The following is a 143,042-nucleotide window of genomic DNA, read 5'->3' as shown; positions in this document are numbered from 1 at the left end:
GGGCAGGTGGAAGAGGGAAGAAAGAGAGGATTCACTGGGCCCAGGCTCCACACCACATTGTCATGGCCCTTAATTGCTCAGACACCCCACAGAGTGGAGCTCCAGCAATTTCTGAAGCACAGTGGTGAGGAAGACATGGTCTCCCAGGCACGTTCCATATCTACAGTCGGAAGACAGGTGTCCCCTGTGCACCGAGTGGGCCTGGGCTGTGTTGTGGAGAGGGGCTGCTGGATGGCCAGCAGGTGGTCTTCCTTCATGGTCAGGTTTTGGGGGAAGACAGCCAGCGTCTCATTGGAGGGTTCTGCCCAGAGGACTGCGAGCCACCCTAAAAAGCCACCCTAAATCTTAATCTCAAATAATTAACAAATAATAAAACACAAATACTCAGAAATATATTTACAAAAATGAAGCCCTTGATGAATCTAGTCCACATGGGTTCTTGAACTAGACAAGACAAAATGGCTCTGATGGTTTATTTAAGGGTACATCAAAGGCAGCATAAGGTTTCAAGGGCAGAGTCTTGCTTTGTGAAGTCTTGCAGTCAGCAGGTTGATTGACATCTCGGCAGGCCACACCCATCAGGTGCGAGGTGAGATCTTAGGCAGAGGGGGAGGGGGAAGTTCACCTGTATCAGGTGTTCAATCCATGTGGAGAGTGCCCCAGGGAGTTCCCAGTGCCAGCTTTATCCCCTCAGGAGGCTACTATGCACAACATAGTCCACACACAGCCCACAGACCGCTTATGATAGTTAGGACACAGGCTTTCCCTCCAACTTCATAGGGGCTCAAAACAGACCCCCGGCACCTTGACCTTGGGCTTCCAGCCTCCAGAACTGTGAGACAGGAGGTATCTCTTGATTTGGGTGCCCAGTCCCTGGTGCACTGTCAGGGTGCCCCAAGCTGACCCTCCATTGTCCTTACCTTGTGACCCCAGCGCCCCTGCCTGGTCATTGTGAAGGGTTGGACGGTGATTCCAATGGCTTTAAAAAAACACCAGCCCTGTGCCTTCCCATTGAAGGTCACTGTTGCATAGGAATTTGGCCAGCAAGTCAAGATCCATTTCCAATTTCCCAAAGGGTTAAAAAAAGAAAAAGAGGAAGAAAAAACCTCTCAACTTTGGCTAAAAATGGAAAGTTTCTTCTGTGGTGTACTCAGTCCTGTGCGTGGCTTCTGTGGGAATCACACCTTGCATGACACCATGGTGGGGGGAGGGGGGAGCAAAACATCTTCTGTTGGACATGAGAAGCAGCAGCATTTTTGACGCATGTGGATTTTGCAGTTAAATGGGGAGGGGAAGAAACCTGGTGTATGCAGGGAGTGTGAGAAGCAATTGTTTGAGCTGTGCTTTTCTTTATTAAATGTGTGGGGTTTTTTTATTTGTTGAATAATGACATTTTAGGCTACAGAATGCTCAATTTCTGTGATGCTAATTAAAACCAGCACATGTGAACCTAAGTGATTTGTCTAGACAAGAATGATGCAAGCTGTAATCTATTCCCTTTTTATGAACTAATCAGTTCTGTTCAGTTAATACTTCTTTGTATTTTGCTGAATTTAATAATACCTTTCATTAAGATTCAGTTCTGAACTCCACTGAAAATTTACATTTCATTATTGGCTGTGCACCCATCAGCACCAGCCTGTAGCTCATCCCCTCCTCCTTCCTCCTCCTCCTCCTCCTCATGCCAGCCCCTTGCCCCAGGAGAAGAACAATTGACACAAGGCTCATCCCATCCATCCGCTGCTCTCTCAATGACCTGGACCCTGGAAGGGGGAGGAGCGGAGTGGGGGTGCTGCTGGATGGAGAATGGAAGGATGTAAAACCGAATCAGTGAATCTTTTTCTTTTTCTTTTCTTTCTTTCTTACTTTCACCCCAGTGCTAAGCTTCCTTTTTCTTTTTAATGCCTCCATTTTTTTTTCAAGACTAAAATGGAACTAGTTACCCTTTTCTTTCTGACTACAAAATCTTATTGATTCATCAGGTTTGGTAGATGAGAGACCAAAGCTGCATGCAGAGGCAGAAGGGAGGAAGGAGAGCTGACCTCCTCGCTTGCATTTCCCCAGCTTCCTGGAAGCCACAACCCAGGGCTCCCTGGCTCCTGCACCTCCCTTCAGCTGTGACTCACCCTCTGGGAGGTGGGTGGGAGGGCTTCATGCTGGCAGGGTCACCACATGCCCTAGATGTGCAGAAAGATGTCAGAGACTTTGGGTGCTGCAGCTGGGCTAAAGAGTAGAGCCATTGTAGATTTGGTCTATGTGGCTAAGATGCCTTGTGAAGAAGCCTCCTTAGGGAAAGCCCCGATTTCCTCAAACCCATAGTATTTCTGAATATGCTCAATCTTTTTAAATTTTTAGCAGCAGGAAGAGTAGAAATGTACCTTTTTATAATTTAAATGACTTTGATTATCACTTCAGTGATTTTAGAAGCTCTATTTTCATTCAGTTTTTTAGCTATTTATCATCTCGACTTCTCATTAAAACATGACCTTTCTGGACTCCACAAGACAATACATTCAGTCATTCATTTCAGTTGCTTTGATATAGATTTTGATTACTAAAGCAATCCCTATAAGGACCTGTTTCAAATGCCTGCCACACCACGTCCCCTCCCTGTTTAATGAGCCCCTGTTCTACGCTGGATCCTGGGTCGTGTGTGAGAAATACAATATATAAGTGGCACTGTTCTCACCCACAAAGAGTATCCATCCTAATGGGCTTGGTAGTTACAGTAAAGTCTAGCTCAAGAAATGATTGTTAATTCTCAAATTCCTTCAAAGAGGGGGCTGGGGATGTGGCTCAAGCGGTAGCATGCTCGCCTGGCATGTGATAGACCCAACCTGATCTTTTATTAAAATTGGGAGCCATCTTGCCACAAAGCCATGAAAAGCTAATTTCGGCTTTACTATAAATTACTGCAAATTCTGAACCTGCTTGGAATGCCTGCCCGTGCCTTGAACTCACCCATGCCTGGCTCTCTGACCAGATAGCAGCCCTCTCTGAAACTTTAGTGACACCTCATAAATATTGGCCTTCCCTGGCCAGACAACGACCCTCTCTGAGGCTCTAATGGTCCTCATAAATTCTGATGTTGGGGCCAGCAAAAAAAAAAAAAAAAATGTAAACTACCATTAGTGTGATGCTTGTCAGAGTTCTGTTATCTGTAACCCCCCTTTTGTGTAACTTTCTGGGCTATAAAGCTGGGCTGTAGGAAAGGTGGGGTGCTGTTTTGTTCACGCCGTTTCGGGAGGGAAAGGCAGCCCGGCCGGTCGAAATAATAAGCTTGCTTTAATTTGATTTTAATTGGAGTCAGTGGTCTTTTCTTGCGTCCTGGTCTAACACATGCGTGCGGCCTGGGTTCGATCCTCAGCACCACATACAAACAAAGATGTTGTGTCCGCCGAAAACTAAAAAATTTAAAAAGATTTTTTAAAAATTCCTTCAAAGACACAAACTACTAAAACTCACTCAAGAAAAAGGGATGTTAGGAATAGCCCTCTATCTATTAAATAAGCTGGAAACCTTCATACAAAGAAAACTCCATGCTCAGATGGCTTCCCTGAGTATCCATCAAATGTTTTAAGAAATATTACAAATTCTACACAAACTCCTCCAGAAGGCAGAAGAGGAGAAAACACTCCCAGCTCAGTCCAGGAGGCAGCAGTTAGCACCCCGATACCAAAACCAGACAAAGACATGACAAGAAAACTACAGGCCAATATCTCCCATAGAGAGGTGCCCAAATCTAAACAAAATGTTACCACATCATCAAAACTCACTACTGTCATTTAGCCTGGTGGTCCTGACCTAGGACACATAGACATATGGAATAGAATTAAGAGTCCAGGAATAAACCCTCAGGTTTATGGGCAATTGATCTTCAAAGAAGTTCTCAAAATACTCAATGGAGAAAGAAAAACCTTTTTTTTTTTTTTTTAACAAATAATGCTGGGACACCATTCATGCAAAAGAATGAAGTTGGACCCCACCTCACAGCGTGTTCAGACGCTCCTGTTGGCAAGGGGGTTATGTCTTGATAAACCCATTGTAAATTAAAAACATTGTAAGTGGACAATGCTCTTAACACACTGATCTACTGCGCGGTCAGCTTAGCAGCCCAGCACATGGGACAGTCTGCAGTGTCCCTTCCTGATGGCATGGCCGACGGGGAACTGAGGCTGAGGCTGCTAGCAAGCGTCATGAGAAGATAACGTGCACATATCACTAGCCCAGGGAAAGACTGAGATTTAAAATCTGAAGTACAGTTTCTGCTGAATGTATATTGCTTTAGTATCATCTTAAAGTCAAAAAAATTAAAAGTGAAACTACTGTAAGTTGAGACTATACAAAACTGAACAAAATGGATCCAAGACTTAAAAAACAGAACTATAAAATCTGTATAAGGAAACATAGGTGAGACGTTAGTGACCTTCGATTAAGCAATGAGATGTTCCAGAGATGATATAAAAAGCACACACACAAAAAAGTAAAAATATAAAACTTTAAAACATGTATGTGTCAAAGGATACCACCAAGCTAGTGAAAAGAATCTATGGAAGGCAGAATACACTGGCGAATTATGTATCTAATAAAGGGCAAGTATTCAGAAATGAGAAAACCTCCTTGAACTCACCAATAAAAAGGTAAATAATCCATTTAAAAATTGGGCGGAGGATTTGAATAGAAATTTCCCCAAAGAGTAAGAATAGGAACGGCTAATTAGCACTTAAAGGGATGCTCAACATCATTAGCCCTCAGAGAAATGCAAATCAGAACCACAATGAGCCTGGATGGTTGCACTCTCCTGTAATCCTAGCAATTGGGAGGCTGAGGAAAGAGGATCACAAGTTCAAAGCCAGCCTCAGCAATTTAGCAAGACCCATTTCAAAACAAAAAATAAAAAGTACTGGGGAGGCAGCTCAGTGTTAGAGTGCCCAGGGCTCAATCCCTAGTACCCAAAATAATTGTGAATGAGATATCACTTCTCACTCACTAGAATGTCTGTAATCAAAAGCACCACCAACAAGAAGTGTTGGTGAGAATAGAAGGAGAAATTATATCTCTCATACAATGCTGGTGGGAAGTAAAATGGTGTAGCCGCTTTGGAAAACACTTCAGCATTTCTTTAAAAATGTATCTGCAGCTTTATCACATAACCCAGCAGTTCCACTCCTAGTATTCAGTAATTAAATAGGCATTTCTCCTAAAAAGACATACATATGGCCACCGGGTACATGAAAAAAAAAAATGCTCTCAGTGTCACCAATCATAAGGGAAGTGCAAATCAAAACCACAGAGAGAGATGGCCTCACACTTGTTAGAACGGCTGTGACTAATATTTTTAAAAGTTGTTCTTTGTTCTTGTTTTAGAAGGACAACAAGTGTTGAAGGATGTAGAGAACGTGGAACTCTTGCAAGCTGCTGATGGGAATGCAAAGGTCATTCTGCAATACCTGACGACCTGGGTGAACCTGGAGCACACGATACCAGGTGGAATAAGCCAGCCATGCACAGAGAAGCTGCTGGAGTCCACTTCCGTGAGATCTCTAAAACGGCCAGATGTGTAGAATCAAAGAGCCAAAAGGTAGTTGCCAGGGGCCTAGGGGAGGGGACGTGGGGAGGGAACATCTCAATGCAGCAGGATGAACGGACTCCAGGGACAGGCCGGCAGAGCGCACTGCGGTTCCCAGGACACACTGTGTACTTAGACCAGCTCAGCGGCAGACATCACACCCAGTGTTCTTCCCCCAATCCATCTTGAAATGAAAAATCAGACGAAGTGCTGACACATGCCACAACAGAGATAATCTTGAAAACACCCTACTATAGGAAAGACGTCGGCACAAAAGGCCACGTATTGTTGGATTCCACTGATACAAAATGCCCAAAGTTGGTAACGCAAAGAGACAGACATTAAGGTAGCCGTAGCCACAAGTTGATGGAAGAGAAAAGAAGAGTGATTGCTAACAATAGGAGGTTTCTAGGGTGAGGAAAATGTTCTGGAATTGGACAACGGTGCGGGTCAGCTATATGGAGCATACAGTAAAAGTCGCTGCGTTGCACACTTGAACTTGTGAATTTTAGGCATGTGAATTACACGTATCATTAAAAATTTAGCAACTCAAGCCCAATATTATAAAAAAGAGGAAAACATGTCACATTCAGGCACAGTTTATCCCAAGAATGCAAGTTGGGCTCAATACTTGAAAAGCCAATGTTACTGTGATAAAAAAGGGGAACTCACACATGATCATCTCAATATAGTAAGAGAAGGCATTAACAAAATCCAGCATTCATTCCTTATTTAAAAAAAAAGGGGGGGGGCGGGGGATGTGGCTCAAGCGGTAGCGCGCTCGCCTGGCATGCGTGCGGCCCGGGTTCGATCCTCAGCACCACATACAAAGATGTTGTGTCCACCGAGAACTAAAAAATAAAATTCTCTCTCTCTCTACCTCTCTCTTTAAAAAAAAAAAAAAAAAAAAAAAAAAAAACTCTCAGAAGTCAGGCCAGCTATTCAAGAGGCTGAGGCAGGAGGATGGCTTGAGCCCATGAATCCAAGACCAGCCTGGGCAACATAGTGAGACCCCACCTCAAGAAAACAAAGCAAAAAAAAAAAAAGCAAAAATCTCTCAGAAATCTAGGAGGAATGTCTTCAGTCTGACCTGGAACACTATAATAAATCCACAGTTATCATTATAGTTAAGTTTAAAAGACTGAGTACTTTATCCTTAAGATTAGGAATAAAGCAAGAGTGTCATCTCTTATCATTTCTATTTAACTATTTTTATATTGGATAGTTAAGCCAGTGCAATGAGGCAAGTTAAAGACCTTTGAAAATGAATGAAAAATAAAAGTCACTTTATTTGCAAATAATAAGACTATCTATAGAAAATCCAACCGAAAAACTGAAACTTACAAGTGTCTTCAAAAGTCTGTAAAGCTACAGGTTAAGCATTAAAAACAAAATTGCATTTCTCTTTACTAGTAACAAATATCAGAAATGGGAATATAAAAGGCAATGCCATTTACAATACCATCAAATATGAATTTCTTAATGATAAATTTGATAGAAGATCTATAGTTACTGAAAACTACAAAGCATTGCTGAGACAAATGAAAGAAGACTTAAATAAAGGGAGAGCTATGCCATGTTAATGGGTGAGAAAACTCAGTATGTTAATCTATACATTCATTGCAAGCCCAGTCAATATCCCAGAAGGTTTTTTTTTTAATGTAATAGAAATTGGCAAACTGATTCTAAAGTTCATATGGGAATTCAAAAGACCTAGTACAACGAAAACAACTTTGAAAAAGAAGAACAAGATTGGAAGATTAACACTGATTTCAAGACTTATTCCATAGTAATCAAGACAGTGTGGTACTTAGAGAAAGAAGACATAAAAATCAATGGAACAAAATAGTGAAATCAAAATAAACTCATGCTGATCATACAAATGATTTTATATGAAGATGCAAAAGCAATTAAAAGAAGAAAAATGACATTTTTAACAAAAGGTGCTGCAAAAATTTGAGTCTCCATATGCAGAAAAAGGCCAGGCTTATTGGCACACACCTGTAATCTCAGCAGCTCAGGAGGCTGAGGCAGGAGGATTGTGAGTTCAAAGCAAGGCTCAGCAGTTTAGAGAGGCCCTAAGCAACTCAGTGAGACCTTGTCTCAAAATAAAATACAAAACAGGGCTGGAGATATGGCTCGGTGGTTGAGCCCCCCTGGGTTTAATCCTCAGTACCAAAAAAAAAAAAAAAAGCAAAAAAGAATTTTGGTCCATACTCATACCATATACAAATATTAACTCAAAATAGGTTTTAGACCTTAGTGCAAAACATAAAACCATAAAATTTCTAGGAGAAAACTCTTGTGTAAGAGAAGAGTTGGGTTAAATGAACATTTCTTAGATATGACATCAAAAACATGATCCACAAAGAACTAATTGATAAATTAGGCTTCATCAAAATTAAAAACTTCTTCCTTTTTAAAAATACTGGTAAGAGAATGAAAATATGAGCCATCCAGGGGGAAAAAATGTTTGCAAATTATATATTTGATGAAGAACTTGTGTCCAGAATATATAAAGAGTACTTAAATCCAATAATAAGAAAACAATCCAGTTCCAAAAACTGGCAAAGGATTTAAGCAAACATAGCAATAAACCAAAGAAGATTTACAACTGGAAATAAGCACATGCAAAAATGCCAGACATTACTAGTCAGAAGAGAAAGCAAATCAAATTCACAATGAGATGACACTATACACCTATTCTCATGGCTAAAATAAAAATCACCATATGAAGAGTTAGCAAGGACGTGGTGTAACTGGAATACTCAGAGACATTACCTGTGGGCATATAAAATGGTACAACCACTTAGAAAGCAGGTAGTGTCTTTAAAATTAAACACACCACTATATGATCCAGCCATTGCTCTTCCAGTTATTTACCAAAATGAAACAAAAGCAGATATTTGCATGAAGACTTGCCCATAAATGTTTTTGGCAGTTTTATTTGTAATAGGCAAAAACTGGAACCAAATCACATGCCCAACAGGTGACTGAATTAAAACGTAATGGTATATCCATGCAAAAGAATATTACAATAGTATGGCAATTACAAATAAACTATCCATACATGGTACAATAATCAGACTGAGTGAAAGAAGGCAGAAAAATGTGACACTTTCATTTACATAAAATGCTGTGAAAAGCAAGCTGTAGTACAGTGACTGAAGGCAGAGGACATGCTTCACAAAAATTAACTCAAAGTGGATCACAGACGAAAGACAAAAGGAAAGAAATGTAGGTGACCTTGGGCATGGTGGTGACTTTTTAGATATGACACCGAAGTTTCCATCCATAAAAGAAAAACCTGATAAGTTGGTGTCCATTGAAATTTAAACTTCTGTTCTAGAAAAGACAATGCCGAGGGAATGAGAAGATAAGCCACAAACTATAAAGAATTTTGCAAAAGATACAACTGGCTGGGCGTGGTAGTGCATGCCTGTAATCCAAGCTGCTCAGGGGGCTGAGGCAGGAGGATTGTGAATTTAAAGTCAGCCTCGACAAAATCCAGGCTCTAAGCAACTCAGTGAGATCCTGTCTCTAAATAAAATACAAAATAGGGCTGGGGATGTGGTTCAGTGTTCGAGTTCAATTCCTTGTAGCACCCCCAAAAGAAGACATAACTGACTTTAGTCAAAACTTTACTGTCTTCAAAATATACAAAGAACTCTTAAATTTCAACAAAAGGAAAATAAACAGCCCAATTTAAAAATGATCAAAATACCTCAAGAAACATCTCACCAATGATAGCAAAGATGCTCAATATTGATAGATCAATTAAAGAACTGTAAATTAAAACAATAGTGAGATATTATTGTTTTAATTTGCAGTTAAATTAAAACAATAATATCTCATTATTGTTTTAATTTAACTGCAAATATCTCATTCTACCAAAATTTTTTTGGTAGAATGTTCTAAACTCCAAAACACCGACAGCATCAAGTGCTGGTGAGGAGGTGGAGCAACAGGAACTCCCGGGGAGTGCCAGATGGCACAGTGACTCTGGGAAATCATGGAGTAGTTTCTTACAAAAGTAAACACACTCTCACCATAGGATCCAGCAATCTCAGTCCTTGTAACTGAATCAAATGAACTGAAAACTCATGTCCACACAATAACCGATATTTATAGCAGTTTTACTACTTATCCTTGCTAAAACCTGGAAGCAACCAAGGTGTCCTTCAGTGGGTGAGGTTGAGCCACGGTGCATGTAGACAATGGAATCTTGGCTGGCTCTAAAAGATACGCACCACCAAGCCACGGGCGGGGGTGAGGGGTGAAGGGCCCTTCAATGCATCTACTAAATAAAAGAAGCCAATCTGAGAAACTGCATCTCATACGATTCCAAATGTAGGACATTCTGGAGACAGAACAGCAGAGAGTGTAGGAAGAGGCGTGCGTTGCCAGGGTTTAGGAGGAGGGGGGCTGTACAGGCGAAGCACAGAGGACTTTTAAGTCACTGAAACTATTGTGAAAGATGCCACCATAGTGGGCATGTGTCAGTAGACACTTGTGGAAGCCCGTGGCGCCTACAACGCCAAAGACCATCACATCAACCTCGGAGGTCGGTGGTGACAAGTCACTGTGGGTCTATGACTTATCCAGTGGGGATGTTGGTAGAGGGGAACTGGAAAGGGCACGTGGGGACTCTCTGCATGTTCTGTTCAATTTTACTGTGAACCCGAAACTGCTCCAAAAATAAAGTCGTCCTGGTTTTATTTTATTTTTAATTGACAAATGATTAGATGTATTTATGGCACATCAGATGATCATTTTGATATCTGTAACATTATGAAAGGATCAAATCAGATGAATTAACATATGAGACTAATTAACATCATCTCAAATACTTATTGCTCCATGCCGAGAACACCTCAACTTCACTCTTCCAGCCATTTTGCGAAACAGACTACATTATTAGTGACTCTGGTCACCCAGCACCAGAACCCACTGCTCCTGTGTAACTGAAACCCTGCCCTTGACCACCGCCCCGTTCCAACCACCGCCCACGCCACCTGCCCCTTCCTACTCCCTCCGACCCGTTGGTCTCTTCAGATCCCAATATGAGGGAGATGACGCGTGTTGTGGCTCTATACCTGACTTCTGTCACTCAGCCTGAAGTCCTCCAGGTTGATCTCTGTTGTCAGGATATACAGAAGTGTCACTTGGGGTGTATACTGTACATAGGCCACGTCATTTTTATCCATTTGCCTATTGATGAGCTATTAAGCTTTTTTACTGGTTTGTTTGTTTTTGTTTATTGGCAGGGCATGGGGTGAAACCCAGGGCCTCACCCACGCCAGGCAAGAATTCCACCACTGAACCACATCCCCAAATTGGCAATATTTTTTTTAATACAAAGTAAATAACAGATGATTTAAAAACATCTGGCTGTGTGTGTCCAAGTCCAGTTTTCCCTGACAGTTCTTGCCATGTGGGAAACCAGTCCCTAGCACAGCACAGGGACAGGGGACAACCAGCTCCTCTTTGTGCCCCACAGGATGGAAGGAAGGGCCTGGGAACAGCTACTAAGTGCTGGTCTCGGGTGCCCCCAGCTCCACATCTGCTTCACCAGGGAGTGGGGGCCGGGGACCTCCGGGTCATGGGGAAGAGGAAAGGATGGCGTGGGAAGCAGAAGGTGGTGTGGGCCGGAGAGGGACAGTGCGTGGGAGCAGGAGAGAAGGCTTGAAACATCTTACAGTGTTGGGAGGAAAATGTCACGTCAGGCAGGACTTGATAATTACTGTCATTTGTGGGGTGTTTCAGTATACGAGCACCAAATAATTATGATGCCACGGGCCTCGGAGCCTCCCTCCAAATCAGCACCCAGGCACCGGTGCGTCCTCAGCAGCCTGCTGGGCCTTAGTCACCGCACGGGCTGCACCACAGGCCCCCCCCCGGGGAGCAGAAGCCTCCTCCCCACGTGGTGGACAACCCAACAGGACTGCACGAGGCACAGGCGGGCCCTCGGAGAGGCCTGGTTTCCGAGGGTCTGGATGGTTCCAGTCACCCTTCCCTCCAAGCAGGCCCCTGGTCCCAGTGTGGATGCCTCCCGTGATGGCCAGGGAGCAGGAATGGTAAAGCACACGGACGCTTGGAGGAGGAGAGAAGCCCTTTTCTCCTTCCTGATGGTGAAGTGACCCAGCCCTGGCCCCAGGAGGCCACATCTGCGGAGGCAGGTGAGACGTCCCTCAGGACATTGCCCTTGGAGCCCCACCTCTGCCCTGTGGCGGCTCTGTGATTTGGACGAGCTGCTTGGCCTCCTCAGTTGACTCTTCTGCCATTAGAGAGAACACTCAGCAGCGCTCTGCAGGTGGCCACTTGGTGATCAAGAAAGCACAATCCGAACAAGGATGTGAACAATGATGCACCTGTTTTTCATCATTAGAATCAGAACTGTGGGCAGGCACGGTGGCACACCCCCGTAATCCCAGCTGTTAGGGAGGCTGAGTCAGAAGGGTCAGGAGTTCAAGGCCAGCCTCAACAATTTAGCAAGGAATGTGGCTCCGTGGCAGAGGAGCCCGAGGTTCGATCCCCAGTACTGCCCCAAATAAATGTTTTTCATGTTAGAATCAAAAAGGACCGAAGAAATCAGAAACGAATTTCTTTGCATTCCAGTGCCAATATATACGTGAGCTTTAATTTCCTGTCTGTAAAAACGTGCTGATGGTCAGATAGAAAGAACAGGAAGAGGCCAGGGTACTGGGGAGATTTAGGTCCACATTTCAACTTTGTATGCGAACTAGTCACGTCTACTCACAGCGGTGCCTCCCTGTCTCAAATTTGCTAGTGTGGCGTCTGCACAGGATCGTCCCCACCCCCACTTTAGAGGAGGCCAGACTGAGTCATTCACACCATCCCCTTATCATTATTGTTTTGCAGAAAGGAAAGTGACCCATCTCAAGCCACCCTGGGAACTTCCCTATCCCTGGTGATAAGGAGTGCACAGGACTCCAGTTGCTCTAACCACAAGCATAACAAAAGATTTCTGTTGAGGCAGGGGGAACTCCTGTCCTCCTGGGTATAGACAAGGACTTTCTCTGGGAGATGATGGTGTTCATCCTGCAACCACGAGAGTCAGGCTTCAAATGAAACCGACATGGCCAAAAGCAGAACAGAGACGCACACAGATGTTGTCTCTGTATCCCTGAAATACTAGATCAGGTGGATCCTGAAGGCTGAACCACACTTGGCCTTTCCAACCAGGAGAGCCACTGTGCCACATTATTGCATAAACCACTTTGGTCTGCCACACTCAGTATCCCCATTACCAAATTTTGTGCAAAGAAATATAATCATGGCAATAAAACTTAAAATCTGGCTGAATCGAAGCTGGCCAGTAAGCAGGATGCCAGGTGGATGTGCTGCATTCATATGTTTGAGGCCAAGCAGTGTTTAAGTCGTCTGCGGTGAAATCGCTTCACCATGGCTGTCAAATCAGGGAACAGAGAAAGGAAACGTCAGAATATCGAGGTGGGTTGGCTGCTTCCTGCAGGTTTCTGTGAGTTCCAGATGGGGAAGAGGCTGGGGCTCAAGGGAGCCCATCCCAAAATCAGAGAGAAGAATGTGTGACTTTGATAGAAGAGGTATAGAGTGTCCCTTCCCTCTGTCCACTTCAAGAGTTTCGCCAGCCCTCAGGATCTCAGTGGCCACAGGCTCCGAGCAAACCTGCATGGAAGGAGAAGGCACACCTGTCTGCACATTCCCCACCTGGTGCATCCACTCCGAGGTGCATGGCCTGTGTGCAGAGTGTCCAGGTGAACGCAGAGCTGCCCCAGGCTGCCCAAGGGCTGTCCTGCCTCAGGGAGCCTGGAGTGGGCAGGAAAGCGTGACTGGTCCAGGTCCCTGTGAGCTCCCCTGCTCTCCCTTCAACAAGGACAACTGAGCAGAGGTTCAGCCTGTCCGAGTGCACACCTGCCTGCTCAGCTGTTCCAAAAAGCCTGTGATCAACTTGGCACATTCAAAGTATTCACAAATAGAAGGCAGGGGGTGTCAGCAACCTGAATAAGGGCTTCCAAAATAGAGTCCGACATTTACAGACTGACTCAGTCCCTGTCTGCCCCTCCAGATTCGCCCAGCCTCTAGCTCTGGGCCATTTGTACAGCTGCATCCAGAATGCCCATCTCCTCCAGCCCCCGCCATGCCTCCCCGGTTAACAACCTGGCTGGGCACCTGGGGTGCTCGGCTGGTCCCCTGGGCAGCCTCAGACCATCCTGCTCAGACTCAGCCCGGGAGGCCTTCCTGAGCCCACCATAGGAGCTGCTTCTTGCTCTGCAGCAGGACATGACCTGGCTCTTTCTGCAGCTTCTGAGCTCAGGTGGACACAGCATGTGGTCTGGGCTTTCTGAGATCAGACAGGCTGCCCAGAAGGACCCTAATGACACAATCCAGCATCAAAGGAGTTAAAGACCATGAGGGTTAGCTTAAACCAGGGACAGGAGGCCAGGAGAGGCTGGCTAAATTTTGTACCCTGCCCCCAGCCCGGGGGCGGTGCACAGCTGCAAGACTTTGAGCTCACTGCTGTTTCCTTGGGTGGCCATGGCCTGCCTGGTGGAGCATGGCTTTGTATTTGCCTTCCCTCCGTCCCTCTCCCTTCACCCCTGCTGAGCTGGAATTGCAATACCCACTCCCACCCTTCCCCAGAACTCTCGCCCAGGCTGTTTTCTGAGAGCCTGAACAGGCCAGCATCCCAGCAGCAAGCACAGCCCAGCGGGGCACAGACTCCTGACTTCCTCTTCTGTCTTCAGGCTGTGTCCCAGGTGGTCACCACGCAGCTGTTGGGCTCTGCAGCTCCACAGGGCACAGGGCCATGGTGGCTTCGAAACCCTCATTATGCACAGTGTTGTGGGTTTCATCTGCACCCACCCCCACAAAATCAGGTTGAAGCCTCAGCCTCTGGACCTCTGTTTGGAGTAATCTCTGCAGGTGTAAACCAAATCAGGGTGAAAATTATGGGTTATGGTGGACCCCAATCCAAACAACCAGTGTCTTTTTTTTTTTTTAGAGAGAGATTTTTTTCAAATTTTTTATTTGTTCTTTTTAGTTGTACATGACAGTAGGATGTATTCTGACATATTGTGCATGCGTGGAGTACAACTTCCCCTTCTTTCAGTTGCACATGACGTGGAGTTACACTGTATTCCCATAAGGACGTAGGAACTAACGTCTGGTTCGTGGTACTCGCTTTCCTGTTGCCATTCCCTGTCCCTTCCCTTCATTCTCTTTTGTCTAATCCAATGAACTTCTGTTCCCCACCCCATGCCCTGCTTATTGTGAGTTAGCAACCCTATCAGAGAGAACGTTAGGCCTTTGGTTTTGGGGGATTGGCTTATTCACTTAGCATGACAGTCTCCAGTTCCAACCATTTATCTCCAAATACCATCCTTTCATTCTTCTTTATGGCTAAGTGACGTTCCCTTGTGTATATGTAGCACAATTTCTTTACACACTCATCTGTTGAAGGGCACCTAGGTTGGTTCTGTAGTCTAGCTATTGTGAATTGAACTGCTATAAACATGGATGTGGCTGTGTCACTTTAGTAGGCTGATTCTAAGTCCTTTGGATATAAACCGAGGAGTGGGAGAGCTGGGTCCAGTGGTGGTTCCATTCCAAGTTTCCTGAGGAATCTCCATGGTGCTTTCCAGAGTTGACCGGTGTCTTCATAAGGCTGTGTCACCCCATCTCTGAAGGCAGGAGAAGGGAGGATTCATCTCTAGGAAAATGTACGGCGTCTGAAGTCACATCCTCCCTTATTCTGCCAAGTTGTTCAACCCCTAAGTCTATGGGAATCTAAAAACTGATGCATCAGAATGAAACTCGTCATAAGGACGTTGCAAGACCCACAGGAGACAGTGATGTGATCCTCAAGTCCAGAGCACAGGGCGTGGAGCAGCCTCACTGATGTGGCCAGTCCCCTTACCTACAGATGTGCAACTTCAACACCCTTCAAACTTGAAAGAAAAAGCCCTGGGGACATTGCAACCATGTCCCACAAAACCACAGGTTCCTCAGCAATTCACTTGCGACAGGGCCTTTACCTGATGGCAGAGTTCCCTAAAATATGGCATCATAAACAGAACGTTGAACGTATCTTTCCTTGTTTTGCTTTAAGTGAAATAACTATGGAGATGGAGGCACCTGGTAACAAACAACCTCCTGCTACCCACAGGGAGTAAAGGAAAATGTCATCCCCGGATCTTTGGCATTAGCATGTGGGGCTACGGGTCCATTAGTGAACACAACGAGCCTCTGTCGCTCCTCGGGCATCGGTCGGTGTGCTGGTGGAACTGAACACGTAAACTCAGAAGCACTGGCCCAGACAAACACCACCTGCCTCTGCACCTTGCAATAATATCACTCTTCATCCCTCCAAGTCCTAGACACTGGACAGCCTTGCCAGGAAGATGGGACCCCCTCCAGGCCCAGCCCAGCGCAGTGGCAGGTGTTAATTACACCCTGATTAGAGAGAAACATCTGCACTCTTCGAGTGGGGGTGGCAATTTGCAGCTCAGTGGGCGGTGGATGGGAAGTTGCTGGGGAGCCTTTCTGGTGGTGCGTGGAGGGGCAGATGGGCTCTTTCCCTCAGAAGGGAACCCAGACCCTCCCTGTGGCTCCCTGCCTCAGCAACAGACTGGCCCGGAGACCCTGGGACTGGTCAGCTTCCTGCTCTCTCATTAAGTGACTGTTTTCTTCTCCACCACGAGTCCCCTCTGTTGAAATGTCGGCACACACAATGTCTTGTGGGCCACTCGGAACACAGGAGCTGTCTCCATAGGTCTGTGTTAGCAGTCCTAGACCTGACCTCTCCCCCCTGGGCTGCCTCTGCTTGGACTGCTCCACAGAGTTTATGTTTGGTTATGGGGGCCACCAGCCCTCTCAACCTGCTGGAGGTGTGTGATACATAACATATAGGCCGTATGACTTTCTTTTTAACGGGTGGGGGGTTGATTCCAAAATGCATCGGGCCTTGAGGAAATGTAGACTGTACTCAGGTGACTCTGGAGACCTCCATGACTCTCCTCCCACACTCAGATGACCACTACCAGGACACCAAGAGTGTGTCCTGGAGTTTTCCTGATGCCCCTCTGGTTAGTTGGGGTTCTCCAGAGAGACCCACAAGAGCGTATACAGCACAACTCCAGGAGGGGGTTAGACTGGCTGAGGAGAGCAGAGGCCCAGGAGCCTCTCGGTGGCTGGCTGCAGGCTGCAGAGCGGGGAACGAGCCCGAGAAGCTGAACTTCAGAACAAGAGGGACAGATGACGCAGCCCTAGTCCGAGGCCAAAGTCCTGGAAGGCCCTGGAGAGCCTCTAGCTCAAGTCCACGTTCAGGAGCTCAAGAACCCGGAATCCGATGGCCACAGCAACAGCAGCATAAACACGGACCCACTGAAGAGTCGGGCGTGTGCCTGCCTGAGCTCCCTCCTCTGCTTTGCTCCCTCCAGGCCCCAGGCCACTGGACCGTGCTGCCCAAGTTCAGGACAGTCCCTCCCCACTCCGTTAGCTGATCCACAGGCCAATCATCCTTGGAAACCTGCTCACAGACACACCCAGGAGCATGTTTGACCTAAGCCAGCTAAGTCCGTGGTCAAGAGGAGCCATCACATCCCAAGCTCTGCTCTGTGAGAGGGCTGAGTCCCACCTGAGGACGCCACTGTGACAACTCTCACGTTTGTATCACCCCCCCACCTGGGGCTCAGTTCCCTATCTACCTAACGAAGACCTCTATGCCTAACATCTAGTCCCTGGGTGCCTTGGGGTCTGTGAATTCCAGTGTTATGGATTAACTGTCTGGGTCTTCCCCAAATTCATGTTGAAACCCTACCCCCAGTGTGCTGCATTTGGCCTCCAAGGAAACAGTTAAAGGTAACCGAGGTCCTTCACGGGGGCCCTTCACCTGGTAGGACAGTGGTCCTTATAGGAGGACGAGACACCAGCATGAGCAAGCAGAGAAAGGACCGTGGGCGGCAGCGACTGCAAAGCCAGAAACAGAGGCTTCACGGCACCTCATCAGCCACACCGCTGACCTTGCACTTGAACTTCTGTGTCTTTCAGCAACCCCGTCTAGCAGGTTTTGTTATGGCAGCTCAAGCGGACTGATACACCCAATGTGCTTGCTTTTCTAAGGAAAGAAAACTACAAAACACTGGAAAGATTCTAGCAAAACACAACAAACAAAACCTAGGAACTCGCCTGTATTTCCTGGCTAAAGAAAAATGAAATTAAAAGTTAAGGGAGGTCTAAGAAGAGCCTAAACCCTGGCACTGAAGATGGCTGCACCCTCAGCACTGGCTGGGCCCAGCATCTCTCAGCAGTGCTTGGGAGGGCGGGCCGTGGCTGGAGGGGGACCTGCTAGGGAGAGAGACACATCACACTTCAGCTTGGGCCCTGGGATGGTCCCCGTGGATCTTCCTGAGATGCAGTGGATTTGTTGTTAGCACAGAAATGGTACCAAGAAGAAAAGGATTCCCACACTCGGTGCCGACTGGAAGAGATGGTGTAAACAGTAGGCACTGCTGCCTCTGTACTCCTTTCTCTCTGTGTGGTTCAGCCATCCACTGAGTTTCCTTGTTCCAAAGGCCTTGGAAGTTTCTGCCCTTGAATCAATACATGAAGGGACAGCTCTCCTCCAGGGCAGGTGGTGCCTCCATTCCCCAGGGCAGCCACCGCCAGAATCTGAAGTTTGGGGATTAGAAGAAAATGTCATCTGAGCTGATTCTCTAAAAGATTCATTCGCCCATTTCAAAACGCCCCTTACATGATCATTGCTGACTGCATCCTGTGGAAGACCACCCACCCCATTAGCCCCCCAAGCAGCGGGACTTGAAACTGTCTGCGGATTGCCTCCCTGGGGCTCACCCCTTAATTAATATCCCCTGCATTACTGCGCATGCGCGTGTGCACACCTACCCTAAACCCACCAGTACTTGTTGAACACTTGTGCAGGGATGAGGCCTTGGAGAGAACAGTCCTGATTCCTGCCCTCAAGCAGTGACAATTTGTTAGAGAATGTGTAAATAGTCTGTGCAAATATTAAAAAACAAAACAAAACAAACAAACAGAAAACACTTGGCAGGCAAGAGTTAAATATTAGCAGCAAGGGAAGAGTTTCTCCATTAGACAGAGGCAGCTAATCTGGGATGCTGCTGCCACCCCCCTATCCCCCCCAGGGGTCTCCCCCCAGCTCTGAGAAATGCCGAGGGTACAGGCCACAGACCCCTGAAGGGTTAAGTCACAGTGAGCAGAAAGATGGCCCCCCAAAGCCATCAGCAGGTATAAGGACAAACCAAGCAAGGGCTCATTCTTAGTCCTGGCAGCTCATCTGTACCAAATAAACAGCTCAACAAAGAGACCTTGATTTTGAGGGTTTTAAATGGGAGTGGTTTGATTTACCCAGTGGCAGACTTTTGCAAAAAGCCATTTGAGCTCTCAAGGGATGCGTTCCTCCAGCCCCGGGGGCAAATTGACTTTTAAATGAATGCAGCTACATCCCCAAATCTCAGTAACCAGGAGGAAGGCTAAAAAGTGCAGCTCCCTCCCACACAGGCCTCCCAGTTGGTTTGTGAAGATTTCTCTGTGATGCTCCTCAGTCCCTAGGGACCCTCCTACCCCAGCAAGCCCGAGAAAGCCCCTCTGCAGTCCAGCTGCGGTGCCAGAATCCTAACCACGGCCACCCAACCCGCTCTGGGCAGGGGGTGCATGTGGCTGAATGGAGTCTCACATAATGAAGAGACATAATTTGAGATCCCTCTCTGGAAAGTCCTGTGTAGAGCCGCCGTGAGCACAGTGACATTGAAGGAGGTGAGAGATGAAGCCCAGACCCAAGGGCTCAGAAGGTGAGGTGGGCTGACATCCCAGGTGGGAGCTGGGGTCCTGCAGGCACCAAGGGAAACCAGGAGGGTGTGAAGGGGCGAGGCTGCATCCTCCCGGCTGAGGCCATCTGGGCAGACAGAGACGCTGGACCCCCAGGGCCTGCGTCCTGAGGAGGCACCAGGACTCGTTGACAGGAACAGAGGAATAAGCAGGTACTTATTGTATGTGTAGTGAATGTAGGAACTGTGAGGTTCACCCTACATGCAAGCGACCTGCTGTAACTGAACAGAGACTGACAGGAGACTCCAGTCCCCGGGTCAGAGGCAGTGGACTTTGTGACTCGCGGCACACACAGAACTACTTCCCGAAACCAAACAAGAGACGTAACTACGGATTCCACGGACAGTAAAAGGATAATAAAGGAAAACTATGAATAATTCATGGCCATAAATTTGAAAATCTAGATGAAACGTGCCAATTATTTGGAAAACTCAATCTGCCAAAATAGACTCAAGAGGAACTAGACAATCAGAATGACTTACATGTATTAAACCGGTGAACCAGCAATTTATGGCCTTATGAAACAGAAAGGCTAGGCTCAGTTGGGTTCACTGGTAACTTTTACCCAACACGGAAGGAAGAAGTTGTGCCAATTCCCTACAGTCTGTTCTGGAGGGAGCAGCGGAGAGAATACCTCCTACCTCATTCTGTGAGGCCAGCATCACCCAATACTCAGGGGTATTAGACATTAGGAGAAAAGAATACCAAAGACCAACATCTCTCGTAAGCACAGATGAAAAAATCCACAACCAAGGGGGGTGTACTCCTGGTGTGCAAGGATAGCTCCACGTTTGAAAATTAGTGAATGTAATTCACTGCAACCTCACGCTAAGGAAAAGAATCACATGATCACACCAATAGATGCCTACAGGACAGGACGTTGCCTGCAGCATTCCCCTAGGACCCGGAACCAGACAAGGACAAGACAGCCCTTCTCCCCTCCTCATCAACATTTTACTAGACATGCTAGCTTCAGGACTGGACAAGGAAATGCTGCAGCCCTCCAGGCAGTAAGAGCGGATGGGTCAATAGGACAAAATTAAGATGGCGAAGCAAATTTTAGAAAGAGAGACAAAGTTGGAAGAATCACAAAATTAGATTTTAAAACTAATGTAAAGTACAATAGTCAAGACCGTGTGGTCTTGGCAAAAGAAAAGACAGAGACCATTGAACAGAATAGAGAGTAAAGAAGTAGAAGTGACCTCTGTGGCCCATTGACTGTAACTAAGGCAGGATGCTGATCCATGGAGAAGGCGAGTCTGGTCCACAGATGGTATGAGACCAGGATGTCGGCATGAGAAAGACCCTCGGCTGCAGACCCCCACCACAGACAGAAGTCAAGCTGCACAGAGGCCTAACGATAAGGACCCAGGCTACAAGGCTGAGACAAAAGCATACTGCAAAATCTTTCTGACCTAGGAGTCAGGCAAAGGTTTCTTAGCTAAGACATAAAAAAAAAAAAAAAAAAGCCAGAATCCAAAGAGAAACTGGACTTCATCAAATTAAAAACTGCTCTCTGAGGAGCACCTAAGAAAATGAAAACAAGCCACAGACTAGAAGAAAATATTTGCAAAACATGTATCTGGTAAAACAGCGTATACCAAATATTTTTTTTCAATCTCAAAACTCAAGAAAACAATTCAATTTTTAAATTGTGCAGAACATTTGAACAGATACTTCACCAAAGAAGAAATATGAATGGGAATTAAGTACATGAAAAGATGCTAAACATCATCAGGCGGTAGGAAAATACGGCTTAAAACCACATCAGACAGCACTGCATGCCCATAAGAACAGACAAACAGATACTGACAACGATAAGTGTTCTGAAAGATATGGAGCAACCAGGACTCACACACGGCGGTGGGCAGACTCCTTGGAAAATAATGTGGCAAGTTTGTTAAAAACTCAAACATACCTCTAAATTATGATCCAGCCACTTCACATGTCCATAGAAAGACTTGTCCGTGAATAGCCATAAAACCGAATTTACAATGGTCCCAAAGTGAAAACAACCAAATGCCCTTCAACAAGTGAATGAATAAAGGCACTGTGGCACATCCATACAGTGGAGTACCACTCAACAAGGAAAAGGGATGAACCACTGACATGCTCAACAACGCGGACGGGATGGATCCTGGAAACATGACATCAGCCATAAATGGCTACTGTGATCCCATTCATGTGCCATGGAGAAAGAGGCAACCATCAGGATCTGAAATCCAATCACTGGTTGCCAGGAACTGGATGTGGGAGGAGTGGTTGCCTTTAAAGGACTAAGAGGGTATTTGGGGGGACGGTGGAATATTCTGTGGCATCCTGGTGATGCTCGTACACTGTGTGGACGTGGCCAACCTCCCACAACTGCACACAGACCTTTCCCAGCAATAAATCCACTTTAATAAAAGGACGTTAAAACTTTTTAAGTACCATCCCAATATTCAAGGACTGTTTCCTCCTTTTTTAACAAAAGTCTATCGTTCACATGGGAGAAAGGGAACGTCATTTGTGCTGATCTCTTCTGATCAGGACGCGTCTGCATTCCATAGTTCTCAGAGCCATGAACACCCACTCTCACCACAGGCCCTTGGAACGCGACGCACATCGCAGCTGACAGGGACGTTCAGAGCCCTCTCTGTAGCAGTCCCTGGCCCAGCACAAAGGGAGGAAAGTGGCGGTTTGGTGATTCTTATTCTGCTTCCCACCTGTGACTCACTGCGCCCCGGCCACGGGAGGGAGGCACGGCAGACTGATGGTTGCTTCAGTTCGTTAAGGCAGAGAGGGGCTGAGGAGCTCATGCAGGACCCTCAGCAGGCGGGCAGCAAGCCCTGAACTCGAGTCCATGTCTTTGACCACAGAGGACCTTGAAGATTTTCCTTGATCTCTCCAAAAGCAACGGAGTGGGAGGCGGGAGGCGGGGGTTCGCTCCTCGCGGAACCCGGTTGAGGGGAAAATCCAGGAGCAGGAAGGACACGTGTGTACAGACCCGCGGTCTATTTGGGGCATTTTCCAGGAACCTGAAAAGGCCACCTTCACTGGGCCCAGGTGTGACTGGAACAGGAGCAGGCAGGGCCTCCGGGCTGGGCCAGGTGGGCCAAGCCCTGGGCAGGCAGACGCCCGGCCCAACCCGTGCCCGCCCCTCACCTGCTGCTGCCCCAGGGCTCAGGAGGCCCAGGAGCAGGAGCGGCCTCCTGGGCGGGTGGGAGGCCTCTCTGCAGAGGCCTCAGGAGGAGCCTGGGCCCTCCTCTGCCCAAGAGGCTCCTCTACAGCCCGTCTCACCCAGGGCTGGATCCGTTCATCCAGGTCCCAAAGGGAGCTGCTGTAACCACGAGGGCTGAGGGGCTGGGGCTGGGGCATCTTGGAGAGAGAGAATAACACCGTGGAAATGCTGGCTAAACAGAGTGTCCTGATGAGTTGTTCCCCCCAAAACGTGGTGGTGCCCCCAACTATGACCTTACTTGGAAACAGGAATTTTAAAGATAAAATCAAATTATGATGAAGTCCTTCAGCGGAGGGTGTGCCTTAATCTAGTGTGACCAGTGTCCTGCTAAGGGAGACACCGGGAGGACACCACGTGAACTCCAGGGAGAGACAGGTGCGGCCACAGGAGCCAAGGAACACCAGGGACGCACCCCCAGAGGCCGGGAGAGGCAGGAAGGACCCCCACACAGAGCCTGCGGAGGCCCCACCCAGGCTTGGGCCGCTTTGTCACCACAGCCCTAGGAAGTGCACTGGAAGCCCAAAGCCAGCCTCTACTCCTGAGACTGAAAGAATTCTCCCCCCCAAAAGAGGAAAAACCCCGTTTTCTCTGTTTTGCCACAGAACTGTTTTCCTCAAGCATTTCAGTGCTCCATGAAAGGTACTTTAGGAAATGAGCATGCCCCAGGGGGTGCATGGAATGGGGGGGGGTTCAGGAGGGTGCCCCTGCCCACAGAGACCTATGCCCCAGCTCAGTGAGTGACAAGCCACTGCCTGGCAGAGATGTGGTCCTATCGACGCACGTCTGTCCCTCTGCCTTCAGGACCAGCTCAGGGGCTCATTCCAAAGGGAGGCCCCAGAGACATCTGCTTGTCCCTCTGACCTAGTCTCCCATGCCTCTGCTACCCCGACCCACCCAGGGCTTTCTGAATACCCAACTCCCCACGCCACGCTCTCTCCCCTCTGGGCCTTGGCAACGCTGCTCCTGTCTGTCCAGAAACAGCCCCAAACCCACCCTTTGTCTCCTTGCTGGATTATCACTCCTTCTTCAAGGCCAAGTTCAGGGTCTCTGAACAGCCCTGGCAGACCTCACCACAGCCCCACCCTCATGTGGGAAGGGTCCACTGTAGTCCTCACCCTGAGTCTCCCGCCAGTGTCCCTGGCTGCCGTGGGCACAGTGAAGAGAAAATGGACTTTGGCGTCCCAAGACTAGGCTCAGCCTGGCCTCCTCCCTTTGGCCCTGGGCAACCTGCCTGCCCTCTTCAGTTGCTCTTTTCTCCTCCATAAACAATTCCTATTAGCAAGCTGTTTGCAAAAATAAAATAATGAAGGGGACCTTGGCTATCCCCCCTGTGCGATTCCCCAGGGCCGGCCAGCAGGGCGGCACACACTGCACACGCCCTCCTGAGCCACCCGCTGGCTCTTCACCACCACTGAGGCCTGCCAGCTGAGCCTCCCATTCTGAGTCACGGGGAAATTAGGTCTCCCCTGAGCACCTCTACAAAGACACACAGCAGAGCGGCTACCATTTCCTGCCTCAGAATGTCCTTGTCATTTGTTTAAGCAAGTTGGAAATTCCAGGACCAGATCCCACGAGGAAGAAGAAGTGGGCTGGGAGCTGCACTGAGCACGCTGCTGCTGTCGCCAGGAGGGGAGAGCCTTCCCGATCAGGTTGTGGCCTTCCCTCTTTCCAGGTTGATTTGAACTACAGTCCTAGGGTGTGACCACAGCCAAGCAGAGCTATGTGTTCCCCAGACAAAAGTCAAGTACCTCCCATTCATAAGCTCTTGGGAACTCAGGAAGAAGAAGGAAAGAATGGAGACCAGGTGTGTCAAGTAGATGGGATGGACGGCCGGTCCTCTGGGACCCGCTCACTGGAGGAGGTTCCTGGAGCAGCAGGTAGGCTGTCTTCTGCCATTTGTTGCACACTCCAGATCACACACATCTCTGCTAGGTCCAGGCTTTAGAATCTATGCTATTTATTGCTAACCCTACCCCTACTCATGTGATCAATGGCAGAATGTTGATGAGGCCACGTCAGGCTGGGTCCTCTCCCTGGGTGAGTTATGGCTTCTGGAAAGAAATTTTATCACAAATCTCTCATCTGTTCACTCCTGGAAAGCTGATCCTTGTGTGCCTGGCACGGGACAGCAGCCGACAGAAGTAAACAAACCCTGCTCCCCTGGAGAGAGGTAGTGAGCATCTGCATTCTAATGAAGGAGACAGCGTTCATCAAAGAATCCTTGAACATACCATTTCCTGTTCTGAGGGAAAAGGGTCCCCGTAGAGCAAGACCCAGGGTCCTGGGTAGACAGTGCCAGTCGGCCGCTCAGCAGAGAAGCAAACAGGCCAGCAACGCGGTGCTGGCCGTCGACCTCGCCTGCTGCGGTTCCTGCAGATGAGGGTCGCTGTCATCGTTGCCTTCTCCCTCCTCCCTGGCCACCCCCATTCCACCAGCCTGCAGCAGCGACGGGGGTGGAGGCCCCCATGGCACAGAGGTGCCATCCAAAGCCCGCAGTTCCAAGAAAGGTAGAGAGGCTACGGGATGCCTGCTCCTCTGACAGACGCTGCAAGCCAAGGGACAGCACCATTCCTAAGTCAAAGTCTGTGTGACCTGGTGAGGATGCCCCTCCTCCCCAAAGCCTCCAGCCTTTGACAAGAGGAAGGGATTGTCCGTGCTTGGGCCCCCGTGGGGGCACAGGGCACTTTCAGCCACTTTCTTAGTCTATTTATCCTTCTCCCCTCTGGTTAGGAGCACCCGTCTGGCTCAGAGAGGTAAGCTAAGCAGGTGTTGCCATTTTGCAGGTGAAGAATGTGAGGGTCAAAGAGATTCTGACCAGATTCATTATGAGATGGTCACCTCCGGGATCCACCAGATTTCATCACCTCCAACACTTGGTTTTAGCCAGGTGGTTTGTGTGAACCAAGCCAAGTGATGAAATGAAGTTTGTCTGATCCCAAAATTCAGGCCCTTGCTGTCGCACATGTCTTTAGATCAATAGAAAGTCTTAGTTGAAAGAATAATGATTTTTTAAAAAGTCATACAAGTCCAAACTCCTCATGCATTATGGAAATTTATGTGACATCTTTAGCTCTTTAAGCATCAAAAAGTTATTGAGAAAATACTTGCATATATATATACATGACTCATGCCCACATCTATATTGAGAATACTTAAGCCATTGGCTTCACAGTAATAGCTTCAAGTTCTGTAGAGAGAGATTCAGAAACAATTAAGCCCTTGATATGAAAATTGCTGGGAGAAGTTTCCATTTCCAGCAGGGCAGAGTGAGGAGCTTGTGAACTGTTGCCCGTGAAACTGGAGAAAATTATTTCTTAAAAAAACACCACTTAAATACTCAACAAGAGTCCTAAGGGCACAGAGCAAATAGGGAACAGACATTGGGGAAAATCTACAGGAACTTAGAGAAGTGACTGTCTGTGGCATTTGGGCCACGACAGACACCCTCCTGTCCCAGCTCAGGGTGGCAACTCTGCTGCACACAGGTGCAGCCCAGGTGCAGTGCTCTGGCTCCCCTCCCCCAGCCACAGCTTCCCCCTGGGAGAAGCAGGATGTGGGATGTCGGGGTTTCTCAAGTTGCCCTCAGCCCCTGTTCAGGGTGAATATAGTGGGGAGATAGGGGGGCCCTTTAAGACCCAGGGCACTCTCTCAACACAATGAGGCTAAGATGAACAATGGAGGCTACCATGAAGAGCCATTAGGAGACCATTCCATTCATTAGCGATGGAAGTAAACCGAAGGCTGCCTCCTGTACCAGAGGGGCCCCGGAAAGACAGCCCAGAAGACCCCTCCACAATCAGAACTAGCCTCAAAGCAAGACCTCAAAAGCCATCTCTCAAAGGTTCCAAGTTCATGGAATCAGCCAGTGGAGCACTTTATACCCAGGGACTGTTAAAAACAATAGAGAAACAGAAAATTGTGAGTTTAACACATGGGTGTGATCAGGGAAAGAGAGCAGAGCCCTGCCAAACCCACAGCTCCCCAAGGTGGCTGTGCATGTGCCCAGGGCCGAGCCCCTGCTGAGCAGCGTGACAGGTATACTCTATGTGGGCCGAGGAGTAGACTTCACTTAGACAGCACAGCCAGTCACCACACACACACCACCCAAGACCAATAACACGCCCCAGAGGAGAGGGGACCACACCCAGAGTTGCCACAGTATGTTTTCTAAAATGTCTGGTTTCCAACAAAAAAACTAAGTCATGGAAAGAAACAAGACAATCTGACCCATACATAAGGGGAGAAAGGAGGCAGGATATACTGAGAAAAGATTTAACAGATGAACTGCAAGGCATTGTAACAAATATGTCCCAAAAAGTTGGGGTTGGGGGTGCACGCCTGTAATCCCAGTGGCTCAGCCGGCTGAGGCAGGAGGATCATGCATTTAAAGCCAGCCTCAGCAAAACAGTGAGGCAGTGAGCAACTCGGTGAGACCCTGTTTCTAAATAAAGTATTTTAAAAAGGGCTGTGGGATGTGGCTCAGTGGTTTAGCACCCCTGGGATCAACACCCAGTACCAAAAAAAAAAAAAAAAATGTTCCAACAACTAAAGGAAGTTGTGATTACAGCAAAGCAAACCACGTCACTTTGTGAGGGCATCGTCTCATCAAATATGACCATCAATAAAGAGAGAAATTCTGAAAGAGCATTCCAAATGGAAATTCTGAGGTTGAAACACATGATTCATGGAAATAAAATCTTCACTGGGCTCAACAGGTTTCAACAGGCAAAAGAATCACCAGACGTAAGGTCGGGGTGTGGCAGAGTGGCTGCTCATCAGTGAGTCCCATCCCGAGCACGAAAGCACAAAACAAACCACAACAAAACAAACTTAAGTCGGAGCCGCAGAGACGGCCACTTGAAGAACAGAGAAACAGAAAATGGAGGAGGAAAGAGGACGAGAACTTCAGAAAAATGCTGGGTCCCACCAGCAGCCACCACCAGCCTATGTGCAGTGGGGTTACCAGAGGAAGAGGAGTGGGAACAATGACCAGAATCCCCAAGTTCATGGAACACCTCCATCGACACATCCAAGAAGCTCAGCAAACTCCACTGCAGGATGAACACAGAAACCCACAGACACTTCCTAGCACAAAGGAGCAAGAAATGAATCGTCACTCACAAGGGAACCATGACATGACCAATTGCGCCTTGTCATCCAAGCATCAGAGTGCAGGACACGGAGGACAACATTCAAAGCACACAAAACAGCACCGACAAAGACGCCAAATGACAAATGGAGAGAGAAAAACTATTTCTTGTTAGCAGACCTGCCTACACGCAATGCCAGTGTAAGTTCTTCAGACTGAAGCTACCCTGAGAAGGTCATTCAGAGCCACAGGAAAAACAAAGAACACAAGCATAGATAATTATGTCATTATAAATGACATTTTAAATGTACATTTCTTTTCCGTTCTTCCATTCACTGATTTTAAAAGCCAGGATGGAAGACCATATGTACTGACTTGTATTTTTGGCCTCTACCATATAGAAATGAACCGCATTCATCAATAGCAGCACAAACGTGGTGGGTGGGGACAAAGCTATATTGAGCTGAGCAAAAGACTCCATATGGCAACACAATCACCACGAACAAACCAAGAGAACCAGAAATAGGAACTCTGGGATCTAATATTCAAAAAGCTCTAAGCATATACTTGCCTTCCCCTCATCTTTCAACTGATTTCAAAGACATAAGATTACATAACATAAAACATAACAGTGTACCGTTGGGCGTGTGGCATGTGTAGCTGTAGTATGTTAAGCAATGATCCCACAGAAGGATGGGAAGTGGGAGACAACTGTACAGGAATAAGGTTCCTCAATCTCACTGGTGTGAAGTCAGCATCATTCTAAAGAGACTCTGATCAGGTCTCTATGGAGAAGCCTGGAGTAACCACTGAGAAGAAGCACTGGGTCATTCAGGTGCTACCTAGGAGAATGCTAACTGAATGTAAAAGGGGGACATCAGAGGGCAGGAGACAAAAGAGGCAGAGCACACCATTGTTTCATTCAACAACAGCCCACAGGGACAATAGGGGTCCCCTAGGTCACAGAGGAGCGGAGGAGTTCCTGGTGCCTGGTGACTCCACAGCCATTGAATCGCTGCAGCTCGGCTTATGCTAGTGTTTGCATAAAGATGCAGCTTGTGTGAATAAACTCGCTGCGCGGCTGATTTAATAAGAGTACAGTGCAAATAATTACGTCTAGTTCACAATATTTGAGGATAATAAAGGGCCACGTTCCTGCGGGCATTAGCGAGACCACTGATGTTCGAACGAGCTCCTGCCTGGGAAGAGAGTTGGCAGGGAAGCTGTGAGCCACACTAAGCCAGCCGCAGCCTCCGGCGTCTCGCTGTCCACCGTGTCTGTGGACGTCACCAAGAGTAATTGACCCACACCGTCATTCACTCTGTGATGTTCACACAACAGTGGAAGCCCCCAGGGACGCACGCTGGGAGCGTATCCTGTCATTAAGAGACATGTGACTGTCGGAAAAGGGCAGCGTCCACTGAGGACGAGTTGAGCAATCCAGGTGAGACCCAGGGAGGGCCAGTCCCCCACTGTGTCTGCTGCCTGGGGAGACACAGCTGAGATTCTCAGGCACAGGTTGGCTGGATGCAGGGAGGCCTGTGGCCCAGACAGCTCTACGCCGTTCCTCCCACGGTTCTCAACCACCCCTTACGCCTGCCACTCGGGTTCCAGGATCCAGATGCAAGGCCTCTGAGGTGTGATTCCTCAACCCCCAGGAAAGCAGTGTTAGCCACTGCCCACCTGTTACCCAGGCCCCAGAACAGGCCAGAGAGAGGAGGTGAGGCCAAGCCCTCTGGCTCTGGCCCTTTGGTCCCTCCTGGGGGCACAGAAGGAGCGGGCTTCCATCCTGCCCCCAACCCTGCCTCACTTAGGAGTCCCTGTGTATTCAGTGAGCGCCTCCCTGCAACTGCGCATTTCTTTTATAATTGGGCCATTAAACTGAGAAAGTCCTCTAATTTCAACTTGGGAAGGGAATCAGGAGAGCTTACTCGTTCCCGGAGCCCACCCCAACCCATCACCGCAAACTAGGTGGCTTACAACAGAAGTGTGTTCCCTCCAGTGCCGGGCTGCAAGTCCTTCATGAAGGTGTTAGCAGGCTGCACCCCTAGGAGACGGAACAGTGTCCTCCCTTGTCTCCTCCTGAGAGGTCCCTGGCTCAGCCACTTCACTCCACCCCTGCCTGTCCTCAATGCCCTTCTCCTGCGTCTCCCTATGGCTCAGGAGTCGGGGCTCAAAATCTGCATCCTTGTAAGGATGCCAATCAATAGATCCCCGGGATCCACTATGACCACCTCAACTTCATCACACCTGCCAAGATCCTATTTCCAGAGGTCACATTCACAGGTACTGGGGTCGGACTTCAACCTGTCCTGAGGGGACACGACACAGCCACTTCGGCAGGAGAGGGGACAGGTGCAGTGGTTCTCTGAGCACTCACTACAGCTCACACTGCCCCAGTGTGTTCTCAAGACAGCCTCCCAACCCAGTGCCCCAGGGAGTATCTCTTCAGTTAAAAGGTGAAGGAAACCAAGGTTCAAAGAGGGCAAGTGACAGTCTTGCCTGTGACACTCGTCAATCCGCCTTTCTTGCTTATTTGGGTTTAAACACAGTCTGCCTCCCATCCCATAACCCATACCATGCATTTTCTAGACTACAAACTCAACACCCCCAAGAGGAGCAGAGGCTTGCCCCGTCATCCAGCAAGTGGAGGGGGGGCAGCTCTCAGCGCCCCGTGCAGAGCACCCTCCGTCATGGTGCAGACCGTACGGCTCCAGGTGGCTCCTGAACTCTCGTGACGGGTTTCTTGTAAATGGAAGTCTCTTCCCCACTGAGAGTGGGACCAGGGTTAGGAAGCATCCCCGTGACTCATGGAGACCTGCTGCTAGCTGCCCAGCGGACACCAAAACAGGAGATGGTCTAACAGACGCATAGCTGCAAGCTGAGCTGGCACTTGACGGGGTGCCAGCGCCTGCAGCAGGAATGTCAGCACCCTCACCCAGGGCACCTCTCTCAAAGGGTTGGCTGGCAGGCCCTGAGGGGCCCCTCTAGGGGACACCTTCTGTCAGCAGTAGGAGATGCAGAGGTCCCAGGCAGGTGGCCAGAGACCCAAGACCATGGACTTGAGACCATAGGAAGAGCCCCGCTTCCTATGCCACACAGGCCCCAGAGGTCAGGGACCAGGTGAGGGCCTGGGGACCTGCATGCAGGTTGGGCCTTGGCTTAGACACCTGCCAGCTCACGCAGATGGACATCAAGTGTCCTTCACTGGGACAAATCAATGGGACCAAGCCCTGAAGCCCGGCCGGGCGCTGGGCAGAGCCATGGACAACAGCATCACTGCTCTCCTGGTTGGAAGCAGGAGTGAGAGAACCGGACCCAGCCTGCTCCCTTCAGAGCCTCCCGCAGCACCCTGGTCTCAAGACTTCCAGCCTCCAGGACTGTGGGAAGACACATTTCTGCTGTCTAAGCCACCCCCCTGTTACGGTGGCTGCGCTGACAGGCACAAGACTGTCACACACAGCACCCAGTGCTGCATGAACAGCTCTCAAACATCCTTTTCTCCACTGCTCAGTCTTTTGGAGGAAGAAAATAGCTTTAATATCTCCCAAGGGCATCGTAGAGTTTATAGAGGAGCTGGGAACTGGAGCCTATCGGTTTAACTTCCTGATAAAGAACTTATGGGCAGATCGTGGAGCCTAACCATGGACACGCACCTGAGGAACTACTGGCTTAAACATGGATGTGCGCCTGAGGAACTTCCAGATCCTAGAGTCTCAACATGGACGTGCACCAAAGGAACTTCCGGATCCTAGAGCCTAAACATGGATGCTGAGGAACTTCCGGACCCAGAGGCTTAAATATGGATGTGCACCTGAAGCACTTCCGGATCCTGGGGCTTAAACATGGGCATGCACCTGAGGAACTTCCGGATGCTGCCTGCCTAAACATGGATGCCTGAGGCACTTCTGGATCCGAGGGCCCAAAGGTGGACGTGCACCTGAGGAACTTCCGGATCTGGAGGCCTAAAAATGGACATGCACCTGAGGAACTTCCTGATCCGGGGCCCTAAACATGAACGCTTGAGGAACTTCCGGATCCTAGAGTCTCAACATGGACATGCAACTAAGGAACTTCTGGATCCGGGGCCTAAACATGGACGTGTCCCTGGAACTTCTGGGTCCTTGTGCCTATAAAGGGCAGGGCGTGACTCTCAGAAGGGACATGGCCCATGAAGGGGAACTGAGTATGGGGTCTGTTGGGGGGCAGACTAAGTTGTCGCACCCTGAACTTGAATGTGACCGTGGCCTCACTTCTCGGCCTTCCCCTGGGTGTCACTTCCTTCCCTTCCAGGCCGTGCCGAGGAGGAAGTGAGACCAGACACAGGGGCCAGGCCCTGAGGAGGGATACCGTCTTTCTCCTCACTTAGCCAGGCAGCTGGCCTGGCTGGGGACAGGGACGTCTTGTGACACTGGCTGCCTCCTGCATCACTGCCCCAAGACCTCAGGGACCACAAGCGGGGACAGTCATTGACATGATTCTCCCCTGGCCACTGACCCTCAACCCCGGGGTCTGCCCAGGGAGAGCGCTGTCTCCCAGAGGGTCAGGGGGCCCCTGTGACCTGCTGCTCCTTACCCACCGTCATCCTGGGCGAGCACAGGTCAGGACACCAGACACTACTGAGAGTGACATCTCCTGGATGGGCAGCTGGGGACTTTGCCTCTGTCCCCAGGCCTCAGACACCGGATGATCCTCCCAGAGACAGAAAATAACCCCACACTGCCCAAGACTTATTTTTAAGCTTTAGATTCTGAAATTTTCCTGCTGCCACCCTCTTTGTGAAGCCAGTTTTTCAACAGAGACAATATTCCAGGGGGAAAAACAACAACAACAACAACAACGTGGAGCCAATCAAACCAAGCTGACACATCTGGTCCTCCAAGAAAAATCTGGATTGGAGAGAGAACGGCCATTCTCAACTGGCGAAACAGTGAAGTTCCCTTGTCCTTATTTTGTGTAAGCAAAATAAATACTCTGATGTTTACTCATCAAATTATTTTTGATGAGTGCTTGGCTCATAGGAAAACTGATTCTGTTTTAGGGAATGAAGTGTTACCTGATTTTAGAATTAAAAATGAAGCCAATTTAAAAAAAAAGAACTTAAGGGGTGCAGATGCTCCACGGGGGCTTCAGAATCCCTTAAAGCCGATCCCTCTGGTCTGAAGACCCTGCCGTACCCTGCCATGAGATGCCCTGCCCTCATCACCCGCTCCCTGAGGGCAGCTGTCTTGTCCTCTCTGGATGCTCCTGGTCTGCAAAGAGCTCCTCATCTCTTGCACCATAACACTGAGCTTTGGGGGTCATGATAAGGACCTGGGAGTGCCTAATAGGAGTCCTTGAACCCCGTTCCTGGTTCCCACATCAATGCCACAGCCCCAAATTCCCATTTTGTTTAATGTAAGCCTGAACGTTAGAATAAATTTTGTTAAATAAGTGAATTCATTTATGGGCAAACAATTAAATGCAAAGTGACAACTAAATAATTAGAGCTATTTGAAGATCAGCCAGAGACAGAAAGAACACAAAAATAAGAAGCATGTTCTTCATCTCCCTGTTCATCTGAGGTTCCTAGTGACCATCATTCAGTTTCCTTCTACTCTTGGGCGTTTGCAAAGGGCCGTATGCCAGGCACTGGCTACTGCTGAGACTTGGAGATGAGTCAGTTGAAGTCCCCTTGGTCACAGCTCCATTACCTTGTGCTAACTAAACAAGCAGAACCTGAGGGTGGGCATCTTCTCTGGGGCTAAGCCCTGCCGGCTTTTCCACCACCAACATGCAACCTGATCCTGGTCCTCTGACATTCTCCTCACCCACTCCTTGGAACACACTAGGTTTGCTGGCACAGTCCAAGGTGGTGTATTTGTAGGATTCTTCATCACTTATAAAGTACATCTACATTCCATGTTTCATCTGTGCCTCTAAATGCCCTTGAGAGAAGGTATTAAAACCTACAGTGACTCTAGGTCTCATAGTGTAGATTAAATTGCCTGAGGCCATGTAACCAGACCAAGCTCAGGTCTGAACTCACACTTTCCTGGCTCCAAATATAGTGCTCTTTGCACCCTTCCAAGTTGCTTCTAGGTCCCCTGCCAGACACCTCATTTATACACAAATACATATGTCTAGCTTGGCACATAGTATCTGGACAAATTTGGAGCTGGACTCAACTCAAATTTGCCTTGACTCTGAGCAAGCAGTGTGTGCCCTTTGAAGGAAACTATTTGCACCTGTTTCTGAGGGTGATCTGAAACTCACGAAGTAATGCTTAAGATAAGCCCTGTAAATTGATAACCCATACAAATGTGGGTCAGTGTCAAGGTCAAAGTCTGATCATCAGCAGGAAATAGAATTAGGGGTAGGTACTCAGCTCCTGCTGCAAGGCCTCTGGGGCTCTCTCCAGACTCCATGAATCCCCACCCCAGTTCCTTCTACAGCCTCACCATATTCTAAAACAGCCCCTTCTCCCTCGACAAAAATGTAACTTAAACTGTGTTTGATCATTCTCAGCAACTAATAGAATGGCACCCCAGCCTCTTAGCAGATACCTGTTCTGCCAAAGCAGCCCCTCATGGCTTCCAGCAGTGCCATGCGCCACTTCAAAAGTGAAAAGTGATCTTCACCTTCTCAGCAGACGTGAAAGCAGAAATGGAGTTTCAGATCTATATTTTGAAGTGTTTCGCAAAGCGGTCCCCTGGAAATAGAACTGCTTTTGCTTTTTACCAACACGCATGAAGTGGCTCGCTTCTGAGCTCGGTGAGGGATCCTATTCTGCAGAGAGATGTGGTACCAGGGGACAACACTGAGATTTATATGGAGCTCTCTTACAAATGCTTTTTCCCCAATATCTAATTATCCCATTCAAACCCCAGTACATTGTCTTCTAAATTCCTAAGTGGTTTAATAATAGAATTGCTTCATTAACTCCGATACACACTTGGGAATCAGACAGAGAAATTAAACAACGGGCAGAAAAACAAGCCACTGCAGACCCGTGCGTTCCTGATTCCAAATGCTTATGAACTTGGCAGTGGAGACTGTTCTGTCGAAAACAATGGACTTAGCCTGTGCCCATGTGGTCACAGAAGATTGTCCTAACCTCTCTGTGTCCCCAAGCCAGCCCCTGCTTCCTCACAGAGATGGGGCCTCTCCCCATCCACCTCCCCATCTCACCCCACACATGCTCTGGGCCATCTTCCAGCCCTGAGTGGCCCAAGGTCCCTCCTGCTAATGCCCTGAGTGGCCTGAGGTCCCTCCTGCTGTTCCAAGCCCTTCCCAGGCACAGCGAGCAGGACAGTTGCTGCTCATTTCACAGAAGAGCTCCAGCCTTGCCTCATTCCGCCTTCCTCTGGATAAGGCTCAAGAGCCCAGTCCACCGGCTTGTAGAAAGCATCTAATCAGAGAAGGAAAACTGCACTTCTTTAAAGCTCACCCAGTGGCCTGACTCAAGACCCAGGGGACAGGCCCTTCCCAGCCCCCTGGCATAGCCCCTGTGGTGTGCAGTGAAGGGCTTGTTCAGGGGTGGAAGTGTGGCGAGGGGCTGACCAACAGGGTCCCTCTCTGAAGAGGTTCCATATCATACCCACTTTGTGGAAGTCACAGGGTTTTTTTTTTTCAATTTTATTTTTTTTTTCTGATTTGGTATATGTGACAACAAAATGCATTACAAATCACATTACATGTAGAGTGCACAATTTTTCATATCACACCATTCATGTCTTCATACCTGGACTTTGGATAATCCCGTCCATCACGTTCCACCATCATTTCTAACCCCATACCCCTCCCTTCCCTCCCACCCCTTTGCCCTATCTAGGGTTTATCTAATCCTCCCATGCTCCCCCTTCCTACCCCACTATGAAACAGCTTGATGCTGGTTGTTCTAATGAATCATAATAATAGCCATTATTTATCAGGTGGTTAGTATGTGTCCAATACTGTTAAAACACTTCATGAACTACATCTCTTTTTAAAGTCATGTTTGTTGAGATGTAATTTATATATGGTACAATTTACCCCATTTAGTTTTATAGTTATATGAATTTTGGTAACATAAATATAAAAAATGACATCATGTATATATGGATATATAGTACTACCGTCAAGATACAGAATATGTGAGCTTGTTCTTCTTTTTTTTAAACAAATAGAGAAATTAATTCTAATATATTTTCACTTAACCCACTGGATTACAAAATAATTTGCAAAGAAAATAATTGAAAGATATTTCATGTTCATTTTCTTTGTCCTTGTAATTTTTTGGAATCGAATGTCTATTTAACCCACAGCACACCTCAATTCAGACTAGACACGTTTCAAATACTCAGTGGCCTCATGTAACCAATGGCTGCCATATTAGCTCCCTTCTCCATCTTTCACCTCTTGGTGAGACATATGCTGTAGGCTGCATGATAAGTCCCCTTGTTATGTGGTGTCTTGTTGAGGTCCATCAGAGAGGGACAGCAAAGAGATGAACTTAGAATATACAAGAGTAGAGCAAAGTGTCTTATTCCTCCCTGTAACCCTCTATTAGACTGTGAGTTGGTTTCTACATGCTTTTGGTGGGAATGACTTGCAGTCAGGTCACCTTCTCCTACAACTTTTTCATAATGGCTCTCTTACTTCACTTCCTACTTCTCCAAGTTTATAGAAGGAAAGATGCTTCACAAAATTTGTTAGTTACCTTCAACCTTGCCCTTTAATTTTTACTCTGATTGATATTTTTCATCCTTGAATCTTGAATAATGAATTTTAAATTATAAGAGAGTAAAATATAATCTCATCTCATAACACAGGCAATGTATATACACAAACCAGATTAATTATATATTAAAATATAACATATAAAATGTTAAACTTTGAAATAATGTATTTATATAGCTTTGTAAAGAGAAATGGAAAACAAAAAAATATATGAGATAAAGAAAAACCTGAAAAACTAGATGATATTGTAGTTAAAATTTTTATGTGTAAAAAATTATCAAAAAGAGTTGAAAGGGACATAAATTGTATTACAGGTTATTTTTGTTTATTTTTTATATTTACCTTGACTTGGTTTCTCCTTTAGTTGGCTTTTCCTTTATTGTGGTTCTTCCCTTTGCAGATTTTCATTGTTGTTTTTTATTTCCTCCTTGTGGAATATTTTTCCAAGAATGTTCTGTAGTATAGGCTTTCTTTTAGCTTTTGTTTATCATGGAAGGTTTTTATTTCATCAAATTTGAAGCTTAGTTTTGCTGGATATAAGATTCCTGGTCGGCATCCATTATCTTTTAGGGCTTGGTATATGTGGTTCCAGGATCTCCTGGCTTTGAGAGTCTGGGTTGAAAAATCTGCTGAGATCTGAATTAGTCAGTCTCCCCTTATAGGTGATCTGATTTTTCTTTCTTGCGGCCGTTAAAATTCTCTCCTTATTCTGTAGGCTGGGCATTTTCATTATAATGTGTCTTGGTGTAGATCTGTTGTAGTTTTGTACATTTGGTGTCCTATAGGCCTCTCATATTTGATTTTTCCAGTTCATTCTTCATGCTTGGGAAATTTCCTGCTATTATTTCATTGAAGCGATTGTGCATTCCTTTGGTTTGAATCTTTGAACCTTTCCCAATTAATCCTAAATTTGGTCTTTTGGTGGTATCCCATAGTTCTTGGATATTCTGTTCATGGTTTCTCACTCTCTTTACTGTGAGGTCAACTTTATTTTCAAGATTGTATATTTAGTCTTCATTGTCTGGGGCCCTGACTTCCAAGGGGTGAGGCTATCTTTTGAGTTTTTTAACTGGCTTATTATTTCTTTCATCTCAAGGATTTCTTTTTTTCTTTTTTTCCCCCCAATGTCTCTCTTTCTTGAAGTAATCTCTTGCAACTTGTATTTGCTCTCTTATCTCTTTGTTGGAGTGATCAGTTTTTGCCTGTATCTGCTCCCATAGGTTGTTCTTTAATTCCCAAATCATTTTAGTTATGTATGTTCTGAACTCCTTCTCTGACATTTCACCTACTGCGCTCTCTATGGATCCTATTGTTGTACTGTCTTGGTTTGTTTGGGGCACTTTGCACCTTTGTTTTTTCATGATGTCTATGAGTCTTCCTCTCTTGCAGTGTAGATCCGAGGTATCACAGCTTCTGCCCTATTGTCTTACAGTGTCCCTATAGGTTACCAATACCTCACTTTTAAGGGGGAGATCAATATTACAGCACTCAGTGTACCCAACGTGCAGTCATATATCAGTTAGCTTCTATTTTTGCATTTACAGTTTTGTCACTATAATCAGAAATGATGATTTTAGTTATCTTCAACCTTCTAATCAACAGGTTTGCATAATGGTTTACAGTTTCTGATGGTGCCTGAGATGTTTATGAGGTAGGATGTGAGAATATGGAGTATTAGATGATATGACTAGTGAGAGGGTGATCACAAGAAGTTGTAGGAGGAATAAGAGAGAGGCCACCCCATACAAGACTCCCTGTGACTTCAGCAACAGGATAACTGTTAGCACCCCAGCAGAGATACCTTTGGTGCAGCCAGGCCACAAGGACCTTAATGATATTTACCAGGTCCTTATTGTTGTCCTTATTGTTGTCCCTTGATATAAACAGTGATATCCCAGTTTTGTGGTGGTGACAGCCCCAAGCCTATATGTCCCCTGATGTTGGCTGTGGAGCCATGTGAATAAGGAACCCCAGTGCTGGGTGGCTCACCGTGCATCTCTGGGCCCTGGACAGGCCTCTCCTCCAGATCTCCGCCACAGGGTTTCTCTATATTATTATTTAATGAACTGTTTTCACTGTGAAATTCCTTTCAAGATCATGACCACCTACATCGGCATCCCTTCTAAGTGCCTCCCTCCAGCTCCCTTGTGCTGGCCTGGACTGCTTCTCCCTCTGCTCTCTGCCTCTCTCCTCTGCTGTCCCCTGGTCCTGTTTCTCCCGTCTGCAGTCAGCTCTCTCTGCCTGTCAGCTGCCTGGGCTCTCTCACCCCCGCCCACCCTAACCTCTGCCCTCGCACCAAGAACTTCCAAACCACCTCTCCAGCCCTGACCTCTTCCAACAGCCTGCTGGACCTGGACCCTGCTCCCCTATCCTGCCAGCATCTCAGTCCCCTACCTGGAGCCAAGCCTGTCGCCTCCCCATCGTCCATCTCCCTGCTCTGGCCATGCCTTCAGGGATCAGGTCCCTCAGGGCCCCCCCAGCCCCCACCAGTCAGCCCCAGAGCCTGCGTGGATTCCTACAGGTGCCTTTCACAGGACAGGCGCAGGGAATGCTGAGACCCCATGATGAGGAGACCCCGGGGTCTTTCCTCTTGGTTGGCACTGAGAACACAAAGGCCAGAGAAGAATCATGCTGTGGCCAGGTCACCTCCCCCCAGAGGTCAACCCAGGACAAAACGACTTGATCAGCTCCTTTCTTCCCTAGGCGACCCCTCCACGCTGAGGGCCAGGCCCCAGCTGCCCCAGGTGCCTCCCGACTAGCTCCCTCCCACATCCTCCCTCTGCCACCTGCTTCCCCAGCAGCGCCCATCTGAATCCTTCAACCTCTTCCCCGTCACTGCAGGTCAAACAGGGACCCCAGTCTTCTAGAGATCGGCGGCCTTGGGAGTCGAAATCGCTCTGTCCTTTCTACAACTTGGGAAGCAAACGTCCCCAGGGGGTCCCCATGGGAGCACTCGGTGCTCCTGGAGCCCACCTGTCCTGCAATCTCACTTCCTTCCAACTCCGACCGCGGGGCAGCCACCAGCCCTCCACCCTCCCCTCCACCCTCCTCTCCCGTAGCAGCGCAGTACCACCGGGCAGCCCCTCTGCGCTGCGCCTCACTGTGCCGGCTGCAGCTCTGGAACAGGAACCACAGCAAACCATTTCCCTGTAACTTTTCTTTGGGCCCAGATCTTAGCAGGCCCTGACGTCCTACGAGGGGCCCTGGCTTGGGGCTGGGTGAGAGGTCAAGGGTCACTCCTCTGCGAGGACAGGAGCTCACTGCACAGAAACAAAACCTCCTCCGCCCAACACAGGATCCCGGGCGCACCTGAAGGGTTTTCAAGTGAAAGAATCCTCAAGGCAGGGAGGGGTGGCGGGGTGTAGTACTGTCACTGCCAGGTGGGAAACCAAGGCCTTCTAACGGGTCGTCAGGGTCCCTCACAGGAGGGTACAGAGACCTACAGAGAACCAGCCCTACTCTCATGCCTTCTCCACCTTGAGCCCTGACAGGAGAGTGGCCTGGGGAGGAGGGGAAGGGACAATGCCCAGCACCAGGAGCCCACACCCCACGGAGTGGAGCACATGGGTGGACAGGACTCTGCCACCTGGCAGGAGGCCACAGGTGCAGTGGAGGGGACCCAGCAAGGTGCCACCAGGGGAGAGGCCCAGCTCTGCCTTCCCTGCGTCCACTCCTGTGGCCACCACAGGGAAGAGGCCAGTAGGAGGGCCTTTCCTCCTGAGAGAAGCACCTTCCCCTGCAGTGGCCCCACCCCCATTGGCTGGGATTGGGTCACAGGTAAAGAACCACTAGCCACAGGAACAGGGTTATCATTACAGCGGATCGCCCTCCACCCCCCCGGCCCGGGGAAGCCCCCAGAGCTCATAGTCCCCAACACCCAAAGAGAACTGGGGTTCTGTTAGCCAGGAAGAGGGTGGGGGCTGGTGGAACCCCAGCCCAGCACAGGCAGACCACTGGGGCCTCCAGTGAGGGGAGGCAGGGGTAGGAAGGGTTCTGATCCAGGGCTTCAGACCCTGGGGCCTTGTCACTTCTGACACTTGCTAATCATCCAGGGCAAGTCACTTCTCACCCTCCCGGAGCCTGTTTTCTTCTTGTCTATAAAATAGAGGTTGTGACCCTTTGCCCTGCTATGGGAATAACTGGGGGAGGAAGCGTGCTGTGTGCTTTGTATAACCTTATTAGATAGGAAGAGGCCTCCTTTACTTTACTTCCCCTCAAACATGTAATAAATGACGGTGACATGGCATGCAGTTCACTGGCTGCACCAATGGAGGCTATTTTGGGAGGAGTGGTTACTAAGAGACAAGAGGCTCTGGTAACCTTGACAACCATAGGTAAGAAGGAATCATGGTGCATCCACTTTCTGTATTCCATCCTATTTGCCTCCCCACAAAGCTCGGTGTGTGCTGACTTATTTATCCTCTCCTGTGCCCTGCAGGGCCTGGCATCGACCTGGCTAAACTGCTCCTGGCCAAAAGGGTCCAGATGGGCTCTAGAAGGACACAGTCCACCCCTTGCTCCTGAGGTCAGCAAAGTGCAGAGCGGCTTCCCAGGGATCCTGCTTTCTGCCTGCCTACTTGGGGTGGGAGGGGGCTGAGGTGGTCATATAAACACCAAGTGCAGAAATCAGGACGCCACAGCAGACCGTGGCCAGCAGCCAGAAGCACAGCACAGTTACCAGGTGCAGCCAGGTCTACCCAAGGTGATGCTACAACAGTGGGCTCTTGCAAACTCAGTGTTTGAACCATCGTCTGAATCGAGTAGATATAAGATATTAGCAAATAGAAATAGGAGGATATTTAAAACCAGGGAATGGGGTATAAAAACTGCTAGTACTGCAAATACCACATACCCACAGCCTCGCTTAAGAACGGGAGGATGGCTGGGACCTCCACAGCCGGCTATGCCCTCTATCACACATCGCGTGCCGACATTCCCCAGTGCACTCCACAGTCTCACCACGTTTGTACCGTTGAAGACGTAGTTTTGCATAATTTTTGAATTTCACATAAATGAGATGACACAGACTCACTCTTATGCTTTTTTTTTCTCCATTGTGTGTTTGTTTTTTAATGGACACAAACCCTACACTTTTGTGGGGTACCTTGCAAACAACCGTGTCTTCTGAAACTCCTTCTTGAAGCACACAGTTGTGATGCATTTGTTCAGTCTGTTTCGTAGCATCCCGTTGTGTAAATATTCCCCAGCATCAGAAAAAGAAAAAGAAAAAGAAAAAACCCTGGGGAAGCGGAGCCAGGGAGAAACCTGTTGGTCTACGTTTCCATTCCTTTGACGGCCACCTGTCTGTTCCCTCGCCACTCTTGCTGTCATCTACCTGTCTTTGGTGTTCTGCGGTTTCAGCAGGGACGGATATGATCTCTCACTTACCTCTGCAACCATCCTGGGAGGCAGACAGGACAACTGTTACCGTAACTCTTGACAGACTCTAAGAAGCTAAGTCTCAGAGAGATTAAGACTTACAAACAAGTGGAGACGCGGGTGAGCTTTTTCTACTATGAAAATTGTTTCTAACAAAGATCCACTTAGAAGTGGCTTTGTTAGGTCAAGATCTACAAGAACTTATAGCAGAGAACTGAAATGAAGGTGTAGATATGAGAAATATCCCTTAGGGAGAGAGTGGGCTTGTGGGCTGTGCATTTGAGGGGCTGGGGGTCGAAATAAGAGAAGACTTTGGAAAATTAATTTGCGATTCAAGTTAGAAAGACCACAGGGATAAGACCCCTAGGGCAGTGCCCGCGTTGTCTTCAAGGGCAGCACATCAGGAGAACATGTAGAGAGCGCATCCTCAATCCAGGCACCGCGTGAGCAGTGAATGCGGTTCCACAACCACAATCTGCACAGTCTGTCACATAAGCCCAAACTAGAAGGTTAGCGCAAGATAAGAGACAGGTACCAACGGAAGTTTCATTTGTGGGCAATGAATCACGTTGAACGCACAAGTCCAAATCCAGGTCCTGTGAATCGTCTTGTCCTACAGGGAGCAGGACACCGAAAGCTAATGATGATGGTTGGCCGTGAGAGACAGACCCAGGGCTGAGAGGAGGCAGTGTGGGGTCAGCAGCTGGCCCAGCTACTACCATGGCCCAGGCCTGCTGGGGTGCAGAGAGGCCAGAGCCCCCTCCTTCAGACAAGGCCTCCCTCCTACCTGTGGACCTGAGCTTCGCCACGGGGCTCTGCCCTTGTTAACATTAAGTCCCAGGAGGCAGGGCCCTTCTCATCCGGCTAGTGGCACATTCTCTGTTTTTAGGGACATCTGCAGAAACTGAGCTCATCCATATTCGTCTTTCTCCATCATGGTAGATTTTTGTGAGCAAATGCCCCTCCTCCTATTTCAAATGATCTGCTCTGCTTTGTAGATGATGGGCTGAGCTGGGCGAGGAAAGACGTTCTGAGTCCACGGTGGTGCAGGTTTCATACACTCACTTGGAAAACCTAAAATGACATCCAGGTCAATCAAGCCAGCAATCCTCCCATAATCCCATGAGATAGGAATATTTCTATTTATATCTGAGGAGAGTAAAGGATCAGATATCACGAACCTCGATCAGGTCACACATGGTAAGGGACACAGCGGGGACTTGAACGCAGCCCTGCTGGGCTGCAGATCCCGAGCATGCTCTTCTCACCTGTTACCGTCTCACCCCCAGAGTCTGGCGGAAGACATTGCTAGCGCTACCACAGTCAAGAATTACAAACTGAAACAGGCCAGACTTCAAGACCATATTTAATCTTTGTAAAAACTTGGCTTTTTTATTGCATATGAATAAAAGTGCCCAACACACTAACCAGATACCTAGAATTAGAAAATGGGACATTTTTAAAGCTTTGCAACATCTACCCATATATAATTACTCACTGCCTACAGACTTCATATTTTTAAAAATAGTCACAAGGAGCAGGAATAATTAATCTGGCAATGATGACTCCATTATTAGATAACCATTGTGCTTTAGTGGTGGGCCACTAACAAATTCCCTTCCTGATTGAAACTGAAACGCTGATCAAGATTAGTTAAATTTCAGGGTCAATCACGAAAAGCAGAAAACGTTAAGTGGGGTTTTGATTAAACAAACTGAGAAATTGGCAGAGAACAGAAGCAGGAACTGGCATGGGGTCCCTGATGTCTACGAGGTAACAACTGAGTTTTGCTGAGGGCAAGTCGAGATGGAGACCATGGCAGCCTAATGCACACTCCCCAAAACCACCTGCAGAAGCTGCAGAGCCAGAGAAACGGCGGAAGGAAGAGGACAAGGGCCAGCCCTGGCTTCTGGGCACAACCTGCGGGAAAAGAGCTGAGGAGTGACGGCCCAGAGCTCGGCGGGGTCTAGAAGCCAGTTTCCGGAGAACTGGAAGTTCTTTCAAATGGGGATTCTGATAAGGATGGGGTAACTGCCATGATGCCCCGGTCGGGGATTGGGGACAGAGCAAGGTGGGGATTCTGAAGCTAAGAATTGGAATATTCTCTGTTGATGTTTTCCTTCAAGGAGTTCATGGATCTTTCTGGAAGTTCCTGTAAGAATTATCAAGCTGTTTGCTTCATGTTGGTGAACACAGAGGAAGAGCAGCAAGCCATGTCATCACCGTCTCTGCTCTATGTCCAGGCCCAGCATGGGGGCAGAGACTTCAGTTCTCGTGGGTCAGAGGGAGCTGGTGCCCAGGTGTGGCACAGGGGGCTGCAGCGTGGATGACAACTGGCGATAGAAGGCAGGCGGGTGAGAGGCCACTGTTCTGCGAGCCTTGGGTTCAGCCATGGCCTGGCCCTCTGGGACAGGCCACTGCTCCTAGCATCGGACATAGTGTCACAGAAGAGCAGGAACCCTGCTGGGGCAGGAACTTAACCAAAAGAGAGCACCCAGCCCCAGGCTTTCCCAAGAGCACCTGCACACAGGGACCTGGGGGAGGCATCTCCAAGACAGCCCTTTCCTGTGGGTGACAGGGAAACACTGACAGGAGCAGTTGCCAGACAGGGGGACCACACCGAGCAGAGGTCCTCCAGGCCCAGAGTCTCCGCCGGGGCCTACCCCCCCACACCCCTTCCAAGGACTCTGGGATTGACCCAGGCCCTGCCTTGACTCTTCCTGAGGCCTCAATTCCACGTGGGGTAACTGACATTCTCACAGGCCAAGGTCACCTGAGTGCTGAGAGGGACCCCACCGTGAAACCAGGAGAGCCAAATAAATACCACTACCCCCCAAAACAGAACGATCAGAAGAGGAGGACAAAATTTAAGAGCATAATAGCAAGTATATATATGAGATGATCAAGGAAGAATTGACGAGAATTCTTTGAAAGAACAAGACAACTTAAAGGGAGCGGGGGGCAAAGCATGTGAACAGACATCTCTCCAAAGAAGACAGACGAATAGCCAATGAGCACAGACAACGATGCTCCCGTCACTGGTCACTAGGGAAATGGAAATCAAAATGGCAATGAGATACCACCTCACCCCTTTAGGATGGTTATAAAAAAAAAAAGCCAAAATTGAAAATAAGTGTTGGTGAGGGCGTGGAGAACCCTTTGTGCATTGATGGTAGAAACTAAAACGGTGCAACCTCTATGGAGAGCAATTTGGCAGGTCCTCAAAAAAGCTAAACACGATTACCGTCGGTCCAGCAATTCCACCTATGGCCATACACCCAAAGAACCAAAAGGCAGGATTTGAACAGATATTTGTAAACCATGATCAAAACTTCATTATTCATAACAGCCAAGAGGTGGAAACAGATGAATGTGACCATCAACCGATGAATAGCTAAACAAAATGTGGTATGTACACGAACACTATTCAACCTTCTAGAAGAGTCTTTCTCTACTCCCAACACTTCTGACACCCAATTTGTGGATTTTTCCACATCGACAACCAGTTCTCCAACTCTTCAGACACAACCTGGACATGCAATTAATCAGTCCTGTTCTGACACAGCCTGGAGTTAGCACGGACCCGACAGGCCACAGACCCAGTCTCGGTGCAGACACCAGCCCCTGTGTCTGACCAAACACTTCTGACCCAGCAGCTACAAATTGGGAGTTTCCATAACCTTGTCCCCAGGTTCAATCTTTTGCTAGGAAGGCTCAGAGAACTCAGGAAGTTGCTTTACTTATTGTGGCTGGTTTCTTAAAATAAAGGATACAATTCAAGATCAGCCAAATGGCAGAGATGCGCCAGGCAGGGCCGGTGGAGGAGGGCCATTTCCATGCCCTCTCAGAACGCACTGTCCACCGTACATCAGCCTGCTCCCAAGAGAAGCCTCCCACTCATCCTTCAGGATTTTTATGGAGGCTCCACCACACAGACATGATGACTCAACCATTGGCCATTCCTTCCCGAGCCCCCAGTGGGGTGTGCATGTCCCCTGGCTGGGTCTTCCCAGTCCTGAGGCCACAGGGTTGACAGGGAAAGCCCATGAGGGACTTTGGGAAGTGACGGAACATACACACCTAACTGTGGCGGTGATTACCTGGGGCCGCCAGACGCCCTCCTGGACCCTGCTCCAGGCAACTCCTCCAGCCCTCTCGTGAAGTCTCCACCAGGGTCCCTTCCGGCTTCAGCCTGCCTGGCCTAGTCTTGGCAGGGGTCCTACTAAGGGTCACTTCATCAAGATTCCCCCACCCTCCCTCCTCTCCCCTTTGAGGACTTAGACCTTGACCTGTTTTCAGCAAGAATCCCCTGCTCTCAGTCCCATTCTGCTCATGACCCCTGTGGCTATAAATCCCACTTCAGCTGATCGTGTTAGAAGCTGAGCTCCATCTCTCTCCCCTGTCGTGACAGAGGGGACTTCTAGTACAGGAGTGGTGAATAAAGTCTTCCTTGCTGTTTTTGCAAGTGTCAGACTAATGTTTTCCTTAACACTGTCTAAATTCATCAAAAGTTATATTTAGATGCATTGCTTATGTATAAATTATACCTCTGTCAAGTTGATTTTAAAAGGGCGATAGATGAAACATAATTGACCAAATGTTAATTGTTGACATTGATGATGGGTGCGTGCAAGATCATGATCCAATTCTGTCTACTTTCCTCTGTATTTGAAAATCACCATCATACAAATTTTGAAAACAAAATCAGAATACCCCTCATCCAAATACCCTCATTCCATCCCCAGAAAGATTCCCCTATGGAACTGAAAAATAAGAGCAGGAATCCCTGGGCATTTACATACTGTTCACAAAATACAGTCGTGTGGGGCTTAGCCATGAAATGGATGCCTTTGGAGAGGGCGTTGATGTCTGGTTAAGTCCACTCACTAGACGTAGGTGGAAGAGCCTCCTCTCCATCCACTGCTCCTAGGCTGCAAACCCATGCAACATGTCACCGCGCTGAATACTGAAGGCAACTGCAGGTGCCCTGCCTCTAAACACATCTCCAGAGAGACAGAGAGAGAGCGCAGCAACTACCAGGAACAGGAGTTTCAGCTCCTGTCACATACTGGGTCACCGTTGACAAAAAATCATTGTGCAGTGCGTGACTGGATGACTCACAAGCTCTAACGCTTTGTCCGCACGTCAGAGTCCAGGCAGCCGTTAAAGTGGGAACTCGGCGGGTCCAGGAGGGACCCCTGGGCGGGCAGCTAGGCTGGGACCTGAGCCCAGGCTCTGACCGGAAGGAAGCAGGGCTTTCTCCCAGTGCTGCTATTGTGGTCCCAGGACCACAGGAACAGCCCCAGAGGACTTCTGCCTCCCACCACAGCCTGCGGGGCCACTCTTGAGGAAGCTCAGAAAGGGCTCCAGCAGGGCAGCTGAAACCAGCGACGGCAGTGGTGATTGGCATGGGTGCCTGTTAGTCACCATGGTTATGTCTAACTGGCCCCCTCTGAGCTGTTCACACATTGGCACAGCGGGAGGAGAGCCGCCCGGCCCATCAGCCTCGCGCCCTGGGCTCCATCTCAGAACCGGCCCATTATCTCTGCTTCCGAGGAACAGGAGATTGTGGAATAAGCACCAGTTTGCAAGAGGAGCGCCATTTCCATGCCCTGGCCACTAGCTGCGTGTCTGGAGGTGTCACCCTTTAAAGAAGAAGCCAGTGACAAGGGCCACCTCACCAGTTGCCACAAGAAAACTGTTGACACACCATCGGCTCTTGGTCGACGCCCCGCGTCAGCGTCTTCATAAACATCACTATCTGAAATGTCTTCACAGGACTTAAACAGTATTTAAAAATAGTTCTTGTTTAAAATAGACCTTATTGCAGATCTCTGTCTCTGCTGCTCCAGGATCTTATTCATCCACAGGACACAAGCCTCAGAGCATCCCCAGAGGCTGCCAGGAAGTCACCCTGAGGGGTCGTCTTTACAGCTCCCTCAGAACCAAAGACCTGTGTTCGCCTGACAGGGCAGCGACTGCTGGCTGTGGGACCTCGGTGCCTACCAGTGAGCCTCGCAAAACCCAGTGGGCACTCCTGGAGGGTGGCTGTGCGCAGGGTCAGCACTGAGTGCTTCCTGTGTGCTGTTGGGGGGAGGCCAGTGGGTGTCATCGCAGACCAGGGGATTCGGGCTCGCTCAGTTTAACATGCACACACCCACACACACACATGGACGAGCGTACACCCCCATGCACACCCCCGCGCATACTGTGTCCGCTCAAGGCCTGGTGGAGGTGCCTCCATGAACTACTGGATGGAGAAGGCCTCCGAGGCTCCTGGCCAGAAAGTGGCTCTTGTCCCAAGGCTGAAGACCCTCGGGCACCAACAGGAGGCTCCATGGAGCAGCCCTGGCACCGGCCCAGCCGGGGTGAGGCTCAGCAGGCTCCTATGCACTTGGACACAGCAAGGCCCTTGCAGGGGCCTCTCTGGCTCCACCCACCCATCCTTGGATGACTTCCTGGGACCAGCCCAGCTCCCGAGCCCCTCCCAGAGCCCCTGCTACCTCCTCCGGCTCCAGGCTTCTCTCAGCTGCTCTGTTCTCCCACCCCAGCCTACCCCTCCCCAAAGTGAACCTTGCTCTTTCACAGAGACCTCAGTGGCCTACTGGAGCCCGAGCAACAAACACAGGTTCCTCTTTCTTCCAAGACACAGAGAGCTAAAATTTCCTGTCTAGGTTATGAGGCAGGGGTTCTCATACTCCATCTTTCTAGCCCAGCAAAGACGATTTTAAAAGGGAGACTTTCATAGAAAACAGACCTAACATTCCTGGTCTACCATTATTTCAATTCATCATTTTTTTTCAAATGCCAACAGTATGCCAGTTCTGGACGCTCTCATCCTGTTCTACTGGATTAACTTTGAATTGAGGGAGGTGACCCTGGCAAAGCATTGAAGTTCCTTTGCCATCACAAGTGGTCCGTGCTGGTCATTCAACCTCTGTGTTGAGAAGAGCGCCCTCTGGTGGGTAACTAGTGAACAGCTAAGGTGGCTGCGAGCCAGCGGGCCCCCTGCCTGGACCAGGCCCAAACACGCAGCAGGACAGTCCTAAGGCGAGGATGTCGGGGCTGGGCAGAAACTGTACTAGACAAAAGAGGGATGTTCCATGAGCCAGCGGAGGAGAGGACATCAGGGTGGGCTGGAGCCAGCAGGTGCCTAGGTGGCTTTAGGGGAGCCCTTTGGGCTGGGCCGAGCAGCCTGGCTGGAGCAGGCCTGTCCCCTGAGCGAGATTCCCGACATGGGGGTGGAGGTGGGGTGTCAGCCAGCGCTGTCTAGCGGCTTCAAGTTCCAGCCTTGGTGTGGGAAATGAGCCAGACCCAGAAGGGCCTGAGCCTGCCTGGAAACAACTGGTCCAGCTAGGGACCCGTGGAATTGGACAGTGTCCATCGGCTGTATCAGGTGCCCTCTGTGAGGCACACAAGGGGCTGGAGTGCCCAAACAGGAAGAGGAAGAGGCTGAATTAGACCCCCTTCCAATTTTCTCTGCAGCAGCAAAATGAACTTGGCTTAAATCTGCCACCAAAGTTGGAGGAGGATCCCCAGAGGAAGGGAAAGGAACGCAGAGTCAGAGGTGAAGGGGTGCCACCAGAGCCCGGGCTCGTCTTCCCAGCTGGGGGCGCTCTCATCCTGCGCCCTCACTTAACTCTGAATTTAGGGAGGCGTCCCTGGCAAAGCATTGAAGTTCTATTAGCGTAATAAATGCCTGTCATCAACCACCTGGAAATGTGAGAGGAAAAGAGGGCAATTTTTGCTAATCTCCGCGCGAGGGATCGCTGGCAGACTCCCGCAGACATTCTAGAACACCGTGTTCCAGTATAATTTGGTCTCGCATCTAGAACACTTACCCTGTTGAGAACGCACTGCTGCTAGGAGACGACCAATGGGTGGATGCCCTGGCTTTCTATTATTGCTTCACAGAAGCCGAGACCATCTGAGCCTCCGGCTCTTTATTAGGACTGCAGGGACCTCCTATCGCATGGCCCTTGCGCCCCACGACACCTCCCTCCCGGCATTCCTTCTCTCCCTTCCCTGGGGCCTGCCCCTGAAAACAGCCCATCCTCTGAGCTCCCTCCACCGGGGCCAGGACTGGGGGAGGCCTGGCGGGGACCACAGCGAGAGGGCCTCACTCCCCGTGTGCAAGTGCAGGGTGGCACCTGGAGGAGGCCTGCTTGCCCCCCTGCCAGGGCCTGTGCCCCAGGGCTGTGCTGTGCCCCAGGACTCCCCTCTGCACTCTCCCGGCTTTGCAAGCAGGTTCCTCCAGCCCAGAGCTGCTCCCGCGCTTCACGTCCCCGCATCCAACTTCTGGATGTCGCTACCTGGTTCTCTCCAGCCCCTCAACCCGCCCACCTCTTATTCCATGCTCCTGAGCAACCCTCTTGGATTTCTCCAATTCATTGCCCCTTTGCCTCTATGACTGAGGTAGATGAGACCCTCGGCCCCTCTCTCCTGGGCTTCCCGGGAACACCCTTCCCTCTGCTGCCGCCAGTGAGATCGGCATCTTCCCACACAGCAAAGTGCCTTGCGAGGCACTCCCTCCACTTGGCCACACTGATCAACACCTCTGAACTCGAGATTCCCCTCCAAGGCGCTCCGCCTTGGCCGCGTTCCTGCACGTGAGGGCATGAATGGCAGCACTATTTCTAACACCAAGAAATTAGAAACAACCTCAGTGACCAACAGGAAAGACGTTGAATTCAACACAACTTCTTCGGTGGAACATGGAACATCTTACAGGCAATAAAAAGACAAAGGCAGCTCTAACACTAATATAGAATGACTTTGAGGCCTATCAATAAAAATCAAGGGACGGAACAGTGCACATCATGTGCTACAACTTGAGCTAAAAGCAGGGACATATATAATTGGAAATTTATATATACATATATGCTAATTATCTATATGCTCTGATGTTCAGACTATCTCTGGAATAAAACTCCAAATCTGGGGATCATGATGGCTTCTGAGAAGGGGGCCTTTGGGGCAGGGTAAGAAGGGAATCAGCTTGCCGCTGTCTGCTTCTTTGTACTGGGCAAATTCTTTATGTGAAGCATATTTTACCCTCCAAATAAAAACACACTGAACCCGTCCTGCTCACTGCACCAGCAGCCTCCCAAGGTGCAATCTGGTCATGTCACTCCCCCGCTGCCAGTCTCCAGGGGCTCTCTATGAGGTGTCCCAGGAGGGTCACAGTGTATGCTTCTAACAGAGCAATTAACATCTATGATTTTTTAGCACCTTTTCACCATTGAAAGTGTCCTGGTGAGGACAATAAATTATATCCCACTCTCAGTGATCCTAAAAATACAAGTCAGCCTCATCATGGACCACAGTTGTCTGCATCCTGCCTACCTCTGGCCTCAAAGGCCCCTGCCTGACCCTGTAAACTCTGGGAGCACTGCCCTCAGAGCTACCCTGCACACAACACTATTTTTGGTCCCAGGGCCTTTGCTCATGCTGTACCCTCAGCTCAGAATGTCTAGCATCCCTACCAAACTCCAGCTCAGGGCAGAGCCAGTCAGGCCTCTTTCAAGACCCAGCCATGACCACTGCACCCCACGCCTGCACAACTCTGAAACCCACGCACAGCCAGAGCTGCTGTGAACCTACAGCAGCAACACACAATGAGCCACTACGGACCTGTCTTCTCTCCAGAGTCTAAGGACCAGAACTATCCCTACTTAAAATGAAGGAAAACAGTAATGCATTAAATTCCAGCCAGCTCCAGAGTCAGGAACACTTGGCTCCGAATCCTGGGTCAGATTCTTAATAGCTGTGCAAACTTGAGCCAGTTCCTCAACACCTCTGAGCTTTTCTCAGCCTTTTTTTTTTTTTTTTTTTAGATCTAAGTGCTGCAATCAGTATTCTTGGCACAGGAATGTGTGCATACACATAGGCCCATTGGTTTCTTTTGCCTGGTATGTAGTAGTAACTGTCTTAACTGCTCAAGTTTCTCTATTTTTGCTCCCAGGTATCTCTGCCCTGACTTTGTAACTCAGTGGGCACAGGTGGCCCTCCTGCGGGTTCTCTTACTACTCTGCATCTTTCTTTGCCCTGGCTTTTCAATTGCCCATATTTCTTCTCTTTCTGCTTATTACATACCTCATGTGCATTTGGGGATGATACATAAGATACTTGCACACCCCAGGTGGTCCTTCAAGGGTGTTGACAGGGCAGACAGGGACCAAGAGATTTTCATGGGCAAACGAGCATCGAAGGCAAGCAGCCAGAAACTGCCGGAACCCAGTTGTCCGTAGTACTGCGGGGTGCTCATTTAACCTCCTGGAGCCCCGGTTTCCTCATCTGTAGACCAGAGACCACAGTGCCTTCTTCACCAAATAGCTCATGAAAGACCTCATACAGTACCCAGCACGTCGTAGGTGTCATGGATCTGGATAAACAGGATCCAGAGGGTTCCTAAAGTTTCCTAGAGAAATTCGTCCCCCATCCCGAGTGCCCAGTCACTGGGAGTACCCTCCCCAAAAGGTGCCTGCAACTCCCAGTCTTTCTCCATGGAGTTCTGACCACTCCAAGAAGGTCATGTTACTTCCTGCCAGGGCATGGGGACTCTGACCCAAGCTGGCACTCACTAGGATCCTGGACAAACAGTCTCTGCACCTGCCACACCCTTCCCTAGCCTGCTAGCAAGGAGCCAACGGGGGAGGTGTTCTGTGGAAGGGACACAGGTATGTCCCCAATTCACCCCCTTCAAAGCAGAAATCCTTCTACCTGAAGGAGAACCCAAACCAACGGAAAACAAGATTATACCCTCTTACAGGGGAGACCTACCCCCAGTCCTTCCATGCCCAGTGTGCCCAGAGCCCAGGCCCTCTCAGAGCTGAGATGGGCATTGTTCTAGCACTGGAGCTAAGGGGTCCAGCGCTCAGGCCAGTGTGTCCCCCGAGCCTAGGAGTACCAAAATCAGTGTCCCTGTTGCCAGGAGCCACAGGAGCAGCAGAGAGGCCATATCACCAAAGAAGCATAAAGTGAGGGCCACACTGAGTCCTCAGGAAGTCCACCTGTCCACAAGAGAGACAGCAGAATGCAATATGGACAGTCTTGGAGGCAGAGGGACACTACTTTTTAGTAGCGTGCCTTTAGGCACATTATTCAGCTTTGCTGTGCTTCTGCTTACCACCCATGCATTAAGGACAATAATAATCATGCGAATTAAGAAGGTAAATGACAAGGAGACACAGACTCTGTGATGAAATAGGATACGGTTTCATCCCTATCACAAAAATTTCAACGTTATTTTGTAAAGTCACAGAACCGTGAGCAAGACAGGGGAGGCTCAGCTCCGTCCTCTCACTCTAGCCTCTCACCTTTCTTGCTGCCACCTATGCCATTGTCAGTTTATTGTCTCTAGGCTCCAAATACACCCTTCTTGGCCCTGCTTTGGAATATTATGGCCGGACCCTGGGGAAACCGGTTCCCTTTGGCCAGCTGGTGCAATCCCAGAATGTGTCGATAGAGGGCGCTGGAGAGACACCACTGGGTCACCGCAGAGGGACGAGCTTCTTCAGTGATGACACGCAGTTCCTGCCCTGGCAGAGCTGCCCGCAGGGATGGTGACTCTCATTCAGCAAGGGACTTCTGCACCTGCAAACTGCATCAGCTCGGCCTGCTCTCCCTTTCTAGTGAGGTTTGGGGCTGCCCATGGCCGGGTCCAGCAGGTTTCCCGCCCCCTCCAGAGCAGGTTCCTTCTGCTCCAGCAGCAGCCACGCCCCCTCCCAGAGGTGGAGAGTGTTGAGGGTGGAAGCCCCCTCCACAGCCTCCCTTAATTCAGCCCTGCAGGGGCTCCTACCTCCTGTGCTGGTCACTCCCAGGCTCCAGAGCCCTCTTGTACCCTTCAGTCGCTCACCACCTGTGAGTGGCCTAGGACAGCCACAGCAAAAGTGCCAAAGCCACTTGTTCTCGCCCCGTTCTGGAGCCAGAAACCAAGGTGACCGCCCCCCAACAGAGTCCTGGGAGCTGGGCCACTGCAACCTCTTCCTCTCCTCACGTGGCAGCCTCCCTGATTCTCCTTCCTCTAAGGACACCAGTGATGGTAGATAAGGACCCACCCCCAATGACATGCCTTAGTTACACTTGCAAAGTCCCTATTTCTCTGTCACGGGTCCCAGGGGAAAGGACCCTAACATCTTTTCCAGGGACAGGTTCAACCTAGCACCACCTTTGGCTAGGTGACCATTCTTCATTACGTTTTTCCTGTTCAGGTGACTGGTACAGTCTGTCTCCTGACCAGCCCTAGTTGATTGGCCATCCTGATTCCAGCACTTGACTCCTCCCGGCTACACACCCCTGCGCCCTCACTGCCTCCAGCTCCTGCTTGAAACCCCCCAGAGACTTCCTGGCTCAGACCAGTCTACCCTCTGCCCGAGGCCTGCAGCCCCCACCTGTCTCACACTGACACCTCTCCTGGTTTCCTGGGCTCCAAGACCAACATCATTCTACCCCAGGACCTTTGCTGATGACACTCCCTCCATTCAGCCTGAACCCCCTGGGATGTTTGCAGGGACCTCCTCCTCCCTCTGACCAACCCCACCAGCTGAAGCCACCCCCATGCCATGTGGCTTTGTTTTATCATCTTTCCCACAAGCATCTGTACCTAGGATTGTTATGTTTGTTCTGTCTGTGAGCCATCCCCCCCCAATAAAATGTAATCCCCAGAGAAAAACAACCCCACCTTTGTTCTTCCCTAGTATCCCCAGCACCCAGAACAGTGCCTGACACATAGTAAATATTTGTTCCCTGTTGACACTTTAAACTTTATTATAATACAGGTGCAAAGAATACTGTCATATACCCAGTATTTTTTAAAAGTCAGATTTTGGAAATAAACAACCACCTGAAAGAAACCTTGTATCGTATGCTTTCTTCTTAAAATTCAGCACTTTTGTTCTCTCCCTTGGGTGTTCTGGAAAATACCTGTCAAGTCAGACTCAATGCTGCCTTAGACTACTTCCTGCTGACCCTCAAATGACCCTGTGTGATTTCTAGTGTGGACAAGGCCAGTCCTGGCACGGAGAGCCTCCACCCAGGCCTGTCCAGAAGCAGAGCCAGGAACCCAGACCTTCTCGCTGCAGGTCCTGGGTTCTGAGGAGCAGCGTGGCAGAGCGCAGAGGAGAGGGGCGGGGTCTGGGCTGGGGCTGCTGATAGGCACTGCCCCCCCCCAGGTGTTAAATCCTAACATCCAACGTGATGGTGTTAGGGGGTGACAAGGGAGGTGGGTTCTGAGGGTGGGACCCTCATGAGTGGGCTGAGGAGGGCACAGTGAAAAGATGGCCATCTTCAAACCAGGAGACAGATCCTCTCACATCCTGTCCGTACCTTGGTCCCAGCCTCCAGAACCATGAGAAATGAATTTCTGCTGTTTATAAACCTCTCTGCTGAGGGCCATTGCCAAGTAGGAATGACGCATCGAAATTTCCTTGCCAGCGTACCCCATGTTGTTTAGAGGAAGGACTCGTGGAAATGGACTTGCCTTGGACATTCGCTGTGACATTGCATGTATGTTTGAGAAAGGTGACCCTGCTCAAGGACCAGGGTGGATCCAGGTTTAGGGTGGATCCTGCAGGTTTTAGGAAGTATCCCGCTCCTTGGGTTTAGGGCGTTCCCGGTTTAAGACAATCTGGGTTTAGGGCAGTTCCAGGTTTAAGGTTATTGCTGCTGGGAGTAGGGCGTATCCTGCTGCCTGAGTTCCTGTTGAGTTCTCGTGGAATTCAGAAAGTATTTGGTATAAAAAGCCTGGTGGAGTACGTGAATTGCACGCGCCAGAACTTGGATTTCCCCAGAACGTGTTTGTAGAGGGCCGGTGTGAGTTCGGGAATAAAGAATTGCTGTTTGAATCTACAAAGCTGTGAGTGGCTCGTGATCTTGTGCCCAGCCAGACTGCGGCACCTCTCAGTCCACTGAACAGACTAAGATAGCTTTATTTCCCAATTTGTCACCTCCTGGGTCCTTGGGCCACATCCTTAGCCTTGGCTTGTCACAGGCTTCCTCCTGGGAAAGAGTCCATATTCTCCATCTGGCCTGGATAGGAGGTCTCCAGGATGGGGCCTCCTATCATCTGTAGCTTTCCAAGCTGAAATAAAATCACCACTAATTAATGAGCTGCTTCCCAATACCATGCAATGTGCTCATTAAGAAAACAATCACAATGGTATTCACATTTGGCTAAACCATTAGGAAATGTTCACACACATACCAAAAAAAACCACAACTCTACATGCTGAGAAAACTACTCAAAGCCTGCTTCCCTGCGCGCCACCCTGACAGAGCCTTCAGAGAGCTTGCGGTCTCCAGGGGAGCTTTCCCCGCCTGGAACCTCTGGGAACACAGACATAACTCAGGATTATGTCTGATGGCAGCAAATGGATCTCAAAGAGATTCCACTCCTGCCTTCTCCGTTTTTGGAAACCAAGAGAACATCATCAGAGTGGCAAGAAGAGGCCAGCCCTGAGCAGAAGAGCCCAGGGTGGGCCTGGGCACCCATTCCAGTGGGTTTTCAGGGTGTCCCCGCTTATAGGAGTACATGGATTAGAGGCACGGCACGTGAAGGCCCCCAGCTTGTAGCAGGCGAACTCCTGATACTATCACCCATTCGTCACCTAGGACTGCTGCAGGGGGATCCAGGACAGGACCGCTCCACTTCCCAAGACCAAGCAGAGCCCCATCACCACTCCTCATCGGCTGGCTCTGGCTCTGACTAGACTCGACGGTAACAGAGCAATCTGTGCTGTCCATAGGACGGACTGGACCTCCATAAATGTTTGTTGAATGAATGACTGAGAGAGTAGCACCTCCCACACCACCCTCTTAGCCATCACGCCACGGCCTGTCATGGTGAGAACTTCCTACGGGACTCGACATCAGACCCTGAGCCCCTCTAATTCCAAAGATGCATGCCAGTCCATCCAGTGGTTCCCCTGGAGGCCAGCCGGCACTGGGAAGGGAGGTCAGAGAGCACACCCCCAGGCCCTCTGGAGGAATCCCCACCGCGGCCTCGCCGACCACCAAAGCCAGCCTGTCCTTCTCCCCGGAGGCAGGTGACGCCCGGTCCTGACAGAAGCAGACCGAGGCTGCCCCTGAGACACGGCCCACCTCACACCTGAATTTGCTCAGCACCCTCTGGAACCCAGCTGAGGCTCAGACAGTGGCGCATCTCATCTTAAACGGTCCGTGGCACGGGTACGGACATCGCGGGGCTGAAGCACGGTGCACAGTCAGGACTTCTGGGTCTCTTGTTTGCGGTGCTCATGCTCAGACTGCCCCTCTGGGGTGGGGTGTGGTGTGGTGTCCTGGAGGGGCAGGGGCAGCTGGGACTCACAGGACCAGGCTCTCCAGGCTCCCATCCGGGGCCTCCGCCTGGTAACTGGGAGTCCTTGGGAAAGTTACATGATCCTTCTGTGCCTGGGCCTCGAAGCCTGGGAAACAAGGAATTAAAGGGACCTGTCTCAGAAGGCTGTTGGCTGCGTCTTCCTCCCCTCATTTCTGCTTCTGAATCCTTTTCTTCTTGAGTATTTTTTTAATCTTGTTATATTGAGTGCATCTTTGCAAACTGCCACAAATACTTTGGGGATCGAAGCAGCGTACAAACAAATGAGGCATTTTGTGCTCTCCTTCCCGGTCACCTCCTTGAATGTGAGAATGCCGGGCCTCCCTACTGGGCGGGGGACCCTAGAGGAGGGGGTTATGCCCACCCCAGGGGCCTGCCTAAGAACAGAGTTGAGGAACAGACACGAGTTCCTCAATCCAGCTGCCGTTAGAAGGCTCTCCTCCTTGCATCAAATCCAGGCAGACTTACTGAAGAGAGGTGGGATTTCCTTGTCGTCAGCAGGACTCATCAACTATTATTAATCCTTAGAAATGGGAAGTGAGAGGGATTTTACCATTCCCCTGTCCACCCATCACCCATCCTGGAAGAGTGGGACCCTGGGTCCTGTCTGCTGCACCAAGGACTTGTAGGCAAGATGCATGTCCTCCTCGTTGACAGGAGGTAAGCCATTTTTTAAAATCCTCATTGAACACACACAGGAATAAAAAGACACAGTATGAAGAAAAGCCCAAGTGGATTAGAGGTTGCTGGGCCTGGGGGGGATGGGCGGTGCGTTTCTTTATGTAGCGATGAAATGTTCTGGAATTAGTAGTGACAGTGTGCACACGTGTGATATACTAAAGACCACGGAATTGGACACTTTAAAGAAAGAATTTGGATTGGGGATGTAACTCAGGGGTAGAGAACTTGACCTTAGTTCCATCCCTAACATGGCCCCCCCCAAAAAAAAAGACTAAATTTAAGGCATATGAATTATCTCTCAATTAGGAAACAAAGAAAAGCCTAAAAGAAAGTGCATTTAAACCGTGGAGCCAGGCCCACCCGACACCAGGAGGCTGGAGCTGACCGGTGAGTGGGACGCTGGACTGGACGTGTCCTTGGGGACGGTGGCTTTGTGTAACAGGGCTACAGGGAGCCTGGCTACCGTTTGCTTCCTGCGAGGGACTCTCAGAGGAGGGTCCCCCCCACTCCACTGTGACAGAAGGAAGTTGACTTTAGAGACGGGGAGAGAGCCCTTGTTCGTGAGGCGTCACCCTGGAGGGAAGCCGAGACCCGCCCACAGGAAGGTGTCCTCTGGGGCTCTGGCTGAGTCCCTGGGACTCAGGGCTCCGCAGGAGAACTAGACGAGGACAGTGGGAAGCAAGGTTTCTTTTTCAGCTACTGTTGTCACTGTCCCTATCCTGTCACAGAGAAGTCAGCCAAAACGGGGAGGAGCCCGCCCCGGGCCAGCGATCACTTGCCTACGCAGCACCTGGGTTAATGACAGGAACACCTCAGTGGCACTTCACAAGCGTCACTGATCCCACAGCGGCCCTGTGAGCCACAGGGCTGAGGCCACTGTCCCCGGTTGACAGCTGAGGGAAGGCGAAACTGAACCCAGGTGGAGGCCCACGCCGATTTCCTCGTGGGTGTGAGGTGTCCGCACTTCTCCTACTAACACGTTTTCCTGGCGTCTCCCACCTGGCAATGTTGGTGTGCGTGCCTTCTGGAGCCGCCTGCCCGCTGCCCGCCCGCCACCTGCCGAGGCCTCCAGGCAAGCCCCAGCCTGGCCTGCAGCACCCCCTGCTGGACGTGGCAGGCCTTGCCCCCCGCAGGCTGAGGACGGGCCTCCAGAGAGGCCAGGAAGACCAACCTGGACAGGTCAGAGAATGGAACGGCACTCACTCCCTGCAGGGAAGGGTGGCCGGGAAGGCAGGCTCAGGACGTGGCCTGTGTCCCACCCTGCCCACCTCCGGCCCTGGGCCCTGTGGGAGTCGAACCTCTCTGCACAGCCAGCTCTACACCCCGCTCCTCCCAGAGGCTTGTGGGGCGAAGCTGTGAGAGCAAACGCCGAGTGGGCGCCGAGTGTCCGTGCTGTCCGGCCGCTGCCCCCTCCACACACCGTGCTACAACCACGTGCTACCAAATGAACCGCTTCCTAGTGTCCACGGGCCTGCCCCTGGCTTTGGTGTTCCTGAACAAAGAAGACGCCCCCCGGCCACAGGAGCTCCACCCTTCATCCCGTCAACAATGTCTGCTGCGCACCTCCTGGGTCGCCGTCAAGCCCTCGGAGCCCAGTGAGACCTGCCTTTTGGAGTCCCCGCCTGGAGAGGTGAAGGAGGGTGCCATAGGGTGGACACCTGTCCGAGCTCGTCCAGAGTGGTCTGGGCACAGAGGAGGACCCAGCCTCAGAGAGGGAGGGGAGCCTCTCAGAGGAGGAGGCGCAGGAATCTACAAGCTTCCAGAATGTTCCCTCCCCTCAGGGAGTATTTTTCTCTCCAGAGCACATGGCTGCGGGCAGCATCCATGGCTTGCCAAGTGGCGAGAGCTCGCCTTTGATCCTGCTTGAGATTTTCACCCTTTTAATCTCTGCTCAGAAGTGGAGCTTGAAAGGAGGCTGAGGAGCTGCCTCCCTTTGAAATTGTGCAGCTGCGGCTGCTGCCAAAGCAAAGATAAAAATTCACCGGGGACTTTTCTTCAGATCCTCATTGTGCTCTCCTATAAGCTGCTGGGATTCCGCGACACTGTTTAGAAAATTCCTAATGCCCCGTTTAAGTCTTCAGAAGTGTGTGGGGGTGGAGAGGGAGAGGACTGGCTGCAGAATTTGGTTCCCCTATCGTGTGTAAAAAGTGAGACGGAGAAGCACCCAAGTTGAGACGGGAGGCCCAGCTGACACCTGCCCCTTCTGTGGAGCTGGCATGCCCATGGGCTGGCTGGGTGGGTGCAACCTCAGCTGTCCCTGAGACCCAGCCAGGGCTCTGCATCTGACCCTTGTCCCAAGAGCAGGGGGGTGCTTGGGGGTGCTCTGCCCCCAGGGGCAGGAACTCCTGGCTTCTTTCTGTGCCCTAATATCACTGGGTGCTCCCTCCTTCATACCCACTCCCTGCCTCACTCCTTTTCCCCCCAAGAAAAGGGCTGGTGTTGTGGGAGCCTCCAGGGTTCTGGCTTCTGTGCAGCTGGGGCTCAGTGGGTGGAGGGAGTCCGGCCTTTCCTTTCCTATGTATTTGTTTCAGGGCCCGTCATTCTTTTAAGGAGCTGAGTGACTGCACAGGCTGAGTAGCCCTTAGAAATGAGCCACAAGAGGGCGCCGTTCATGTAAACTCCAGGGGGAACAGGGCCCTGGATTTGGGCAACACTGCAGCCTGGGCTGCCAGGGTCAAGGGGAAGGTTAAGCCCATGGGGAGCTAGTGGCTACAGAGTCAGTCACCTTAAAATCTAACACACTTGGCCTGCTACAGAGAACTCACCTGCATGCTCCAAGCATTGGGAGTGAAACTCACCCACGCTGCTGCCCTGGAAGGAGCCCTGGAAGGACAGGATTGGTGGAGGGAGCCATTCCTCGGGGCCTGCTGCAGAGTGGAGCTCCTTCCTCTCCCAAGGTCCTTCCCCAGGAGAGGCTCACAAAGCAAGCTGAGAAGGCCACCAGTGGCTGGGGACAGCAAGGCTGGACCTGGGTAGGAAGGGGGTCACCCCCAGCCAGATGCTCCTCTGAGAGGTTTGGGCGGCTTCCTGCCTAGAGGAGGCCTGGCCAGGCCCCATCTACCTTGTGAACATCCAGCTGGCAAGGTACCTGGGCAGGTGGACCCCAGGTGTGTCCAGGAGCAAAGCCATGCCCTCTCAGGGACTTTGGGTGCAGTAGCGGTGACCAGAGGCCCTGTAAGAGCAGCCTGGTCAGCTCTAACTTGAGGTTACCATCTGCAGGTTCACTTGAGCTGACTTCTTTCACAGAATTTATATATCTTTTACAAAATTGCCTTGCCTCCATGGGATGTATGGGTGTGAGGACTTGGTTTTTTAGAATGATTTCCAGCAAATCATCCAGAAAAATCAGTGGTCTCTTTGCAACGTGCTCCAGGACCTCCTGAAGTAGGTGGATCGCAGCTTTCCAGAAAGCGCACTTGGCGCCACCTGGTGGTACTTGTGATGGTGACTCCAGTGCCACAACCTCACCCGCCAGGGACCTTGACCCTTGGGCAGGAACAGCTGGGGTCCTGTAAATTTGCAAAGGCTCAAACATTCAGCCCAAACAAACAGAAAACCGATAAGCAGAGAGGTCTGTGACGTTTTCTTCATTTCTATTTTCCTGTTCACTTGAGCATTCATTCATTGCCCTGTGCGGTGATAGGTGGGGAACGGAGAGTGGACTGTCATGGTCATTGACTTCAATGCACACTGAGCACTGGAGTGGGCAGATAGACGAAGACTGGAATGGCCCAGGGAAGCCCCCTGGAAGGGGTGACATGGTGCGAGGGGGTCAGGGGAGCCGTACTGACAGGATGGAAACCATGCCATGTTCATGAGACTTCTGACCTTGTGTCCTGTCACCAGGTCACATGTTGTGTGAACTGCCACTGTGTGACTAGCACAACTAGATAAAATCATATCCTTTAGTTTAAAGCATTAGTTCTATTAAAAATAAGCATGTTAAATCTCTCACAGGGCTGAGGGCATGGCGCGGGGGTAGGATGCTTGCCCAGCATGCGCCAGGCCCTGGGCTTGATCCACAGCACTGCAACATAAAATAAAATTATAAAATACCTTGTAACCTTGCTTTGATACATGTTTGTTTTTCAGGATGGCAAAAAAACAAAATAAGGAAGAGCCAGGACCTCTCTCAATCTTCAGAGCCTCTGGGGAAGGAAGGAAGGGAGGGAAGGAAAGAGAAGAGGCTGTTGGCAGCACCCAGGTCAAGACGCTCAAACCTGGGCCAGGATCTGTGCACATGGAGAGGAGAAAATGCTACTACGCTTTCGAACTTGGCAGGATTTGGCGGTTTTACGAATGGATGATTTTATGTATAATCCCTCCTTTGCTTCCTGACCAGGGCAGATCTTGGCGAGGACAGGATCTTTTGTTTGGAGAACACAAAGTCAACATCCTTGGTTTTGTGGGTTTTGGCAAAGTGTCAAGCAACAGAGGCCTCGGGGATGTGAGGATGGGAGCTTGGAGAAGAGGGACAGCCCAGGGCCCCGCCAGGAAGGAGGGGGCACTGGCGCTGCACAGGAGCAAGTGGGGTCATTTTCCTCTGTGCACTTCAGGGATGGGGGATGAACACTTGGAGCAGCTGCCAGACTGCCCCAGAGAAGCCGCTCACTGCCCCACAGCAGGGGAGGAGGGTCCCGATTGTTCCAGACTTGCTTTCCTCCGACTTCTAAATTCTAGCCACACTAGTAAGTATGCAGTTGCCAAATTGTCTATTTTTTTTCCCCTTTGAGGTTATTGGAGACTTAAATAGGGGAGAAGAGCACGATCTAATTTAAACTTTATCAAGAATTGCTTGTATACAACCAGAGATAGGAAAAATTGTGCTGTGCTGTATATGAGTAATAAGAATTGTAATGCATTCCACTGTCATATATAAATTAAAAAATTAATTAAAAATATTTCATAATGTAGGAAAAAAATTTTAAAAAGAGTTGCTTGCTTGGTGAGACCCCCTCAGAAACCCAGCTAGAAATCGCGATGTTGGTGACAAGGCCTTGATGGTTCCACTGAAGGCAGCCTGAAGGTGCCACCCAGGGCTTGATCCCCTCTCCCTGTGACCTCCTCAGCTCTGCCCTTCTCAGCCTTGGGCTCAGGTCAGGTCTGCTCAGGCTGCTGGTGGCTTCTGGGAGCAGGGGGGTGGGGGGCTCCAGGCTTCCTCCAGACCTGCTCCTCCCCAACGGCCCACTACAGCTTTGCTCTGATTGGCCCAGTCAGGTCACATGCTCACCACTGAATCCTTAATGTGATCCTGGAACCATCAGGCCACCTGGCTTGAGTGTGGATGGTTGTCGATGGGCAAAGGTGCAACTTATGCAGTTGAGGAGGAGAAATAAAGAATGGCCATGCATTTTTGCTCCTTTCAATGTTTTATTCACTCAAAATCACTCAATACAATTCACTTAATAGGTTTTTTTTTAAAGAGAGAGAGAGAGATAATTTTTTAATATTTATTTCTTAGTTTTCGGCGGACACAACATCTTTGTTGGTATGTGGTGCTGAGGATCGAACCTGGGCCGCACGCATGCCAGGCGAGCGCGCTACCGCTTAAGCCACATCCCCAGCCCTCAATAGGTTTTTAATCAAGAAAATGACAATCCTTAATGCTGGGCACTGCGATAGCCATAATCAATACAATGCAAAAAAATTCTAAGTTAACTCTAAGCACTGTAAACACACTTAATCACGACAGAGTTATTGCAGACATTCCCTCTGCATGCTAAGATCAAGTGCCAGATCTAAAGTCCAGCAGATGCACACTCACTCAGGCCACGGTGATCAGGTCAGGAAGAGATGGAGGCTTCTCCTGGTGTGGAGTTGATGGCTGTTTGAGGGGATGGTAATAAGGAGAAGTCGCCATTCTCACTAGGGTCAGGAGGCTGCTGTAGAGTTCGAGAATGGTGAGGATGATGCAGAGGATCAGGCAGATGATGAGAAGAGTTGGGCTGTCAGTCCAGGTCCTCGTCAGGCTCCCGGGTGTGTGCATCAGTGTCAGCCGGTCCCAATGTCTGTTCATTTGCAAAGGCTAATGACCTGTGACTTCACCCTGGAAAGTGACTTGTCTTTATCAGGCTATGCCTGATTGACATGGAGGATGGTGCCTGGTGGGACTGCAGGTTTATTTAAAATGGCATTGCTTAGGCCAATGCCATCCTTACAGGTAGGCTAAGGCCGTCCCTACAACGGTGGTGACCAACCCTTTTCTGGGCCAATCACTGAGGCAAGGGGGTAGAGTCTGGCCAAAGGAATTTAGCTAATAAGACTCCATTCCAGAGTGGTCTGTCCCGTCCACATCCCCTGCTGGCCACACCATGGGGGAAGCTGCAGGAACAAGGCCCTGGAGACGGTCTTGCCTGCAGGGAGTTTATTGGAGCTGGTGCTTGGTGACACTGCAAGGAAATGGGGGACAGACCAGGCAGGAGAAGATGAGCAGGGTCACAGTCCCTACATGGCTTCAGTGGGTCCGCAGAGGACCTGGATCTGGACCTGGACCTGGAACATTCCTTCAGAATTGTCCCAAATGAAGCCAAGATAGCAGTCCTTCGTGTCCCCTATTAACCACCCACTGAAGGAGGACTGTCCCAGGAGCAGGCGTAAGTTATGCCTTGAGGGAAAGGAGGGATGCAGTTGTGGGGGATCAGCACTTGAGGCTCCCAACTACTGGAGGAGTAGGGCTTCCTCCTGAGGGGTCTGGTGGCCCCGCAGGTGTCCACCACAGTAGGGAGATACAAGCTGCTCTGTTAGGCGACTGTGCAAGTCCCCATGAGCGCTGGAACCCGGGGTGGTAGTTGTAAAGACATGGGGAAATGAGGCCAGCTGGCTTTAGCTGTGTGTTGGCAGCAGAGTGAGAATCTGCTGGTGGAGTGGGGCTGGAGAGGAGGCGCAGGCGAGTGGCTTGAGCCACTGGACGGACAGTGGCGCCATCTGGCGGGAAAGCAGACCCTGAACGAAGAGCTGCCTCCTGCTTCCCTGTCCCCTCCCTTGTCACTGTGAATCACGTGGGGCCCTGTCAGGGACCTGAAGGAGGGAGCCAGCTTTGCCCGCAGCAGGGACGGTGGGGACTAGAAGCATGACAGAGAACCGGAAGCCACTGCTCCTTACAGAGGGCCTGGTCCGTGGAGGAGGAGGGAGAAACCGGGCTGTGGCTCTGGGCTGCACCCCGCTGTTAGAAAAAGCCTCAGTTTTTGCCCTGGGGATTCTTCAGCATCAGATTGTAACCTTTGAAACTCAGGAAAACTGAGCAAGGGGATCCATACAGACTGTCCCCACTCCTGGAAAATAAGTCACAGAGATCATCCATCACAGCCCAGCCCCAGGCTGGTCAGAAGACGCCAGTCCAGACCCTGGGCGTCTAAGACCAGCCCCAGGGCAGCCGTGGGGGCGTGGCCTGTGTTGGTGCTCCAGGAGGGAGTTTGGGACAGGTGGGGCCTTGTCACCGTGGGCAGGAAGGTTTGCCTCAAGCTGGTCTCCTGAGCCGACTTGAGGGCCACACCCTTAACAGAGGCTCAAGGGCAGGCTTTATTTTTTGGAGAAGGCCTCATATCATATTTCTTTTTGGTTTTAGCTTCGACTCACAGGCTGGGTGGACCGTGGAGGTGTGGTTGTTACTAATGACTCCTGGGAAGGTTCCTGATAAGGGGCCTAAGCCCACTTATCTGTTTGCTGTGTACATTCAAAACACATACCACAATGTCTGGCAATAGTAAGTTCTCAATAAACAAATGCTAAGTACATTTTTAATAAATTCTCAAAAAAAATCTATTATTGCCCTTGACTAGGATCCTTAAAGCCCCAGAGACACCCTGTTGTGGGGGACACGCTGGACTCTCCCACAAAGCTTCCTCTTTCCCAATGTTTGTTTAGCATACATTTAGATATGGCTAAATAGAAGGCACCCAGCCACACAGAGGCCATCAAGGAACATTGGGGACCAGCCTTCCCTGTCCCTGCACGCCACTTCTGCCCTCCTTTCCTGGGCAAGTCCTTGGGCAAACGCCAGGTGAACTAGGAGTGCAGCGCAGCAGACAGCCGAAGACCTGGCTGGGATTCTGTCACCCTGCAGGAAGGTCAGCTGGAAGTCTCTGCCACAAACTCTAAAAACTAAAGTCCTTCTCCACAATGGAGCTTGGGACAGTTCTTTGAGCCAATCTAGAAAGAACACACGACCGACCAGGGCTCAGAACTAGTCCCTGGGAACCCCGGGAGCTAAGCGAGGAGGTTTGCAGCCAGGCCTCTACCTACTGCGTCACACGTCACTGGCAGCTCCCAGGTGTGAGGCAAGCGAGTCATTGCTAATCACCTGCAGGACTGATGTCTGCACAGCGTTCACTACTTTATCTAAGTTAGAGCGTGAACAAGTTGGACTGCTAATGACATCGCTGTCACTCACAGGAACCCGTGTGGGCTCCCTGGATGGAAGGGAAAGGTGATAGCAGCAGGCTGGAGTCGCAGCAGCTTCGTTCACATGGGGGGGGGGGGGGCTGTGTTCATCCTGCATATCACCAAAGGACCTTGAACGTGAAGCAGGGGCAATCCAAGGAGTCCTGCACCAGCAGCAGGCCACATGGAATCAAGGAACTTGGCTTCTGGTCTTTACATGCCATAAACTCAAATAAGAACATTTCTAGAACACTGCACCGAGCCAAGCACAGACACAGTAAGTGTTCCTGGGCAGGTCACACGGCATCTCTCCCATCCTCTCTACCTTCACCACTTTCCTCCATAAAGTAGAAGGTTGAATTCAATATCCTCCGTGGAAACCTTCTCAACTCTTCCATGATCTGATCCCACAAAGTAAAGCTCAGCTGCTTGATCTTGGAAAGTGAAGTGGAAGATTCACAATTTTTTTTTTTCAGCAATAGGGACTGAACTCAGGGGTGCTTTACCACTGAGCCACATCCCCAGCCCTTCTTATTTTTTATTCTGAGACAGGCTCTCACTGAGTTGCTTAGGGCCTGGCTAAGTTGCTGAGGCTGGCTTTGAACTTGTGATCCTCCTGCCTCAGCCTCCCAAGTTGCTGGAATTATAGGCATGCACCACCCCCTCTGACTGTTTGAAATTTGTAATATGAAACATTGGGAGGCAGGAGGGGTCATGACGTGCTAAGAATGAAGCCTGAGGAAGTAGTCAAGAGAGGGAGGCACTGAGGAAGCATCTAGATTCCAAGGTGTTTGTGGTAGACACAAAGGGCCTCTCTTTCTGAATGATGCCTGGTGTTTGATAGACTGTGGGTGTCACAAGTTAAATCCCAGTTCTGGCAAATACCTCACAACCACATACAGCTTAGGAAAACCCCAGGCTGGGGTCGTTCAGTAAGCCATGCTCAGAGCCAAAGCAATATGTTAAATCATGATGGAAGAATCGGTGGGTCTGTGGAGGTAGGTGGGCTGGGTCTCTAAAGCTGTAATGCCCCAGATACCGTGGGGAGCACAAAAGAAATGAAAATGTTCCCACCACCAAAAAGCAGGTTCCTCAGTCCAATAGTTGGGCTGTAATCTAGAAGGGGCTGGCTCCTCCGGAACCAAGGCTTCAAAGCTAAGAGCTAAAGTACAGAGAAGCCTTTGGCTACAGGTGCAAAGGAAGAAGGGCCACCGTGGCCACTCATTCACACATTCCGCTTTCCTGCCTTCATTTGACTGAAAACCCATTGATTTCAGGTCCTGTGCTGGATCCTGGGTCTTCAGGGACAATCATAAGACATAGTTGGCCCCTAGGAGCTCACACTCTAATGTGGGGACAGGTCAATTAACAACTGAAATCAAGGTCCCCATGGAAGTTCTGTGGGATCAGTGTAAAGTCACTCAGAAGGGGAGTCTGATGTGGACGAGCCTCCTGGGCAGCGGTGGGCTTAGGAACAAAGACGTGGGAGTGGAAAGCACTGGTGAATCCGGAGGAGGCACCTGAGGGGGACACAGCCACTCGGGGGACATAGCCACTCCCTATCTTCAGTCCACAGTCCGTTTTAAGGACAGAAGATTAACACATCCCATATGACCAAAGTTCCTTGGGGTCTAAGACAATATGTTTCTTTGGATGCCCAGGAAATAAGAATGGACCAGGGTCAAGTGACCAGGACTGGAGACAACTTCAGAAAATCCCCTTGGCCTTGGCTATAAAGTAGGCCACCAAACAGCCGTTCTAGGACATTGTTCCTGGAAAAGACAGAGGACGACCACAATATTTTCTAAAGTACAATGGACTGTTCTTCCTGTTCTTGCCTTAAAGGTTGGATGACCCATGAGAAAAGAATCAACCAGGGGATTAAAGTCGGGGAAGGGCGACCTGGCAACCTTTGTTTGGCTTCTTTCCCGCGCTGGCCAGTGGAAATCCCACCGCACTTCACATCGTCACTAGCGGTGGTGATACCTAATGTTACGACTTTGTGTGCACTCCTCCCAGAGCTTTTTTCACATGGGGGGTGTTGACCAGTAAATTGGAGGGCTCATTTCTGGCAGAAGAGTGGAAGGCAAGAGGGCTGGATTGGAATGAGTGCTCCATGTTTGTTACATTTGCTCAGATGACCTTGAGGAGGCCCTGCCTGCCTCACTTCAGCCAAGGATTTCCCAGGTGGGGAGGGTGGGCAGGAAGGTAGGGTGGGCAGGGGGGGCGGGCAGGAAGGTATGCGGCTTTTTTTCCTCAGTGGCTACATTCTTCTGAAAGCAGGCGTCTAGAACTCACAGTCACAGGGACCAGCCGTCTAATGCCTCCTATGCATCCAGCCTGCAGCTAAGTTATTACCTCTCAGGATCTACTCCGCCTCCCATCCTCAGGGCTCTGCTTACACCTCGGTCTTCAGAGGCCTCCTGCCCATACTGACTAAGGTTCATTCCTCCCTGGCCCCTGATTTCCTGTCACTTCCTGTTCTTGTTATTACTTGTGTTAATTTTTTGGCTGTTGCTACAAACGACCACAAATGGAGTGAGTTGGAACAGTGCCGTGCCAGTTTACCACCTTGCAGTCCCCTGGGTTGAAGTTTCAACACGGGTCTCCGGGCGCCAGGTGCGGGCTGCTTCTGCACCTTCTGGAGGATGAGGGGAGAAGCCGCCTCCTGAGCTTTACCTGATGCTAGAGGCCACCACAGTCCCTGGCTCATGGCCCCTCCATCTCCAGCACTGTGTCCTTCTGGTGCCACATCCCTGCTGCCTCTGTCCGACCTCCTCCTCCAGTTTTAAGGACCCTTTATGGGCCACCCAGAGAAGCCAGGCTCATCTCCGTTTTAAGGTCAGCTGACTGGCAACCCTCACTTCTGTCAGCCAACGGCCCGCCCCTCTGCCCTAGAGTGTCACTACTCAGCAGTTCTGAGGGTTGGAGGATGGGCCTCTCTTCTGCCTACCCTGGCAATTATCTCAGCTTGTAAATATTTACTTGTCCTTTCCTTCTGTCTTGTTTGGGAGGTACAAGGCACAGTGCTGATGGGGATCTGAGCTGAGTGAAGGAACAAAGCCTATCAGGGAGCTGTGATCATGCCCTTTTCTACAGAAGAAAACACAGGCTCAAAGAAGGAGCCCAGAGTCCCGTAGCTTAGATGCTAGAGTCAGGCTGGGCTGGGTTTTGCTGCAGTAACTAAAGGCTCTAATCTCAGCGTTCAGTCCTGAAAGTGTTTCTCACTCACACTGCACATCTTCCTTGGGTTGGCCACACTGTTTTTAGTTTATTGTGAAACAAATGAATGCTCTGTTAGCATTTACTATGATGATCATTTCATAATATGTCTAACATTCAAGGGGGGCGTGCCCTGGGCCAAGTGCTGTGCGGAGTGTTTTTCACGGCTTGTCTCACTGAAACCAGGCAGCCATGCTGTGACAAAATACAGTCAGATCCCTGTTTACAACCAAGGAGACTGAAGCTCAGAGAGATCAAGCCTAAAGACATACAGGAGAGAAAGGGGTTGGGCGATTTCTCCAAAGACTTATCTGCCCCCAGGCCCCTTGGGCTCCCTAACCTTCCCCGATCTCCTCTGCTGGATTCCCTGCTGCTCTCAGCAGGCTCCCTGCTTGGGCACATCCTCAGGAACCTCCACATCTGGTCTCTCTCTGGTCCTGCAGCCTTGGCCTCCCCATCCTCCACTCCACTTCAAGTTCCCAGGACCCTCAGGGACTTCCTGCCTCTGTAACTGGCTCTCTAGGTGGCTTCTCTCCCTCCCATTCTTTGTTTGACTGCTTCTACAAATCCTTCCGGACTCAACTCAGAGATTGTTCTTCACACCCACTAGGATGGCTAAGATCCCTAACATGGCAAGTTCACACGGGCGAGGCTGGGGAGAAACCGTGTTGCTCATGGGACACGTCGCTGGGAGCGTATAAAATGGGGCCACTGCTGTGGAAATCCGACAGCTCCTCAGAAAGTTAAATGTGAAATGGCCACAGGAGCCCACAGTGCCCCTCTGAGATATGTGCCCAAAGGCATTGAAAACGATGACTCAGATTCGTGGGTGCCCATGTTCAACGCAGCATTACTAACAGCCCAAAGGTGAGAACCATGCAAATGTCCATCCGCAGATGACGGGAGAAGCAAGCGTGGTCCACCACAAAATGGAAGAGTATTCAGCCTCGGAAAGAATGAAATTCTGACACCTGCTGCAGCACAGGCTGACCTTGAAACACAAACGTACTCTGTGTTCTGTGCATGCAGTAAATGTTGGCCCCACTGTGAGAAAGAAGGGAGGTAGGTTAAAATGACAAATTGTAGGGCTGGGGATGTGGCTCAAGCGGTAGCGCGCTCGCCTGGCATGCGTGCGGCCCGGGTTCGATCCTCAGCACCACATACCAACAAAGATGTTGTGTCCGCCGAGAACTAAAAAATAAATATTAAATATTCTCTCTCTCTCCTCTCTCATTCTCTCTTAAAAAAAAAAAATGACAAATTGTATGCATATGTTACCAGGTCAGCACACAAACACAGAAGTTATCTTTTCTGGGCTCCATTGTACCAGAGGCTTCTCTTGGTCAGAATGCTGCAGTATAATGTGCCTTTGTCTTCTCTGGCCTCTGCTGGCTGTGTGCTCCCTGAGCCAGTGGCTGTGCCTGGGACAGTACCTGACATAATTAGGCCATTAATATGTGCTTTATTTTAATGAAAACAAGAAATGAATGACACCCACCCTGGTACGCTTTTGGAAGCCTGTCAGTGTAGGGGGTGCTTCACAGAGGCACCCGTGGGGTGCTCTGCATTTATCCCACAGCCCAGAATGGCCCTATGCCTGGGAACAGTTTAGCAGGGAGTTTTGCTTGTGCCTCTGTTTCTCCAGGACAATGAGCTCTTAGGCAGATTGGGACAGAGACCACACGTGTCAGGGAAGGCATGAGTGGGCGTTGGCCACTCTATCAGCAGGCAGCTGTTTTGAGCTGGACTGTGGCCCTAATAGCCACAGTGCTTTGTGCAAGCTGTGATGTCGGGGGTCCCTGGGGCCCAATTAAGACACTGCCATGAACCTGGAGGAAAGGGAAAGGAGGAGGCCCCTGAACGTGGGAGGACTTAAACTCCCACAGCAGTCAGGAAAGGAACGACTTTCTAGGTGAGAGGAGAAGGGCCTCCCTGTCATTCAGTCCTGCAGAGCCGGCACATTTCAAGGGGAATCGTGTAAAGCACAGAACGGTGTCAGAAAAATAAGCAGCTTTTCCGTCCAGCGCCATCCAGGTGGAGAAGAGAAGCCTGGCTGTGTCGTCACAGACCACAGCCTGTGCTCTGGCTCCACAGAGCCCTGGGATGACTGCTTGGGCTTCCCTATGACTCCAGTGGGCCGAGTGTGGCTGAGTCTGGTGTGCCTGACAGAACTCCAGGGGCAACTGTAGGGCCACTTCCTCCAGGAAGACCACCAGCCAGCCATCACCACTCCCGGACGCCCTTGCCAACGAAAGCTGTGGCCAAAGTTAGCGCCCTTCTTATGCAGAAATTACTGCAGAGAAACTACGGATACAAAAATAAATTGACCATGTCCACTTCAAACACAGGGGAGGGATCAGAAGGCAAAGACCCAGGGGTCTCGCTTTACTGTCTAGGTCTAGAATACTTTACTTTTGCACACTTCACAAAACATCTGTCCACGTGAGCGCAACGCTGGTCCCGACCCCCCCCCCCCCCAGGACCACGAAGGGAGCCTGCGCGGGAAGAATCCTGCGGTTCCAGCGCAGGTTCCAGGTTCCAGGGTGACTGGGGTCCTGCCTGGGAAAGGCTTTGTAGTCGTGGGCAGAGGACATCGGAACTCAAAGTAATTCAACAAAATCAAGACGTGTTGAATCACCTGGCGCACGGACGTGCGTGGCAAGTGGCTTTAATTGATATACGTGGCCACAAGAGGAATTACTGTCCTTTATTTAATAAGGGTGGGGACACACCGAAGGCCCTCTCCCGTGATAAACGGGATGAGGACCAGGAGGCGTGAGGACCGGGAGGGTCACGTGAGAGGAAAGGGAGAAAGGAACGAAGAACTGAGAGAAGAAACCCCCAGGGCCGGACTCTCCGGGAAAGGCACCCACAGCTGAGGCAGGACTGAGGCGGCCTCAGAGTCCGGCTGGCCCCGCCCCGCCCCGCCCCGCCCCGCCCTCCGAGGCCCCGCCCCGCCCCCGCCGTTCTTCACCGCCCCGTCGGCCCCGCCCCCTGTCGTCCGTCACCGCCCCCTTGAAAAAAAACCGAACCGGTGCCCTCTACCCGGCCGTTCCCCATTGGTCAAGAGAGTGAGCGAAGCCCGCCGGGGCCAATGAGCCGCGGCCACGCGCGGCGAGCCCTTCCGGCCCGCCCCCGCCGGCCGGCCCGCCGCAGCCAGAGCGGCCGAGGGCGGGACGTGATCGCGGGGGCGCGGCGGCAGAGCTGAGGCGGTGACGGCGCGGACGGACTGACCGGTGCTCGGCATGGCTCGCCTGGGGCTCGGTAGGCGCGGGCCGGGGACTCGACCTGCAGGGCCGTGCGCCCCCTCGGCGGGCTGCGGCCGGGAGCGCGCCTAGCGTGCGGAGACCCGCCCCGCCTCGCGCACGCGGCCTGGCTCCGGGGTGGCGGGCTCCGGGCCGGGAGGGCGGGCGCGGGGCCTGGGGGCCGGGAGAGGGCCGCGGAGCAGCGCCGGGGCGTCGGGGCCGGGGCCTCGCGGCGAGGCCGGGTCCCGCTGCGGCCTCCGCTCCGGCCCGCGCGTGCGGAGCCCCGTGTGTGCGGTCGTGCCACCTTCCGCGCGGCTCCCGGTTCTGAAGCCGAGGTCCGCGCGGCTGCCGTGCGCGGGGAGCGGAGCTGACGACGCAGGAGCGCTTTCAGGGGTTGGACCTCTGAGCCGCGCGGCGGAGCCCGGGCTCCGGAATTATGTAAAGGTCCGTTTTAGCGTCGACCGGGCGCGAAGTCGAGGGTCCCGGGCGCCGCCCAGGCGCCCTGACGGTGCCTGCCCAGCTCGGGATCCAGCCCCCCCAGGTGACCGCAGCGAGTCACTGGACTGCTCTGTGCCGGGCTTTTCCCACCGTGTCCACCTTTTAGGGTTGGCAGTAGTACCCCACGGGTGTTAATGAGTTAGAAGAATCTAAAGAGTAAGATTTTAACAACTTGCCGTATTAACTGTGGAGAGAGGAGATGAGGGAAGAGATTTGGGGTTCCCACGAGCGAATTCAGACGAGAAATTCTGTTTCTGTTAGTTAATTCAGTCAGCCTTTGGGGGGCCCTTTGGTTTCTGATAGTGGGCTGCTTTGGGACCGTGTACTCTTGCCCGCAGACGGGGGGCAAAGCTGGTCCTGGTGTGAATTTGTACCGCCCTGAGTCCTGGGGAGGAGTGGGGGGCCTCGGGCTGCAGAGCCATCCGCTCAGATTCTCCACACTCACACGTTTCGGCGCTATTCATTATCACTGAGTTGATTGGCCATGTGAATTTTAGAAACAGCATCACCGAACTACTTTGTCATCTTAAATGAGCTCAGTATTTTTGTTTTGAGGGAGGACTGGAGGGGAGCAGTTATTGGCTACTTTTATGCTGTGAGTTTTTACATGTTCACCGTAATATGTTTGACTTCTTTGTAACCCCATCAGGTTAAGTAGGACGTGTCCTTTTAAGTAGCTTAGGCCTCGACCTTTTACCATTGGATAGCCATGTATAGAGGGGAAACTCTTAAAATTTAAAGGCAAACAAAACTCCATCACCATTACCAAGGAAAAAAATAATCCAAGACCATATTATGCTGAGTGTCAGTAGTTTGTCTTTGTGTTGAAAAAAATCCCACATGCCTTTAGTGACTCCAGCCTGCAGAGGAGAGTAGGTTTATGGCTGTCCCTGATTGCCATGAGAAGTGGAAGAAGGTAATTCTCCTGCTGGGGTCTACCTAGTGATGCTCCAGGGGAAAACACTACATTCTCAGGTCCTTTGGTCCAGAGAAATCTGGGTTGCTTACCCCTGTTCTATCTCATTCTAATTATGTGACTTCAGCAAGTTATACTTTCTGTGTGTCCATTTACCAATCTACAAAATGGACAGTATGGTACATACCACCTAGAGTTCTTCACTGAATTAATATAGGTAGAATGTTGACAGCATTGCTGGTATACAGCAATATAAATGTTATTTCTATTTTTGTCTCATAAAAAAAGTAAAGAACCTAGTTTCTGGATGGTAGTTGGTCAGCTCTCAAAATGTTAGCCATACTTACTGATCTCCATTGCAAAAATTCCTCTTAAGGAAACAGTAATATTTTGGGGGGTGGGGAGTTTAACAGTTTTCAGCGTTGAGCTACTAATAGTGAAAACTTACAGTAGTAGATAGGCAGCATGGTTATACTACTGTAGTTGCATGTGTAGTCCATAATTATGGAGTAGAATTCCATGGGGAATTAGCCAGGGCCAGTCTTCATTTTACCCTTATTTAGAGTTAGAACTCTCTCTGCTTGATTTACTTGCTTTGTAAATACATCAAATTCTACTAAAACTTTTTTGTAAACAAAGGAGATTATTTGGAACTAGGTATTGAACTCAGTGGTGCTTCATCACTGAGCTACATTCCACCCCTTTTTATTTTTTATTTTGAGACAGGATCTCCCTAGTTACTCAGGCTGTTCTGGAACTTGGGATTCTCCTGCCTCAGCCTCCAATCAGTGGGATTACAGGTGTTCACCACTGTATCTGGCACAAAGATTGCTAAGTAGCACTGTCATAGAAATATAAGGTAAACTTTGTATGTAATCCAATTTTAAGTTTTCTTGTAGCCACTTTTTTTTTTTTTTTGAAAGAGAAAATGAAACAGGTAAGTTAGTTTTCATGCAGGCATGTGCCACATAAAGATGCTTCAGTTAGTGGTGGAGCACATCAAGGGTGGTTGTCCCTTGGGATTACACCACCTAATGAAGTCCTAGCTATTGTAGCTTGTATAAATTTGATCTGTGATATTTGCACAATGATGGCACATTCCAGCTACTCTGGAGACCCAGGCAGGGGGGTCATAAGTTTGAGGCCAGTCTGGGCAATATAGCAACTTATTTCCTATGTAATTGTTTCAAAATAAAATTTAGAAAAGGGCTAGGGATGTAGCTCAGTAGTAGAGCACTTGCCTAGGATGTACAAGTCCCTGGGTTCAGTCCCCAGCACCAGAAAAATAAATAGATAAATGATGTGTTTCTCAGAAAGCATCCAGTCATTAAGCAACACATACTTTTATTTACCCAGTATTTTTCCCCCGCCAAGTCTTTGAAATGTAGTGTGCTGATTTTACGCTTAGAACACATCTCTGTGTGGGGTAGCCATGTGTGGCTAATGGTACCATTTTGGATAGCACAGTCTTTGAGGGAATCTCACTGGTTGATTTGATCTCCAAACACCCTCAACCTTGCCCACCTCTTAAAATAGGTGAGAAGGCCATCCTGTGAAAGTCTCCTCCATCACTGACGGGGTTCCCTGTCTCCCCCTGGACGTTCAAGTGTTCCCTCTTAAGCCTCCCCACTTCACATTTTTTTCCTTTCATGCTCAAATCACTTCCATCTTTAAAAAGAAACCCTCCTTTTACCCCACACTTGCTTGCTCTCCCCTGCTCATTGTAATGAAATGTTTCAAGATCTTCTATATTTTTCTTTCCATCTCATTCCCTCCTACTCTCTCCAGTCCTCTGCAGACTGGCTGCTGATTTTCACTACTCCCTCACACCTGCAGGTGCCCCTGACTTGGTTGTCATTAAATCCAGTTGGCCCTTTCTGTCTTCCTGTGTTATCTCCCGGTAGCATTCATTACTGTTGCCCACTCTGTATTTCTCTTGGTTTAGGGGCTATGGCTTTTGATGAGTAAAGTCTGCAGTTTTATTTCATAAGTTCTTACAGCATTAACTGTATCATTCAAATACAATATTCTTGAATAATATAATTGTTATTCATGCCCAGGCCTACTAAACTATTTTATCTTGAGCACAAAAAGACAGCATGGTTTAATGGGAAAACTTGGAAATTGGAGTCCGAGAGCTGTTTTGCCACTTACTATGTTGCATGACCCCAGGTGGGCATTCTCCTCTTCCCTCTCTGTTTATTTGCAAAATGAGCATAATTCCTGCTTTCTAGTAGTAATGCTGAGAAAAAATCAAGTGTTTTAATATATGTGAAGTGATGTGGAAGTTGAAAGTACTGTATGGAGGATTTAGCCACATGAAAATCAACACTAGTATATACTCCTTCCAGAAGACATTAACCATTGGGATTCTAAAAAGTTCTATTTGAAATCTTCCAATTTCTAGCATATGAAAACATGACTGAGATGCCATAACCACACTACTTCAAACTATAGGCCATGATCACTTAATATGCTGAGTCAACAGAATAAAAGAAAGAAAGAAATGATGCTCTTCACACATGCTGAAAAGATGGGAATATACTTTTTGTTAAATTTTTCTATTTGTTTTAATTAGTTATACATGACAGTAGAATGCACTTATGCACTTTGATATATCATACATAGATAGGATATAATTTCTCATTTTTCTGAGTGCACATGTTGCAGATTCATATTGGTCATGCAGTCACATATAGACATATAGTAATAATGTCTGTTTCATTCTACTGTCTTTCCTTCCCCACATCCCCTTCCCTTCCCTTCCATCACTTCCCTCTACCTAATTTAAGGTAACGCTACTCTTCTGTAGTCCTGTCCCCCACCCCCCCATGCTTTATTGTGAATTAGCATCCACATATTAGAGAAAACATTTGGCCTTTGGTTTTGTGGAATTGGCCTATTTTGGTTAGCATGATATTCTCTAACTCCAACCATTTACTGGCAAATGCCATAATTTTACTCTTCTTTAAAGCCTAGTAATATTCCATTGAGTATTTCTTTATCCATTCATATTGAGGGACACCTAGGTTGGTTTCATAGTCTAGCTGTTGTGAATTGAGCTGCTATAAACATTGATATGGCTGTGTCACTATAGTATGCTGATTTTAAGTCCTATGGGTATAAGTCAAGAAGTGGGATAGTCTAATGGTGATTCTATTCCCAATTTCTGAGGAATCTCCATACTGCTTTTCATAGTGATTGCACCAATTTGCAGTCCTACCAGCAATGTATGAGTGTGCTTTTTTCACCATATCCTCGCCAACATTTATTGTTGCCTGTATTGGTACAGAATAGAGGATACAGAGACAAACCCACAATATGGTTATCATACTAGACAAAGGTGCCAAAAACATTCACTGGGGAAAAGATAGCATCTTCAACAAATGGTGGTGGCCAATCTGGAAAACCATATGTAGCAAAATGAAATTAATCCTCTATCTCTCACCCTGCACAAAAATCAACTCAAAGTGGATCAAAGATTCAGGCACTAGAACAGAGACCCTGCACCTAAAAAAAGAAAAAATAGGCCCAAATCTGCACCACATCAGCCTAACAAGACTCCTAAATGCAAGAAGTAAAATCAAGAGTTAATAAATGGGACAGATTCAAATTAAAAAGCTTTTTCTCAGCAAACGAAACAATAAAGTGAGGAGAGATCCTACAGATTGGGAAAAATTTTCACCACTTTCACCTCTGATAAAGCATTAATCTCTAGGATATTATATAAAGAACTTAACACCAAAAAAAAAAAATCAATAAATGGGCTAAGGAACTGAACAGACACTTCACAGAAGAAGAAGAACAATCAACAAATATATGAAAAAGTGTTCAACATCTCTAGCAATTAGAGAAATCCAAATCAAAACTAAGATTTCATCTTACTCCTGTCAGAATGGAATAAACATTTTTTAACCTCACAAGTGTATCTATTTCACCCCAAAGTCAGCATCATATAAATGTGAAACATTTCTGTTATGATCAAGAACAAGCCAAGGATATTCTGTATTTAAAATTGTCCTGGAGATAATTAGGAAATTTTAAAAAAATATATATATATATATATATATATATATATATATATATAAACTTAAATGGTGGTGAAACTTTAGTATTGCCGGTTCAAAAAACTAAAGTTCTTAATATATTAGTAAATCAGTTCAGAATGTTTTCCTGTATAATTGTTAAAAATTGCATTTCAGCTCCCAGAGTAGCCAACAAAAATATACTTGATCCACACTGTTGCTAAACTATGCTATTAATAATAGGAAACCAATATTCTCCCTTTTACATCTTTCACATGAAAATGCTAAGCTCTTTCAAGAGTGCCTAAAAATGTGCTAAACATTTTTCTGAAAAAGTAGAGACAAAAATATTTGCAGTAGGTGCAGTGATGCATGGGTATAACCCCACTGGCTTGGGAGGCTAAGGCAAGAGGTCACAAGTTCAAAGCCAGCCTTAGCAACTTAGTGAGCCCTTGTCTCAAAAAATAAAAAGGACCAGAGATGTGGCTCACTGGCTAAGCACTTTACAGTCATCAGTGGGAGAGATGATTCTTTTTCACTTCAAAAAATTTAAAAAGTAGGGTGCTAATACTGCAGGTGAATAACATGAGGGATAAATGTTGTGTGGATTATGCAAGGTCATGCAGCTAGAGGTGATTTCCTAATGTAGGTCCATGCCCATAGAGTGGTAACAATAGTCATAGGATGGTTGTAAAGGAATGAAAGTTAATTTGTGGAGTGCACTAAAAATGGTGCTTAAAGTTTTTTCCACTGAAGTTCAAGAAATGTGAATGGAGACTCTCCTTTCACTTGTTTCTCAGCGCAACCCATGGGAGTGAAGTCCAGAGACTCCAGTGACAGCAGGGAGGGCAGAGGGCAGTGTTGAGCCTAGGCCATATTCTGTGAGAAGGGCCTGGGTAGGTTGGAGAGGTCTCTGGTGGCTATGAACTGTGCCTCATTGGTGTGCTTTTGTCTTTATTCTAGGTCTGGTGAGCTGTACCTTCTTTCTAGCAGTGAATGGTCTGTATTCCTCCAGCGACGATGTCATTGAATTAACTCCATCTAATTTCAACAGAGAAGTTATTCAGAGTAACAGTTTGTGGCTTGTAGAATTCTATGCTCCATGGTAAGTGCAACAGAATGGTGTTATTTATGGTGCTTTACACATTGGGAAAAATTCTGTATAAGTGCCTGGTTTTATTCTGACGTCTAGTTTATATAAATTATTGCTTGCTTAAAAGAAGAAGAGAGGGAAAAGGAGACTGCAATGTTGAGTCTGTTAAAGGCCCTAGAGAGTGAGTCAGTTAAAAAAAAAATGGGTGGGGAGGTTGAGTAGATAATCATTATAAAAAATAAGAAAGGAAAAATTCTTAATTTAAAGAAAATCTGTCCTTATAAGGAAGCTAGCAAGATAAAGGTGGAAAGGAAACTAATTTTATGAAGAAAGAATCTTGAGCAAAGGGAAAAATAAATGATGGATTCCTTTTTGTCTCTTGAAGAAGATTGTTTTCTGAATATATAATTAGAAAATCTGGTTTAATTTAAAAATTCTTTCTTGGGCTGGGGATGTGGCTCAAGCGGTAGCGCGCTTATCTGGCATGCGTGTGGCCCGGCTTCGATCCTCAGCACCACGTACAAACAAAGATGTTGTGTCCGCCAAAAACTAAAAAATAAATATTAAAATTCTCTCTCTCTCTCTCTCTCACTCTCTCTTTTTAAAAAAAAATTCTTTCTTGCCTTATATTCATTACTGGGAAAGCCCTGTGATGATATAATTATTGTTGAACAAATAGTACATAATTGTATGTGGTCAGAATACAATATTGCACCAATGGTATTGTTTATGTGTTTAATGCCAAAAAAAAAAAAAAAGTAGAGGCAGATCAATGAAAACTGCAAAATGTGCATGAGACAATCGATGCTGTAAAGCAGCAGGCCACACGAGGGGGAGACGCAAGCCCTGCCACTGCATGTCTGTGAAGATGAACTGTACAGTGAGCTGACGTCCAGAGGGACCTTCACAAATGTGAACAGTACCTTGAAGCTTGAGGAAGGCATAGCAAAGGAAATTATTACTATCAAGTTCTCATAACTTGATGAAAAGTTTTTTTCTGCATTACTTTAATTTTTTCTTTTGGTAGACCATGAAACTGAGTTTGGGAAGCTCAACACTGATTCTCATGAAGTGCTTTACTGATGGTTCAGTGTAGCAAATTGAGATAAAATTTTGCTGCCATATTGTGAATTATATTTGTCTTAATGCCTTATTTTATTTATTTAGGTATCAGGGATTAAACTCAGGAGCACTTAACCACTGAGCTATATCCCCAGCTCTTTTTTTTTTTTTTTTTTTTTGTATTTTATTTAGAGACAGGGTCTCACTGAGTTGCTTAGCGCCTTGCTAAATTGTTGAAGCTGGCTTTGAACTCACAGTCCTCCTGCCTTAGCCTCCAAGCTGCTGGGATTACAGGCTTGTGCCATGATGTCTGGCCTGCCTTTGCTATATTTTAAAGGCTTCTTTGTTTTTTCTTTGTTAAATTTAAATGCTAATTTCAATATGGTTATCTTGTATAAATAGTAATTGTATTAACTGCTATGTTGTTTAAAACTTCTATGTAATTTTTGCAAGTTCAACTTTTTTAATCATTTGTGTCATGGGTAGTTTGTTTTTGATAACTGCAATACAAGAGAACATTATTATAAAACTATACCAGACAGCCTAATTGAGAAGGCAGGATTTGGGGTTGCAGGTGTAGCCCATTGGTAGAGTGCTTGCCTAGCACCACAAAAAATAATAAAGTTGCACTTGAGAAGGCAGGATCTGGATCTGGTGGATTATTATTGATATTACACTGATGAAGTTTTACTGCGTACTATTCTAAATACGAAAAATGTCTAATTAGAGCAGTTTGGTGCTTGGACTTCTTTGGCAGACTGGTGAAGGATTCCAAAGGATTCCTTCATAAAATAAAGGCTTTACATGTGTATCCTGTGGGATTGCAAAGGAAAACTAAAATGTTGAAACATGGTTCTCAGAATATTGAAATAAATCTTGACATGGTAATGTAGTACAGATAGAGAATCCCTTATCCAAAATGCTTGAAACCAGAAGTATTTGAAATCTTGGAGTTTTTCAGATTTTAGAATATTTGTTTAGATTTTACTAGTTGAGCTTCCTTAATCCATAAATCCAAAATTTTGGAGTTTGTGTCAGTGCTCAAAAGTTTTAGTTTGGGGATTTTGAAATTGGGGATTAGAGATGCTCAACCTGTACTTCTTTACTAGGACAGTAAATCTGAGCTGTGGTTTTTATTAGTGACAGAGTCATAGTACTCATTGGCTTTGGAATGATATTTACATTCACAATTGAAGACAAATACTCAGTTTCACTTACAGGTTAGTAAAAAATATTTATTTATTTATAGAGTGCATTGATTTGTCTGCATATTGCCTAACATTTAAATTGAAGAGGTATGTGCTCTGATAGTCTCTGGTTTGAGTCCTCTTTTCTTATATAATCTGAAGTCTAAGCCCTGTGAAAATTTGACTTCTATGTTCTGAATATCTCATCTGAGCAATAAAACATACCATGTATAAATATGTAAAAGCAGCATTTCAAATATATTTCAAATATTAGGGCTGAGATTAGGCCCCTGTAAAGTGATACTGTGTAGTGATTAAGAATGTGATATCTAACTGGATATAATGATATCTGCCTATAATTCCAACTATTTGGGACCTGAGACAGAATGATCACAAGTTCAAGGCCAGCCTCAGCAACTTAGTGAGGTCTTGTTGCAAAATGAAAAGTAAAAAAGACTGGGAATGCTGCTCAGTGATAGATTGTGCCTCTGGGCTCAACCCTGAGTACCACAAAAATAAATAAATGAGGAGGATTGGATCAGGGAGTGTCAAGCTTTAAGAGGTGTAAGAGGAGTGGCTTTATTTAAATTCCTGATTTATTCTATCTCTTTTACTAGGATGATATGAAAAATGATTTTTTCTTTAGTGAATTACAAGACATTTCATTACTTGTGACCATCACTGATTCTGTTTTATTAGTGCTAGTCCTCCTCTCAAGCTCCCACCCTGAGTGCATCTTACTCAATAAGACCATTGATGGATGTTTTATGAATTATAAATCAAAGACTTTAACTGTCACCCTATTTGTGTTTTCACCCTAAAGGTGTGGTCATTGCCAAAGATTGACACCAGAATGGAAGAAAGCAGCAACTGCATTAAAAGTAAGTTTCAAGCCAGGCGGTGGCATATGTCTGTAATCCCAGCAACTCAGAAGGCTGAGAGGAGGATCACAAGTTCAAAGCCCATCTCACTAACTTAGCAAGGACCTAAGCAACTTAGCAAGACCCTGTCTTAAAATAAAAAAGGACTTGGGATGTAGCTCAGTGGTTAGGAACCCCTGGGTTCAATTGCTAGTACCAAAAAAATAAATAAATTAATTTCGGAGATGCCCACGCTCACCTGTGTGTGTCTAGGTGAACAGATAAGTTTAATGCACAATAGGAAGCTGATTTTCACATCAGAGTTTAAAACACTGCTTCTGCTGCCAGAATCACGTGTGGGGGATGTAGAAATACACATTTTAGTTTTTATGTCTGTTCATTCTGCTTCCCAGGTAATGTATATCATTAATGCTGGCCAGACTAATCCTGGGGGCGGCAGAGTTACCTCCCTAAGCTGGGCTTGGATTCACCCTTCCTGCCATTTAGGACTCTCTTCTGGTGTTCAGTGCTACAACACTCAGTGACCTTATTTGTCAGCCTCACCCAGCCCTTTACCTGTGTGTGTGTATCAGATGATGTTCTAGTTGAAAGAAAAACAGATTAGTTCTTTTCTATTTCCACAGGATGTTGTAAAAGTTGGTGCAGTTGATGCAGATAAACATCAGTCCCTAGGAGGACAGTATGGCGTTCAAGGATTTCCTACCATCAAGATTTTTGGATCCAACAAAAACAGACCAGAAGATTATCAGGGTAAATACCTTTTCTCACTACTCCATTCCCCTGTAAGTGAGAACCTGGGGTTCTATAACTTGTCAGCCCTGCTACCACAAGTTTCTCAACCTCTTTGTTCCCAAGTTTTCTTATCTATAAATGGTGTAGAGAGATTCCTACCCCCTCTGAGGGGGTTCTGAACATTTAAAGTGCATGCAGGTAAGTTTTTAAATTATGTGTTCTATTCAGTTGGTTGTTTTTGTTTGTTTGTTTCTATTGTTACAAAAAGATCTAAAAAGAACAAATTTTAGAGGAGGAGGAGTTTATTTAGGGGCTCATGGTTTCAGAGATCTCAACCCATAGATGGTAGGCTCCATTCCTCAGGGCTCGAGATGAGGCAGAACATTATGGGGGAAGAGGGTGGTGGAGGGAAGCTGCTTACATGATATCAAGAAGCAGAGAAGCCACTCATCTGATACAAAGTATATACCCTAAAGGCACCTCCCCAGTGACATACTGGCTCCAGCCACACCCTATCTGCTTTCAGCCACCACTCAGTTAATCCCACCAGGAGATTAATTCACCAAAATTGGGTTAAGGTTCTCATAACCCAATCATTTCTCCCTAAACCTCCTTGCATTGTCTCACACATGAGCTTTGGAGAACACCTGATGTGGTAGAGTGGTCACAGCATGTACATGGCCCTGTGATACATCTCCAGCACCATTGAAAGAAAGAAAGAAGATCACAGATTATTATATTTAAGATCATCAGAATTATTAGGTTGGGCCCAGGTTCGTGGTTTTAATGAAAGTATTGGACATAATGTATTTAAAGCTTAAATTGTGGCTGATTTGATTTAAAAATCTTTTCAAAGATTTGCTCACATGGGACATAAAGTGGCTAAGCTTGTCTGCCACCATAGCTTTGTGTGAGCAAAATGTGCCTGTGGAGCTGAGTAGGAGAGCCAGCATCACAGTAAAACACAGAGTCATTGTGATCCCTGCTGTCCACCTAGCAGAACAGGGAGGCCAGGCATGCAGAATCGGAGAGTACTAGCTCAGAAGGCTTAGCCCTGCCTTGCATGACTGCTGGCCTTGCCACACTTGGGCCTGAAGCTAAATAGGACTTACTCCCTTTGAGCTTGCTCCTTATCTGTAAAATGAAAACCCTATTTTAAGCTGTGAGAAGTTTGATTGAAGTAGTACATACAAAGCATAGGAGACCAATAGTTGGTGGATATCAGTGTAGTTGGTACATCTCCAATCTGAAGGTTAGAATCCTTGGAGATAAGGTCTTAGACAAAGGATTTCTTCTAGACTCTTCAGCTCCAAATCTCAATAAAACGATCAGTTTCATATTTCTGAGTAAGCATATGTTTTGGAATAATAATTTGTTAAGTTTGGCTATTTTGAATAAAATAAAATGTTTAGAGCGTTCTACTTGCTGCTATTTTTGTAAATAAGATTTTTCATAACACACTACTGTTCTTTATATATTATTTAAGGGGTACATTCCAAGACACCCAGTGAATGCTTTTACAGCAGGACCGAGGGGTTGCAGTAAAGATACTTATGTCTGGCCCCTTAGAGAATCTGCAGCTGCTCACCTATTATGGAGAACACCTCCCTTTCCTTAGTCCAGTTCTGGGATTTGGCATATTCCAGATGAAGGATTGGGGAAGGGGCCCTGGTTCAGGTGGTGGAGCTGTCTGAAGTAGGTGAGGGGTGGAAGGCTGTGGTTGTGGTGAGTCTAGCCCTTCTTTATGAAGGTATAAAGGGACCGACTAGGTAGCTGCAACCCAGCGAGCACTACACTACTTAAGCCTCTGGAGTGTCACTGTCAGTCGTCCCTTTTCCTCCCTCTATTTGCAAGGGGTACATTCCAAGACACCCAGTGAATGCCTGCAACCATAGAGCATACTGGATTTTCCTACACATTCGTGCCTTGATTTATAAATTAGGCACAGCGAGCATTTAACAATAATCACCAGTAACAGAATAAAGCAGTTACAATAAACAGTAGTAAAACTTATGTAAATGAGGTCTCCCCACTTGAAAGATGAAAGACAAATATTTTCCTACTATTTGACCACAAATAACTGAAGCCATTGAAAGTAAAGATGTGGATAAGGGGCTACTGTACTTTATTTTCTTTCTGTTGTGAGTTCTGAGGTGTTCTCACATGTTTTTATCTCTTCCTGGGCAGTTTGATTAGAATGCTAAAGAAAAGGAAAAAAAGAAACTTTATGAAGAGATTATATTAGAGCTTCAGGCCTTTGAGCTCTGAAGATGGTCTCAAGGGGTTTGTAATCTCTACCCTTCTGGGCCAGTTAATAGCCCTTCACTCCTGAGCACATAGTTCTGGGCAAACTTCTAAGAGCTATTGTTATTTTGTCTCATTGAGTTTTAACAGTGGTCTTTGGTTCTTATAGTAAGTGCAACACAACAGCTGGCTTTTAAGCAGATGGGGAAAAAAGAGGACTCTAGTTACTTGGTTTCAAAGACACCTTATGTCTTATCTTTTCCACACTTTTCTAGAATAGTTTTTTCTCTATTTGGCAATTTTCCTGCTTTCCTAACTAGATTACATTTCTTATTTATCTGTATACACATTAGTTGTTCAGTAGACATTTGTTGATGGCAGTTACAAGTGATCAAACGGACTTCTTGTATACATTAATAGCCTAAAGTGAAGGATGAAAAATTGGCTTTCCAGGTCTGAAGTGTAGTCTGTGCTGAGAGTGTTCTGGGAGAAAGGTTTAGCATGAATACTTGTGTAGTTTGAGCCTTTTGCCGTCAGGTGGAGGTCTTGAGACAGTGATTGAGAGACACTTCCAGGAGGCTGGGCTGAGGATTGCCTGACTCTCCTTTGCTGTCCTGCAGGTGGCAGAACTGGTGAAGCCATTGTGGATGCTGCCCTCAGTGCTCTGCGCCAGCTTGTGAAGGATCGCCTCGGGGGAAAGAGTGGTGGATATAGTTCTGGAAAACAAGTAAGACTGCATAATGTCAGTTTTTAATATATGTCATGATTCAGTGTGGACTTCTTGTAGAAGGTAGATTTTTTTCCCCTAATATTTTAAAATCAGTGAACTGTCCATTAAAAATAATAGGGAGCTAAGCACAGTGGCAATCTCCTGTAATCCCAGTGGTTCGGAAGGCTGTGCTTAGGCAGGTGAATTGAAAGCCAGCCTCAGTAAAACTAAGCAATTCAGTGAGACTCTGTCTCTAAATAAAATACAAAATAGGGCTAGGGGTCTAGCTCAGTGGTGGAGTGCCCTTGAGTTCAATCTCTGGTATTCCCAAAAAAATATATAATAGTGGATTGGGTCAGCTGATCTTGGAGGGAGCCATCCCCCAGACTGCTCATTTGGACTCCTTAAAATCACTAGTCTTGCCATAAATCCAGTCACTAAGAATGAGGTCCCATGATGGTATCATAGGCCTGGGGATGAAATGGGAGAATTTGGACTGCAGAGGAAGAATAAGCTCCAAGCCAAGGGAGCTGACTCTGGGATCTCTTGGCTGTCACCATTCAGAGGGGAAAGGGATACCAGCTCCTCTCCAGATTGCCTGTGGGCAAACACAATGAAATCTGTGTGAGTTCTTGGCCAGTATCTGTGGCATTCCACCTGAAATCCATGGAAAAGTCTACATGAAAGAATTGGAAAGAAGAGGAAGAACTAAGACATTCTTGTTTTAGAGATTATTGTTTTAGATGCCCTTGTATGAAATATGAAACTTTCCATTTAGAAGACCAGTAAAACTAGCTTCTTTATACAGATTGAGAACTACTCAAAGATTCTAAGATCTTGCCTTTTATTTCAGACTTAGACATTTAAGGAGCACAGTAGCCTGGCAACAGAAAATAACAGTGTTGCTGGCTGCTGCTTAAGTTAAGTGCCAAAAAAAATTCTTGGAAGGGAAAAAAGAAAGAAAGAAACAGGAGGTCTAGCAGTGTGGCTTAGTAGTATAGTACCTGCCTCATCTGTATGAAGTCATGGGTTCCTTTCCTAGGACCACCAAGAAAAAAGAAAGGAAAATGTTCTTTTTAGCTTTCTTGAATGACAGTGACTTTACATATGAAATGTAGTGAATTTTAGTCATGTAGAATGTCCTGGGCTAAAGTGGCAACTGTGCTTAAGTCTGAGCAAGAACAGTATTCTTGTGGTTATGTGTACCATCTTGAGGTTTGTCTTTATAAAAATACAGCAGGTGAAAGAGTTTGAGTACAGATTACACGTTACACTGAATGTATTCATAATTATTTGAAAATGAAGACTTTACCAAACAAAACTAATAATAAGGAATACCCCCAATTTGAATAACAACTCTAAAACTGTTACAATGTAAAGCTGTCATCCATGTATATTTATATATTTAGAATAGGAATGATGTTCTTTTGGGCCAGGTTATAATTAGACAATGTCATAAATTACAGGGCAGAAGTGATAGTTCAAGTAAGAAGGATGTGATTGAGCTGACAGACGACAGCTTTGATAAGAATGTCCTTGACAGTGAAGATGTGTGGATGGTTGAGTTTTATGCCCCTTGGTGTGGACACTGCAAGAAGTAAGTACTTCCCTGGAGCTGTCTGTCCGGCACCATGCTTTCAGTACATTCTCCCCCTGCTCACTTTGAAGGAGGTGAACTAGAGAGCAGATAATCTCTGAGCTCTCCAGGAAAACCTGGACTCTAGATGAGTGTTTAGCATTGACATCAGTGTCTAGGGCGGGCAGTGAAGGGCTGGGAAGCAGTTGTGAAGGCTAGCATCATTTCTTTTGTGAAGCTCCACAAGATGTTACAGGGATTGGGCAGAAAGGCACTGATCAGTCAAAGTACCTGTGCTGTGGGTTAAAAGCACTTCTAAGATGCGAATTTTTCTACAGCTTAGAGCCTGAGTGGGCTGCTGCAGCCACAGAAGTAAAGGAGCAAACCAAAGGAAAAGTGAAGCTGGCGGCTGTGGACGCCACTGTGAATCAGGTGCTAGCCAGCCGATACGGCGTAAGTGCATGAGGCTCGTTGATTTATTACTTCAGGCCTCCCCACAGGCTGGGAGTGGAGATGTCGAACCATTTTGTAATGAACAGACTTAAGTCCCATTATTACCCTAACTCTTGAGCCTGGCACTCCCGGGGTTAGGGTTCTTCATACCACTTGAACTGAATGAAGCCTAATGGATGGCTTCAGCTGCCCCTGCCTTTTCAAGTTGTGTACCTGGCTTTTGGAAGTTAGTCTGTCTGTTTTAGAGCATGTAGACTGTCTTAATCAAATATCAAAGGCTTGAATAAGGTTTGGCTGAACCTTGCAGTCAGATTATTAAAACTCCATAATTGACAGCACTCTTGAGCCTTCCATCTGACATTGATGCAGACTGGGGAATATTTTTGTTATGGTAAATGATATCTTAGAAACCATTAAGATTGCTTGGGTTTATTTGTTTGTTTTTTAATTAAATTTAATTTGATTTTAAAAATAGATTAGAGGATTTCCTACAATCAAGATATTTCAGAAAGACGAGTCTCCCGTGGATTATGATGGAGGGCGGACAAGGTCTGACATAGTGTCCCGGGCCCTTGATTTGTTTTCTGATAACGCCCCACCTCCTGAGCTGCTTGAGGTAAACTACTTGATCCATTGGTAGTAAGGAAAGATTTTCCAGTCTGATAATAAGGAATATTAAAGCAGAAATGACATGGGCTTTTTTTGTTTGTTTTAGGTCTGTTCAATTTAAGCTTTTTTTTACTTCCTTTTAAAAATATTTTAGGGGCTGGGGATGTGGCTCAAGCGGTAGCACGCTCGCCTGGCATGTGTGCGGCCCGGGTTCGATTCTCAGCACCATATACAAAGAAAGATGTTGTGTCTGCCAATAACTAAAAAATAAATATTAAAAAATTCTCTCTTTCTCTCTCTCCCTCTCTCCCTCTCTCTTTAAAAAAAAATATTCTAAAGTAGTTTTGAACTTCCAAATGGAAAAAAAAATCTGGTAAATTTCGCTTCTTTTTATAACTTTCAGCATTAAAATAATTGCACTGTGAGCAAAAACATACATTAGTTTCTTAAAAATAGAGTTAATTCAGTTATTTTTACGCATAAAAAAATAGCCAACATTTATTGAGTACCTAATCACAGAAGGGGCACTACATAGTGCTTTTAGGTAGATTTTTCTCCTTTAACTTTCACATGAATGCTGAGAAGTAGATACTGTTTGTATCTCTTTTACATATGGGGAAACTGAGGCACAAAGCTTATGAAAATATAGTCCATGTGGTTATAATCTGTTTAAATGAGTGAGTATTCATTATGATTTCAGAGACTGTATGCAGTAGGTGCTCCAGAAATCTTGTATATTGGGTGTTTCTATACAAGGAAGCATTATTTGGGAGGAGTCTCCTTGTCTCTAATGGAAGTGCCAATGCTAAGCCTTTGTTTTCATGCTTACCTGGTGTTGTGCAGCCTTCCAACTGTCCCTTGTCTTCTGGGTCCTATAGATAATCAACGAGGACATTGCCAAGAGTACGTGTGAGGAGCACCAGCTCTGCGTTGTGGCTGTACTGCCCCACATCCTCGACACAGGTGAGCCGAGAGAAGCTGGTTCCCATTGACTGTCCTGTGCCAGGGAGAACACTTTGTAAATGGCTCAGTCTTATTTTTTTATCTTTAACATTATTTTGTTCATTAAAATCAGGAGCTTCAGGGAGAAATTCTTACTTGGAAGTTCTTCTCAAGTTGGCAGACAAATACAAGAAGAAAATGTGGGGGTGAGTTATGCAGCTTCCCAATGTGTGTTCGTAGATAGGGAGTGTGGGACTTCCTGAAAGTGGTGCCCTCTGTGTTTTCTAGGATGTGCTCCTCTCTTTCCTACTGTGTGCCTTATTTAAGATAGAAAAATAATTGACATTTAGGAGGGGGGAAGTCAAGGAGCTCTTGACTCACAGCATATATTTTATTTTTATCATAGTTATCATATTTTAACTCCAATGGTGACTGGAGTTCTAGGTTATTAACAAGCAAAAATTAACAATGTAGCTGAATTGTAGTACTGCCTTCAAAGACTAAATAAAGAAGAATACAGGAGTAGGGATGTACTCAGTGGGAGCCCTTGCCAGGGAAGGAATGAGAAAAGGAGGGAGTTTCCTTATCCACCTTTTGTGGGGTTTGTTTGGTTTTGGTTTGGTTTTTGGTACTGGGGTTTGAACCCAGAGGTGCTTTACCACTGAGCTACGTCCCTAGGCCTTTTTATTTTATAAAACAGGGTCTAAGTTGTCCATGCTGGCCTTGAACTTGCAATCCTGCTTCAGCCTCCCAAGTTGTTAGGATTACAGGCATGTACCATCATGCCCAACTTCCTTACCCTCCTGAGTGGGGGGATAGATCTAGGCAGATTTACGACAAAGTATGTCTCTGTCTTCCCGTTTCTCTTCTTGCTCCTCATCCTTAGTATCCAATACTTCCCCCAGGTACCTAGTGCCCTCTGCTGTCCCTCTGACAATGACTTTGCCCCTCCTCCATTTGTTCAGCATATATGTCATACACACCAAATGCAGGAGTATGCACTATAACACAAATGATATTGGTGGGATTCAGGTAAAAATGGGAAATTCATATAGTTTTGTGGACATTATGGGGACTGGGACAAAATAATCTTAAAATACAGCTATCCACTCCGGGGACTTAAGATCTACTAGCTAGACTTCTAACTGATTTAAAAGACATCTTTGCCCTAAAAGCCCATGTGCTTTTCTAGGTGGCTGTGGACAGAAGCTGGAGCCCAGAGTGAACTTGAGAACGCACTGGGTATTGGAGGGTTTGGATACCCTGCCATGGCAGCCATCAATGCACGCAAGATGAAATTTGCACTTCTAAAAGGGTCTTTCAGTGAGCAAGGCATTAATGAGTTTCTCAGGTAATTTCTTATTTCCTTAGTTGTTTATTGTTTGATCTATTTGGTTCTATTGTGGTTTTTCATTTTAAACTAGGTATGTATAAACCAGCAATAAATGGAATTTTTTTTTATTCAAACTTAGAATTCTATGTTCCTAAAGTAGAGCTTTTAAATTGGTTTCCTATGCTTTATTCTCTTTTCATGGAAATACTCTACATAGTGTGCCTAGTCACTCTCAGGCCTCCTTGTTGCCCTTCTGTGCACCCGGCCTTGGGTTCATTCCAGTTCTCATAAAGCTACAGGCAGCCCTGTCTCACCCACTCCCACCCTAGTGTGCTTTGTACTGCTGACCTCAGGTGATGTGGTTTCCATTTCTGGTTTTCATTCGTTTTGGAATGAGTTACTTGAAAATGGGTGTGCTTACTTAAGTCACTCCCTCATTGTGCAGACAACATGCATTCTCAAGTCACAGCCATTTATAGAACTGACTCCTCTGCTATGCAACTTATGCTAAAACTGCCTTGATCGTCTTTAGGCAAATATGAAGCCTTGCCCAAAGAGATTTTGTTTACCAATTCTTGCTTCCTTCTTTGTTCATTTCTCAGCCACTATATGAAAAAAATGACATTAGTTTTATACACATGCACATACCCCACCTCCTTATTTATTTTAATGGGATACTAGTACTACCTCTTGTAGGACTCCTATATAGACTTTGGTGACTATATAGTCACCAGAAAAAGTGCCAGGGACAGAGTACACATCTACACGTAGCTGTTATTTTTAAAATCTTAAGAGTATTACATCCATCATGATTTGAATAATGGGAAGAAGGAGTTACATTAGAGGGTTTGTTGTAAATCTGCTCATTTAGAAATTATTAGAAATAAAGCGGAAGGTAGGTGTATGTGAGAAGCAATAAACATGACATCAAAGTGGATATTTTAGGGCATCTTTTTACTTTGCATTTGCCTTAAGCATTGTAACAAATGGAACTCAAGGTATTAGATTTTTCCTTTTTTTTTTCCTTAATTTTTTTTTTTTGAGTTATTATGGGAAAATTCAATCATTGCAAAAGCAGAGAAACTAAACTAAAGGTCTTTTTTTCTACTTGTTTTCAACTTCAACAGCTAGCAACTAAAGCCTTATATTATCATCTGCTTCTACCAACAATATTTTAAAGCAAGTCTCCTCCTGTCAGCTGTAAAATATTTTATCATGTACTGCTAAATGACAGCTTTCAAAGACAGTCATAGTACTATTATTGTACCTTAAACAACTAAATGATTTGAACTGTCAATCATCTTAATTTTACGGTTTATTTCATTTCCAAATGAAACTGTACATTCTTGCCAGTTAATGGGGTGTTTTCATACAAAGTTTAGGAACTGCTTAAGTTTGTGATTTGTCAGAGTTCTGTTTATTCAGTTGTAAAGTCGGGATTTTCAGAATTTGAATACAGCTAAATCTTGTTGCTGTTACTTCATCCAGTTAATTTCACTGCTGTTGCCTTGAGTTTCTGTGGGTTGTTGGATGGTCTCTATGTATCTGCACTGACAGTATTTTGAGCTCTGGTTTTCCAATGGCCAGATTATAAGAAGCCTATGGTATTTTTCAAGTGTAAATGCTCACGCCTTACTGCTAAACAGATATGTACACCAGCTCTCTGCCAGCCCTAGCCCTGGGTTTGCTAAAACCACTCACCTCACTAGTGAGTTGACATGCTCTGTACAGTTCACAGTCTTATTAAGGCTGCACAGGGCTGGGGATGTGGCTCAAGCGGTAGCGCTCTAGCCTGGCATGCGTGCGGCCCGGGTTCGATCCTCAGCACCACATACAAAGATGTTGTGTCTGCCAATAACTAAAAAAAAAAATAAATATTAAAAATTCTCTCTCTCTCTCTCTTTAAAAAAAAAAAAAAAAAAAAAAAGGCTGCACAGTTTCTAGGTTTTTAAGAACTGTCTGATGCCTGGCTTTAGCAGATGGAAAGGCCTCAGGAGCATCCTTTCTGGCTCTGTGGTCCTTGACTAGAAAATAATACTGTTCACCAGCTGCCTTTCAGGAACATACCGTAGCAAGAAATGCCTCGCACACACAGGGGGCATGTCATTCCTCTGCTCATCCTTTTGACAGTTGATTGATCAGTAGTCCATCATAAATGCGTGTATTCTGCTCTTTTTCCCCAAGGGAGCTGTCTTTTGGGCGTGGCTCCACAGCACCAGTGGGAGGTGGTGCCTTTCCTGCTATCACTGTAAGAGAGCCCTGGGATGGCAGGGACGGTGAGGTAAGTGCTGGTCAAGGCCAAGCTGCACAGTTGAAAAAGTCCCATTTTCTTTCCTGAGGCTTCTGTGTTTCTGTGGCTGGAAATCAAGTCGTCTATCTGCCAGACCCTGGGCTGGGAGCTCCTAGTGTTCTGAGTCCTGCACCTCTCCAGAGGCTCTTTTCCTAAAGATGCTCTTGCCTATCACATGAAAGAGCTGCACAGCCTTTTGGGCTGTCACCAGTGACCATTTATTAGGCTGTTTATTCAATTAGTGCAAGTTTTTTTATGTTTCACTGATCACCTTAAATTCCCATTGAGACACAAGCAGCAGCTTACCACATAGTAGGCAATTTGGATCTATGTAAATCTGGGTAGGCTTGACAAATGTCCAACTTAAAGTCCAGTGGTAAGGCCGCTTTCCTTATTGTTCCCCCTAAGGTGAACACATGACCTGGAATTCATATATTTTGTCTCTGAGAAATGAAAAACAATTCTTCAAATTCACATTTCTATACAATTCTGACCCTTGTACCCTCCCCTGGCTTCCCAGTTCTCAGTGTTTACATCTGTATGATAATGGGCACAGAGGAAAAGGAAGAGCTGGCCAAAGGGACATGAGCCTGCCATCTGGGGACCTCTAGAACTTAGTTTGTTCCTTGTTACAAGAGAGGGAGGACCTGTCGGGGGGTCTCCACCTGCAGCTCTGACCATGGCTTTCTGTCTCCCAGCTTCCTGTGGAGGATGACATTGACCTCAGCGATGTGGAGCTTGATGACTTGGAGAAAGACGAATTGTGAGAGCCACAGCCCAGGCTTCAGATCATTTTCTTTTCTTGAGAGTGAACAGATTTTTCAGCAGTGAAGGAACGTTCTTTACAATCCGACTAATCTACCAGTGGCCTTTTTAACCAGGAAGTAACACTTGATTGGTCATTTGAAAGCACTGCGACAGTGAGCTTTTGCATCTCAAGAAAACTTTGAAAAATTCTATGAATTGTTGTAGCCAGTGAATTGGATTGTATTCTCACATAATATTTTGAAGAAAACTGGGCTGTAGAAACATTTTCCCTCCCCCTGATGGCTGCTTGAATGTTCTTGGAGGCTGTTTCTTATATATAGGTTTTTTAAATGTGATTCCTTCATTTGAATATCAATGGCTTTTTCCATTAAAGAATAAAATGATATTTTGGACAATGCCAATACATGTATGAAATTAGTGTCCACATCATACAGAGTCTGATGTTCAGCAGTAAATTAATGTCATGAACTGATGACCCTGGCTCTTCCTCCCCATGAACCTTTTTTAAAACGGAAAACAAGACCTCTTTGACTCAAATGCTGCCTTGGGATGCCCACAATGCAGAGTGCACAAGGGAACTTGCTTGTCAGATGAGATCTGCTTCTCCTGCTCCCAAATTTGTCTTTGGGCTGTCACCAGTGACCATTTGTTAGGATACCTGGTTATACAGTTAGCTCAAGGTATTTTATGTTCCTACTGATCTTCCTTAGAACTTAGTTTGTTCCTGTGCTACAGGAAACATGAAAGCAGCAGGTTACCACATTATAGGTCGTTCAGATTTACATAACTCAGAAAAAAAATCAAGTTTTGAATTATGTTAGAACATAAGAGACTTCAAAGGACTGAGCATTTTATTGTAACTTAAAAAAATAAATACACTGTAACTAACTTTTGTGAGCACTTTCTCTGAAAATCACAGTTCTGTAGGACTTCATCCTTTGCCTTAGAGAAAGCGGTGTCTGCACCCACAGCCTGCCTGTGAAGCCAGCTGTGCCCGCTGGCCTTCCTAGTCAAGAAGGCCGAGGTCAATGTGGAAGTAGACGTAGGGGAAGTAGTCTTGGTTACTGAGTTGCAGCCCAGGGATCTCCACAGACGCCTAGGAGAGAGGACACGGTAGTGTTCTTAGTACAGAAACAGCTTTTCCTTTGTATTTTTGAGGAAACTTTCCAGGCACTGACCACATGTTTGGGCCTGCACAGTGCTTCTCACACACACACACACACACACACACACTCAGCCCTCCTTGGTGTGCCTCCATGTTTGTGAGGGTAGGTTTTCCCAACAGGTTGGCAAGTGCCTTATGTTTCAAGTATTCATCCTGTGGATAATCCTGGCCGCAGGCTTGGGTTAGATACCTACATCCAGGATACTTGCTGCCGCCACTTCATCCAGGTGCCGGAAGACAGAGTTCAGTACCTCCCTCAAGCGTTTGGTGGCTGACTTCTTGTGAGGCTGCAGGAGCACTGCCTGGAAGTTCACTGGCAGCCCGTACCTGCCCAGACAGACAGGCATTCAGCTACTGAGCACAGACCCAGGAAGACAAGCTTGACAGAAATAAAGGAGTTCCAAGAATGAGCAGCTTCAACCAGTGTAGCTTGAAGAAAAAAAGAAACCTCAGCTGGGCGAAATGACCAGGGTCAGAGGTGAGACTGATCACTAGACCTCTGCACAGAAAAAGCTGTAGAACATGCTTAGGACTAGAGGTGAGCAGTCGCTCCCTGGCCACCGACAGGATCCTCACACTCAGGGTTTGGCTTTCAGACAGGCCTGATGTGGAAATGAGTCACAGGGCAGCACCTGTTGGCACTAGTGCACTCGGTCAGACCCTCGCTACAAGCCTTCCCGGGCCTCACTTCATGCAGAGGGTTCCTGGGATACAGAGCTCTCGGTTAGAGCTGCAGAAAGGCCATGTGAACCGGCCAGTGAAGCAGCCACAGGTGCTCCTGCTTGGCTGACAGAGCACAAGCCCAACCTCTTCCTGCTACCTTTACTTCCTAGAGGCAGGTGCTATAGCCGCTGGCAGGGTAACTGGCATTTGGGTAGATCCCAGGTGAGAGGATAGGCCCAGTTAATTGCCCCCTATTCCTTTTGTTCCATCTGTGGTCAGCAGAGAGGCCGCTGTACCCTCTGGAGAGCCCTCTACCTCGGATGTGCTGCTCAGCTCCCTCCTAACCAGCTCCCACTGCTGGCATCAAGCACTGCAAACCTTGACTCCACCTGGTGGCTCTCCCTCTCCTGTGCAGCCTCAGGTGGCAGAATCCCTAACCCACGCCAGGCAACACGTCTGCTCCTCAGGCAACTGCTAGGCTCTTGCTCTGCCACTAGGATACAACCCTTCCATTTGCCACCCTGCTGTGTCATCCTTCAGCCTGGTCACCCACCAGTCAAGGCCACTTCAGCCTGGAAGTGGCTTCAGGTCTCCCATCCCCTTTCAAGACCCAAATAGTCTGCTTTCTGCCTCTTGGTGGCAGCATCCCTGTCCTACGCCTTCCCCGTCTCCCAGAACATGGCCTCCAGCAGTAGCTGTCCAGCTCTCCTCCTCAGACAAGATGCTGCCCAGGCTGCTGCCCTGGCCTGCCTGGGAGAGGAGCCGCCACTTCATAATGGAAGAGGTCACTGGTGGGAGCTGTCCTGTTGCTGCAGAACTTAGCCTTTCTCCATTACCATCCCCTTCCCTTTACCATAGTGACTTCATACCTATCCAACATGAAAGCTTCTCAACTTCAGAGCTCATACTCCTCAGAGCCAAATCTGAGAGTAATGTCCTACGTCACTTCAACCACTGCCCTTAGCTTCTCTCAATGACCTCCTAAAGGCCAAATCCAAAGGACATGCTAAACCTCAGCCTTTCATCCTGCTCCCTCCTCCCACCATGGACTTCTCTTCTCCATTCACCCCTTAAATGTCAGGGCTCCCCCTTGGCACTTTTCCTCCATGCAGCTCACCGAGGGATCTCATTCCCCAAACCTACCACCACGATAATATCTTTTCCCCACCAAAACCCAGCTCCCAGCGAGCTGCAGTACCCTCAGCCCAGCCTGTTGCTCTCAGCACCTGTTCCATCTGCGTCTTGAGTCACTGAAGCATCTGGTGTCCTTCATCCATGAGGGCAAGCCAGCACCTCCTCAACTGAGGGCTGTGTCCCCTTTACCTGGATTTTATTCAACCAAGAAACATTTCCATCGACCCTAGGCTGGATAACAGATGGAGAGAGGAGCCAGACTTCCCACTGCAGGGGGGACAAAAGCCACAAGCAGCCAGGAGGTGAGCCACGGTGCCAGATGAGGGCCCGGGAGGCGGTGGCTCACTTCCTCCCCTTACATGTCTTTCCTCCAAGGATCTTGTTGGCTCCCTATGTCTTTAGATTATGGTATCTCCATGTGGCAGGCTATGAGAAAGCCTTCCAAAAGAATCAAATAGCTCTATACATACTGATCTGAGTGGAATATAAAATAAGTTATAGAGCATTAAGTATAAACAGGAGAATAACGAGTCTCAAAGCACTAACTGTGGTAATCGATGGGCACTGAGAACAGTACATATTTCTGAGCTTGAAAAAAAAAAAATTCCATTATCAATTTTTTTTCCTGCTGTACTTGAAATCAAACCCAGGATCTCATGCATGCCAGGCAAGTGCTCTACGACCAAGCCACAATCCCAACCCCTGAACTTGAAATTTTTTACAGTGCACATGAATTATAACTATATTCAAGAAAAATGGGGAGTAAAGGATGACATGCATTGATAGTTTTCAAAAGGAATTATTTTTGCATATACTTTCAAGGGAAACACTTGAAAGTTTTACTGAATTTACTTAAGATTTTTAGGGATATCTGTCTCTACCTGTCTCTTGAGCAGATGGGCAACCCATGTGGCCTGGACAGGCCACACTGCATGGGGCCTGAGAACACATCTCCAGCACCAGGAGGGTTGGTCTGGGCTCTCTCCTAGACACAGCTAGGACCAGGTTAGCTGGTGCACCCTGTAAGTCAATGCGATGATCTGTCGCAGTGGGCCTCTGAGGAGGGCATGAGTGTCATGCGGAGGTGTGTACATGTGTGGGTGTCAGGAGGAAGAACAAGGAACCAGAGTTGGGTCTGTATGGGGCAAAAACATACATGGACACTTATGTAGAACTGAACTGAAGCCGAGACCCACAGAGGCTGACGGCAGCAGGAAGAGGACAGGAGAGTGAGGACAGAGGAGGCCGGTGTATCACCGGGTGCAGGGCTGAAGGTTGTAGGGCGTAAGGATGGGAGGTGTCCAGGCTGGCAGCCAGACTCAGGGTGTGGGATGGAAGGGATGGTAAGGCCCTTGGCTGAACCAGGGATGCCAGAGGAGGCGTGAGGGAGAGAGGATGAGCCAGCTGTCCAGAAAGCACCTCCAGCAGCAAACGGCAGACCCTGGAGACCAAGAAACAGGGCAAGTTGGGAACCGCCAGTGGAGACCAGAGGGATCCAGAGGCACCCTCCAGAATAGGCAGGGAAGGGGTCCCAGAGGGTCATAGGGAACAGAGAAGCCAGCAGCCTGCAGGGTACAGCAGCCAACATGTGTGACACTGCCAAGATCCAGCACACTTAAGGGAACAGACATGATCAGGGTAAGAGAAGCAGGCTTCAAACAGCATTTCCTGTAATGAAGTGGTGGTGCTCCCCATGATCCCAGTAACTCAGGAGGCTGAGGCAGGAGGATCACAAGTCCAAGGTCAGATTTGGCAAATTAGTGAGACCCTCAGAGACCTGTCTCAAAATTTAAAAACAGAATAAAAAAGACTGGGGATGGGGGGAAAAGGCATTTCCTGTCTGATAAAATTTCCATACAAATTATATATTAAAAATCTTTATATCGAGGAATATCTATTAAAAATCACCTGGGTGGGGGGATAGAGCACTTTCTTAGCAAGCGTGAGGCCCTGGGTTTGGTTTGCAGAGTACGCACACACACGCGTGCACACTACACACACTACACACACACACACACACACCCTACCAGAAACCAAAACGGGCATGTCCCAGGATATATTACAAATAATTTTTTTTTTTCCTTTTCTTTTTGGTCCTTAGCAGTGCTTGGGATAGAACCCCAGGGCCTTGCACTTTTTAGAAAAGGCACACCTCTAGTCCTGTACAGGTGACTTTTATTCATCCTTTGTGTTTGTTTACCTATAATTTTCAAATATTCCACGGTGAACCTCTTTTGGTTTTATTAAAAAAATAATAAGGCAAAACAAAATTTACCAGTGATGGTTTGGCTTTGATTTTCTTTGCGGGCCACCCTAACTACTGGCCTTAGAGGTTGAGGGCTGAGACAGTCTGGGACATCTTCCAGGAGCCACTAGGCCCCTCAGGCCCAATAAGTCCACCCAGGGTAGAAGAGTGAGGCATGAGAGGAAGCCCAGGTGACCCTGGCCTGAGCCTGGCCTGACGGGAAGGAGCAGCAGACAAGGGGCGGGGGGCACGTGGCCGAGGGGGCTTCTCTGGCCTCAGGAAGTCAAGAGGGCTGCTGAGAACCAGTCAGGAGGGCAAGCAGAGGGCAAGAAGACGGTAGGAAAGGGGAAGGCGGGAGCTTGGTGGCCCAGAGCTGGTCCCTCCTGCCCACCCTCAGGACAGCTGGGCCCCCTCACGCACCTGAGCACGGACTCCACAAACACTCTGAGGGCCTTGATGTGAATCCAGGCAACAAAGGCCTCGCTGAAGTTCACCTTGAGCCAGCGCAGCAGGGGGCCCTGCAGAGACAGGACAGCCACATGACCCCTCCAGCCACTGGCCGAAAGCGACCCAGGAAAGGACTCGGGCGTTGACAGAGCAAGCCCTGAGCTGAGAAGAAATGCCCAGGAACCAGCAGAAGCAGAGTCGGAAGAGCCCCAGGGGAGGCTCAGGACCACCGTGTCCAGGGCGTCTGGTGCTGGGGAAGCTCAGCCGGTCAGCCACCAGGCACATGCGAGGGGCCACCACAGACTGGGGCATGGAGGGCAGGGCAGCCCCTGACCTCGAGGCTGTCGGCGGGCAGCTTCTGACATGGACCAGCCAAGGAGCCCACCTTCTGGGAAGGCCCTGCCCTTGGGGTCCTGGTACCATCCACCAACTGCCACTCCAGAGGTTTCTCAAGCCCCATCTATGGCCACAACAACAGCCACGGAGGCTGGGGTGGCCGGTCCTCTGGGGGAGCTCAAGAGCCCCAAGCTTCCACCCGATAGCACCAACTGCCCACCAAGGTCAGGGGCAGGTCCAGCCAGGGCAGCCAAACAAGGAGACCGAGAGCTGCCTGCCACCACCCCCACCAGGGCCCTGCCCATCACCAGCCCCAGCCACCTGGCCAGGGCACAAGCACACCGGCCCACAAGCACCATTCCCTGCCGGGAGGGGCAGCTCCAGAGGGCCTGCAGATCAGAGGAAGGCGTGATTCCGGGCTCCTCGAATGAATTTAAGAACTCACAAGCCGGATGAGACAACAGAAATGCAAGGACGCGGTTTCTCAGAAGACACCTGAGCTGGCAGGGAGATGCGCGCAGGGACCCCCAGGACTCCCGGGGGCTGCTTACCTCGCCCTCGCCCTCACTCTCTCTCTCTCTGTCGGTCTGCCCCGCAGCAGGCCTATCAGGGTTCCCTAGCGGGGTTACCTTAACCTTGTGGTCGCGGTAGGTAGATGATCCCTTTTTAAGAGCAACACAGGAAGTTTGCTAAAGGCACAGAAATGATTTATTAATCTTTCAGCAAACATACATCACAAACACACAGAAAAATTCTCATTGCCCGAAGAGCTGTGACAGCAAGCACAGACACCCTGGCCCACCCAGGCACTCATGTACTGCTGGTTAGGATGTGGCAGAGCCAGAGCACTGGCTCCCGACGCCAGCAAGTGGGGCTGGTCCCACGCCACCTCCCTGCCTGGCCTGGGTCAACACCTCCACTGTCCACCATGGGCAAATAAGGACAGCACAAGAGGCGCTAGTGGAAAGGGCCCCGCCTGCAGAGCTGGTCTGCCCGGGCTCGGTCACGGTGTCCCTGCCACACCCGCCACAGATGCCTCCTTGGCATTCACGGAGCACTGACGCGTGCCACGTGCAGAAAATTAGTCAGGCCTGCTTGTGAGGCCACTTCACCCTCCATCTCCTGTCTCTGAAAGCAGGTGGAAAACAGGACAGTTCCACCCTGTGCTGTCAACGCACCCTGAAACTTGGGCCCTCTCCGTCGCCTCTGATGCGGGGTGTGTCACTTCCAACCAGGCCAGGAGGAGAGCCGTCTCCAGACAGCAGGGGCTGCCTGCAGCTGAGCCCCAGTCAGGCTCCGCTCACTGGCACGGCTTCCTGGGGCTCCACTCCCACCTGCAGGGAGCCCTGGCAGCCTCTCTGGGGCAGCGTGGTGGTGCTGAAGTCCACACCTCGTGCAGACGACACATGGCAGCCTGGCACTCAGTGGGCAACCTGAGCCCCACATGGCAGGTGGCAGGCGTCTTTGTGTCACCCTGACTCAAGAGAGCCTGGCAGGTCTGCCAGCAGGGAGGTGGGTGCCAAAGGTCCTACTTCACCACCTGTCCTCTGGCAGGGCTCTAACTGGACACATCTGGCCTCATCCAGGAACACCGTGGCAGTGTGGGGTCAAGACCATAGCGACCAGGGAAGGCCCAGCTGAAGAGAACAGCAGGGCATTCGTGAGCAAGCAGGGACACCCTTGGGCTTGCTGTTCTCGGGCACTGCCTGGGTATGCCAGGCCTGCGTCACTGCTCCAAGGACGGGCGCAATCTCGGGGGCACGGGGCCCAGCAGCCCTCCAGGCTGAGGAGCACAGGTGCACATTCGCTTGGTACACTCGTGTGTCTCTGCTTCCGCTCCGGGGAGGCGGCTAACCGTCCCCAGGCTGGGTTCTATGTCCTCGGCCCTGGCTCCTCCCCAAAGGGAAGCATCAGGGGGCTCCGGGGATCCAGTCTAGGGGCTCCATGACTCAGCTCTCTCCGGAGGTGGTGGCTGCTTTCCTGCCAAAGAGCCCTGACCCAGGTCAAGGTGGACGTGCAGGTCCCCGGCCTTCTGCCTGACGTGGGAGGAGGCCCGGGGCGAACACCGGCCACGTGTGCAACGCTCCTGCCTGCTCTTCTCCCCAAGCACAGACACACAGCCTTCTGTTGACACACACTCCTCAGCAAGGCCTGAGCACATTCTACTCACTCTCCCCTCCTCTCTCCTCCTAAGAACCCTTCCCAGTAGGGATGGGGGAGAAGAGGCGGAGACCCTCCCATCCAGATGGGCTCCTTGGGATGCTCATCCAAAGAGAGGTTCCCCTGGTCTCTGCAGCTACAGGACACCCAGTCTGCACTGTGCCCATTTTACAGAGAGGTGGCAACTCCCCCCAAACTACACTCTGGTCTCTCCAGTTCTTCTCCCTCGTGAGCCGGGCGGCCCCCTCCACAGCGTTTCCGAGTGGCTGTGATCGGAAGCCCAGCTAAGCACCCTCTCCTTGCTAAGAGCACAGGGAGGTAAATACAGGCGCCGGTGACGCCTGGAAGCCATACAGCCAACGTCAGCAGATGGCCACACTGGGCACAGAGGATTCATCTAGAGCCCACCTGCCCTGCGTGACCCTGGGGCTGCACTTCCCACCTGCAGGGAGACCTCAGGCAGGGTCCTCTAGCCAAGGGAGGGGAGGGCCTCAGTTTGGTTCTCCTCTGCAGGGGGCTGATGACCCCTGCTGGTGAGTGCAGAGGTCAGGGCAGGCGAGAGCCGGTGCCGCGCGGCACAGTGTGGGCTCACGGTTCACGGCCCCTGGCATCACCTCTGTTCCTCCTTACCATCCTTTCCCAGACCTGCTCTCGAGGCCCTTGAGACAGCTGTTCCTGATGGCGTGAGCCCAGGGGACACTGTGATTTAGAAGAGGGCATTCGCCCCAGGAGCCTTCAGGGGGCAGCTCAATTGTGTGAACTTGGCCGCCTGCCTGGGATACTCACATACTGTTGCTTCTTATCCGACAGCAACCTGGTCATCTCTTCCCTTTCCCTTTTAATTTCTTTCTCATCATAGAAAAATTCACGAACAGTGAACCTGAAAACAAGAGCTGTCACTCAGAAGCTTCCCAAAGTGGCAGACACCCCCCCACCCCTGGGGAACACACACCAAACCTGGGGAGCCCACAGGGTGCACCCTTACTTGTTCTCTTTGGCTTTGATTTTGAAATCATCAATCACTTTTCGAAATAGAGTCACTGTGAAGAGGCCACCCTCGTTGTCCTCGGCAATCAGTCTGTTAGGGAAAGAATCCACACGCTGCACCGTCTACTGGTGTCCCCTTGAGCCAGCTACACTGGAGCTGGGCTCCCGGGAGGTCAGCCACTGCAGAGCTGGGCATGATGGCCACGCTGGGGGCCCTGGCAGCCAGGGGACTGGGAACCACAGGTGATCCTTATCGTTTCCTTGTTCCTGGTTGGCTCCCTCCTTCCCTTCCACACACCGCTCCAGCCAGGGCCCCAGAGCCTCCAGGGATCTGAAGGTGGGAGCCGTGGGGAGTGAGGAGGAGGATGGGGCTGTCTCCTGCTCACTAAATGGCTTTGGATCAAGTCCCTCTGGGGTTCCGTCATGGAGGCTGGGCCAGGGAGTCCTCGGCACTCTTGGTTATAAGGAAGCAGGGTAGATTTCCAGCTGGTAGAAACCACCCCATAAGGTCCAGTTCACTTCCAAAGTCACCAAGTGCCATATGGCTACCACAGCATCCCCAGCACGCCTCAGCACAGGACCACTGGTGTCACTGTCCCCAGTAACACAGGTGCTCCTGAAGCCAGGGGTCTACGCACCTCCAAGTCCCACTGGCCAGAAGCCCCTGATACTGGGAGTGCTGGGCCACGGCATGCCCCGGGGAAAAGGTTGGCCTGGTCACCGCTCCTGTTTCTCAGAGCTCAGACCCACAGGAGCCACTTCCGTGCCCACATCTTTCCAGAATCGTCTGTGCAGGTGCCCTCTGCCTTGCCCCCCTGGCAAGGCTAGGATTCCTGGGCCCGTGCATCAGGGAGCAGCAGAGCGGCCAGGCCAGCGGGCAGCTCTGAGGCCTCTCCTCCCCTGCACACCCGCTGCCGGCTCACTCCTCCACCTCCCCTGTAACCTCAGGCAGTGACCGTCCTGTTCCTTGGCTCCTGATGGCCATCTCCAGTGAGTTAGTGGCCCTGGGGGAGCTACCTGCCACGAGGGAGCAGGCAGGGCCGAGGCCTCTAGGAGGGGAGGGGAGCAGGCAGCTCCGGGTGGGGTAAGGTGGGTGGGTGGCTCCACTCGGCGGCCTCCAAATCACAAACCAGCTCAGACGCACAGACAGGCCTGGAGGACAGCACGCACCTGCGGGCCCGCCACCCTCTCAGGAGAGCAAGTCATTGCCGCACAGCAGAGGCCCCTGCTTCCTGGCCCAGCTGCACTCTGCTCAGGTCCCAAGGTCACCACTAGCCACCCTGAAGGTGGCGTTTCTCATCCCCACCCCTCCCTGGCTCCTCCTGTGCACTGAGTGTGCCCAGGGCACAGAGATGCCATCTGCCTACTCACAGACCTTTAGGAGACAGCAGGGCACTGGTGGCCTCCTGTGGCTTTTCCTCTGCTGCTCACTCTGTTCCCAGCGCTCTGTCCCTGCTGACGCCAGGTCTGGCCTGCTCGTGTTCCCAGCTCCGTGGCTCTCCACGTGGACCCTGGCTTAGCCCGCTCCTCTCCTCTCCTGTGCCTTTGCCTTTGTGAGGCACTGGGACCGAACCCAGGGGTGCTCCACCCCAAGCTACACCCTGGCCCTTTTTATTTTCATTTTGAGACAAGATCTTGCTGAGTTGCCCAGGCTGGCTTCAGACTTGCAAACGCCCTGCCTCAGTCTCTGGAGGAGTGGGATTACAAGCATGTGCCACCACGCTGGGTGTCTCCTGTCACTTCTGGAGTGGCCATTGACCACTCTTCTCTGACCCCAGCAGATCACACTCTGAGCCCATCTTCCTCTCCTGCTCGGGGGCGGTGGCCACTCCCTGGTCAGCCACTCCAGCCACGTCTTTGCTTGACCCTCAAGTGGAGAAGATGGGCGCTAAGCCACAAACAAGAGTCAGGGGGCCCTGGAGGAGACCCTCTGCTGGACAGCAGCCAGGCAGCCTCCCAGAAGAGGGGCAGTGAAGCCATTTCCAGAGACGGCATCCAGTATGGGACCAAGAGGGAATTCCAGGCCAGGGACCCGGGGACCCCAGGCCAAACTGGGCTCTCACTTACTTGGTCGACCTGGGGACCACCATGTCCGAGAGGGATTCATAGGTCTTCCTCCACTGTGCATAGCTTGGCCTGTGGGAGCAGAGTCACACAACGCTGCTGGCAGAAAGGCTCCCAGGAAGCTGCACGGCAGGGACCAGGGAGAGCCCCTAATATCCCCAAGCCTGCCGAGAGGGTCCCAAGGCTCCTGCAGAAGGTCCCTATAGGAACTCAGCTGTAGATGTCTGCCTCTTACAAATGACTTCCTAACCCTGTCCCAGGTGACCTGTGACCATGACCACAGGACGAGGGAATAATCACAGACCTCCCAGGACAGGAGGAAGTCAGCTCACAGCAGGTGCTCAATAAATGGCTGCTTCTCCACTGCTCCATCTCCCTCCTGCTGTCACGCAGACACAACTGCCCGCCAGGAGCCCCTGTGCAGGAACGTCAGTGCCCTGGGACCCTCAGGGGCATCCTCTTCCTCACAGCTCCAGTCCCCAACGTGAAGCAAGGTTGGTGGCAGCAGAAGGGGCCCACCCTCCTCTCCACCAGGCAGTGCCATTTCCCTCTGCGATCCCCAAGCACAGGCCAAGACACCCCCCACCCTTCACCCCCGGCCCACGCACTTGGGGACGATGACCAGAAGTGTGACGAGATACTCTGAGTCCAGCACAAAGTCTTCTTTGCTCACAATGTCACTCAGTGTCCGAGTGAAGAGGTTCCCCCTGAAAGGCACGCAGAAGGGAAGGTGTGACCAGCAGGAAGGGCCACTGACCCTCACCCAAAGCCAGGCACCAGGGTGGGGCAGGCAGCGGCGGAAGCCTGGGAGAGGGGGGCCAGGGCTAGCGCAGGTCCCCACAGGCCGTCACTCACGCTGCTCATGCTCGGCAGCCAGAGTCCTGCCTCCTCTCCTCCAGGGACAGGGAGGCTGGCAGGGCCTGGGCTTCTGTCACCAGTGTCCTGAGGGGCTGCTGAATCCAACACCTAAGTGACCTGCACTGCCCAGCACAAGCCACAGGCTATCAGGAGGGGACCTCAGGTAGCAGCCACGGAAGCTACTCAAGTGTCAACACAGCGGCCAGCTGCAGGGGCCGCCCTGGGCAGAGATAGGCTTAGAGCTCCGTGTCACTTTACAGGCCTTTCTGTCCAGCAGCCAGGGGACACTCACCTGAAATAGCTTTGGACCTGCCCAGTGGACCTGGCCTGAATAAAGGGCATTGTGTTCACAGGGCAGGGATCATGGCGTCGTGTGGGCCAACACGATACGCAGCTACCGAGACAGGACAGCCAGGAAGACGCGGGAGTGGAAGCGAGGCCAGGACTGCCCGGCCTCCGGGCACCTCCAAGCCAAGGCCAAAGCTTTCAAGACAGCAGGAAACACCTTCCTCCAGGGCCCCCACCAGCCCAGGAGCCTGCTCGCCTTCCTTCCTGCCTGCCCTGGCTGATAACATCACACACAACTGTGTGGCCACGGACAAATCCCTCGGAAGCCCTCCAGAGGCACCCAGCTACCCTGGCCCAGCAGCAGACACAGTCTTCTCAAGCGGGGGGACTCCTATTTCCCTCTGTACCCAGCGCGAAGCAGACTTTCTATCGATGTCTGTTGAATGACTAACCGTGACTCTGCAGGTGCAGAGAGTGTGTCTTATTCTGCTGTTCATCTTTAGGGCCTAATATTAGGCCCGAGGGTATAGTAAGCACTTACAAATGTGCATTGAAAGAGGAAAGGAAGCCGGCTGGGCTCGGCAGTGCATGCCTGTGATTCCAGCTACTCAGAAGGCTGAGGCAGGAGGATCTCAAGTTGAGGAGAGCCTGGGCAACTTTGTGAGACCCTGTTTCAAAACAGCTCAGTGGTAGAATGCTTGCCTAGTATGTGCATGGCCCTGAGCTTCATCCTAGTACCAAGAAAGAAAGAGGGAAGGAGAGTGGAGGGCAGGGGAGGAAGAAGAAAAGAAGTATCAGAGGAGGGAGACTGCTTCATCACCCTCTTTGTATGTTGCCCCCTTCACTCAGTGTATGTGCTCAATAAATCAATCAAAGTGGCTAGGCCAGGTCCTGACCAAATTTTTTTTTTTTTTTTTTTTTGGTTTGGGAGATTGAACCCAGGGCACTCAAACACTGAGCCACAGCCCCAGATCTTTTTTTTTTTTTTTTTTTTTTGAGACAGCTTCATTGAGTTGCTCAGGGCCTCACTAAGTTGCTGAGGCTGGCTTTGAACTTGCGATCTTCCTGCCTCAGCCTCCCTAACGGCTGAGATTATAGGCGAGTGCCATCAACCAGTTAAAAAGCCTACAACTTGTTGATGCAGCAAGGGGGCGGCTCAGCATGCTCCAGCCCCAAGGCCACCATGCCACCATGAACCTGGGCCAAGGTCACCATTTAGAGCTCCCTGCCACACCTTCCTCCCGTCCTCTCTCTCATGTTCTGACATGTAGTCGGGCAGCAGTGATGGCTTCTAGATGAAGTGTGCTTTTCACTCTTTGGTTTTAATTTTACACTAAAAACTATACCTTGAACATCCCTTCTCTGGGACCAGGGATGTTTTTGCTTTTGGACTGTTTCAGATTTGGGGATGTAGCAGGTACATAATGAGATATCTTGGGGGGGGCCCAAGCTCAGCGAAATCCTTTAGTTTCACATCGACCTTACGCACCTAGCCTGAAGGTCATGTGGTACAGCGATTTCAGTATCTCTGCATTTCACTGTGGCCAGAGTCATGAGGTCACATGTGGGATTTTCCACTCTCGGCCCCAGGCTGGGACTCAAAAAGTCTCAGATTTGGGGGCATTTTGCATTTTGGATTAAAGACACTCAACATGCATTTGCTTTTGTCACCAAAAGAGCTAGCCCAGGGGCCCTCCAAGAGGGAAGGCCAGTAGGAGGTGACGCTCCTGTGCTTGAGGAAGGCCATCAGGGGCTGGCAGCTGCTTCTGAGCCCTGAGGCCACTTCCCTTCTCTGGAGAATCTTCAGAAATCACCAACAGCGGGGCCCAGGGACCAGGGAGACTCGGGAGCTTCCCACGCCTGCCCCACCCAGTCCAGAAGCACCCCGGGGCCCCGCAGCAGCCTCCCTCCACCTCCAGGGTCACCGCCTCAGCGCGGCAGTTCCCGCCAGGGTGGGTGGAATGGGCCTCGCTTTTCTCCCGACAGCTGCACCACGTGGGTGACAGTCTGTCTGCCGGGCCCAGCAGCCCACTGCCTCACCCACGGTTCAGGTGGGCAAAGAAGGCACCCGAGTCCCTGTGGCCACTCTGCCAGGCAGGAGAGGGAAGACGCACCGCAGGGCACAGGCTCCCTGCTGGGCACATGCGAGGTGGGCAACCACCTCCTCTGCCCCAGGTCCCCTGAACGCAGCCCTGGCCCACTTTCCTCAGCTCAGGCACAGACTCTGGGTGTCCCCGCAGTGGGAAAGGCAAGCATGAGACCCCCACGGTGGCGGTGGGCAAGGGTACGCACGTGGACCTCTTCTCCAGGTTCTCCAGGGTCGTCTTCAGGGCGCTGTAGGCTGCCGTGCGGGACTTCAGGTCCGACTCGATCTGTGCCAGTTGCTGTGGGGGCAGGAAACGCTCTGTCACCCCAAGTGATGAAGGAGGTGCCCGAATGTCTCAAAATAACCACCAAGTGCTCAGGGGACATGTGAGAAAAGCAGCAGCCACCACCAGATGAGGTGGCACTCACCTGTAACCCCAGCAACTCGGGAGGCTGACACAAGGGGATCGCAAGTTCAAGGCCTGCCTCAGCAACTTAGCGAGGCCCTGAGCAACTTAGTGAGAAGCTGCCTCAAAATAAAAATGAGTAAATAAATAAAAGAGCTGGAACATAGTTCAGTCGTAAACCACCCCTGGGTTAGATCCCCAGGACCAAAAAAAGAAAAAGAAAAACAGCTGCCCCCCAAACGGCAGGAAGAGGGGGCTTTGACCTCCCCTCTGTTTCCCTGTCATCCCGGCAACTGGGCCTATGGTGAGCCCAGGCCTGGGAGGGGGAGGGGACAACACACCACTCTGTAGGCACTGAGGACCAAGTCACAATGACTTGTCAGCGTCACACTGAGACCAACTCTCTGTTTCCAGGCCATGCGTGCCCAGCTGGCGCCCCGAGGAGCTGCGCCACACTCAGCCCTCGGGGTCACCATCTCCAGCCGGTGTGGGCAGGAAGTCGCTCCGGCTTGCAGGTGGACCCCCTTATCCTGGAGTACATTCTGGACCCAGGCCCACCTCCAGTGGGTTGGCTGGGAGAGTGGTCCAAGCCCCCGCTGGACGCTGGCCACCAGCCCCCGGGGAGCCGTTACACCCTAGACACCAGCAAACGCAGCAGAGCATGGTGCCGTCACTGAGATGGGGACATGAGGAGTCATGAGATACAAAACATGGACAATCTGATTCTAAATATATATATATATAATATGTGTGGGGGAGGGAGGCTCCTCCTGCCAGCTAGAGACCTCCTCCTCCAAGGAAGCCCCCGAGTGACCTTTAGAATGAAGGGCACAGGAGTGGGAAACGATCCTGCACTCACTGCACAGCCCTGGTGCACAACTGAACTACCCCCGCTCACTGCACACCTAAAGTGCACAAATGAACACCATGCTGCACTCGCTACCCAGCTGCGCTGGCAACTGTACAACCCAGTATACCATTCACCTCCACCATGTGACGTACAGCTATAGCGCTCTCTACTGGTGTGCGGACAACTGCATTCCATGCAGAAGACCCCGGAACAGTGTCATAACCAAAATGATTCTTTTTTTTAGTTCTGGGGATTGAACCCAGGACCTTCTGCATGTGAGGCAAACCCTCTACCAACTGAGCTACATCCCCAGCCCAAACTTACTTTCTAATAAAATATTTATACTTTTTTTTTTTTTTTAAGTGAGCAGCCATGCACAAGGCCCTGGGTTGATCCCCAGCACCACCAAAAAAAGTAAAATGAAAACAACAACAAAATCACTGTTTATCCTTTTTTTTTTTTTAACTTCACCATAAGCCAGAGAAAAGCTGCTGAGGTGCTTGGACACCAGCCAGACAGCGAGAGCTGAGGCCAGGGACCCAGTGAGGCCCCATACACGCCAGGTCCAGCTCCTACTGGTGGGACCGGTGTAAGCTCCAGGACCTCCCAGAGCCACATCCACAGGACACTGAGGCAACTCGGGGGCTTCCTTGGAGGAGGAGGTCTCTGGCTGGCAGAACCAGACCTCTTCTTGGAAGAACTGGGGTGCACCAAGGGTTCCTGGTGCAGGAAGGACAGAGGGAGCTGCTACCCCATGGCTCTCCCCCAGCTGGCCCTATGGTGGAGCCATCAGGGCTTCCTCAGGCAGCGGTGCCATGCACACTGCTCAGCTCCTGGGCTTTGGTCCCGGGAGCCAGGCTCCCCTCCCAGCATGCACCTCAGCACTGCTGGGCACGCCTGGCCTCTCAGCTACTTCTCATCTGAAATCAGAGGACACTGGACCCACTTGTGGTGAGGAGGGAAGTAAGAGAGCCTGGCAGGGCTCCCAGCGCTATCAAAACCAGCACCTCCTCCCCCTCCTGCCCTGCTGTCCTGCCAAAGCCACTCGGGTACCCTGGACTAGAGAGAAGCCTGGCCTCCGCCCCAACTCTGCGCCTGCTACATGCTCCAGGGGGGCCGCTACTGGATCCAGCATCCCTGGACTCTGAATTCCAAGCTGGTACAGGGCGAGGCAGGGCAGGGCAGGGCCCGCCCCACAAACAAACATGTGCTCTGGCTCCATGGTGGACGTGCACAGTAGCCTCCCAGAAGCTGCACCTGGCACAGGTACCTGGGCAGCCCCTCCTTGAAGGGCCTTCCAGAATCACCACCTGGTTGTCGTGGGAGGAGCTGGGACCATGTGATGTAAGCACTGCTCGCAGGAGCCGAACCCAGATTCCCAAGCAGTCTGGCCTCACTCCTGTTCTCAGGGGACCCGCAGGGGAATGGAACCCATGTCCTCAGTGACCCACCCGCCACACTCAGGAGACTCTGTTCCTTGCAGTAGAGAGCAGGACAGCTGTGTTTCTGGCCACACGGAGACCTCCTTTCCAACCACCAGGTCCAGCAGTGGCTTCGTGCTAGTGGCAGGAGGGAGGAAAGGGGCATCAGCAAGTCAGCGTGCCCTGAAGGCACGCAGGAGCCAGAGTGTCCCTACAGGCCTGCACTGTGCAGTTTTTATTTCATCAAGTGTGAGCCGGAGGCCAGAGCTCAGCAGACAGCAGCCTGTCACCGGTGCCATCTACCCATTCATAGTTGTCATGGAGGCCGGGTGACAAGCTGGCACACCATCTCTGAGGATTTGGGGCTCCTACGACAAACTGCTAAAGCAAGTGGGTTTTGCATGTAGATAATCACCCAGGGGCTGGGGAGCCGGTGCGTAGGGTGGGCGAGGGTGGGGCTGAGCTTCCTCCACTGAGCTTCTGTAAAGAGGCAGGCAGCAAGGCCAGTGGAGACTGTGCTATCAAAACCAGAACACAGGTGACTTGGGCCCTTGAGCAGATTGTCCTGTGAGACCACAGCCAAACCCCAGGGTAGCAGGGACAGGAGGGGTGTGAGACGGCCTCTCCGGGGTTCAGATCTTGCCCAGGCCATGGAAGGAGATGCACCTCAGAAGCCCAAAGGCCCAACGGAGCAGGGTGAGGGGCCCGACGCAGGGTCACTCACTGGACTCTACATCTCAGGTAGCCGGATGTCCTCAGAGGCCCTTCTCACCTTGGCTAGAGTGTCCACCACGTTCACCAGCGGCTGCTTCGCAGGGTATTTGGCCATGTCCCATTCAAAATGGGTCACAAAGGATGTCAGGTCAACTGGAGGGACACAAACACAGGTTGATAAATGGATGCCACTTTCCGTGTCTCCCAGGGTGGTGGCCGCCAAACTCAAGTGAGCTCACCACTCACACCAAGGAAGCGGCCTGAGAAGCCAGCCGCAGGAGCCCCCTCTGGGGATGCACACTCCCCGTGGGCCTAGAGGTCTGAGCCAGGGGGGCCACCAGCCAGAATCCAAGTCCTCAGCAGCCAGAGGAAGGGGCCTCGCCGCCCCAGGGACCCGCGCCAGGAGGCCTGCCTTCCCTACTGCTCCGGCTATCCTCCACGAGGTCCAGTGAGCCCAAGGCTCACCAGAGAGCATCGAGCCAGCCAGGAAACCACAGAGCCCGTGGCCTGCCAACAGGGGACACCAGCTCAGAGGACCGTGTCTCCTGCCTCCTGAGCCCATGCAGGAGACAGGGCAATTTCAACCTATGTGGTCCACTTTAAAGGCATTTTAATCATTTGCCAAATGGTGTTTCCTCCTGGGACAGAGGCGCGATCAGCACCTCTGTTCACAATCGCTTCCGCTGAAAAGAGCACACGGGTGATCCCATAAATTCCCTTTTTCCATTTTTTTCTCCAAAAACAAACAATGCCTGCTGTCCTCGGGGTGCGTCTGTCTCCCTCTGGCAGCCAGGCTGGGGACAGCTGGAACTGGGTTAGGCTTCTGCTGGCCCAGAGTCCCTGGGCCTCAAGCCAGGAGGAGCCCCGTGGGTTCCCACCCGAGGAATGGAGCCGCCCACACAGGGCCTATCTGGATCGGCTCTATGCACTTTCAGAGAGCTGAGGGCTTATCCAGGTGCTATGCCTCTTTTTTTTTTTTTTTTTTTTTTGCAGTGGTGGGAGGAGGTCTTGCTTTGTTGCCAGGCTGGCCTCAAACTCCTGGGCTCAAACAACCCCCCTGCCTCAGCCTCCCGGGCGGCTGGACTATGGGCACCCACCACTGCGCCAGGCTCGCTGCATCTTTTCCATGTCTGCTCTGTGGCAAAGCAGGAAGCTCAGGGGGTGATTCAGGGCTCAGAGCCCCTAGAACCCCCCAACCCTAGCAAGATGGCCCTTCTGAGGTCAGCTATCACCCTGCCTTGCTTCCCAGTATAGCCTTTTGCATAAGGAAGTGGATGAACTCTCTCAACACTCAGTCCCCTCTGTCTTCATGGAGCCCAGCTCCACCCTATTGGGGATACAGACAGACTCCCTGCCCAACCTCAAGTGCTCCGAGTGCAGGGCACTCAACTAGGAAAAGGCACACAGTGAACGGCTGAGCTGGGGACAGGACGCAGGTGCCAGGAGACTGAGGACAGGGTTCCGGCTCCTCCTAGGGAGGGCACAACTGCTTCCTGGACCCAGACTCACACAGAGGCTGCAGGGAAGAGGAACCAGCCGTGTGGCTGGTGAAGGAGGCATCGGAGTCAGGAGGACTGGCAGCCCCACGTGTTCATGGGAAGTAGAGCCTCTGAGTGAGGCTGAGGGTCCAGGGAGATGGATAAGAACTGGACAGGAAGGCCAGGCTGGCACGAGGGTCCCAGGGCCTGATCCTGCGCATGCCAATACTAGAGCCCACATACTCAGCCCTGTCGCGTGCCAAGTTGGCCAAGATCACTCTCACAGCTGCAGTGCTGAATGTGGGCTCCACTGAGCCCCCAGAGTCGGCCGGACTCTCGCCCACTGTGGAGACCTCTCTGTGGTGGTGAGGAGAGAGGACAACAAGGGTGTGGGAGGAGAAGGCAAAGCTGAGAGGGACCAAAGAAGCCCTGGGAGGAGGGAGGAGGGACCCACTTGACGGGATGCAGGGCTAATGACACATGGAGGTGCGAAGGCGGCCAGGTGACACCCAGATTCCAAAGCTGGGTGACTGGGTGGAGGGAGGGATGTGCACGAAGCTGGGCACCCTCGGGGGCAGTGGCAGGATGGGGCAGAGGGCAGGGGGATGATTCCAGCCCAGGATGAGCCTGAGTTTTACATGTGGGCAGCAAGTCTCAAAGAAGCCGATGGAAACCCAAGGAAACTCAGGCAGGAACTGGTCGGGGGGCAGAATTAAGGGCCCTTAAGAGAGAGATGGGAAATGCCTCTAAGTCATGCAGATGGTGATTCTGTCCATTAAGGTTGCCGACATTTACTGATTGCTGGGCTTGGGCCAGAACATGTGAATCATTTCATATAACTCACTTTCCAGCCCTATTAAGTACTATTATTCCATGAGGAAACTCTGGCACAGGGAAAGTTACGTAAGCTCCATGACAAAAGGAGAAAATGCTTGCAAAGCACCCAGCGCCCTGGGTGGCACACAGCTCTCTTCCCCATCAAGTGTAACCCTCCCCCTTCCACTGCAGGTGGAAGGGGGAGGGTTACACGGCCACTGTCCCTTTCCCAAGAGCCATATCAGATATTTTCTAGAATCCCCAGATTTGAAAAAGATCCTTGGGAGAATTCTTATGTTTCTAACATTGGTGCCAAAATTGATAAGATCTATGCCTCTGTAAGAAGGGACATCAGAGAACTCCATCCACACATAGCAAGGAAGGTAAGGGACACAGTGAGGAGGTGGCCATCTACGAGCCAGGAGACCGCCCTGTCAGACGCTTGGTCTTGGACTTCAGCCTCCAGAACTGTGAGAAAACACGTTGTTCACGGTGCTCAAGTGTGCAGAATTTGGGGACAGTAGCCCAAGTGGACTAGACAGATTTTGGTGCTGATTTTGGCACTGACACACCATGGTGGGAAAATGACTTCATAGAAAGGACTTGGGCCTGGGAGGAACGGGATGGGTATGGCCGATGATGGCGGGAAACGCATGCAGAGGCTGAAGGAGAAGGTCACAGGCACCTCTCGGGGCAGTGATGGCCATCGATCCCCCTGGCTGAACCCACTATGGACATCATGGAAGCTGACCTGCCACAGTGGTCCCAGTCCATCCCCAAGGTGGGCAGCCAGCCTCACGGTGGCCGAGCAGCAGCCCACGTGGGATGTCCAGGCAGATGTGCGCATTTAGATCCTCCCGGTCCTCCTTGTCACTGCGGCACCCTGGGGCCCTTCCACTCCAGCCGAGCCACTCTCACCCCTCCCCCTCTCGCCACTGCATTTATCCTTCAACCCACAGGTTAGATGGAGGCCAATTCCTTCTGGAAGCTGCCCTGATTGTCCCTCCTGTCTGGTTCCATGATACTAAAGACATGCCAGGCTACCCGCCCCTCACTGCTCCTTCAGGGCGGAGCCTCCGACTCTCCTTCTCTGTGCCTCTTGGTGCCCACGGAGCTCTGCGCAGGGTGACTGCTTCACTGCACGCTCTGGACACTGAGAGCAACCCCTGCCCCGGGCGGCAACTTGCACTCACGTTTCTGGCCAAGCTCTTCTCCCTGTGCCTTCTCACCAAGTCCTAGGCCTTACGGCACCCACACCAAAGGGGTGAGTTCCATCCTGGCAAACAGGGCAATGCACGCTCCGAGGCAAAGGCTGTGGCCATCACTGGCAAATGGCCAGCATGAGCTTGGTACCCACAGATGCTCAGCAGTGATGCCCAACACGATGCTGGACAAGGACTCCCTGCAGGAGCTTCAGGAGACCTCTGGATTTTTTACCATGTCCCCCTGCTCCTCCACTCTCTCCCATGTCCTGAACACCAGTGCCAGCTCTGGACACTGACCCTTGCCCCAGGCCAGACACCCAAGGGCACTTCCCTGTCCCCGTGCACTGCTTCTGGTGAGAACGCTGTTGGAAGAAGGCCTTCCGCCATCACCGCCTTCCTGACTGTGGTTCTCTCTCCACCGCTCGGGAAAGGACAGGCCCCCCACCCTCTGCCTGCGCTGGAGTCAGTGAGGCCTGGTCCCTGGAGCAGGCAAGGTGGAGCCTGGGCTGATGGCCTGCTAGGTCTGGCCATGACCAGGCTGGCTCACTGTGCACAGGCTGCCTGTTGTGAGCAGCAGTGGTCTCATCTGAAGACCCAAACCAGGCCTTGCCAGCACACAGGACTGTGACCACAGGGCCCTTAATGGGTTAGCCAGACAGGCCCAGTGTTTCCATCCTCTGCAGACATTTTAGGACCCAGGCCAGACAACGTGCTCCTTCTCCACGGCACTCACGCACATCTGTGTCCTGCCGTGCTTAGCTCAGCGGCAAGCAAGGAACGAACAAAAGCAAAAGGTGCCCAGGCAGAGCTAAGGACCTGTCAATGGCTATTAAATCCATTTACAGGTGAGAAAAATAAGACCAGAGAGACGACCAGCCAAGGTCCAGATGAACACTGCGTTTCAGGGCTGGTCTGACCTGCTGCTGGCCCTTCATGGGATCGGCCATGAATTCCCCTAGAGGAAACTGGATTACAATCCCACTTTGGGGGGCAGGGGCCCGGGGTCAGCAAAGAGCTTCTCTGGTTGATTGTGTCAATCACTAATCTGTGGATGCCTTGCAGGAGAAGATTTCTTCATTTGGCTAGCACTGTAAAAACTCCAGTCAAACTCGCTTTTAAAAGGTCTCTGGCCTGCAGGACTCTTCAGAGATTCTAATATGCTCATGTGCATCAGAAGGTTCAGAAGCTACTGTGAGTCCTGGCTCCCATCCGGGTCTTGTGGCAGGGACGGTTTACAGAGCATGCTTTGGAAACTCTAATCCTGAAGTCGCCAGGGCCCAAGTTGCAGGAGGCCTAAAATGGAACATTTTAAACAAAGCTGTTTCCTCCTATGGAGAAGCCAGCTGCCCTCAGAGTTCTTGCCATCGGACCGGGGGTGACACCTAACTTCCAGCGGCATTAACTTTGAGTAACTGCTTCCTGCATGGCTGGAGATGCGAGGCGAGGCGGTGGCCTGCCGTGGAGCCAGCCCCGGCCCCAGAACGCGAGCATCTCAATCAGTATAACGTAAGTTTAAACCCTCGCGCCCTACACGCCAGGTTTTTGACAGAACAGTAATTCTCCACCTGGTCAGCTTTTCAGTCCAGGGCCCTAGAATCAACTGCTGGGCAAGAAGATCAGTTGGTCACTTGACAAGACATTGCTACCTTACCATCAGCAAGAATCTCAGTGTGACAAGCAGAAGGCATTGGGGAAGGCGATTGGTCACCTGCGATTTGTAAAGGTTTTTAGTTGCCCCCAGATGACTTGCTCTTTCAATCCACCAGTTGAAGCGCACTGGAGCAAACCCAAAGCAAATGGCTCCTTCGGGCAATGACACCAGGAGGGAGCGCCACCCCGGGAGGCTGCTCGCGTGTGGGAAGCTCGAGGCTGCCTGGCAGAGCCTGGCATTTAAGGTGCTGCGTCCACTAACAGACGGCCTCAGAGAGCAGGCCACAGGCAGAGGAGCAAGAGCCCGACATCCAGGGAGCAGGCAGAGCTACCCCGGGAGGGTGGGGTGCCAGGAGGGTGAGGAAAAGCAGTGCAACAGCTGCTGTGTCCTATGGATACAGTGACCAAGCCACCAGGCTCTTACTGGAGAAACTGCCATGACCTGGTCACTGTGCCCCCCAACCAGACAGATTCCACCTCCCCAGGGACATGCAGCATCACTCTGAACACAGGCACAGCAAACAGAGCACGACCTACTCTTGAGACATTTCATGTTCTCCTTCACACCTGCAACACAACAAGGCGGGGTTGTTAGACCACGGAGACCCACGAAGCCAGGTCAGACTTGGAAGAATGCACATTTCTACTTATCCGTTCAAACCAGCAAATTAAAAGCCTTTTAGTGTTTCTAGGAGGAAGGAAGTATGAATACACACACACACACACACACACACATTTGTGTATATATATTCTGTGCATGACAAATAATATGAATTTAATGCTCTCATTTTCAATGAGCATGCACAGTCACAGGCTTAATTATCTCTGTGGACATTTAAACATTTAATTCTAAAGTTTCCAAAGACTCCAAATTTTTGCCCAAGCCTCACTGGAATCTAAAGACGCATCCCATCAGCACAGGGAGACCAAAACTCCAAGCAGCAACACACTACCCCAGCATTCTGGGGGTGGCTCTCTGTTTCCTATTGATTGCTCAGCAACTAAACCCTCGCTGGAGGCCCGCCTGGGTGCAGTGGGCATTTCCCACAGGTTGACGTGACCAGAGTGCAGGGAGGCGCTCCTGAGAAACCAGAGCCCTGGGCACCTACCTCCGTTGGCCAGCAGGTTCTCCTGGACCTTCCCCTTGGAGTCCTCCATGACCTCCACTACACTCTGAGCCATTCTCTTGATGAGGCTGTGGGGAGAGAAGAAAGACCCATGAGAGCAGGAGCCGCCGGCAGAACACACCTAGGACCCAGGCTGGCAGGGCCAGGCACATGCGGCTTTTGGGGGAGCAGCTTGGCATCCGTGAGAAGGGACTTAAAATGTGAATAGCCTTTGAACCAGTAATTCCACTTCTGGGAAACCATCGTCAGGAAACAGGACAAACAGAAAAAGCTTTCTGAATAAAAAGATGTTCTTTGCAGCATTGTTGCTGACAGTGAAAAGCTGGAAACAACCAGAAGGCTCAACAATAGGGAATTGTTTAAGGCGTAATGGTATATCTATATCCAGCTGAGGGATTATTAGGCAGCCATTGAAAATAAGGTTTACAAAGAATTTTGAATACCGTGGAACAAGGCACGCATTATGAAGTCAGGCGGAAAAAAACAAGAAGTGAACTTACACAGACAGTTATGGTCGCTGGCTGCACCTGCGAAACTCTTCTTCCTACCTGACATCTCCCTATTGTCATCTGCTATTGCTTTTACATGAGAAAATTAAAACCTGGTCTCCACAAGACAGACACCTTCGGGAAGTACAGGATTTAGAAGCAAAGGGCTCAAATTCGCCCTGGCTCTGCCAAGTGCCAACTGCATGGTTTGGGCCAAATTAGTTGAATTTCTTTTGAGCCTTGGTTCTCCTATCCATAAGATGTGGATTATGCCCCATTTGGGGGGTTACTATATAACTAACAGCAATGATCGCCCGGCAGCAGGAGGCTGAATAAAGAGAAATCCAATTGGAATCCAAGTGCCAAGCCGGACCGACGGGGAATTTCTAATGTTCGAAGCTTTGCCTCAGGCCCTCTCCCCAGGGAGAGAGGACCCAGGTCACTAAATCCCACATGGAGCCCAGGGTCCTCCACTGTCACAGGCACTGGCCACATTGCCACTTAGAGCATGGAGGCTTGGTTCAAAACAGAAACGGAGGCAGGAGACTACCTGGAAAGGACCTTGATAGAAGCAAGGAAAGGAAGGAGGGAAACAACTTGTTTTCCTGACTATTAAATGAATGTGCACGTGATCGAAAACTGATGAATACAAAGTTTGTTTAAAAATAACCACCAGGATGGGGAGGCGGGCTCAGAGGTAGAGCATCTGTCTGGTGTGCACGAGGCCTGGGTTGCATTCCCAGCACCAGAGACAACAGCAAACTCTCCACACCCAGGAGGAAACACAGCATCCTGACTGTTTCCAAGGCTGAACCCCTGCGTGTTTAAGGGAGCTGCGGTCTCCCGGCAGCACCTCGCTTCCTCTAGAGCCTACCAAGTGTCGACATCCTGTAGCCATCATCTCACTTAATCCTCACAGAAGTTTCCAAAAGGTGGGAATCGCCCCACTTCACAGATAGGAAGCTGAGGCTCTCAGAAGTAATTTTCACCCTCCCATCCAGTCTGTATGAGGGCTTCAAAGGCACGACTCTCGGCCAGCAGGTCACACCCACACCTGGACAGTCACTGTGACCTGGTCCATGTTGAAACTTCTACCTGGGCCGGCAGCTCTGAGAATAGTGGTTACGGTGTCTCACCCATATCCTGAGCCAAGGCACCTGACCATCGAAGGATCCTGAGCCATAAAATAGATGGGACGACGCACCTCACAGGGTTCTTCGTGGAGTCTGGGGCAATATATGCAAAGTCTGAGTCGGGTGGGCTTTTGTGACGGAGACCTTGAGGTATGCTCAGGTGACTGGGGAGACTGTTTGGGGCTCCTAGCTTTGCTCCCAGGTGGATTCCACAGAGGTTAAAGGAGACAGAGCCCATGTCCCTCCCTGTTGGAGTAACCTCAATCCTCCAGCTGTGTGGTTGGGAGTCTCCAGCAGCTGGGGACTCTGCACTGTTCCTTGTGGCTTCTCTAGAGCCCACACAACTCGGGGTCCCTCATTAAGTCCACCCTCCTCAGGTTCTGTTACCTTTTCTTTGTGGCACTGGGGGTTAAACACAGAGCCCTCTCCCACTGAGCTACCTTCCTAGCCCTTTTTGAGACAGAGTCTCACTAATTTGCTGAGGCTGGCCTTAACTTGTGATCTTCCTGCCTCAGCCTCCTGAGTTGCTGGGATTTCAGGTGGGCACCACCTGGTTCAAGTGACCTTATATGAGTGGTCTTCTGTTCTCTGTTGGGATCCTGATTTGATAAATTTAATCATTCATTCAGCAATTCCATATACTAAGCAACTACTGTATACCAAGCACTGTACAAGATGCTGTGGACAAAACAAAGTCCCTGTGGTCACTGAGCTATTTTAAAGCTGCCAGTGGTGTTTTTTTTTTTTTTTTTTTTTATCTCTATGTTGACATGTGCAAGTTACTGTCGCCTGTCACCACATCTGCTAGGACACTTCAGGAATTATCTGTTGATGTGACTGTAGTAGTAATTCCAGCCCTGACCACAGTGCCTGACTCAAGGTGGCTAGCTGCACAGCCTCTCCATCCCTCACGTCCTTCCTTCTTCTCTAACAGACATAAAAGCAGAACTCACCCAATATTGTGTTCAGGATTCTTCACTGCTCTGTGTCCCAACCCTGTCAGGTGTGGGCAAGTGAGGCCCTTAGGCATGCACAGTACACCTGAAACCTCTGAGAGCAGCGTGCCCTGACGACGCTTAGCTGCTAGAAACGTCTCTTGTTCCACCTAACACACAGCCCGACCTAGCCGTGGCCATTAGCTGTGATCATCAGTGAACTGCAGCTGTGGAGTCAGACAGCTGGTTTTCTCATTGGAAGGAACCCAAGCATCTCCACACTCATCAAATCCACCGTCCCCACTTTGCAGTCATTAGGAACACTGACCACGGTCACTCGCCTCCTCCACCCCATGCTGGACGCACATCATTCCACTAGCTCCCTCCCTGGACACCTGGGGTGCCTCCTTCTTTTTCTTTTTTTTGTACCAAGGATTGAACTGGGGGAGCTTAACCACTGAGCCACACCCTCAACCCCCTTTTTTATATTTTATTTTGAGACTGGGCCTTGCTAAGTTGCTGAGGCTGGTTTTGAACTCAAGATCCTCCTGCCTCCTGAGGCCTCCCGAGTCGCCGGGATTTGCCTCCTCTTTGATGTGACGCCACATGATACATTTACGCTGCCCATGCACGGGTGCATATGTGGGACAAGCTGCTAAATGACCAGCTGCCGAAATAAAGGATATGACAGCTTCAATTTTAAGAAGTAAGGCCGACCCCTCTGACCACACGCCAACGTCCGCTCGCCAGCGTCCACTCCCACCAGCAGCCTGCTTCCCTAAGCCTCGCCAGCATGGGCGTCAGGAACCTCCGCCAATCTGATCGCTGAGAACTCACATCTGGCTGATGCCCTGATCTGCAAGCGCTTCGACCAACGGGACGTCTTTCCTCGTGTTTATTAACTCTACCAAAGGCTGTTCGCGTCTTCTGTGAGTGACGTCGTCATGTCCCCTGCCACTGTTTCTGTGGCTTGGTCCTCTTTTTGAAATTCTATTTCATGGGTTTGTATAAGCTCTTAGGTATTTTGGAGACCAATTCTTTGAGAAAGTGTTTTGTTCTAGGTGACATTTCCATTGTAAGATAAAAATATTAAGGCTCAGGGGCACAGCATTTGCCTAGCACGGGCAAGGCCCTGTGTTTGATCCCCAGCACCACACACACGCCAAAGCCAATAAAGATGAAAAAATTAAGGCTTAGTTAAAGGTAACAGTAAACAAGTGCCATTATTATGGTAATTTTGTAAACAGGGAATTTGACAGAGTAAACAAATGTCAAACCAGACACTGATCACAAAGCTGCACAACTCCAAAGCCCATGTGCTTCAAAGCTAAAGTAAATTCTGGCACCTTTCCCTATAACACCTGGCAATAATAATTATCAACTCATAAGGAAGATGTATAAATCATGAATATCATACAACACGTGTATATATACGTGCATATATAAATGTGTGTATATATATGTATATATTATTTATATGTATATATATATAATTTTTTTTGGTGTTGCTGGGGATTGAGCCACTGAGCTACATTTCCAGTCCTTTCTATCTATTTTATTTTGAGACAGGATCTCACTATATTGCTCAGGCTGGCCTCAAAATTTTGATCCCCCTGCCTCGGCCTCCAGAGTACTGGGATTGTAGGCGTGCACCACCATGCCCAGCTCAGATCATATTTTTAGTGAAGAGCAACTGCAACAATACACAAAGATCCCAATTTGGCTGTTGGTTACATGAATGTACATATTTGTCAAAACTCATCCAACTGTTCACTTAAGATGTGAATATATAACTTTCACCTTAAAGCAGAGAGTACCTTAATCGTGTGACCAAAGTTAACATCACCCACACAGAAGCAACCACGTGTGTCCCCAAAGGGTGCACCAAGGACATGGTAACCCTTCTGTGCTCCTCTTGCCAGAAATGCACAACCTGAGACTAACCTGGAGGAAATATCAGGTGAGCGCAAAACATCAGTATTTCACAAAACTGACCTGTACAGTTAAAAAATAAAACAAAACGTGGTGTCATGACATGCAGAGAAAACATAAATACGTGTTCCAGTTTGAACAAAGCCAAAGAGAACTGAAAATTCATCACAAGACAGGAAGCCACCTCAAGGTTCATCACTGTCTAAGAAACTGCAAGGTTTCCTTTGGCTGGAAGTGTACCATTGAGACACATGGTGATATCAAGTGACAGCTGTTAAACATCGGTATTGCCATCCTGGCCTGGAACACCACACTAAGATTGTGTAAAACAATGTCCTTGTGTTTACACAATACACACTAAAATATTTAGAAGAAACATTGTGTCTGCACCTCACCGTCAGAGGGATGGGGGAGGAAGAGAGAAAGGAGGTGATAAAGGGCTTACGGGAATTCTTTAAATAATCTTGCAACCTCTCTGAAGCTTTGAAGTTAGCTCAAAATGAAAAGTTTTTAAAAATGTTGAATATGATAAGCATGTTATAATACCACTTTAAAAATGTCAGTATGTTCATAAGTAAGAAGCCTGGCAGAAAAGACACCAAACTGACATTTCTCATTATCTTCACATGTAGATGAAGAGGGACTTTCAATTTCTACACATTTATATAATGCTGTGCTTGAATTTGTTGAAACATGACTCTTTCCAGGTGTGGTGGTGTGCGTGCGCCTATAATCCCAGTGACTGGGAAGGCTGAGGCAGGAGGGTCACAACTCCAAGGCCAGCCTCAGCAAGAGGCTGTCTGAAAATAAAACTTAAAAAGGGCTGGAGATGGAGCTCACTGGTGGAGCACTTGCCCAGCAAGTGTGAGGTCCTGGGTATGATTCCCTAGCACCACACACACACACACACACACACACACACACACACACACACACGGAAATTCTGACACAGATGCCCTTGAGGACACCCTGCTAAGTGAAATAAGTCAATTGCAAAAGAGCACACACCGTCTGATTGCACTCACAGGAGGTGTCAGAGACGACAAGAACAGCCCCGCTGCAGGCCAGGGCAAGCAGAACGGAGACAGAGACTCGCAGTTTTATAAGATAAAAACATCCTTTGGCTGGAAGGTGGTGATGACGATCGCAGGCCGATGTGCCCACGCTGACACAGCCAAACACTTCAGGTGGTGGGAAGGGTAACAGCTAAACTACAAATTCATGTTTAAAAAATAATAAATAAAGATGGATAAATTTCTAAGCCAAGCAGGGCAACGACTGCTGTAAGGACGAGACCTGCTTCAGTAGCTCAAGGCTGAGCAGAACAAGGCCAGATGCTAGAAGGCCCCCAAGGTCAGCAGCTGCTGCGCCAAGGGCGGGGACCTGGAGAAACACTCACCTCCAGGTTCCCCGGGGAGCAACGGGCAACCCCCGAACATGGAGGGAAGCTCCGCCTCATCGCTCTGAAATATCATTTTTCACAGATCGATGGGCATATTGTGGACCCGGACCCACTTGCCAGGGGAGTATTTTACAGGATCCACCAACATGTGGATGTTCTGACCCAGTGACTCCAGTTTTAGGAGTTTGTCCTTCTGCTATCCTGGCTCCAGTGCTCGAAGCCCATACAGAATGGGCTTGTCATCGCAAAAGACAAGAAGCCACCCCAACGTCACTATTAGGGGAACATTAAATACAATGGATCAGCAAGAAGCCCCTAGAATGCAGAAGGTCACCTCTGGGTGGCCATGAAAGGCTGTGCCTCCCAGAGCCAGGGGAAGAGGAAGTCACCAAGAGACGTCAAGTCACCATCACAGTCTTCTCCACACAACAAACAAAAAGCCAAACCCCTGTTTGTGTATCCACAGGAGAGTCTGGAACAGGGGGCTTGTGGGAATCACGTCCCTCGAGGAAGGGGGCCGGGGGGTGTCAAATCTGGATTTTTAAGAAATAATCAGCATATATGGGAAACAAAGGCAATCGTGGAAATTCAAACCACACAGCAGGCAGGGGATACGGGTGGACACGCCTCCCGAGCACCGCCCCTTCGCCAGGCATCCCCGGAGTCCCCGAGGCAGACACAGAAGATGGCATCAGGAAGAACAGGGTGTGCCCCAGGTGCAAGGAGGGCAGTAAGGAAGGGACGCCTGGTGGGCTTCACAGGCCACATCTAGTCACCTAGCATCGAGGTGGGGGACAGTCAGACGACAGGGGCTGGCCAAAGCAGCCAGGGATGTGCTGCAAAAGCTCTTTCCTTCCTTCCCACGAGAAGGAGAGAACCTCTCAGCCCTGCTGGTGTTTGGACCCTGGGCTTTGAGGGGCCTAGAGCTACCCAGTCCTTGGGGTGCAAATGGCTTAGAGGTAGGAGCTCTCCTGTCCCCCCTTCTCCTGCAACCACAAGGCAGGAAATTCCTACCAGCAGGGCCCACAGGAGCTTTCCAGTCCTGGGATGTGGGTAGAGGTGCAGCCAGGTAGGTGACCTGAAGACTCTCAGCCCCAGGAAGGCTGCAGGCAGGGATCTGGAGGTCAGGGCTGACCTCTGCATTCCTGGGCAATGCACCAATCCTGAGGGCACACACAGAGTCCTCCTAAATGGCCTTAAGACATGGTGTCTCCGGGGATGCTGCCTGTAAACTTGTGCAGCAAAGCTCCCAAGGTATGGTGTCTCTCTCTCTCTCTCTCTCTCTCTCTCTCTCTCTCTCTCTCTCTCTCTCTCTCTCCTCTCTCCCTTCTCTTCTCCCAGAGTTTTCTGAGCAGCACTGGAAGCCAAGCTTTCAACAAGGCCCACCTCAGCCAAGAGGTGTGTGCCCCCTCTGCTCTCCCTGCTTTGTGGGAAGGAGGACTGGGCTCTCTGCAGATGGTGGACGCAAGGCTCCAGGTTCCTGAGGGCAAGTCCAAATGAAAGACAGGGGCTTCCCACCCTTCCCCAGATTTTCTGGATAATTCTGGCAAAAGCGAGGCAGGGTGGTTGGTGTGGTTGTCAGAAGTGACCCAGGTGCCTGGAGGAGGGTAGGCAGATCCCAGGGCAGGGAGGTTTTCAAGATCCCCGAGTAGGAATAACAGCGACTCCCGCCTAGGAGCTGTCCTCAGTCCTCAGCAGGGCGCTTTGCACGGATTTACCCAGATCCTCGACAAACAAGACTCAGTCCCAGAGGGCAGAGGAAACTGAGGCTCAGAGAGGCAAGAACACTGCCCCGGGTCACTTTGCTGGTGGCCACAGCACCAGCAGTACTGTCCCCACGGCCCTGGCCCTACAGCAGGCCTCCATCCACAGCACCAGACGCTGACAGGCCCCTCTGGGCACCTGAAGCCCCAGCCCTCTGTGCCTGCCTGTCCTGGATGAGTCCAGAGGGGACAGCCACAAGGGAGGAGCGCTCCGGGGAGGAAAGCCCAGAAACCTCTGCAAAAGGTGGGGCGAGCCCCGGGCACTTCACCCTCTGTCTCCCTGCTTCCACCTCTGCCAAGGGACAAAGAAACCAATGAGCCTGCAGCAAACACACCAGGAAAATGTGACTAGGGAGCCATTAAATGGCTTGACAGGAAACCAAAGGTCCCAGGAGACTTCTAGGAGGGTCCCAGAGTCTGGCCACACATCCATCATGCTTCAGAGGCCAACACTGGTTGTCAGACTGGATGTTTAAATAAAGGACGGATCATGAGATCTTTCAGAGAGATTTCCCCTGCATTCTGTGTGTAGAGCCACCCGCAGAACTGCCCTGTCGTTCAAAGAAGAGCTTTTCAGCCACGCTGGCATTACAGAGCTTGATTCACACGCTGTGGCCCAGGAGAGCAATTTTGGTTCTCTTCAAAAACAAATTGAGTCAGGTAGGGTGGCTTGTGCCTAGGGTTCCAGCTCCTGAGAGGCTGGGGCAGGATGGCTTGAGGCCACAAGTTCAAGGTCAGCCTGGGCAACATAGTAAGACCCCTTATCAAAAAAGTAAGATAAAAGGCCAACCCACCCTCAGAAATCGTTGGCTCCTTGGGAGGCACAGACAGGAGGGATCCTCATTCTGCACTCAGCTCCCAGGCGGGTGACACCAGAGCCTCAGGGTCCCGCCTTTTAGGAGAAGCCGGGCCCTCCCCTAAGCATCTGGGTTGGAAGTACATGTGTCTAAATTTTGGAGAATGTCCCCAAGCACTGTGCCCAACACACAGCCTGCCCCGGGGGCCACCTGAACAAAGCCAGGCACAGGCCAGTCCCCCAAATGGAACTAGGACTGGCTGATAAGCGCTTGGAAATATGTTTACTCTGGCTGGGAATCCAAGAAATACAGATGAAGCCTCTCACACACCCTGCTTCTTACGCTGGGGAAATGGCAGAGTTTCTTAAAGGCACTTAAGTGACAGGGGTATGAGGAAAGAGCGCTGCGCAACCTTGTGGAAACGATTTAGCAATATGTACAAACCGCTCAAATATGCCCATGTCCCTTGACCCCGTGATCCCTGGGTGTGTGCCCTGGAGCATTTGTTACTGCGGATCAAACGCAGGGGACCTGTAACTTCAATTCACAGATGCAACTTTAGGACAACCCAAAATGTAGCCAGAAAGTATACAGAGAGGCGCGCTAATTATGAAAGTCATGCTAGAGATAGTTGATTTCTTCAGGGAGTTCACTGTCGTAGAATTAAACGTTCATGTTATCATCATCACAAACAATAGCAAGAATGAGCCCTCCGTGAAAACATCCTTACCGCCACCGCTTCAGATCATGCCTAAGAGTGTGACCGTCACAGGCACTGTGACCCAGACCCATGGGAGGGGACACAGGTGAAGGGCCTCTGGACCCAGGAGGGGTGGAGCTCCTTAGTGACGGACCAGGGCCAAAAACGAGCCCGGCAGGCCAGCAGGCTCACCCGCCTCAACTTCAGAGTAGCCAACTAGACTTCATCAACAGCATTTCCCACAAGCTGCTCGTCATCTCCATTGCTTGTCTGTCTGCCCCGAGAGCTTGTTAAGAGTCAGAAGAAGGAACAGACTGTCAGACAAACTCTTCTCACCCCTGCAGAGGCCCTGGGCTCCCTAGAAGCCTCCCAGCCATACCCACCTCACATCCTGCCAATCAGAGCCGCCGTCCAGGGCCAGCCACATGCACTTCCTGGCACATGTGCAAGGCAGACATTTCTTTTCCTGGTTTCTCTTAAAATATCCTGGTTTTCCATCTGCACTAAGTGTCCACAGAGATGGTGAGGGGACAAGTGGTGGACTAATGGTTGCTGATAATTTGGGAGAGAACTGGTCTGTGACTGCTGATGGGTACACAGTTTCTTTTGGGGGTAGAGAAAATCTGGAACCAGATGGTAGTGACAGTTGCATCATTTGTAAATATATTGGGAACAGATGAGTTTCGCGTATTCGAAGAGTGGGTGTCACCGAGTGTGCGTTACAGCTCAATGTAAAAATGCCCTGCTCTTCCCCTGGGTTTAAGGGTGGAGAGCCAGGCAGGATGGGGAGGTCGCCAACTGCTTCAGCCCTTCAGATTCGAAGGGTTGAATTCACATTCTCCAAAGTTCGTCGGCAACCCGAAACCCGTCCTTTCCATCATCACAACTGTTTTTTGTAGCAACCAAAATTTGTCAAGCCTACCCTGGGTCACTATCCCAGACACGTCATGGTGTCTGTCTTTAGGCTTCCTTCACCCACCTGCTCTCTGTTTTCCCCATGGACCTTAAAGGGGCCCCACCTGTCTATCCATCCCACAGCAGCCAGAGGGATCTCAATAAAAATACACTCCCCAAACACCCCCCTGCCATGTTGCTGTACTGCTGAGACCATGTCAGTGGTTTCCTGAGAAGTTCAAATGTTGATGTTCAAACCCCTTAGCAGAGTTTACAAGGAATACACCTGCCTGTCCAGCCGTGGTTTTTGCCATCCCACCCTGACCCTTGCCTGTCCTGAGCAGGACTTTGGGAGCACCTGGGATAGCCTGAGCCACATGGACACTACTGACCCTTTATTACAGTCCCAGGAAACCCTGCGCATACCTGACACGTACAGTACAGTGCCTGTTATTTCTGGCACTTAAGGAAAATGTACTGCATGCCAGGGAGTATTACACATTAGGGAATATTGCATGGGAGAAGGTGGACCAAACAAACCTTCGTTGCTATATCTGAAACTCCGTCGACCACATCAAAAGGTTGCTTTCCTCATCTGAGCAAGAAAAAAAAAGAGGTCTCTGAAGATCTTTCAGAACTACTCATTCTGGGCTTCTGCGAGAATGCAGCGGCTCCTAGGAAACGCCCAGGAGCAGTGAGAACCTGGGTGGCAGTGGCCAGCTAGACCAAGGCTTGAGGTGTGGAGGGGGTGGCTTGCTTCAGTAGCAACGATCCTAAAACTGAAACAGCGATTAGTTTGACTCCCGCACAAGGATGGCACACAAACTGGTGAAGGAGTCCACGTTAAAAAACAGAGAGAGATGTGGAGCAGGACGTGGGTCCAGTGCTGCTCAGGGCCACGTGGCCCTTACCATCCCTTCATCATGCACGTGTGACCCAGCATGGAGACTGCATTTGTGTCATCTCCTAGAGTCTGAGACTTTCAAAGAATGAATACTACTACCTTAAGACAACAAAACAACAACAACAACTCACCACTCCCTGTGTCTACAAAACACTAAGCACTGGATGCAGATGAGCTGCCCTGGGGCCCGGAGTACCCTGTGGTCCTCTTCCAAGTTGTGTCTTCAACAGGGCAAGGGATCAGTCCCAAATACTTAGAGCTAAGAGGATGTCTGTACCCACACTTAGGGTACCCAGGACCCCAGCTATCTCATTTACTTTGGAGAAATGAAAATATGTCAATTCAAAGACTGTACATAAATGTTCATGACAGCTTTATTTTTAATAACACAAAACCATGTTAATGTCCTCCAACAGTGAATGGAAACATTTTTGCTATTTACTTATTTCTCAATAAAACCATTTTAAAAAAAGAGAGCACTACACTAAAGTAGCAATGCATACCTATCAGGCTTGTAAAAACCCAAAAGCCTGATGACATGCTCTATTAGAAAAGTTACAGAAGCCAGGCCGGTGGCACATGCCTGTAATCCCAGCAGCTCTGGAGGCTGAGGCAAGAGGATGGCATGTTCAAAGCCAGCCTCAGCAAAAGCAAGGCGCTAAGCAACTCAGTGAGACCCTGTCTCTAAATAAATTACAAAATAGGGTTGGGGATGTGGCTCAGTGGTTGAGTGCCCCTGAGTTCAATCCCCGGTACCACCTCCGACCAAAAAAAGAAAGAAAAGTTATAGGAAATAGGGGCTTTCCCTCATTGCTGGTAAAAATGCAAGATGGTCACTTCAGATGGACAGAACTCTGGAACACTTATCAACAATAACAAAGGCTCATGACTCCTGGACCCAGCAAATTTCCTCCTGAGAATTTATCCTACAGATACACCCGCATGCATCTCCCTGAAGTACTGACCCATCTGTAAGGTTGCAGCACTGCTGGTGATAGTCTCTCTCCACAAAAGTCGGTCACCTGAGAGTCCCTCTGTAAGGGACTAGTTCACAAACCACAGTGAGATGCTAGGTACCTGAAATAGCAAGAAAGGTCTTCCGTACTGATGGGAAAGTTCTCCTGGGATGTTAAGAGGAGGGAGAAAACCAAGATGCAAATCAGCACATGTGGAATCTCACTTTGTATTTCACAAGGGAAGAGCCGGGAGTGGAGGTGCACACCTGTAACTCCAGCAGCTTGGAAGGCTGAAGCAAGAATCTCAAGTTTGAGGACAGCCTCAGCCACTTAGGGAGACCCTGTCACAAAAAGGGAGCATGCATCCTGGGTGAAGAGCACCACTGGGTTCAATCCCCAGTACCAGAAAAAAAGGGGGGAATATAAACATACACAGAATTGTCTAGTGTTTGTATGAAGATGTGATGTATCCAAGCAGCTCATAAAAGTGGCTTCCTTAGTGTTTGGGGCAAGAGGCAGGGAGACAATATAAGGAGACTTCTCCTTACAGAGCCTTTTATATCATTTTTATCTTTAATACATACAAATGCATTACCTGTTTAAGAAAAAAATCAAACTGCATTATAACCTTTTTTTTTTTTTTTTTTGTAGTAATAGTAGTATTGGATGTCGAGTGCAGGGCTTTGCACATGCTAGGCAAGTGCCACATCCCAGCCTTTTTTAGTTTTTATTTTGAGACAGGGTCTCACTTGGCTGAGATACTCAGCCTATACTCCTGCCTCAGCCTCCCAAGTTTTTTGGATTACAGGCACATTCCACTGTACCTGGCCCTAAGCTCTCCCACATGTGTTTAAAATCCTGGCCTTGGACTGACTCTTGGAAGCACTTTAGGATTAGGTGGGAGGATGGCTGTGACTGCACTCAGCGAAGACAACAGTGCTCCCAGGGTATCCAGCCCCAGGTGCAGAATCACAGGTGCCCAGTCACTTAACATGCGGATTCCTAGACCCTGCCCCAGACCTGGGCAAGGAATCCTGGAGCTGCTGCCAAGGACCTGCGCTTTCTAAACGCTCCCCAGGGTCCTGCGAGTGGAGACAGGGGAGACGTGTGTAGACAGCAGAGAGTCTCTCAGCCCCTGCCACGAGGCAGGCACTGCTTGCTGTCAGAGAAGGGACGAATCTGGTCTGTTTTCCCATAGCTCATACTCTGTAAGGAATCACAGACAAAAATGGACAAGAGAAGTACTTAGAGTGCAGCTCAGGGCTAGAGTGTGTGCTCCGAATGAGCAAGACCCCGGGGGAGGGGGGAGAGGAAGGAGGGAGGGAGGAGGACAGGTACTCAGTAGTGGTATATGGCATGTGCAAAATTAAAACAGTGTGTCCTTGAGTGACTAGGCTGTCTTCTTCCAGCAGTCTGGAGAAGTCCCTGGGGGAGTACCATTTGAACTGAGACTGGGATAACAAGGGGCCCCCATGCCAGGGTGGGGTGGTGGGCAGGAGCCTTCAATGTTCAGGAAGACGTTTGTGTACAGACCTACGGCAGGACAGAGCCAGGGTGGCTGGAGGAGAGTGGTCCTCCTTCTTCTGTGAAGAAAAGGCCAGAATGGGTAAGCCAGGGATCTGGCAGCCAGGGTCAAGGGCCCAGAGTTTATACTGAGGGCACTGGAAAGCCAAGGGAGGGTTTCAAGCAAGAGAGTCAGTTTTTAAAAATACCATTCTGGCACTGGGAGTGTGGTAACACATTGGCTAGTGGCTAGCATGCCCTGAAGGCCCTGCATTCCATCCCCAGCACCACAAAAAAAAAAAAAAAAAGAAGAAAAGAAAAAAGCCTCCTTCTGGCTCTGGGGAGAAAGCAGATGAAAAGGAAGCAGCAGGCAACTGTGTCTGTTGTCAGATTCAGGAATGGGTCGAGGGCAGTGTGGACAGAGGTGCAGGGCTGGGCATGTTGAGACCTGGATGGACGCGGGACAGGTTTTGGCAAGGGAGCCACAGTATTTGGTCCTTCCCAGTGTCTCAGGTGGAGGTGTGGACAGGTGACCTGTGAGCAGCCACGCCTGGGAACCAAGGACCCCCAGCCTAAGGTCCCAAAGGAAGAGACTCTCCAAAAGCACGCTGTGGACACTGTCAAGAGGACGTGGCAGTGCAGAAAGAGGCAAAGAAAAGACATTTGAGACCCTCCATGGCTGCTGAAAATAAGGAGTACCTACACCAGAGAACGCGCCCAGGACACAAAGAACTAACTGGACTGGGATTGGGGAATCTGGGAGCCATCGTCCGCGCAGGGTCCAAGGAGGAAGTGCCTTATGCTAAACTCAGCCTCCAAGGATCTCACATGGCGGCCTCAGGCTGACCCTCACTGCAGGCATGCTGTCCTAGGGCAGCCAGAACTCTCTCCCACCCCCAACCCCGTGGCTGGGCTTCTGGTTTGGGAAAAGTGGCTGGGCGCTGGGGAAGCCTGGCAGGTACCAGGCAATACAGACTGTCCCAGCAGGGCTGAGCTGAAGGATGAGGGCAGAAGAGGCGAGGGAGCACTGACTGCCACCCACCCAGGCCTTGACAGGGCAAGGCAGGGGGTTGGGGTGACCCAGGCAAAGGCCGGACACTCCACGCTGTACGATCTCGCACAAGTGACTTACATCTTTGAGTGTCAATACTCTCATCTATCAATCATTGAAAGTTACCAAAATAGGGAAGTGACAAACATCAGGTGGTCTGGAACTCTGAATATAGTATAAACAGAAGCCTGGAGAACGATAAAGGGGCAGCCCTCAGTGGAGTCAGAACCAGCACAAACCTTTACAGACCCACAAGAACAGCAGGGCGTTTACAATATGAAGTAGGGAATAGGAAATATCACGGATAATGCCATCCCAATGGAACTCACCCTTCCCTAGATCCCATGGAAAACACAGCAGCCAGGCACGGCAGCATATTCCTGTAATCCCAATGATTTGTGGAGGCAAGAGGATCACAAGTTCAAGGCCAGCCTTAGAAACTTAGTGAGCCACTCTCTCAAAAAATAAAATTAAAAGGACTGGGGATGTAGCCCAGTAGTAGAGCACTCCTGGGTTCAATTCCAGTTCCGAAAGAGAAAAAAGAAAAATCAGCAATAGATGAGGTCACAAAGAAAATATCAAATTCCCAAAGGCAGACATAGTACCCAATTCATTCTCTCACAAGGCAAAAGAATTAAGTGAAAAACAAGCCTGGCACCGTGGCACACACCTGTGGTCCCAGCTGCAGAAAAAAAAGGGAAGCTAAGCCAGGACCTGGGCCACTTGATGAGACCTGGCCTTAAAAAGGGTTGGGGAAGTGGCTCAGTGTAGAGTAAGCACCTCTAGGTTCAATCTCCGTACTACAAAAGAAAAAAAGGGAAGGAGGAGCAACAACAAAAACCCCAACTTTCCAGAAACATGGGATAAAAAAAAATGAGCTAAATTTAAAAAAATGAAAACACCACACATCAAAACTTAAGTTATATAACATTCAGAGAAAAACTCATTACCTTAGCATGAGAGAGAGAGAGAGAATAAATGAACTAAGTATGCAATTAAGTAGGTTTTGCAGAAAGAAAACAAACCTCAATAAAGCAAGAAGATGAAAATCAGGATATATGCAGAAATTTAAAAATCAGAAATCAAGAAAATGATGAAATTGGTAAATGAAGACAAGAACTGCTCCTCTTAAAAGCAAAACAGGTAGACCACGGGTAGCATAACCAGAGGAAATGCAAAGACCAAAACCAACGGGAAATGTGCAGCTACAGCAGACCCTGATAGACTCCATGCAAATAACCCAAAAAAGCTCATGAAACTGACTCTTCTCTCCAAAAACACAATATACCAATATCAGTACTCCTTCCCCAAGAGAAAATCAACACACCAACAGAACTGGAAAATTTTGTATCATCCAAGAACCAGTTCTAAAAATGCACATGTCATAACGACATCTTTTGGGCCATGGGGAAACAGATCGCCCCTCCACCAGGTGAAGAAGCCATTGTAAGCTCAGCCAGGACCAGCAGCACTGCCACCTGGGGAACTTAGAGAGTCAGATTCTCAGGCCCCTCAGAATAACAAATTCTAGGGATGAGGCCCAGGAATGGATGATGCTCTAACAAACCTTCCAGATGATTCGGACGCACATTGAAGTTGAAGAGCCACTAATTTAAAGTGTTGAGCCTTGGTAAGCCAAGTGCAGTCTGCAGGCCAGCAACACGGTAAGAAATGCAGAATCCCTGGCTTCAGATCCCCTGAGTCACAACCGCGTTGTCTAAAGATCCCCAGGGCACTCACTTCCATGTTCAAGGTTGAGAAACACTCAGAGCTATAGCCCAGTGCTGCCCAACACAAATATTACAGAAGCCACAAAAGTAATTCAAGAACTTCTAATCACTACATTTCCAAAAGTAAAAACAGGTGAAATTAATTTTAGCAACCTACTTTATTTCATCTAATATCCAAAATATTATCATTTTAACAGGCAGTTCACATTAAAAAGAATAATAAGATATTTGAAGTTATTTTTCCCGTACTGTCTTTTGAACCTGACGTGTGTTTGACACACATCTGTGTTCAGACTGGTCACATTTCAAGAGCTCCGCTGAGCCCGGTGGCTAGCACATGCCATGGTGAACAGCGCAAGGACAGAGAAAGGAGGACAGCCTCTCCTCCCTCCCAGGTGGAATCTAAAACAGTTTAACTCACAGAAGCAGAGAGCAGAATGGGGTCAGAGGACGGCCTTAGACCGCCTCTCTCAGGCCTGTCCCTGGGGGTGAGGGCCGTGGAGGAGGGAGCGCAGCGGCACTCTGCTTGGAGAAGGCGAGCAGGAGGTCCGGAGGCATGGGGAGGAGCTGGGAGAGGTGTCAGGGGGGCAGGTGGACGGGCAGGTGCAGGACGGGTCTGAAATGTCCACAGATAACCTCAACCTGATATTCTGCATGGACAGAGAAGAGAAGCCTGGGCACTTCTTTCCGTTCCATCTCACTCCTATTTAGAAGGTCCCCACAAGAACTCACTGGCATCACCAAGTGGACATCCACACTCAGATCCGTGATCTTTGATCAGCCAACCCTCAGACAGCTTCACGAACCACGTGGGTAAAGAGAAAGCCACCAGCTACTCCACAACACAGGCAAAGCGCTCAGGGGCAAGAGGCAGTCAACATGGCCCCAGAGAAACCATGAGGCATAGCTGAATGCCAAGTGCCTGCGAAATGTAATATTTCAACCAGGACCGCAGCAGGACAGGCCACGATGTTGGGGCAGACTCACATGCTGAAAGGTTGGGGCGGGGCGGAGGGGGCAGATTTTAAAAGATAAAAGCACTGGGCTTCTCAAATGTTCATGAATCACCACGCAAATACAGAATAAATTAACACAGTGGCATGAAAGAATAAATTAAAAAGTAAAGGGAAAGCTCCATAAGCCAAGGCTGCCTTCCAGCTACATGGAAAAACACTCCAGTCCCCGGTAAATAAATAATAAAAGGATAGGGAAACAATACACCTTGAAAACTCTTGTCCCTTCTCTGTCCTCCTGGGCAGAAGCAGTGCTGACAGGTTTATGCTGCCTAGGTTGCAGGCCCAGCTGGGGTTTATTTATCTAATCACACTGGAGCACTTTCCACGGAGCCAGGGAGGTTGTTCCCAAATGGACCTGGGAGTTATCAGTTCCAGGCCCTGGACTAGAGCAAAGCTAGAACTCTAAGGGCACTCAAACCTCACTATTTTTCTTTTTTCCCTGATAGGAAAGCTCTTGGGAATACACACCTACAAGCAAAACTCAAAACAGCGCACAGTGATTTTCATTCTCGACCACACCTAGTCCCTGTTTGTAAAAACACTCTCATTTGTACAGTTTCTGTGTTTCAAAACGAGAGCTCACGACTTGCTTGTGCATGAATTTTCTAGTTTTTTTTTAAGCATATGCTACACCATGCTGGGTGTGGTGGCGCATGCCTATAATCCCAGAGGCTCAGGAGGCTGAGTCGGGAGGATTTCAAGTTCAAGACCAGCCTTAGCAACTTAGAGAGGTCCCCAAGCAACTTGGTGAGACCCTGTCTCAAAATAAAAAAGGCTGGGGATGTGGCTCAATGGTTATGTACCTCTGGGTTCACCTCATTTCCAAAAACAACAAACAACAACAATAAACAAATATGCTATAAAACCATCAGAGGCAACTCGTACAACAAATACGTACAGAACAAAACACAACTGTCTATTGGGAAGAAAAGGGCAATCAAAAAAAGAAAAGAAGAAGAAAGAAAGAAAGAAAGAAAGAAAGAAAGAAAGAAAGAAAGAAAGAAAGAAAGAAAGAAACTAACTAACTCAGGTGGAACCAACAGCAATAATCCAGGCCCACAGAAGCTCAGAGCTGGGGGCACTGGTGAGTGGGACGGAGGGAGAGAAGGGCAGCCACTGAGGGCTGAGACCACAGTGCTGAGCAGCTGCCACGGAGCAGTTCACCTTCCTTCAGCTGGAGTTTCTGCCGAGGACTGAAGAGCCTCTTGGTCAGCCTGTGGTCTGTCAGGGCTGGCAGGGAACACGGAAGGCCATCCCAGCCAAGGGCAGGGGCTGCCCTCGATGGCATCTGTCAGAGCCCTTGCTTAGGCTTGGGGTCCTCCGATTTGAAGATCTGACTAGCATCTGTCCTCTTGCTACAGAAGGCTCATAGACCTCAGGTACAGAGCAGCCGCAGACAGGAGCTGGCACTTGGGAATCCAGCCACATCTCCTGGATGGTGATTTTTCACAGGACATGCCCTGGGATTTGATGACACTTAACATTATTCTACTGCCCTACATTCCTCCCTGAAAGCAGAGAGATGGTCACTGTACCTCCCTTTATAGATGAGGAAGACAAAGTCGGTTTTCTTTCTCAAAGACTATGACCTATACACCAGGTGCAATGGTGCACACCTGTAATCCCAGAAACTCTGGAGGCTGAGGCAGGCTTGCAGGATCAAAGCCAGCCTCAGCAACTTAAAAGGCAAAACCCTGTCTCAAAATTTAAAAAAAAAAAAAAAGAAAAGAAAAGACTGAGGATGTGGGGATGTAAGTTAGCAGTAAAGTGCCCCAAATTCAATCCACAGTACCAATTTCTACAGTTCAAAGACTCTAAGTTTAAAAAATGATTTTTGCCAGGCACAGTGGTGCACACCTATAATTCCAGCAGCTTGGGAGGCTGAGGCAGGAGGATCAAGAGTTCAAAGTCAGCCTCAGTAACTAGCAAGGCCTTGCAACTTAGCAAGACCCTGTCTCAAAATTTACAAAAAAAAAAAAAAAAAAAAGGGCTGGGGATGTGGCTCAGTGGTCAAGTGCTCCTAAGTTCAACCCTCAATACATAAAAAAATCTAAAATATGAAGAGAACAGCAAAATATGGATTTACATGTACAAATAATATATGTGCTGGGAAAATTGGAGGTACAGGCTATAAACACAATGTAACAGTGTTTGTCCCTGGACTATGTGATCGTGGGTGAGTTGTAGTTTCTTTTTCACACTATTCTATGAGCTATAACTGATTCCCAGTGATTATGCACCAAATTTGTAATAAACTTATTTAAAAGAAATGTCATGCTAAGACCGTACGATATTTCATACACTTTTGGTGAGCGTGTGAATGGAATGAACAACTTCTTGGCAGGGCACTGGGGACATATCTGTAAGCTGTCCTTGCAAAAACTCTTTGACCCAGAACTACCACCTTTAAGTGTTCCACTTCTACATGTGCACAAAGGACAGTCATCACCACCCTGCCTGTGATAGCAAAAGACTAGAAAATTCAAACATCCAACAACAGAGAAATCAAATAAACGAGGGTACATCTATTTAAGGCCATACAGCTAGTAAAAAGAATGTGCAGCAATGAACTGACATGGAACTATCTCTAAGCTATGCTATTAAACAAAAAAGCAAGACACAGTTGTTTGCACTTTATGAGAGCACATATGAAACACATGCATGTTGACTTGTGCTCAAATAGGCTCTCTCTGGAAGGTCTGCCTAGAAAGTCATAGCACTGCCTCGGAAGAGGGGAATGAGGGGACAGGGGACAGGGAAGAGGAAAACACATCAGAGGGAAACTTAATTTTCACTCTACATTCTTTCTTTTTTGTACTTTTTTATTACATATATTATCAAAACCCAACAAACTTAACCCTTGAGGGGAATTGCACCAATTATTTTTCTAAGTGACTCAGCTTTATGCATGATCTTCATACTGAAGGCAATCCCTTATAGGATGCTGCCTTCTAGCTGGTGGTGGGGCCTGCCTGTAATCCCAGCAGATCAGGAGACTGAGGCAGGGGGATCAGATTCAAAGTCAGCTTCAGCAACTTAGCAAGGCCCTAAGCAACTTAGAGAGACCCTGTCTCAAAACATTAAAAGGTCTGGGGATGGGACTCAGTGGTTAAGCACCGCTGGGTTCAGTCCCTGGTACCAAAAAAAAAAAAAAGATGCTTTTTCCGGCAAACAAAGCAAGGATGGGCCCAGCATGCTCCTGCTGACCCCACTCCCCCAGGGGACCCACCTGATCACTCTGTTGACTTTTGGAGCCAGGTTTAGAGTATGAGTCCATACTTTGATTCAGCCAAAGCAAGAACACTGTGTCCTCTGACAACAATGCCAAATTCTCACTTGTATGTAGTAAATAAGAAATATTTTACCTTTCAGCAAAGGTATCGAGTTTCCCCAACTCATCAGAGAGACCAACAAGAGTATCCAAGGTCCCCACCTAGAAAGATCATAAAATAATTAGTGCTGGCTGGCAGAGAGGCGTGGCTGTCACTTCAAGAGCAGTGTGAGGCACTCTGGCTTGATCTGGAGTTGGCTGCTCCTGGCCAACAGCCCAACTGAGAAGTGGGAAGAACTCCTAAGGGAAACCCAGGGATTTAGGATTTTTATGTTATTTTGGGGACCAACAGGATAAACTGTGATATCTCCACCATCGGAAGGACTATTACGTCATGGGCTGACCTGAGCTCATTTCCCTCTGAGAGAGGCAGTCTGCTGTTCATGAGATGAATCCCCAGCAACTGTAACAAGTTATCCTTTCTAAAGGCCTTTCTTCCCTAAGACGGGCTGCCATCCCTTTCTGTGTCCTTGGCTGCTATTGACATTGATCTTGATTAGAAGGGAGCAGCTTTTCTTCCCACTCATTTGTAACGGTCCTTTTCTTTCTTTTGTTTTTGTTTTTCTTCGATATTGGAGACAGAACCTAGGCCCTGTGTGAGGCAAGCACTCTACCTAAGCTACATCCCCTCGAGGCCCTTTTCTTTGTGGATTATTCATGACCTGTCTCTTAGTGCAGAAATGAGTGCGCAAAATTGTATTGAAAGGTCTTTTCACAGAATCAGAAAGAAAAGGTTTGCCATCCTGTGATTAGACCAACCAGACTTTAAAAGCAATTAGGGAGGGCTGGGGGCATGGCTCTATGGTGGAGCACATGCTTAGCATGAGCAAGGCCCTGCATTAAGTCCCCAGAATCCCCCAAATTTAAAAACTAATAAGCCTGGAAATCTCCACTGGATATTGGTGAAGTCGATTATTTTCAAAACAATTAATTCTTGAGGGCAAAGGGTGCTGAGGATTCAACCCAGGAGCACTTAACCACTGAGCTACATACCTTTTTCTAAAATTTTGAGGCAGGTTCTTGCTAAATTGCTGAGGCTACCCTTGAACTTGAGATCCTCCTGCCTCAGCCTCCCAAGTCTCTGGGACTATAGACATGCAAGCAACTTAGTTTTAAGCAACTTTTAGTAGGGCCATGTCATTTTTTAACTTTGTTTCCTCCAGAGTTTAGCACGGTGCCCTGCTCAGTAAATGAGTGGAGGCTGGATTCACTAACCTCTACAGTGTCTGTCCCCAGGGTTAACAGAGGCAGGCTTGAAGAAGCAGCAAGACCTGGACACAGAACCCCACCTGCCACTTGCCAGCCCCACAGTCTAGCAGTCACTAAGCTTCTCTCAGCCCATCCCAACCTTGTCAGGGGGAGCCTCGAAGACTCCACAAGGAATCTTCTGTTTACAGGGCCTGGCTGCCAGCACATTGCTCAATAAATGCTGGCACATGGAGCAGCATCACCAACAACTCAGGGTGACAGTGCACTCTTTTGGCAGAGGGGCAAACTGAGGATTGGAAGAGGATTGATTATAAGGACTCTGGGTGGTTGGCACCCTCAGTGTGTGTACATTGGTGTGGTCCCAAAGAATTCTTTAGCTACCTCTTCTCCTTGGAAACCTACAGTCTTAGGAAATACTGCCAGTCTGTGTTCTGTTTATGTGTGGTGCTAAGGATCAAACCTAAGACTTCACGTGCCAGGCCAGCCCTCTACCACTGAGCAACACCACCAGCCCAAGTCCACTGTTTTTGAGGATTGTATATATCTTCCTCCTCTTTACCCTTTTATCTTCATTTTGCTGTCCACTACAAGAGCTCTCAGACACTGTGCACTACCCCAAACCTCTGCCACTCTGCCAGCTGTCTGTACAGCACCCCCCCCCAACAAAATCAGAAAGATCCTGGATTTCCTGCCTTTCCCCTAGGTCAGGAGTACAACTGAGGCCTGAGGCCTGCAAGCCGGAACACCCCAAGTCTGTGGTTGGTCTTCTTAGATGTTGCAGACAAAACAGAAAGGTCCCCAGGACCATGGGTGAGGACCTGCTATTCATAGGTTCTTCCCACTTATATGAAGCATTAGATGCCACCATCTCCCTCTTCTCATTCTCTCCTGGGGCTTCAAGCCCAAGGTGCCACAATTAGTTTGGAGCCATGGCCTGAAGACCCACGGAGCCCACCGACTCCCCTATCTATCCCCTAGCTCAGGCTTGTCCTCAATGTCCCCACTTTGACCTGTTATTTTCTCCTTCATTCCCCAGAGGCTGCTTCCTGCCCACCAGTCCACTGTCTCCTTTCCCCTCCCCAGGAATTTCACCTTGAAGTCAGGAATAGCAAATTTGGTGTTGTAGGACAGGTTGGACTTGGAGGTTACAGTATTCATCCTCTCCAGCGCTTGTAAATTCTCCTTATCACCAGGGGCCGAAATCAACCAAAACTCGGACATGTTTCCAGTCTTCTGTTTCCCAGTCACTGTCTAGAACCAAGACAAACGCACACAAACAGAAACAGGAGGAGAGATGTGTCAGATGTCTCTACTTGTCACCACTCCCTGCCTTCAGAATTAATCCTCTCTGGATCCAGTCACTTTTCCTGTTTCTCATTCCTTGTCTCTTTGACCTTGTAGTTCAGAGTCTAGCTCCAAAGACACCCATAGGAACGAAGCAATGTGCTCATCTCCTCTGGAGAAGCCCTCAGGAGACTCACAGGCTCTCATCCCCACGTGGCCCTGACTGGTTTTAAGCAGGAGGGCTGGTTCCTTTCACTCTCCCCAGGACCCAGGTCACAACTGCTGCCTGCCATCGTAAGCTGGGGGGACAGACAGTCAGACTTGGGTGCTCTCTGAGATATTTTTCTTCCTCACACATTGCATCTTTCCGGTGCAGGATGGGTGGATGAAGGAAGGAGCCATCACAAACCCCAGATTAACCCACCAACCTTGAGTTTGGGATTAGCTTCAAAAACTTTAGGCCAGTGCCTGTTGGCATGAACGCCTATAATCCCAGCAACTCAGGAGGCTGAGGCAGAAGGATACCAAGTTCAAAGCCAGCCTCAGCAACTTAGCGAAGAGCTAAGTAACTCAGTGAGACCCTGTCTCTAAATAAAATACAAAGGGGGAAGGGATAGGGGATGTGGCTCAGTGATGAAGTGCCCCTGAGTTCAATCCCGGTACAAAAAAAAAAAAAAATTAAAAACAAAAAACAGACTTTAGAAGGTCTCTTCTTTTTTAAAATAAGAAGGAGGAAGGGGGCTGCGGAGCAGGACTTTTTTGACTAGAGGAGGTGAGGACTCCGCAGGGCTGAGTAACTCGCAGTTTCAGGGCAGCGCAGGGGCCCAGAAAGTCGATTCTGCTCATTCAAACGCGTACCCACCCACCCACACGGTCCCCCTCGCGGGTTCTCCGGGCCGTTGCCTCCCGAGCGTCCCGGGACTTCTGGGGGGGAAACAGGAAAATAACATGGACTATCGGGGGTCCCCTGGCCTTTTTCTCCTGACTCCCACTCACTCCAGCCTGAGATCCTCTTAGTCCCTCCTAACCCTGACCAAACGCAGTTCTTTCCGTCTTCACTGCCAATGGCCTGGGGACAAACTGTCCCAGAGCGGCACCTAGGGAGATGCCACCTGCTCAGTCCGGGAGAGCGCGGTGTGGGAGTCGGCTTCCCAAGTTCCCAGGGAGAAAGCGCGGACTAGGGTCCCTGGGGCGCTCGGAGGCGCGTCCCGACGGGGGGGACGTGGGTCGCCCGGGGCGGTGCCGCAATCGCGGCGTCGGCGCCTCTGGCCCACCTCCTCGCCTGGTGTCTGCGCTGCCGCGCGTCCTTACCGGGGGCCGCGGGGAGGACCGCGCTGTCGGGGCTGCGGGCAGGGGCGCGGGGGCCTGAGCGCACGGCAGGCTCCCGGGAGGCAGCGACTTCTGCGGCCCCGCGCGCCTCACTCCGCCTTTTATCCCGGGCGCTGGAGGCGTCCCCCGGCCCCCGCGGGACATTTGCATACGGGCCGCCTGCCTCCCGCGGTCGCGCCGGGCCGGGGCCAGCGGCTCGAGTAGCAGGCGCTGGGCTCCGTCTGGGCCTTGGCGGAGAGGGGACGCGGTCCCGGCCAGACGCGTCGAAGCTTCCCCGAGCCCGATGCGCGCGGGCTGGGCCTCTGGGTGGTGCCGGAGAGCTTGGCCCGGTCTCCAGCCCCACGATGGAGCGGGGCCCACCGCGAGTGAAGACGACTCCGCGAGGCAGAAGCCGGGAAAGGATTCCCGGCGCGGGGCGACTCCGCCCTCCAGCTGCCGCCGCCTCCCACCCCCACCTCACGGCCGCCGGGCACCCGCACGGGTCTCCGGAAAACACCTGCTTGCGGGTGTTTCCCAGGCCCGTGCCGGACAGACGGGGCTGACCTGTGGAGAGCGACGCAACAGGTTCAGATGCTCGGGA

The 143,042-nt window shown here is 49.5% G+C and overlaps 2 protein-coding genes across 3 annotated transcripts; one reads left to right on the top strand and one right to left on the bottom strand.

Moving 5' to 3' along the window:
* Nucleotides 1-72,590: 72,590 nt before the first annotated feature.
* On the top strand, nt 72,591-94,784 carry Pdia6 (protein disulfide isomerase family A member 6). Its single transcript, XM_026393262.2, has 13 exons — nt 72,591-72,706; nt 79,090-79,231; nt 82,292-82,349; nt 82,973-83,099; nt 85,946-86,052; nt 87,501-87,631; nt 87,949-88,063; nt 88,539-88,679; nt 89,551-89,635; nt 89,748-89,820; nt 90,807-90,965; nt 93,132-93,228; nt 93,936-94,784. The coding sequence occupies exons 1-13, from the start codon at nt 72,688-72,690 to the stop codon at nt 94,002-94,004; spliced, it is 1,323 nt and encodes a 440-aa protein (XP_026249047.1). The 5' UTR covers nt 72,591-72,687; the 3' UTR covers nt 94,005-94,784.
* On the bottom strand, nt 94,069-142,838 carry Atp6v1c2 (ATPase H+ transporting V1 subunit C2). 2 transcript variants are annotated; one of them, XM_026393075.2, is made up of 14 exons: nt 142,445-142,838; nt 140,942-141,100; nt 138,675-138,742; nt 118,088-118,173; nt 117,516-117,545; nt 111,888-111,982; nt 108,645-108,736; nt 105,815-105,913; nt 105,210-105,278; nt 103,141-103,233; nt 102,942-103,035; nt 99,633-99,730; nt 95,365-95,497; nt 94,069-95,101 (listed from the first exon to the last, which is right to left on the bottom strand). In XM_026393075.2, exons 1-14 carry the CDS (start codon nt 142,610-142,612, stop codon nt 95,012-95,014), a joined length of 1,374 nt encoding a protein of 457 aa, XP_026248860.1. In that variant the 5' UTR covers nt 142,613-142,838; the 3' UTR covers nt 94,069-95,011. The 2 variants fall into 2 exon arrangements, with proteins under 2 accessions (XP_026248860.1, XP_026248937.1); XM_026393152.2 differs by lacking the exon at nt 117,516-117,545.
* Nucleotides 142,839-143,042: the final 204 nt, after the last annotated feature.

The sequence above is a fragment of the Urocitellus parryii genome, chromosome 12 (assembly GCF_045843805.1).
Source record: "Urocitellus parryii isolate mUroPar1 chromosome 12, mUroPar1.hap1, whole genome shotgun sequence".
NCBI classification, from domain to species: Eukaryota; Metazoa; Chordata; class Mammalia; order Rodentia; family Sciuridae; genus Urocitellus; species Urocitellus parryii.
This window is presented reverse-complemented; position numbering and strand designations above follow the sequence as displayed.

Excerpts from the sequence above, each read along its gene's own strand:
- Pdia6 (XM_026393262.2), top strand. Across the intron at positions 87,632-87,948 it reads TGGTGTGGACACTGCAAGAA|CTTAGAGCCTGAGTGGGCTG; the intron begins GTAAGTACTTCC and ends ATTTTTCTACAG. Across the intron at positions 88,680-89,550 it reads CACCTCCTGAGCTGCTTGAG|ATAATCAACGAGGACATTGC; the intron begins GTAAACTACTTG and ends TGGGTCCTATAG.
- Atp6v1c2 (XM_026393075.2), bottom strand. The coding sequence starts at position 142,612 with ATGCAAATGTCCCGCGGGGGCCGGGGGACGCCTCCAGCGCCCGGGATA. Across the intron at positions 111,983-117,515 it reads GAACATGAAATGTCTCAAGA|TTGACCTGACATCCTTTGTG; the intron begins GTAGGTCGTGCT and ends GTGTCCCTCCAG. Across the intron at positions 95,498-99,632 it reads TTTGTGGAGTCCGTGCTCAG|GTACGGGCTGCCAGTGAACT; the intron begins GTGCGTGAGGGG and ends CTGTCTGGGCAG.